The sequence below is a fragment of the Astatotilapia calliptera genome, chromosome 10 (assembly GCF_900246225.1).
Source record: "Astatotilapia calliptera chromosome 10, fAstCal1.2, whole genome shotgun sequence".
Lineage (NCBI taxonomy): Eukaryota > Metazoa > Chordata > Actinopteri > Cichliformes > Cichlidae > Astatotilapia > Astatotilapia calliptera.
The window spans coordinates 16,687,074-16,831,252 of record NC_039311.1 but is presented as its reverse complement, the minus strand read 5'-3'; the positions used below and the strand labels follow the sequence as shown (position 1 = coordinate 16,831,252).

Here is a 144,179-nt window from a genome sequence, read left to right as displayed (position 1 = left end):
CCTGACAAAGTGCTGACTCACGGGATATGTAACCGTTCCAGTGGGTGAGTAGATGTGGTCTGATGTGGTTTTACAGCACATGACCTCTTCACTGCCTGCAACCTACACTCTCTTTTATGTTGAAGCAGCTTCAGAACATGGGCGAACATGTTTCTTTTGCATATTGTTTTTGTTTTAAAATGTAGTACCATGTCATATGCTCTTCTAAAATTCTCACATTTTGCACAATTTTTTACATTTGATCTGTTGGCACTATTGCTTTTTTATTAGCAACTGATTTTAACCAGCAGCAAAGTGTTTCACATTTAACACAGGACAGGGTTACTGTCTTGCTCAAGGAAGAGTGCAACAGTACTGGTGATAGCCTTGGTATCAGGGTTACATTCACAGGAACCACAACACCCAGGCTTTCTCACCTTTGGATTAATGGTAATTAGATCATGCAATTGTTTTCAGTCGTGGTTGATTGCTATAGCTACTTTACTATGCTCTTCCCCCAAGCAAAGCTACAGTATACTGAAAAAATTTCTCTAGATTGAGGATCAAGTTTTATCTTTATCATTTTAAAAATGACTGTTAAAGTTTATGGCACAATACCTTCTATCCATCAATGAAGCAGTTTCACACAAAAAATCTCCAAAGTTTGCATCAGTGACCTGTCCATTTTATCAAGTGCTACTTAACTCTTTCACGCTGTTATACTATCACATAATATCATGTCCTCTTTTATCTAAAACATGTACACACAGCAGCCATGATGATTCAAATATATATTACTGAAAGTGAACATGGAATTTATTATAAACCTAGATGTCATAACCAACAGGGCACAGGACTCCAGAGATTCAGTTAGTGTATTTACAGTGCATGTGAAAAGGGTAACTATTTACAAAATCTTCAAGCAAGGATAATTTCACAGTCTTTATTTAGATAGTCCTTGGGAAGGTAAATCTGTTAGTGAATCCAGAGCTTCCAATCACACATGACCCAGGAACAGTATCTCTGTCACAAAAGGCCTGGCAGGGAAAAACACCAGAGCTTCTGCACAGAGGAGATGACAGGTTAGTAATCTTTGAGGAAACAACAGGAAAGCAGACTTACAGCTCTGCAATGATCTCAGTAATACAGTTATTTCAACATTCAGGCAAACACTGAACATTTAATCCCAGCATAAGTAGCAGCCGCCTGATCAGCAGATGACAAACAGGTGAGGTTGATTGCTCCAGGTGTGCCCAGGAGGAGGACGGAGATCTCGAAAGGACCCCGCCCCTGCAAGGTAAGGCGTGGTTCTCTCCAAAATGGAGAGAGAAAGAAAGAAAGGGAAGAGGCCTACAGGATGACTGGAGGACTATTACAGTTTATAACCATTAACAGCATTAAACACTGCGTTCACTGCTATATCATTAAAAAAAACTTCATAACTGCGCACTTGCAAATCAGTATGTCCATTCAAAGCTGTGTAGGGAACCTTGAGTGTTTGGGATCTGCTCTCATGTTTTCAACACTCACTGAAATGGCAGCTCAGGTGTCTTTATAATCCTATGACCACGCCCACATAATATCCTTTGATCTCTGTTATCAACTCAGTTAGTTCCATCTCAGTTAGCTTAGAAAAAATAACTTCTAATTTGTTCATTTTTAGATTATTTAGCTACATTGCAGGTGCAGATTTCATGATTCTCTCAAGGCTCTCTCTCACCTCTGCATGACCTCTGTGTCTTTCGTGCATCATATATGATCACTCTAATGGCCGCTTCACATAGAAACTGGGATGTGCTCCACTGACCGTTAGGTTGAGTGAATGGCCTGCAATTTCTGGACTCTGTGCTCTAACTGCACTTGTAATAGTTTGCACATACTCATGGTTTAATATATGGACTGTCATGTTTCTAATGGTTGTGAAAATTTACACCGTGCCATGGTTGCCACATGTGTGAAGGCTCCTCGTCTGGTGTTCCTGCACTTCAGCATATTTTGCTTGACATGGCAACAAACTATTCGTGCATGGCACAAGCCATGGGACATAATGGGTTTCAGAGTGCAGTGGTGCCATTGGTGTATTGAATGTGAAGGGCCCTTTCTGGTTTTCTTTCTTTACACTTTTAAAATCCCCCCAAGACCCTTCAAACACCAGCAGGTGTCTGTTTCTGCAGAAGCTTGGGCAAATGTGCTTGGAACAGAGACAGTTCCTGTCACAGTGTCAAGGCCTCCTTGAAATCTGTCATCACTGTCACATAAAAAATACACACAGACATGGCAAGTACAGTTTCACAGTATCCAAAAACATTTTTGACCCACATTGGTGGATCTAAAATGCATCTGAAAAGATATGACCCAGAACAGCCCGCAGAAAAATTTGTAGCACATGTAGTTCACCAAATTTCAGGCTAAAATAATTACATTTAGGGAATTGTTACTGCTGTTACTGAAATATCAAAAAATGTTAAATTTGACTCAAACAATATGTAAGGATTAATGAGACGTGCTCTGTGCACAGTATCCCATTCCATTTACAGAAGCTTCTATCTAAATCTCACAAACAAAAGAAGCAATTTGGCTTAAAATTATAATGTGTATGTGTTAGTCCCCATAGGGAAATAGTTCCTCTGCATTTAACCCATTCACCAAGTGAAGCAGTGGGCAGCCACCAATGCAGCGCCCGGGGAGCAGTGTGTAGGGACGGTACCTTGCTCAGGGCTACCTCACGGTAGCCGTTCAGTGGAGTTGAACCCCCGACCTTCCGATCATGGGGCCACCACTCTACCTACTGAGCTATCCCTGCCCCCTTTTTTTTTTTTTTTTGATGATTGATTTGCTTAATTAATTAAAAGACTTCAAAGAGTCCTGTAAAAACCTTTCTTTGTTGCATCTCTGTATAAACTATACGATATACTGTTCCCAGATTTGTGCTTTAACATGAAAAAATATCGAGGATGTACCTCTCTAATGGTGCCTGTCTTTTTTAAAAGCTTCTCCCGCCTGAGGTATTGTCATCAGTCTGCAAAACTATCTTTCAGTTTTCTCCATTTCCATTCTATTCTCCTTTATCTCCTGGGGTGGCCGCTGAACATAAGGAAACATTATTCATCCTCAGACAATGAGCCAAAACTTGTCTCCATGGTTACCAGGTGTGAAGCGGATAATGCCAAAAGCTGTCTTGTGCTTAATCTCTAAGATGTCTTAATTGTGTCATTTCTATCCCTCTGTCTATCTCTTCCTGCCTCCAACGACCTGAACAGGGTTCACGGCTGACACGGTCACAACGAAATCTGACCTCTCTATAACTGAAGCCGTATATACTGGCTGTATTGTGACCTGTTCAATGAGGTCCATTAAAAAGGGCCAAAAATAGTAAATGAGCTCTGTTCAAAACCTATACTGCCCCTTCCTTTTGTACTTTAACTAATAACTCATTAATCCTTACATATTGAACCTATTCCCTAAAATTACTAGACCTACCAGGATTACATCACATTGTGCAACTCTCATAGACAACATTTTTGCAAATGACATTGAAAATAAGACTGTAAGTGGACTCCTGATTAACGACATAAGTGACCATCTTCCAATTTTTACAATCTATGATAGGAATTACAAGATCAATAAAATGGACAGTAAAAAAGAGTACAGACGAGTAAGAACAGAAGAAAGAATGAATGCATTTAAAAAAGATTTATTGAAGGAAAACTGGGGTGAAGTATATCAGGAACAGGACGTTAATAGTGCTTATAATAAATTCCTTAGAATATTTACATTACTGTACAATACCAACTGTCCAATAAAGCAATATAGTAGGAAACAGAAATATATGGACTGTCCATGGATAACAAAAGGTCTGCAAAATGCATGTATAAAGAAAAATGCTCTATACAGAGAGTTCTTAAGAACGAGAACTAAAGATGCTGAAATCAGATACAAAAGATATAAAAATAGGTTAACTAATATACTTAGATTTAGTAAAAAGGAATACTATAAGAAGCAATTAGATATAAATAGAAATAATAATAAAAGATTATGGGAAATCCTGAACAGTGTTATATTTGTATTTTATCATTTACATCTGTATTTACATAAATACGTACACTATAGCTCTTAACTATTACAGCGTAATATTTTGCACGATATTATACATTTTTATACTTTTATATAGATATTTTTTTATTATAAGTTTAGTAAGATGCACAGTCGGGGGGGGGAGTACTTTTTAGCCGGAAAAAACATTTCACTGTGTGTTGTACTAGTTATAACTACATGTGACAAATAAATAAAGAATTGAGAATTGAATTGAAAATGTGGGACTGAACAAAAGAACTATCCCAAGTATTTCATTTGTAATGACCATGAAGAATACAATATGGATGTTGTGGCAAATAGTCTCAATGAATTCTTTGTAACTGCTGGACCAAATTTAGCAAGAACAATCACTCATCCTGGGAAAGCACAGGAAAAACCCGATACACTGATTGACAGAAATCCATATTCTATGTTTCTCACAGCCGTTGATGAAAATGAAGTTCTTGAAATTGTCAAAAAATGTAAAAATCACAAATCTTTGGATTGTAATGATATTGATATGATAGTGGTTAAAAGAGTCATTGAGGCTATTATAAAACCATTTACATACATCTGTAATTTATCATTTCAAACTGGTCGATTTCCAGACAGAATGAAAATAGCAAAAGTTATACCTCTATACAAATCTGGAAACAAACACCATTTCACAAACTACAGGCCTGTCTCTTTACTACCCCAATTCTCAAAAGTTCTTGAAAAACTGTTTAAAAACAGACTGGAAAAATTTATAGATAAACATAAACTACTCACTGAGAGTCAGTACGGATTCAGATCAAGCAGATCAACATCATCGGCACTATTAGATTCAATAGAATACATCACAAATTCCATAGACAAAAAGCAATATGTGGCTGGGTTATTCATAGACTTGACAAAGGCATTTGACACTATAGATCATGATATATTAATAAGAAAACTGGAACGTTATGGTGTCAGAGGGGTAGTTTTAGATTGGGTCCGGAGTTATTTAAGTGACAGAAAGCAGTTTGTGAAAATAAATGGTGGTTGCTCCTTATGTATGGACATTGCTTGTGGTGTACCCCAAGGGTCAGTTTTGGGTCCAAAATTCTTCAACTTGTACATTAACGACATCTGTAAAGTGTCCAAAGTATTAAAAATGGTTCTCTTTGCTGACGATACAAACATTTTTTGCTCTGGTGATGATCTGCAGAATTTATTGGAGGATATGACTAATGAAATAAGTAAAGTGAAGTTCTGGCTTGATAAAAACAAATTATCATTAAATTTGAATAAATCTAAACTTATGTTATTTGGAAATAGTAGTTTAAATACAAATGCAAAGATTCAAATAAATGGTGTTGATATTGAAAGAGTCAGTGAAAATAAATTTCTGGGGGTAATAATAGATGAAAAACTTAACTGGAGAGCTCACGTAAGATATATTCATTCCAAAGTATCACGAAGCATTGCAGTACTAAACAAGGCAAAACAGGTATTCGACAGAACATCACTTCATATTCTCTACTGTTCACTGGTTTCGCCATACTTAAGCTATTGTGCAGAGGTCTGGGGCAATAACTATAAAACCACATTACATTCACTTTTTACTCTTCAAAAGAAAGCAATTCGAATCATCCACAATGCAGGTTATAGGGAACATACAAACTCACTATTTTTGCAGTCTGAAATATTGAAAATTGACGATATAGTGAAATTCCAAACAGCACAAATTCTATTCAAAGCAAAAAATAAAGAACTGCCAGGTAATATTCAGAGTATGTTTTTTTTGAAAGAAGGAAGTTATAATTTAAGGGGTTTTTGTAACTTCAAAACAATGAAGGTACGTACTACAAGAAAAGGCTTTTGTGTTTCTGTTCATGGAGTGAAACTATGGAACAAACTGAATATGGAATTAAAGCAATGTCCAAACATAAAACTGTTCAAAAAGAGTTATAAAAATATGATCTTCTCGATCTATAAAGAAAAGGAAAATATTTAAATTAAGTGAATGTCTCTATTTAAAAACAAACAAACAAAAAATTCATGATGTGATATTATAGTATATAGTATATCAGAAATCTGTTCACTATTTTTATTACAAATTATATCAGTAAGGAAGCTGACTAAATATTCACTGATAATTTATGGGACAGGGGTGGGATTAAATAAGTGTATACTTCTTCCCACTCCCTTTCAACATGTAAATTAATCAGAATGTTTTTTTGTATGTAATTTGTATAGTATTTTTTTCTCTCTTATTTCTTTTCTAAATGTACTTGTATATTGTTCACATGTTGAAATAAATTACCAATCAATCAATCAATCAATCAATATTGTATACATTAATTGCAACTCCATTGTGCACACACAGAAAAGCCAATATACACATTCCCTGATCTCTGGTTTCTCTTAAGTAGTTATTAGTATTCCCAGATGCTAAATTACTTTATATTAGCGTTCATTATTTTTTATATATCAGAGCATTGCATGCATTGGAAAAGGCACAAACTCAGCCACCACTAATAAAGTTAAAAAAACAGGGCTGAAAAAAAGCATGTCAGACCTAGGGCATAGGGATTAAGCTGCTGTACGTTGTTGCAGAAATCTGGTTCTTCAAATCAGATTACATTTGGAAATGTATTGAGGCAGAAATGGTGGCGCTGCACAAACAAGCAGAGTGAAGAATTGAAGGAAGCTGTTGATAACCTTAACCCTTTCAGGCTCAAATTACGTTTTAGTTGCTAATGCACAACCATGTCCTGCAGTGGTACTTATGAGTAAAAAAAACCCATAAAATATATATGTGGGGTAATCAGGTTGTTAGTTTTTAACTGTTGCACATCGGCAACGCCTGCCTCGAGAGGGTTAAAACAGTTGAAAAACATTAAGATAACTGCATATTAACAAAGCAAAAGATGCAAGAAAACACAGTCTCAAATGTAAGGGTGGGCGTTACAGGCTCACCCATGCATTTCTCAGGACTGTGATACTAATAATAGTATCACAGTCCTGAGAAATGCATATCACCAACAAAAAAAGAATCTCCAAAAGACAGGAAAATATCATGAATCATTCAGACCTTTTTATTCACTTCATTGTGCTAATGTGTGTTTTCAACATTATTCAGTTTGAGTCATTTTTAGTATTAAATTGGACCTGTTGTGGGGATGCTATTCTCCTGTGATTTGTTGTTTTCCTGCACAGCTATGATGGGTTATTTCACTTTTAGGCAACTAATACCAGCTCTGGTTTCACCACAGCTACATGTAAATGGATCAGTAATAGAGCTGGCTGAGTTATTTTGTTGAATGTTTAAAACTGCTTTGCTGCTAATGGCTACTCTAATTTACTAAAAAATGAGAAAATCTACAGATAAATATGGTTCAACTCCATTACATTTTTAAAGCTTGAAATAATATGAATTCGATTTAATTATGTGATGCATTAACTGGAGATATTTGTTCCCATTCTATCGATAATATATATGAGAAAACATTGAGTATGACTATTTGTCCTGTTCCTACAGGACAATGATGACAAATTCATCATTAAGCAAATACACAGCCAAGCGCTTAAATACTAGCTTTTCACCCTAACAGTTGGAAACTTGTTAATAATGTCACATAACAAGCGTTACAGAATCACACAGAAGGCTCATTGTTCTAGACGTGACATATAAAATTAGATCATTATAACTCCCCATTAAGTATAAAAAAAAACCTTCTTGTCTTTAAAGAGCATTAAAGTTAATAACCTTATCAAAGTTTAACAGCAAAACACAAAAAAATGTGTCATCATTAAGTATGTATCATTGTTTTTATTCACCACAGCTTTCAGTAATTGCATTCAGCAAGCTTTTTGAACCAGTGGGCAAATGTTTAGAGGATTGTTATGAAGGTAGAAATATCTTTCTTTAACAGAATTAAACCATATGATGGCTAAAACGTGGTGGGTTTGAGAGAAATACATTTGAATGTGTCAGGATTGTGCATCGTGGCTATGTCATTGTACAGTTTCACTGTACTAGTGTGTATTTAAAGAGAAAAATCTTGAAACCAAACCCTGAATGAACAAAAGTACCCCAAACTAACATATGGCATCTAAAGTTAAATTACTCACAGGAGTTATGGCATTTACTTCCCTTGCTACACTTTCATAGGAGAACAATTGCTTAGGATGACAAATGGTCAATTTATATAACAGCAAAAACAGATGCAGTGGTTACACGCAGTGACAGTTTTGCTACAAGAATAACACCTCCACAGGCACTACAAGGTGCTGGCAACCTCCATTATTGACACTTTATGTAATAAGTGTATTATATACACACACAAGCTAAACATATATTCATAGACCTCCAAATAATTCAAATAAATATGATTTTTTTTTCCTTTAATGGAAATGTGTTGATTTCCAGAGAAACTGTCAGAAACAGGCACTGATAAGCTTTTGAACAGAAAGCCATGAAAATAGTCCCGACCTCCACCGCAGTTAGTGTCACAAGTCGTGATGAGCAGGTAGGCTCATCAAGCACAAATCATAGGCTGCTGGACTGTCCACACTGTGTGTGCTTCCAGCCAAATTGGAGACACACGTCAGTTGCTGTATAAAACCTACGGCTAATTGTCTCTGAAAGCGCACATTTTCATTTAAAAGTCATTTGAAATGCTGCTTTTTTTAGTGCGCATAAGTGTGTGTGTGTGTGTGTGTGTGTGTGTGTGTGTGTGTGTGTGTGTGTGTGTGTGTGTGTGTGTGTGTGTGTGTGTGCATGAGAGAACGAGAGAGAGTCTGGCATATCCTGAGTTAGTCCTTTACACTTCAGTATAGCGCCTGCAGTTTCTCAGGCCAGTCATCCATTAAGACTGTGATTGCCGAAGGAGGCCCAGGGTACACTCTGTACTGACACCCTGGTGCCAAAAACAGCAGGCTGATCTCCACCAGCTTCACAGCTTTTTTTTTTTTCGCTCGCACTATCTCTGTTTGTAAAAATGTTAAGTTTAAGAATAAATAGAGAATCTTTTTGTTCCCCTTTCATTAAACGGTGCCTTGGCATGCATTAATGCGAAACAAGGCCAAAGCATGAAAACTGATTTGTGTTAAAAGTGTTTCAGAAATTCAGGCTTTTCAGCAACTGCACAAGTGAGCTCTACAAGAAGTGTGACTCTTTAATTAAGAAGAAACCCTGTAGATCAGGCACATTGTTTTGCTGAACAAGTTACATTTGAGCTACTTTTATCCAGCATTTTTATGAATATCCTTCTTTCTTTCTTTTTAATAAATTAAATTGCAGTGGTTAGCTGCTATCCAAAAACAATCAGTTTAATAGTATTTAAAAAAAGAAAACTACATACATCAATTGACTTTCAGGTTACAATAATTCCTATTATACTGGGAATTATGCTGGAATAATAAAAGCATTGATCTAACTTCACTGGTTTACTTCCGCTCTTTTAGAGTACCACTATCAGGCTGACTATGTGACTGTACTCCAAAAAAAAGCCTATGTATATTAATCCTCTTATTCCCCAGCTCCCAAATAATTAGTCTGCACTCTAAAAATAAAGTCCTGATGTGAAGATATATATATATAGATACATAGAAATGAGTAAAAAGGTGGTCAGGCAACTTTTTAAAGCTCAGACTAGGTGTGGAACACTTTATAATTAGATGCACTTTATGTGTTTTGTGTAATTTTAGTAACACTTTGCACCACAGCGTTTGATGATGCTCAACCCTGCCTTTCATCTCTGTTTCATCCTCAGTATTAACTGGAGCAGAGCGGAAGCTGCTTTCATATGTTTCTAATTTTATCTTTTGAATTCAAATTCATTGTAGCAACACTCTGACTGTCATTCATAATGCTCACTTCACAATACAGCAAATAACCTGCTGGAAGACAAGACATAATGGCTAACATCACAGCCTCTGTGACAGGGCTTCAATTTAAGCCTTTTCTCAATTGAAAATCTGTAGTTGTGTCAGATGTTAAGCGCTGTCAAATATTACATTTGATGACAAGCTCTGATAATTCCTGTTCCCCCCTCTATCTGTGTGGCACAAAAAACATCTTATTGTAATTCAAATGCACTGAATGTACATCAAAGTGGCCCGCTTCTACTGGTTTTTATGAACATATTAGCGAGCAGCATGGCATCGCAGCACATATGGAAAGAGAAGGCGACAGGAAATACAGCAATAAAAATAAACAGCTACTAAACACTTGGCATATACATTTTTTTTAAAAAATTCAATATGGGTGCCTATTTCATCAGCATGGCCGTGTAAAAACGCTGTGGCAGTTTTACAGCCAAGTGCAACAGGCGGTCAGCTGAACAGGATGACATCCATGAAATTCATTACGAGCGTGACAGCACCATGAAAATAATTCCCCAAGCTAATGAGTGGTAGGGAAGCAAGTGTTTGAGCGATCTGGACTGTGAAACAGGACATGGGCCATCTGCAATGACTGACTGGTGTTTACATGGCAGGAGATGCAAAGACGTTAGTGCCAGACGGGTCCCAATCCAACATCACCAAACTGGACTGAGATCAGTCTGAGCGCATGGCTTCAACAGTGCAGGTTTGTATTGGTGAGGCATTAAATAATTTCAGACTTGTAGAAATTATTATAACATTACAATAAAATGTTCTTTTTAAATTATATTTTATACTTGAACTGTTCTTTTCCTATATTATTTTTCTTGGTGTTTTCTTGGTATCCTGATTTTAATCTATGTTTTTAAAAAGCTGTTGGAGTTTAATTATACAGTAAACATACAGAAGCTGCAAACGCATCAAAACTGTCTGTTCAAGGATGCTAATTAAATATATCGCAACACTGAAGCGATTAAGTGACTACATGGCGTGTAAATCTGACTCTGTTATTATCTGAGTATAATGATCCAAAACCGAATCTGAAAAACATTTCTCCCTTTTTTGGTGTTGAGTTTAGTAATGATCCATTCATTATATGTGTTACTGTTTGGATAACTAAAGTCTCCCAATAATTTTAGCACTTTAAAATTTAATAAGCTGCCAGCTCTTATAAAAATTATGTAAACTTGTCTTAGAAAAACTTAGAAAAACTAAGTACATTTCACTTAAGGTACCCAAGTTAGGGCAACTTGTTCATTATGAGGACACAACGTATTAAGAATAATTGCTTTTTATAAACTGCTGGCAACTTTTAGGTTTTACAGTGAACAAGCAAGAGAAAGGTCAGGCATAGTCTTACTCTTAAATGCCACCGACATCCTGCAGAGAAGATTGTCCCTTTCTTTTACTTCTAAAACATCTTGTGTGATTAAATGAATTAACTAAGCATATTTGATAGCTTAAGTTACATCCATTAGTGTCGCCAGACAGCCTTTTAGTTTCCAGTGATTAGAAGATGCTGTCCTGAGCTGAAAAAGCTCCCTGTAGCAAAACAAACGATATGCACTAAGTAGGTTAGTATTGATTTCACATGGGCTGTCCCCACATAGATAAATCTGGCCCATTGTAGAGGGAATGAGGGGGGAAGGAGAAAAAGTTCAAACTTTAGAACTACAATAAGTCTGTTTTCTGTGACTTAAACTAAAGTGAGGCTGTGTAGGCGGTTGAGATGCGGCACCCCCTGGGCTTCCAAAATGCAGTGTTGTCATGGTCCTGGGTCGTTGACCCAGCGTCTTGCGTTTTTTCTGATCTGTATTAGTTAGGGTTAACCTGAAGTTTGGTGTATTGTCAGCCCTACCTGTGTCTGTCCTTGGTGCTCTGTTCATGTCCCCGTGTTGTGTTGTACATCAGTCTGTTTCCTGTTTTATTTTGAAGGCTCGTGTTCTGGATTTCCTGTTCTGTTCTGAAGGTCTGTGTCTGTTGTTATTGTGTTCAGCTTGTCTCCTCCGGTCCCCAGGTGTATTAGGTTCAGCTGTTCTTCCCTCCTGTGTGTGATTACCTGATTACCTTGTGTGTGTATATTTAGTGGGTGTCGGTCTGTGTTCGTTGTCGGCTCGTCTGCGTTCATCCATGTATCACTGCGTTAATCTACATTCCTGTCTCTGCGTCTCTCTGCCCCGCACCCCTTTGTATGGTCCCAGGTTTGTCACTTAGTTTCTCCCAGTTTAGGTTTCCGTTTGTAATTACTCGTGCTTCATTGCCTGTTTTTGCCACTACCACCCTGTAAATAAAACGTCACTCGTATCATCAGTTTGCTGCATTTTGGGTCCTCCTTTTCCTCCACACCACACGGCTCCCTCCGCCAGCCGTGACAAGTGTACAGTACAGAAAATTTTATAGCCTGGTTTCAATATGCTTACAAACCTTTTTAGAGATGCCTTTCATGTACATCCCAGACAAATTATGTTATGTTGTTTTCTGGCAGAAACGACGATTTTCTTCTTATAAATATAGAGGCTTTGGCTATGTCTGGAAATATATGTTTGTGGTGACAGCAGAAGGGAAATGAGCTGTAATCATACTAATTAGAGCTTTAGGCCTCGTCCTCTGTAGGCAGCCACAGCTTATACATGCACACATGCAAACATAAATAAATAAATACACATTATTTATAGGAATTATGTACACTCACCAAATTCAACAAGATGTTAAAGACATTCCTCAGAGATTTTGGTCTTTACTGCTGCAGATTTGTCACATGTGCATCCATGACTACTACATCCCAAAGGGGCTCTACTGGTTTGAGATCTGGTGACTGTGGAGGGGATTTGAGTACAGAGAACTCATTGTCATGTTCGTGAAACCAGTTTGAGATGATTTCAACTTCGTGACATGGTGTTTCATCCTGTTGGAAGCAGCCATCAGATGATGGGTACGCAACACTGAGGTATCCTTTGTTTGTATTAAATGATGATGATTTGATACCAAGAGCCCAAAATGTCTGTAAAGAAAATATCCCCCGCACCAGTACATCACTACCATCAACCTGAACTGTTGGTACAAAGCAGGATCGATCCGTGCTTTCATGATGTTTATGCAAAATTCTGACCCTATATCCAAATGTCACAGCGAAATTGAGGCTTTCCAGACCGGATCAGATCTCCTGTTGCTGTACCTGCTTCAGCATTAGACACGCTTTGCATTCAGAGCATCGAGGTTCAGCATGCCTTGGTTGTGACTGGTGGTTATTTAAGTGAATTTTCTCCTCCTATTAGCTCAAAGCAGTCTGGCCATTCCTCTCTGACCTCCTGCATTAACAGGGCATTTTCACCCAGAGGACTGCTCACTTTTATTTGTGCTTTTCCTACAGATGATTGTGTGGGAAAATCCCAATAGATCCGCAGACCAGCTCATCCTGCACCAATAACCATGCCAAGTTCAAAGTCACTTAAATCGTCCTCATTTTGAAACTCGATTTGAACTTCAGCAAATCGAGTAGGTTGTCTTGATCATGTGCTTAATGCATTAGTTGCTGCAGCATGATTGGCTGATTAGATACTTGTGTTAATGAGCAGCTGAACAGTGGGGAATAACCAGCACTTATAAACTCAATGGATGTTTACTTTCGGAGAGCTTAAACGGATGGTAAAGGCAGTGATGAGCCCATTAGTTATTACCGTTTCTCAAACCTTCTGTGGTGTCTGCCAGAGTCATATAATGGTCTTATATGACCACAATTGTTTGTGCTTTCGATTTTAGGATGAGAGTGTGAGGAGGGCAAAGTCACCAATAAAACCACTTTACTGCCACTTCACTGTGACGAGAGGCTGCTTTAACTGTCCGCAGCTTCATTCAGTTACTACATTTGAGGAAGGACATGCGGGACAGAGAGACAGTAACAAAGAATTGAATCCAGAACTGTGAAGGTGAAAAGAGACAGAGGGGAAGAGAGGTGCTAAATCTGGACAGCAGGGATTCTTTTTTTAAATAAAAAAGATATATGACAAAAAAGAGAGAAAAAGAAAGGGGAAGGTAAAACAATACCAAACGATGGAAAAAATATTTAAAAATTATGAGAATATTTTTACTTTTAAACTGTTTAACTTTGTCTGCAAAAACACTCTATGTGAGTCACTTATGATTAAAGACATTACTGCACAATTTTCATATGACTATGAAGATTTGTCACATGGAAAGAATAATATATGCTACAGTACAGTATTAAATTATCATATTAGACAAATTGAAAAAACAATATAAAGCAAAAGCAAAGACTGTAGCAGCCTGAGAATAATTCATTTTCCCTTTGTTTGTGATTTAACATGCTTTTTTTTGCTAGTCAGCAAATGCAAATTTTTGTGCACCAGTTAAATAAATAAATCATACAACTAAAGAGAGAAGATATAAATAAAACCAATGTAAATGTTAAATGTGACACAAATTTAAACAGTAAGCAAAAATTAAATACAATGACCGTGCCATATACAATACATGCGTTTGGGAAATGCACTGAGTCCGTTTTTGGCAACAAATATCACAGTAGGTTCATGCTGGCATGCATGTTCTCTACATCTTGAGACTTTTCTTTTTCACAGATCAAATAACGGTCATTTCTTAATGACTTTTGCACATGCCGGATGCCCCCACATCTGCTGTTACTAAGTTTAAACTATGCAAAGCAACTGCAAAATAAATTGTATCTTTTTGAGTATGAAAACAAGTCAAATCTGTTCATATCACAGAGTCTATGTGGCGTACACATGCGTTGTGGAAACACATACTTCGATGAAGCAGAAATAGAGTGTGCTGCTAATTATCTCTGACGTGTCGGTTTGTTACAGGGATGTGTTGATTTGCCACAAGGACCAAACACCCACGTATCACACAACTTTCTTTCTTTTTTTTGGCCTTCTGTTTTTTCCTTCTCCAGTCCTGTAAAACTTGTCTTCAGTTTTAGCTATAAAGGCTTCAAACTGTACACCATCAATCAACACCTTATTTTTAAGTATTCACACATCCTTTCCACACTGGAGCGCAACATCTGATTCATTGTGAATGGAGCGTGTAATTAAAACGGAAGCTTGTCTGCTCCTGGCTGTCGCTCTTTGCTGCGCTCTCATCTCAACATCACTTTGACACGCATTTACTGGCCTGCTACCTTAACACCCATCTGTCAGTAGCGATGATATGCTGTTAACTGCATGCACTTTGCATGAGAAGTGGGGGTCATGCATAGAAGTTGGATTACATTTTTTTTTTTTAAAGATTGGACTGTCAACCAGTTAGGGGAATATATTACATCACTAATGTAAACTGATATTTTCAAACAAAATCTGAAAAACATAATTTTTTTTCTCCCATCAGCTGATTTCCACCGTCTAAATCCACAGCACATGCAGGCAACTAAATTATTCTGTTATGCATTATTAGGTTTTGGTAATTGTGTGCATATGTGTGTCTGTGTGAGAGAGAGAGAAAGAGGCAGAGAGTTATGTTTTGTGATATACATTTGGCCACTCACTTGCATCAGTAATTCATTTTGTTTGCACTCAGTGTACCACCAGGATAATGTCTTGTCTCCTAAAAAGGATCTGGGGAGTGCATTTACGACAGCAAGGTTAAATAGATCTATCAATAACATTAATAGTGGTTAGAGGCTGGGGCAGGGTGGCACATCAGTGTTCTGCACTCTATACAATCAGGTTGTCATGTATGTTACTGTACAGTGTTCTCTTGAGAAACATCCGAATATATATCAGGAAAGCAGCTTTGGTGCTTTGCTCTCTCCCATGTTAACACAGCACAGGCAAATTATTCCCCAGCTCAAATTTAATTACCACTCAGTATGCTGGGGATTATGCAAAGTAAGTAAACATTAAAAGAATGACATTGGGGCTGTCCCCTGAGGTATAGTCGCCGTAGCTGTCACATATAATTATTCATTATTGCTTTTCGCATGAGGGGCAATCTTATCGAACGTGTGTATCTGTATTCATTTCTTTGAATTTCCAATTCCAGTCGTGTAAATTGGTGGATGAGTGGTGTATATGATGTCATTCAGGAACCGAAACAAACAACTAATGTCTTTCGTAGAGCACTGGCTCACTGGGCTCAGGTGTTGCCAGTGTTGCCTTACAGGAAAAAAACCCACACCGCCTCTCCAGTGCCTGCAGAGAAGAACTGCCACACAGGCAGAATGAAAGAGAGGTGGGGTGAAGTGAATAATCTCAGAGTTCTTCATGTTTGAAGCTGGGGTATTTTGTGTTTATTTCAATAACCTAGAATGAGGTTTTTTTTGCCAAGACCCACTGAGCCTGTCAGTGATTAACAGGAAATGAGAATTGTATTACTTTTTTATCCTATTTGGACTGCCTTTGTTTTTTTTTTTCTATTAGTTTTAGATATTTGTGCAACGCAAATCTTAGCTGATGTGTTACCCTCCTGAACTGATGACCCTTTGTCATGCTCAGCCTAAGCTTTGTTCATTTAAAAAAAATTAATACAAAAAAACAGATAAAAGATAAGTCTCCAGTTTTTCTGTTAAAATCAACAGTGAGTGAGGTAAAAAGAATAATAAAATAAAGCATGAGCCTTTCTGATCAGATCAAAATATCTGATGTTTCGTGTTTAGCTTCTGCACTGGCATTGTGCAGCGAGTAGAAATACAACACAGAAAAGCATAACACTGCTGAAACAGGCATAGCACACAACAATCAAACACTTTGGAGCATTACTTGGTGGGTGTTGCAGAGTACTGTGCACAGCAGAATTTCCTATATATAAATAGATAGCTGTGTGAGCCAGAGTTCTTCAGCAGCAACTATAGACACTATTTCATTTACACGTTGCATTACCATTACTCATCTTGCTTTATTTCACCGTGATGTCTATGCCCTTTTCCTAGGGACGTCCAATTATGTCAATATTTCTGCCAATCCAATGAAAATTTATACAAACTGTTAAGCAGTGACCTTTTGGAACTAAACTAATATCTGCTGCATGCATACAGGAATGTGCATTAGGCACATACATTTGGGCATATGTCTACACGCATAAGGAGGAGTATAAATGTAGATAACTGTTATATTTCTGCTGGTAATGCTGGCATTTTCTCCCTCTGTCTATGAGGTTTGCCTTTTTTATGCTTTTTCAGTGGAAGCTACACAATGCACTGAATCCTATTGCTGGGTTATGCATTTTGAACACACCCTCAGACTTTCTGCAAGAAGAAGATGATGGGCAACTGTCATGTTCTTCAAAGCAATATTTCCTCTTTGCCACATTGACAGAGGCACTCCATGAAATGTGTCTTTCTGTATGGAACTCATTCATTATACATTTCTATTTATGATCAAAGAGAATGAGCTCAAGACAGGAACTTCAATGTGACTAGTTCATTAAAACTGCCCTGAATATGCTGAATTAAGTCTCTGTCTCTTTTTGGGGGGGCTGTCAATTACTGAAAACTGCATTCAGTGTATATTCATTATACGTCATCAGTACAAATGTCCTGCACAAAAGATTCTGCAAAAAAACTTGAACTTAAGTGACCAGTATGCTCTGAGTGCCATTTTGCTCTTATTGTATAATCATCTTTGGCCTCATTGAGGGAAGGTTCACTGCAAATCAATACAGAGTTGTTCTGAGTGTCCATTTCTATTCTATGATGACATACTTCAGTGCTGATAGTAGTGGTCTCTTCCACAATGACAATGCCACCATCACAAGAGATCACTGAAATTTTTGAAAAACACAGAATTATAGTCTGTGTTCTTCACAGTCACTGGATCTCAACCAATTTACAAGCCTATGGGAGATGGAAGATTAACATACTACCCATATGGAAAAGATATATATAAATCTTATAAAGTTTTTATCTGTCTTGTATGAAACTTGTATGAAAAGCATACAAGAGTGAAAACACATATAAGATCCCTTGAAAAATTATATAATGAAACTTGTATGTTTTGTATACTCTCTAAAAAAAATATATGAAAGTAATGAGAAAATGGCCACTTTCAAGAGTAAATCATGTAAGCCTTATATGATTTGATTTACTCATGAAAGTGGCCACTTTCATGAGTAAATCATATACAGTGGGGCAAAAAAGTATTTAGTCAGCCACCGATTGTGCAAGTTCCCCGACTTAAAATGATGACAGAGGTCAGTAATTTGCACCAGAGGTACACTTCAACTGTGAGAGACAGAATGTGAAAAAAAAAAAAAAAATCCATGAATCCACATGGTAGGATTTGTAAAGAATTTATTCGTAAATCAGGGTGGAAAATAAGTATTTGGTCAATAACAAAAATACAACTCAATACTTTGTAACATAACCTTTGTTGGCAATAACAGAGGTCAAACGTCTACTATAGGTCTTTACCAGGTTTGCACACACAGTAGCTGGTATTTTGGCCCATTCCTCCATGCAGATCTTCTCGAGAGCAGTGATGTTTTGCTATGGGGTTGAGGTCTGGAGACTGGCTAGGCCACTCCAGGACTTTCAAATGCTTCTTACGGAGCCACTCCTTTGTTGCCCGGGTGGTGTGTTTTGGATCATTGTCATGTTGGAAGACCCAGCCTCGTTTCATCTTCAAAGTTCTCACTGATGGAAGGAGGTTTTGGCTCAAAATCTCACGATACATGGCCCCATTCATTCTGTCCTTAACACGGATCAGTCGTCCTGTCCCCTTGGCAGAAAAACAGCCCCATAGCATGATGTTTCCACCCCCATGCTTCACAGTAGGTATGGTGTTCTTGGGATGCAACTCAGTATTCTGCTTCCTCCAAACACGACGAGTTGAGTTTATACCAAAAAGTTCTACTTTGGTTTCATCTGACCACATGACATTCTCCCAATCCTCTGCTGTATCATCCATGTGCTCTCTGGCAAACTTCAGACGGGCCTGGACATGCACTGGCTTCAGCAGCGGAACACGTCTGGCACTGCGGGATTTGATTCCCTGCCGTTGTAGTGTGTTACTGATGGTGACCTTTGTTACTTTGGTCCCAGCTCTCTGCAGGTCATTCACCAGGTCCCCCCGTGTGGTTCTGGGATCTTTGCTCACCATTCTCATGATCATTTTGACCCCACGGGATGAGATCTTGCGTGGAGCCCCAGCTCGAGGGAGATTATCAGTGGTCTTGTATGTCTTCCATTTTCTGATGATTGCTCCCACAGTTGATTTTTTCACACCAAGCTGCTTGCCTATTGTAGATTCACTCTTCCCAGTCTGGTGCAGGTCTACAATACTTTTCCTGGTGTCCTTCGAAAGCTCTTTGGTCTTGGCCATGGCGGAGTTTGGAGTCTGACTGTTTGAGGCTGTGGACAGGTGTCTTTTATACAGATGATGAGTTCAAACAGGTGCCATTCATACAGGTAACGAGTGGGGGACAGAAAAGCTTCTTACAGAAGACGTTACAGGTCTGTGAGAGCCAGAGATTTTCCTTGTTTGAGGTGACCAAATACTTATTTTCCACCCTGATTTACGAATAAATTCTTTACAAATCCTACCATGTGGATTCATGGATTTTTTTTTCACATTCTGTCTCTCACAGTTGAAGTGTACCTCTGGTGCAAATTACTGACCTCTGTCATCATTTTAAGTGGGGGAACTTGCACAATCGGTGGCTGACTAAATACTTTTTTGCCCCACTGTATGTTTTTACTATTTCTTTTCCATATGGGTAGGCACAGCTCTGCATTATTAAAACACCAAGTTAAGGAAGATCATTTGGAAGAATTGTGTTTTTCCCTCCAGCATAGACTTGTACAAATCAATGCCAAGGAGCTCTGAAGCTATTTTGGCAACTCGTGCTTTATGTGGGGTTTTCCTTTTCGGGTATCCTTGTGTCGTTTCTCATTTCCTCACATGCCACACTCCTCTATATTCCATGATACATTACTATGAAAGTTTTAATCCTTTGTGAGGTTTTTTCTTTTTAGTAAACTTCTTTTTTTCCCTACATTTTCCTGTGAAAATCTCGTCACTGAATCCCAGAGGTGTTTGCCTGAGTGTCTGCACTGGAACGCTGAGTCATTGAGTCTGTTACCATCTTTTTTGCTGGTTATCATTTCACTGCTTACAGTGTATCACCTACTTTTTCTTACTACTGTATCAGTAGTGCCAGGAAAGAGGCTAAGAAAAGAAAAGAAAAGGTTATTTACTGCTAACAACCACCTTTTGCTTTAACCACACTGAAGACACGTTAAGTCACTTCTACCTTTCTTTTAGCATATTTTGCATGTAAAATCAGCTGTAATTGTAGTCTTTGAATGTGGATTTATTTTGTTAGACTCATTAGGAACTTTACTAATTCAGAGCAACAGGTCGGAAAGTGACTTAAGACGAAAGCTGGTTTACATTAGTCCAAAAGTGCTATGTGCTACTATTTTATATTTGTATGTTATTTGACAATAGAAACTCTTATATTATTGGGAATAAAATTCAAAAGTATTATCGGGCTGTATTTTAATGTCACAAAAAGAAGTAGGAAATAAGGTGTAAGCCACATTTACCATACATTGTGTTAGTGGTTCTAACACAAAACATATGTTGAGATTTTGCCATTGTAGTGGGGACATTTTCATGAAAAATAAAAGCAATCCAGAGGTTCTGCTGGAATGCATGAAGATTCTTAGATTCACTCTTACAGCCAAACAGTTCCTGTGCTTTGCTCATAGCTTTTACACTTTAGAGACAGATTTAGTGAAAGCAGCTCTGGCTTTCTGGCAGCTGGCTGCATCGGGACATGAAGCCGTTTTCTTTGTTTGAGGCTCTGCCAAACCAACCACTAGGCGGGCATTATGACAGTGGTGCAGATAAGTAACAGAAGAAAGGGCAGGACTACATATGAAACAATTGAGCAACAGTGTTTTCTGTGGGAGACGGTCGTTCTAACTGGTACAGACTGTTCATAGTTTGGAAAGCTTTTTTCTAATCCACCAAAGCTATATATCAAATTGTTAAAATTAGGGGGAGAAAATCCCCAAAGCACAGTGGGAAGGTGTACAGAGTATGACAAACCTCAGATATCTGTAAATGTTAAATTATATACATGCAACAAACTAATTAAAATTAAAGGTCTATTGATTAACTCTCTATCTACTATATCTCCCCCTATCTATTTTCACAGAAAGAAGCACCACTGGCATGTTCCTGGTGGTTGGTGTCGATTTATCTGTGTCCAGGTTGGGCTTAGGCTGGTGTCTCATCATCCTGTCTTACAGTGACTGAAAATATACAACATACTGCAATATAGATACACAGCATCAGTCAGAACACTGAGCTACCTGTAGGTTCTACTGGCTGCCATTAAAACAAACGTGAAGGAAATCTGGATTTAATAATTTTCTTTTTAATTCTTAAATTCTTCCCAACAACATCATGTCAAGTAGAAAATTTCCAATCTGAATGAGGGTTATGTTTGTTTAACGTCAAGAACCTGGATTGAGTTGAACAACAGTGCTGAAAGATGTCAGTGCGCCTCACAGAAGTAACTGCGTCTTGTTTACAGCCTTTACGGTAAAGGTTAGCTATTTGCTATGAATGCCTGTCCGTTAATAGGACATAAAATGGATTATGTTTTAATAATAATACGCAATTTAACTGAAAAAATTTAGTCATTTATGAAAAAAAACTTACCTAACTATTAAACTTTAAAATAGGTACATTTACTTCTCAAACTTGGCACCAGATGGATGACGTGTACGTGAGGGTCCTTCTGACTTCCGGGTTTGTATAAACAGATATCAAGCGGAGTCGCCTCGCCCATAAAGATGTGAGTTTTTGGACTTTCGTGAAATTTTGACATGGACATATTTCACATGCATTCACGTGTATCCGTCTGTTAACAACAGTAATGGTGTGTTCTTCATTAGGTCTAAAGTAACGTTTAAAATCACCCTGACGTCGGACCCCCGGCTACCATACAAAGTGTGAGTACACTGACAACTCAGCAGTCACCGCTTTAATATGTCAGCCAGCTACATTTTCGACTTTATTTAACGTTTAGTTAACATTTCACGGCTACTGCAGATATTTTGTGTTTGTAGTTTTTTATTAAGCAACGTAACACGTGGGCAATGAGTGAACATCTGCTAGTGCCGATGCTGACACTGTAATCACAGTCGGCTTCCGTTTTCTGTAGTGTGGCTTCACAGCATTTTATGAGGTCTGTTATGAATTAACCTGACCATCTTTACGTCGTGATCAATGGAAATGGCACTCATTAAAGTAATTTGTATAATATATGTGAATCCTGACAAACAGCCAGAGTCATAAAAATATTATTAAATTGATTTTAAACTTTTAACTGTATTTCTATAAGTTTTACAGCGTTTCCTATTAATGACCGCCATTCGTACTACATCAAAGTAGTAAAGTAATAGATAAATGATTAAATGACAGAAAGGTTTCTGGTTTTCCAGTATTTACAATGAGTCTATAGTTTTAAAAATGATCTGAATGAATAAAGACTGAATAAAAGTTGGCTGTTTGGGGCCCCACATTTTAAAATGGCATTGATGTCCCTGCTATATGCAGGATAAAAAGACATCAGAACATGGACAGGACGAGCAGAAACAGGAATCATAGCAGCCAAGGGTAAATGTAAAGCAGACCTTTTAACATTAAGCCCTCAGACAGACTGTTATGGCTGTGGTGTTTGACTTTGCATTGCTTAAAGGCACAGTGTGCTTTTTATAATCCAAGTCTTTGTCATAGTCAAGCACAGGCATGTTTAAAAAAAATAGAATGCTAATTCAGAGTATGAGAAAGTCTTTTTTTAATCTAGAAAAAGTAAGTTTAGTGAATCTATTTTTTTATAGTATTATTAGTATAAGTTTCATAATTTGATGATATTGTTGAATATTCAATAGCTTTTGATACAGAGTTTAACATTTTAAGTGGTATTCTTGAACAAAGTATTCAAATCTAGGTTTTCAATATTTTTTTCTAATACTCTGGTTCTTCTGTTTGAGCAACACTTTGGCATATTAAACAGATCCATTTCCATTTCTGCTTGAACTTCAGGTTTCTGACAAATTACCTGAAATCCTTCATGGATTTTATGCAGAAATCATAGTTGAATCCATTTTTGCCATTTCTGCAGCTGATTTGTGTCATCTTTGTTTGTTTGGGTTTTTTTTTTAGTGCAATATAAAGTGGTAGAATGAACACTAAAAGACCAGAAAAAATCTTGTTCAGGTCTTATTTAAATAGATTATTAAATAGCTTATTATGAATGTATTCCCATGAATGAAACAAGGGAATAAAGTGGAGCTGAATAGCTTTGTAGCACCTTGATCTAATGAGTACTGGTAATTAGATTATTTTTAAATTAGAACATTTTATTTTTAAAGGTAAGCACCGCTTAACAGGGGAAATTTTATAGACTGGAAATTTAAATCTTACATGTAATTTATTTCTAATAATTTTTGAAATGAGATATTGAAGATATAAATAATGTTTTTCTGAATCAATGCTTTCATGAAATAGCTTGCAAAACTAAAAAAGTGTATTAAATTTATGTTATTCAAAGGTTGCATAAAATACCAGGCAGTTTAGTGCAGGGTAAACTGATTATTGTGCAATATTGAGATAGAATTTAGAATGATGCAATGTGTTGGGCTGGTTGCTTCCTGAGTACTGTTACTATGTTACATCAAGGGTAGCAAACATCAATTCATATTTAAGGGGATTCACTTGCTGGATTTTACCTATTACCTATTAGCTTTGTGTCTAGGAGTTAGCAATCAGCCATATAACTAGAGCAGAACATAGAGTAGCAGCACAGGTCATTTGATCAAAGTGTATACACAAAGAAAAATCTACTGGAGCTCACAAACAAATCATTATGTGACTTAATTCTAAGTCATTCTTATCCCCATGCTGCACTCCCCCTGTCGAATCTCACTTTAACCCCTAAATAAAACCATTTTTTTCTACATGAATAAAAAATTTTACATTTTCTTTATTTAACTAAAACTAAAAGTAACTAAAATGTAAGCCATGATTGGTCAACATGTAGTTAATTTAAGCAGTGTGTGCCACCTTACATAAATGATGTCTCACTGTTTTCTCCCTTTTAGATTAACAAAAAGTATAATGGCTTTGTCTTTTACATACTGGATTATGTCATCTGGTTTTGTGTGTATGGGCGTAACATTCCTGCTATCACATTGTCTCAAAGCACTTAAATTGTTGAGCTTTTGACCTTTTATGGACTAATTTGACGTTAGTAGCAAAACAATGTGTGCTAACTTCTTAAAAAACATATACAATCCAAACATCTTAAATCTTAAAATCATGTTCTATGACAATCATTTTTTAAGCAGCACCAAATGACATCCCTATATTTTAACTATATTATTACAAAGCAAAGTTTGAAAGCAAGATTAGAATTTATGTCAATTAAAGATTGTCCTTTCTGGTTGGAAACCCAGCTAAACCCTAGTATTAAGCTGCAAAAAGTTGATTAATATATAAGTTGAATTTTCTTTGATGGTCAATCTAGTGAAAAAATATACAAATAGTGAGGCTAAGAATAAAAAAAAATCCCAAATGTCTTATTTTAAGGTTTCACACAAGGTTTTCAAGAGATGTGCCCTTTGTAGAATTGAGGTGTAAACAAGATGCAGTTGCAGAGTGTTTTGTTTTCATGGTATTTTTGTCACATAATGCATGGTCATAATTTCCAACAAAGGTTCAAATGAGTAGGTTCAAATAATTAGATGTAAAATACTGGAGACTGTTGTTACTTTAACATGTTGACAGAGCGTCTTTTCTTTAATGAGGTCAGAGAAAACCTTGCTGGAGCTAATAATGTTATGGCTTGAGCAGAGGGATGGTGATGATAATGAGGTATCGCATTAGCCCTGTCAGACATTCAAAAAAGGTTACCACTGGCTCTCAGTTAACACAAGGTCATCTTTATAATCTCCCAGGTTTTCACTCTCACAAATAGGCTGAAGATTCAGCTTAAGCTTAGCTTCTTTCTCTTTTTACTGCAGTGCTGAGTACATCAATTGATTTTCACCCTCCTAGAGCTCATCTCCACTGCATCACCTTACTTGGCAATTGCATTTCTGGCCTTGATTTTTTTTTTTTTTAATATTTTTTATTTATTTAAAAAAAAACTCTCACATCTGTTTAAAGAGTCTGGTGGTTTTTGGGTTGCCCTTGGGAGATCTCTGGTCCCCACTGAGCACTGCTCTGCAGAATTCATTTGAGAAGCATCCATCTGACAGTGTTGTATGTGTAACTGTTTATGCACCCTTAAGGACCAGCCCTGGCCAGTATGTTGAGGTGTGAACTTTAACTGGGCCAGTGCAACTCGTGTATTCTTTTCTTTTTAGCCTTTGTGTTGTAGATTTGCTGCTGTTCTTGGGATCATTCTCCTGATGCATGACCCAAGTTGAGCCGAGCTTTAGATGTCAGACAATTGGCCTCACAATTGAGTCTAGAATATTTTTACAAACTAGTTTTACAAAATACGGTTGGTTCAATGACTGCAAGGTGTCCAGGTCCAGTGTCTGCAAACCACCTCTGTACTCAGTTGGTATGAGGTGTTTGTGCTGAAATGCTGTGTTTGGTTTTTGCCTAACGTGGTGCTGTGCATTATGGGCAACATCTCCACTTTGGTCTTAACTAAAGGACATTGTTCCAGAAGGTTTGTGGTATGTTCAGATACCGCTTTGCAAACCTTCGCTGCCATGCTCTTTCTAGAGAGAAGAGCCTCTGTCCTGGCAACCCAAGTCAGTTACTTTTTGTGTACTCGTTTTGTATTTTTTCCACCATATTGTCAGGAATGTTAACATTTAACATGTTAGTTTAGGCCTGTAGAGTCTTAGATGTTGCTCTTATATTTTTGGCAAGTTCTCTGAGCTTCGCATGGTCTGAGTTTGTGGGGATGTCCACTCCTGGGAAGATTGTGGTAGCACACACCTTGTGCTTTTATAGAGCTGCTCACATTTGATAAGTTTTGATTTGTAGCACTTGGTTGCTCTTTACCCTCTTAATTCCTATGCTAGCAGTAAGGATGTAGTTAGTTCTTCACAAGACTACATAGATCTTAGGGGTGGGGGAAAAAATCGATACTGTGTAGTATCATGATATTTTGTTTGCTAATAATGTATCGATACCCGGTTGTTCAGTGATGACGCGACGAATCCTACTTCCGGGTCTAAAGTAGTCTGCGTTTAATATGGCTTTTGTGTTGTTAACATGTTTAATGTTATGTATTTTCTTCTATTTGATCTCAAAAAGCTCCTAAAACAGTCAGTGATCACTGTTGACCTCCCTCTGCTTTTATTACCGCTAATCATTTATTTAAGCTCAGTTTTTAAAACCTTAGGATGTAACTACAGCCCAGCCCATGCAGCAGTATATGAATGACTAACCTCGTATTGTGGATGGATTATCTCAGTTGTTCTCCTGGCTGAAGTTTGGTCCTTTTACAGCATCCTGCCATGCGATTACATTTGTTCCTGACCACCGAGAACACTCACGCTAACTTTTATCGAGTGGAAAAACAGTTAGCTTGTTTATATTATGCTAACATAGCTGTGTCGCTAGCAGTCACGTAGCACATCATTATATACCAGCTAGCCCAACTTCAGTAACCCTACAAACGTCACTGCTGTTTAGTTTTCTGTCTTCATTTATGCTGGAAGTGATAACAGAGCTGTACGTTTGAATTTGTTTCCAAAACCCCGCAGTCAGGACATGCTATATTGTATTTAGATAGAAGCTAGCGAGCTAACTCCCTGCTAACTTCTAACTCCGTTAAATGTCATAAATTCCGTTTTCATGGATGCCTGGGTGTTAAACTCAATTGTTACACCTGGTAGAGCAGAACGCTGATCATTTTATTAAAGATGAAAGACTTTAGACAGTTTTTCAACTCTCAGTAATGCCATAGTGATCATTTGATATATGGACCTGCAACGGAGTTTAGACCCAGACACGGCTAGTGACGTCAGACTGAACAACCGGACAGGGACAGCAGAAATCGATATTTTGTTACAAAAAAGGTTTTTGTGCTCTGACTTCAGAGCATGTTGATCCTTTTTCTGAGCAAGAATCCTGACATTCCTTCACTGTCCAAATGTGTTTTAACTTTTTTTTTGGCAGCAATAAACATGACAGTTTACTTATTTTAATTTAAGACATGTTTTATTTTAATTAAGTTTAAAACTTTTTTATTTAATGTAAAATTATATTTTGTTTTAATTTAATTTCAAATTCTTCAGTTGCTGAAGGGCCTGCATAGTTTTCATAAATTGCTTAGTTCAGAATAGCTATAGTTGTACCAGATGGTTGCATTCAGTTAAGTTGGACTAGACTGTAATACAAACCGTTCAGTTTGTCACCAATATAACTGACTGAAATGAGAGAAAGACTGAGTGGGAGACTTTATCAATATTCATTTTATCTAATATCAAAGTTTACCTTTATGTACAGAATCTGAATATCGCAAAATATTTTTAAAAATTGCAATAATATTGTATCGTGCGTTAAGTATTGTGATAATATCGTATCGTGGGATGTATGGTGATTCCCACCTCTAATAGATCTGTGTAAACCTTCTTCACAAGACTGTAAAATAGTAGGCATTTTATAAAATAAAAATGTTATTTTAGAGCATTTTTAAAATCCCATTTAATATCTCTGTTGCAGACTAAGTGTCCCAGAGAGCACACCATTCACAGCGGTTTTGAAGTTTGCAGCTGAGGAGGTAAGCTGTTTCTCCTTGTTCTTTGTGCAAGACTACGGTGGAATAATTGCATTGCGCAGTAATGCTGTTCAGCTTAATACAGATCTATGGTACATGTGAAAATATATGTCAGCTAATTTAAAAACAGTTTTATATTTGATGGTTTTGACTGTGACATACCCTTGCAACATTTATTCAACATTTATCTATTTATAGTTACAAAATTCTAGTATAAACAATTGTACCTTTTAATAGACTAAAATGAAGTCTTGTTGCAGTAAGTGTTTCAGGCACTGGATGTGTTTTTCAGCCACGTTTTTCAGTCTGACACAACGGGTTCACTTATATTTTAATCAATAGAGCCGTCTGCTGTCACCGAAAGCCTCTCTTTAGCCTTTGAAGTGTATTTTCTTCCCTTTTCTGTGCATAAACACGCAGCAGTACTGCGGCTTAAATCATCCTAATGAATGAGTAAAGCTGCGGCTGCAGATGTGCTCCTTTTCAGTGTGTTGACAGGGTATTAATCTTATTCTGTTACAAACCAGGAAACTAATGAAACATAATTTTCACATTGTGATCCCCAAATTTGCATGCAATGAACATACGTGCTGCTAGAAGTTAATTGACTGTGAGGAGAATACAGTTATGGTTAAGTAGAACGACAAAGATTTCACCATTGATTTCCCACAAAAGTTAGCCTTTGAATTACTTAGCCATGGGAGTAGTTTCCTGGAGTGGCTTCATATTGCTGCCTTGTTCACTTACATTTATTTATTCATCAACACAGATTTTGCTTTTGTGTTAGTAGCTTTATATTTTACATTTTCTTTATTATGGTTCAACTGGCAGAATAAAATGATTTTATTTTCTTTCAGATATAATGTTAAATATTTTATCATAAACCAACCAACCAGGCGGGTGGTTCAAACTCATTTATATGCTATATTTAATCCTTTAGGAGTTTTTTTTTTTTCTTTCTGCCACAAAAACAAAGCTCATCACCTCCCATTTGTCTCTGATCAAACTGTTTCATGTGTGCTGCTTGTGCTACACAAGCCAGTAGTTTGGTGAGCAGCACTTTGCTAACCTTATCTCCCTGGAGACAGACTGCTTCCTCCACCCGTTTGCAGCAAATCCCCACCAGCCCACATCCTCTTCTGCCGAACACTGAAGTAGGACATGTATTGTAACCGTGCTGAGTGATTTTCATCCAGAAATTCAAGCGTGGCTATCTTTCCCACAGGCCCTCTCTAAAGTGTTTATTTGAATGTGTGCGTGTGCTCAGGTGCATTTTTGTGTGAAACCGCAAAACACTTGTGTGTCTGACAAGCGTGAAAGTTGGGAGACAAAGGACAAAAACAAAAGAGTTTTTCATTTTTGCTTGTTTTACTCACTATGGTAGTGAAGACATCGTGTAGTAGCTCTCGCTTCTATTTTGAAATTGTTACCCAATAAAGTCAGAGAACGGCAGCACGCTGACTCAGTAGATGAAGCTGTCTTTCATGGTAGTTTTAGTTTCACACTTTGTCTTCAGGCCAAGTGAAATATGGGAGCAACATGTCCCTGATTATTTAACTAGAATGGATTAGTGCTGCTGAAATGTCAAATGCTAACTTCTGTTGAGAAATTCACTTTTAATGTTAACATTGGTATCTGCTTCAATTTCTCTTCCAGTTTAAAGTGCCGTCAGCAACCAGTGCAATAATAACAAATGGTGAGTACACAGAATTTTATTTATTTATTTATTTATTTGATGTTCCAAGTGAACTCAAGTTATTAGGAACCATTTTATGGTTACAGAGAGTCTCGTGCTTTTACAAGCCAAGTGTTTTGACAGGCAGGTTTGAAGTCAACAAAAAGCTGGAAGGATGTGTGGAAGATGCATCCAAGTGAAGGCGTGCTTGCTGTGGTCTTTGAACTACACAGCGGGTCTGGAAATAAGCTGATGCTTGAAGTACTGTCAAGTCACATATAATGATATATTGATCACCAAAAGCAAGCAAACATAATGTAATGGGAATATCTCATCAAACATACATTTAGACATGTGGTCATGGTCAAGACTGGACCTGCTGAAGTTCAAAATAAGGATCAGAATTTGGGTGCGGGGTGTCTCTGGGTGAAAAAGATTTCTACTAGCTGATAGGAAACCAAAAGTAACTCAAATAATCTCTTGTTAGAACTAGAGATGGCACGATACCACTTTTTTATGTCCGATACCGATATCATAAATTTGGATATCTGCCGATACCGATATGAATCCGATATAGTGTTTTTTAATCAACAAAACTGTTTTTTAAATATCTTGCTGCATTTTGTATAAGTTCATACTCAAGTTTAAAACAACAACTACACTAAAGCTATTCTGTTATACCTGTATGCAAAAAAAAAAATTTCATAGTTCAGCAATACTGATCAATCTAATAAACTTAAACCTACACCATCCTCCCTATTCTGGTATTTTAAAGAGTACTTAGCATAAATATTAAGCAACCTAACTAATAGGGTTCCAACTCCCAGCAACAACAAAAATAAATAAATAAAAAATAGGGAACCACCCCTCACGCTCCACCTCATGATGCTTAATCGACGTAATCAACCTTAATTTGATGCAGTGTGAAAAAAAATGCACAGAAATCAATTATTTTTCAAGAAATATTAAATAGATTCAACATCTTTCTTCAACAAAATTGCAGACTGCACAGATGGTACCTTCCCAAAGGAAAAAGTACTATAGCTTACTAGGGTATATATTAGACTTAATAGTTACTATATACAGTAATTGACTTCTATTCATTTTACATCAAATTAAAACTTTGGGTGTCAGATAATTATTTATTAAAAGCTTGACATTTTAAATGAGAATAAGAAAGAAAAGTATGTCTTTGTGCCCCCTTTTCCCAGTTAATGCCCTATCGGCCCCCCTGGCTAAACTTTGCTAGATCCGCCCCTGCACAGTTACCAGCCGTCAGCTACGTAGAAAAAGATCCTCGAGTAGAAAGTAATATTAAATAAATTCTAACAACAGCTGATCAAGCTTAAACGTGCTTCTGTTGTTCAGCCGCTGGTTTCCTCTTTCTGGTGCAAAGTGGGCCAAAAGCAAACTAGAGACACGGACTCGCGACAGAAAAGCCGATCAGCTGATCGTTAAGCAGTTTCATGATTGAAGTAGGCAGTCGCTTGTTAAGCTTAACGCAGGAATGCTTTACAAACATTCAGAGATGGACTTACACACTTGCTTTACTTCTCTCGGGATAACTTTGTCGGAGATGAAATGCCGGGTTGCTAGCGAAGCTCCAAATGCTATCCAGACCACCGACAGGTCCCGCATGCCACAGCCGCTCTATCACGTGATGCATACTGCTCCGACGTGCTAACGTTCTGAGGTGAGTTACGGCGTTTTGCAAGTTTTGTGAGGTGCTTTCGTGATATTTAATGGATCGGATTACATTTTTTTATTTTTCTCCGATATCCGATCCAGTAATTTAGGTCAGTATCGGACCGATACCGATACGTAATATCGGATCGGTCCATCTCTAGTTAGAACCAAGATGTGCAGAAGAGCATCTCTGAAAGTGTGACAAGTTGATCCTTAAGAGGAGCAGAAGACAACACTGGGTGTTACTCCTACCAGCTGTGGAAAAAAAAAAAGCTGAGCAGTTCACACAAGCTCAACAAAATTGTACGGACGAATGACACCTGATCTTCCAATTTTGGATTTCTGCTGCAATGTTAAATTGATGCAGTCAGCAGTTGGTATAAACATTACTGATGCTTCCTGCCTCATATCAAAGGTTCAGGCTAGTGGTGGTGATGGTGTGGGGCATAATTTCTTGGCACGCTTTGGGCCCTTTAAATTGTTTAAATGCCACAGCTTACCAGAGTAATTGTTGCTGATCACACCCTCCCTTTTGTGACAGCAGTGTATAAATCTTCTTGCTTAAAACAGGAGAACACAGCAAATAAAACTGAACGTCAACCTGGTACCAGTAAGGAGTAACTAATAAAGTAGCTGAGTGTTTAAGTAAAAATAATTTGAGATATATTCAATAAATAAAAACAATGTTCTGTCAGTATTTTGACTATTTTTAAGCCAAGACAGATCCGTATAAAATATTTCCTAAACTTTGCATTGTTGTAATAGTTTTTCACCGACTGTATTTCTTATGACAGTAAATGGGAGGTGTCTGTAATTTCACGAGCACCTTATAAAAAAGGTTGAATTTAAGTCCACTTTCTGAGGTTTTCATTGCTAAATTAATCTTCGTTTTACTTGGTACTTTTAAAGCATATCAGTTTTAGGCCATCAGGACTCAGTAACACTGAATCCTGCATCCTCCACTAGCAGAAGTTTTGCATAGCTTCTCCCAGTTTGTGTTAAGACCCTTTGTGTGATCTGTATAAAGTAAATCAGTCTAAAGCTTCACCTTAGAGGGGATTCATCTAATTAGTGTGTGTATAAAACAGAAATAGAGTTCAAAGTTGTAAATTAGTGCAATTAAAATTTTTTATTTTTACTTCCATATTTAGGTGAAACGTGATTATTTTTTTTAGCACTTCAGTTTACCAAAATAGGCAAGCATTCAGTAGGTAAGTAAATATATAAATTATATTAAAACAAGAAGTCATTAGAAGTGAAATGAAAATCAGCCTTTTTTATTTAAACAATGATTTTATTTTTTGCACAATTATACACAGAGAAACTGTTCAATCAAATAAACCCCTGCACCAATAGAGAAAACACCCGCATTTTTATTTTATTTGAATATTAACATACTAGTAATTCAAGTAGTGATTACTGAAAACTATTTCTTAATTTATTCTTAGATCTTTTTTGAACGTTTAAACTTGTTTCAACCTTAAGAAACAACGTTTCATTTCATTTATTTCATTTATTTATTTATTTCACACTTTGTCAACAGTTTCCACAGTTAGTTCTTTCAAACAAACCAACTACACTTTCTGTCAGTAAAGCACTGCAACCACGTGTGAAGAATACGAAAGAAAAGAAAACGTTCAACTTTTTTTTTTTTGAAAACTAGGTCACATTAAAATCCAACATCAGTTCCTCGAATTCAGTGAAGTCATGCTACAAACATGGTTCTATAACTACAGGAAAAAAGTTTAAAATTACATACAAGTATGATTTCAAATTCAGAACCATTAGCCTGACTCCGGAAAACAGATTTGCTGGATGAACGAGAAAAGTACAACACTAAGCTATTTTTAATGTCTTTTCATGTTCAAGTATTCATGACAAACCAGTTGCACACGTTTCTGTGCCACTTACCTTTGTATTTATTTTGACAGTGAGCAGTTTGTCCACAGAGTGTGAGTAGGACAAGTAAAATGCATGCTTGGATAAATGTTTGTGCTGCTGTCATTTCAGCCAACTCTCAAAGACAAGAAAAGATATGAAAAGTATCAATAAAATACATTTTCTGGTAAAATATTGAACCTCTGCAAGTACTTTCTCGGGCATGCAATAAGTTGTTAGGTCAACAGATTCTTTTCTAAAAGGCAGAACACATACCGAACAGATGGATGTCTGAAATAATCTGAGCCTAAATTTTCAGCTGGATTCCTCCAGTTACACAACACGTTATTGATCTTATAGCCACACTCTTAGAAATTACCAGAGCAAATGACACTAAATTGCCTTGATGGGTGTTAGGAGAAAAATTGTTGGCTTTTTCATTGTACTCCAGCAATCGAAGAGCAGATTGCTGGCAACGTCGTTTTCTTCTGCTCTGTTCTGACAGGGTTAGACTAGTGAACTTAATTGTATTTTAAATCACAGGAAGATTACTTTCTTGGGGACATATTGTGTTGACAGATAACATAAAGATAAGGTTTGTGTTAAAATGACTGAAGTGATGATACGTTCAAAGATAAGTTTTAAATTTATCAAAAGAAAAATGGCTCGTCTGTCATTGTTCCAGATAGATCTCTTTGCTATCAGTTGTGCTGCTGAGTGAACTGTTATTACAAATGAAGCAGTTATTGAATACATTTTATTTCTTATTTCTTTGCTTGTCTTTTGGATAACAGTTTTTTTCTTGTATTTTCTGCATTTTGTGTTTACATTCTCATTTTAATGTTTGCTTTGCAGATGGAATAGGAATCAACCCGGCTCAGACTGCAGGTGAGTTCTTGTGTTCTTATGTATGTTTTTCTTTTTTCTTTTCTTTTTTTAAGTATTAGAAATACTTTGATCCTCAAGGTGATTTAAGGTCACATGTTCTCCATCTGTTGTATTAATATGCAAATGACCTCTGGGCTTTCTTTTAAGCTTGTTGACACTTGTCAGACTGCTTTTGTCAAATCATAAATAGCCTAAGCAATTAATACAGTTCTTGAACAAAGTATGAATCATTATGCTTTATATCTCGGACGTGTTCAAATCTCAGTGACATTGGCCTGAAGGTCAGCGGTCGTTTTCTGAAAACCTTGCAAATGCAATAACTTGAGAACAAGGCAAGATAGGATTTTGAAATTGAAACCATAGGTGCATCTACTGGGAGCCTGGGGGCTACCACTGGTCACCACCAGTATTTCTGCTAATACTCAATGGGATGTAACTGTGCATGGTTCCAGAAAGAGAGCAAGAATATACAGTAAGAATTACCTTGTATTTTCTTGCTCACTTTGTGATCAGTCATTTCTAATTAAATTTGGGTCATTTAAGTCTGTTTTTACATATTAATAAATAAAATTAACTGTTTTCTTGCCTTGTTCTCAAGTTATTGCAAACTATTATGCACCTGAATCTAACATGACAATGAGAGTCCCATCACAAATCTGCGCTACCTTAGAATATGAGTACAATAGTTGCATATAGAGCACATTAAGTGTTTAACTTTATTAGCTACAGCATCATCAAATATACATCCAACAGACACTTTGTTAGGTTTAACTGTTTATCTGTCCAATAATGCAAATCTCTGATCAACCAATTACATGGCAGCAGCTCAGTGCTTATAGGGATGTAGACATGATCAAGACAAACTGCTGAGCAAACATCAGGAACAGGAAAAGAAAAGTGATTTAGGTGACTTTGGGGCATGGTTGTTGGTCCCAGAAGGGGCTGATCTGAGTATTTCAGTAACTGCTGATTACTGAGATTTTCCTACACAGCCTAGGGATTACTGAGAATGGTCTGAAAGGGAGAAGAAATGCTTTGAGTATCACTTGATATTTCACGTGTGGGTGAAAATGCTTTGTTGATGCCGGAGGTCAGAGGAGAATGGCCAGACTGCTTTGAGCAGATAAGAAGTCGACAGTATCTCAAGTAAAGGTTTGTTACAACCAAGGTATGTAGAAAAGCATTGCCTGGTGTGAGTCTTGATTTCTGCTGCAGTATTCGGATGGCCGGGTAAGAATGTATCATAAATATGAAAGTATGGATCCACACTGCATATTTTCAGTGGTTCAAGCTGGTGTTGGTGGGGAGATATTTTCCTGGGACACTTTGGAGCTGTTAGTATCAACTGAGCATTGCTTATTGAGCATTGCTGATCTCTTTATGAGCACAGTGTATTGTTCTTCTGATGGCTGCTTCCAGCAGGAAGGGGGCAGGGATAGCTCAGTAGGTAGAGTGGTGGCCCCATGATCGGAAGGTCGGGGGTTCAACTCCACTGAACGGCTACCCTGAGGTACCCCTGACCAAGGTACCATCCCTACACACTGCTCTCCGGGCGCTGCACTGGTGGCTGCCCACTGCTTCACTGGGTGAATGGGTTAAATGCCGAGGAACTATTTCCCTATGGGGACTAACATGCACACTTTACAGGATAACACGTCATGTCAAAGCTCCAATCCTCTCAGCTGGTTTCTTGAACATTCGAATGAGTAGACTGTTCTTAAATGGCCTCATCAGTCACCAAATCTAAATCCAATAGAGTATATTTGGGATGTGATGGAATGGGAGAGTTATGAACCAACCAATCTGCAACAATTGTCTGATAGCATCATGTCAAGGTGGACCAAAATTTTCTAGGGAATGTTTTTTGCACCTTGTTAAATCTATGACTTGGAAGAATTAAGACAGCTCTGCAGGCAAAAGAGAGTGCAGCCTGATATTAATGTTCTCTGTCTAACTGATCTGAGTCTACTGCAGCCACCTGAACAATCTTCCATTTGTTTGGTAGCTGAAATTTGTTTTTAATGAGGTTGTCTTTGATTTACTTAAAAAAAAAAAATAGTGTTGATTGGTTTTGGCTCTTACAAGTTAGATGTGAATTTGGGAGGGCAGAGATGTCACAGTGCTACCTTGATAAGCAAGTATTGAAAATCTTACTAATCATTCAGCCAGTCTCTTTACAAAGAATTGCAGGACTTCATCACCACTGGTCATACTCGGAGATCTTGTCACATTTATATTATATGTTGAATGTGATCAGAACTGTAGAAGTTTGGCCTACTTCTCCTTATGCATTGGGTCTCTTCTGCTGAGGAAGGACATTGGTGGGCATTCAGCTTTTTATCTGAATTACACTCATGCGCTGTGCTGCCAAGAATAGCAGCAGTTCAGAAACCTCTGTCCGATTGGCTTTTTTTCACCCACTGCAGCCACTCCACCTCCTGTTTACAGGACTGAGATGGTGGAAATCAATCTGTCAAGTTCTTTTTTTTCCCGACATGCTTTCTAAGGTTAAAATCACACTTCTTTTGGAAAATGGCAAAGGTGCACATATGCCAATAAGAACTGCTTAAAATGCATGCTCTTGTTAACATCCATTTCTTTCTTTTTTTAATAATTGGTTTATGTAGGCTGACTGAAGAGCTGAAAATTAGGCACTAGGATTTTTTTCATCTGTCAGTTTAGTGATCGTTCCAGCTCGAAGCGTCTGTGTGAAGACTGAATCTGTGTGCAAGTTGTAATCGAATCCAAGACTTTGAGTCAGAGATTGCATGCTTTTTTGTCAAGTTTCTCTCCCAGCTGGTGAGTTGACATGTTGTTGGCAGCTTTGGTGACAATAAAACCCCTTATTAAAGCACACTGATTATGAACCATGATCTTTATATAGTGCTCTGCCTTGTGTTGCAGGGAATGTGTTTCTGAAGCACGGCTCAGAGCTTCGCCTCATTCCAAGAGACAGAGTGGGAGGACAAGGAGACTGATGCTGCTTTTCCTCGTCGACATCGGCATAATGACTCACGCGGCAGATTCATGTAACGCTCGAGACCCAGGAAACACCTCAGCGTGTGTCATTTTTATTTTCTGGCCCACCACTGACAGTGACTCACATGAGAGTATATTTAAACACATTGATGACGTGCGCATGTTCCCTGTGTTCAAAAGTTTGGAGTAACATCAGGAGAGAGTAAGAGAGTAATGAATTCACACAACACAGCATCTACATCCCAGGAAAGATCAGCAAACAACTGAGTCAGCTGACTTTTGTATCTTTGTAAATGACAATAAAGAATCCATATGACCAACAGCACATGCTCAGTGCAGCGTTACTTTTGTTCGTACTGGAATTGGTAATAATATCTACAAAGGATGCTGTTAAGTGCTTCATTAAGCGACTGGTGACTTTATCTGTGCTAATCAGGCACCTTGTGTCAGAGCAGTGTTCTTCAAACAGATGCTGCAGTTGTCCTGGGGACCAGATTTGTCTTTGAGTCGATCCAACACAGCTTCTGATTAAAGCATGAAACTGTTAAATCAATCTGTTCAAACATATGGCTCTTTGCTGCCCTCTCTCAGGTTACATTCGAGCATCAAATGCACTCATCCCCCCACTTGAAATCACACACTGCGCACCTACACACAATAAATATAGAAAATCTCCACTGAATAATGCTGCCTGATTATGAACTGATAAAGCAGGTGTTGATAAAACAAGCCAAGCGTCCAAAGAGCTTAGATTAAAATTGGCATCGAGATGTGTCTGAGTAGCTATCAATAAGATTCATCAGCCACTGGTAACACGGATTTTCATCTTGGAAATAAATGTCACGTGTTTGCAGTCGTTTGTCATGTGGCTTCTCTTTTTGACAGTGTCGCAGTTTGATAAACAAGTAAACAGAAATTGTGTCTTAATATCAAGCCTCCTTGATTATTTCCACCCAAAACAACATGACTAACAGACCAGTCCGTGTTTTTTTCCTTTATGAAATGTGCTTTATTAACTGATTAATGCAAAGAAGCAGCTGACTATCCTCTCCGCATTAATCATTTTCATTTGAGAAGGTCTGCATCATTTGTTTCTGAATTGGTTCAGTTTCTCAACCCCCCAAAAAGAAATACAATTCACACTTTGTAAAGAAAAATAGACTGGGGTGAATAATTGAGTGTGCATGGTGTAATACACAAGAGAAAGCTTACGGTTGTGTCTCACCATTTGTTAGGATGCAGGCTGGGATGGGGGGGAGGAGTATGAGGGCCATCGCAAATGGATTTGCTTTTCTGTTTTAATCAAAATCACTGCTGGGCACAGCAGAAATTTGCTTCTTAAATTGGAGTCGACCGCAGAGTGCCCTGAATGCAGCAGATGTTATCTCCCAGCGTTGCAATGTTGGTGGTTGAAAATTGCTTAATTGCTGCAGATATTTCTCATACATGTGTTCCTGAAGGGGTAAAAAAAAAAGTACATTTTTTTGTACTTTTTAAACGGGTGAATAGTCTTTAGGCCAAGATCAATACATGATCATTTTGCATGCTGACTAAACCGAATAAGATGAAACTTAAAGAAAAAAAGAAAAGAAAAAAGGTAAGAGATCAGCTCATTTCACACCTGAATTTGTGCTCTTTAAAGCATGAAATTAAAATTTCACAGTTAAACAGAATGGATGCTCTGGTTTAATATTTCTGAGAAGCAAAAAAAGTCTCGTAATCGCATTAATTGAGCTCCATGTCCCGAGTCAGCTGCAGGCTGAACTGTGCCCCAAAGTCAAACCTAACTTAAGAGGCACTGATGCACTGTGGGTATCGTACTTGGGCAAAAGAAGTCTATTACAAACTTGTTCTATAGGTTTTCTGGGTTATTTATCAAATGCGAGCAAGCAAACAATAGAACAAAAAAAAAATAGTTTGTCCTGTGGGTTCTATTACTCTGGAAAAAATAGGCCCCTCATGCATGCTGGTCCTTTAACAGGCTCTATGAAATATGAGAGCCTCCTGGTGTTTCTCTGCTCTTTTAAAATAATGCAGTTAGTAAAATAATCGAAACGAGGAGATAAACTAAATAACAGGGTTTGGATATTTTAAACTAAATTTAAAATATACAGCTCTCTGATGAGTTCTGCTTTTTAATCAACAAACTAAATAGCTCCTACCACCACTGTAGCTGGCTTCAGCAGGTCCATTGTAGAGACGAGACAATCAAAAGGCAGTTCATACAGTTCGGTCTGTTGCCTCTGCTGTGGAATATAAAGACTCAGGGGAGACACTTTAGTGGGTGTCAAATTGGGATGTCTTTAGCCAAACTCCTAGAAAACTCACTCTTTGAATTTTCCAAATTCATTTAGATTTCAAATCAAGACATTTTTTTTAAAAAAAGGGTGCAGGTACAGGATAACACATCAAATTTGATAAATGCTTTAAAAGCTGCAGAATTCTCCATTTAAGATTTTCTCTTTGCAATTTTAAAGCCATGGCTCTGTCTTAAATAGCCACTGGTTTAGCTCACTGTAAACAGTTAGGCCACTGAAATGATAACAGAGAATACTGAGTTTTTGATAACAGCATTTGTGGTGTACAGTTGTATTTAAAAGATGTGAGAGACTGTGATTGTTGATGTATGAGGAGGTAACAGTTCATTTGCAAACCACTGATATTAAGATTATTAACACTCACAAAGATTGGACATGTCCCAGTGATTGATTGATTTGTCTTGAACCGAGTTAGGAAACAGTTTGAGGTCTCCAGCTGTATTTTTAGTCTCTTGATATAAAGATGACAGACATAAAGAGACAAACGGGGAACCGGGAGCTGACACGGGCTGACAGCGTAGTGCTGACTGGTCTCAGCGGCTGTGCCTGATACTGTGTCTGTGTCTGCGTGATGGCGAAAAGCCCATTTGCTATGAAATGGGTTTTCCCCATGCACTGGTCTGCTGCCCTCTTTCCCCCAATCGTTTGCGCTCAACCTGCTTCATAAATGACATGTTGAGTGTGCAGCCACCGAGTAAAGGCGGCCAATCTAAAATGAGATCTGGTGATCTTTCAATTCTCCGTGCAGACAAGATCATCACTGTGGCCACAGGTCAGTGAGCCAGATAAAGAAATCAGGAGCCAGGGAATGGAAAGAGATTCTCTCCGTCATCCCGTCCAGCTAATTTTCACCCCCATTCCCACACATCAGTCTCTAAAACATGTGGATATACAGCTCAGTCTGCAAACCGTGTAGTTCTAGTTTAGTCCCAGCTGAACTAGAACCTCAATCACAAAGTCCACACCCCCTGGGAAAAGAGTGTCACACATTAGGAAACATGAGGAAAACCAGTTGAGGCATCACATCAAGATTATTTAATTATATGAATGACCTGATTCTGCCCCCTTCTGTCATAAATTTAGTATGGCAGCTGGTTGAAAGCCCTAATTTGCCAGGTTTAATCTTCCTCAGTTTCTTTTCTTTCTTTTCTTTCTTTTTAACAAAACGCTCGCTGTTTGTCGTGTCACGTCATGGTTTGGCAGTAATTATTTGTTTCTCTTCTCAAGTGTGAATAAATTCAAGGAATATATTCAAGTTATATTTTGAAAGTAAGCCCAAATAATTCTTTAAATATTAATTGTCCTGTCAGTGTATGTATGACATGTCATCTTAAAAATATATCCAAAAAGGATCCAAAGGAAACCTACTGTCAGAACCACAAGTCTGATGGGTTCAGTTGGCTTAACAACAATTCTCTTTGTCACCCCTGGTGTGTGTCTGATAGGTAGTTTCATCTATTATTACACAGGAGGTGAAGATGGTCCGATGACTACAGTATTGTCCTATTTTAACAAGTTTTTGCCGTGAAAGGAATGAACAGATTTCTTACCGCTGTCAGACTGCCTGCATTTAATACTCAGTGTGTTTGGTATTAAAAGTATCAACTTTTATGTCTTTTATGGCAACCACTACATGATGCAAACATACCAGGTCTACCATTTTACTTTTCATTCAACTGAAAAATGTATTAATCAGCAGTGACACACATCGTATGTTACGGTGTTATCAACCAATAACGTGATTCAACACAACAGCTAACTGAAATGAATGTCTTATCTGACTGGCTGTCCACTCTTGAACCTGCAAGGCAGTCCTAGAGTTAATTTTTTTATTTTCCCCAGTTTCTTTGCATCACTTCCATCTGTGCAACAACTTTCTGCAACTATGTGTGCAGAGGGGTTGTGTAGGTATTAATAAATTGCTTAGAGAGTGTATTTTAAGGGCACAACAGCCACGGGCAATGTGCACTCCATCAGCTTGGACAAAACAGAAAAAGCAGGCTCAGCCAGTGTAGTTTTCCAACAGCAGTTCATGTGCGCTCAGCGATAGTATGCTGTGAGAGTGTGCAGCCAGAGCAATTTAGAGCTCCACAAATACTCTGGAGTAGATTGGACACCCATGCTGCCTAGACAATGGATCCTCAGATCATCCCCCGACTTTATCTTTAGAACAGCCTTGGCTGATACTCAGGCTTTTAGTAAAATTGAATGGATTATCATGAAATTTGATGCTCATTTACTTTTCAGTAGAGTTTATCCTTTAATTTCCTGTGCCACCATCAGTTGAGATTTTTATTTATGACACAAAATCAACTAATGCCTTAATTCACTTTAGCACCGGGACACTTTTGTTGTATATTGCTAAAAAGCAAAGGACGACTGCCTAAAATAGGGGACGGAAATGTTACACTAAAAATTGTGATTTCATGTTTTCATTGAGCGTATTTATGCACAGTCAGGTTAGCGTTTAGCACAAAGCACTGCTGTTGCAAACCAGAAACTTACTGTGAGTGATTATTAGCTCTAGACAAAATTGAATACAGTGTACTGCTGCTGCTATTGCTAAATTCACAGGTTTGCACTTGGTTTGCACAGGGTTCAAATAGTGTTTCTGAGCTCATCTAATAATTACCACAACGTTTTGTCTTCTACAGCGTTGCCCCATGGTCTGAAACTAACACCTGTTTATTTGCATGTAGAGGTTTCTCTTCGTTCTCTGAATCTTTCAGTGATACATATCACAAGTTATTAAATCACTGAATTCTTTGTATTTTTAATGTAGAAAAACATGAAAATGCTGAAATATTTGCTTGTGCAGTGCAGTCTATCACACAGTTGTAAATCCCACCACATTTTTACTTTTGAGGCCAAACCTCTGTGCTTGTAATTCTTCTTGGCCAAATACGCAGGCTGCTGCCACATTCTGTATTTTTTGTTTCACCCCTTTGCAAAAGCTAAATAAAACTCACAAAGACAACTTGTTTTGGTGAAAATAAATTTATTTCAGATTTCTGGGAAGCTCTTTTTTCACTCATGCGACTAACTGCACTGACTGTTAGGTAGGAGTTTAATCAGGGGATTTTTGTTTTGAGCTTTTGACGCCTTTTACTGACCGAACGTTTTTGAAATGTGCCACAAGCATCAAATTGTGGCGATAGTGGCTCAAGAGTTGGCAGTTCGTCTTGTAATTGGAAGGTTGCCTGTACGAGCCCTGGCTCCTACAGTATCGGTCATTGTGTCCTTGGGCAAGACACTTCACCCGTTGCCTACTGGTGGTGGTCAGAGGGCCCGGTGGCACCAGTGTCCGGCAGCCTCGCCTCTGTCAGTGCGCCCCAGGGCAGCTGTGGCTACAATGTAGCTGCCATCACCAGTGTGTGAATGTGTGTGTGAATGAGTGGATGACTAAATGCGCTTTGGGGTCCTTAGGGACTAAGTAAAGAGCTATACAAATACAGGCCATTTACCAAATTCGAAATGATCATATTCATATTTTTTAAATCTAAATTTTAACATTGTATGTATCATGTTCTGTTCCCATGTATATTTAAGGCAACATTCAAACTTTTCTGGAAACAGGGTTGGACGTCTTCCCTGTGGGAAAGTCTACATGTTGTGCAGCATTGCCACAAACTAAAGGGACTGTTGACGCAATAAAAAGCATTAATGTCCCTGCAGTGAGCAGCCTTCCTTTAGTAACAGGGATCTCACAACTTAGACATTCACATTACTCACACTCTCATTACACATACATATAGGATCTTGGGGGTGGGCACGATACACGGAATCGTGTATCGTGCCAGCAGGAGGGACCATGCGCTTACCTGCTGCTCTCTGGCAGGTAGCTCCATGCCCTCCTGGGTTTTAAATGCACCTTAGAACACACATGCATCAACACTACAATGAGCGGGTGGAGGGAGGTTTGGAGTCTTCTCTCACCCCCATTCTCTGCGGCCTGCTGGAGCGGGGGGGCTAGGAGGAGGAGTTGGCCGTCCGACTGCGGTCTGGAGTGTGGGGCCTCCCTGCTGCTGCGGAGTCGGGGCGGTCTGCCTCCCCCCACCGCAGGGAAAAGGGTAACACCACCTGGGTCTGGGTGCAGTTCCCCCCCCCCCTCCAGGGGCAAGGGTACCTAGACCCGGGGCTTAGAGTACGCTTGGGGAGTGTGATCGTGTGTACAGCGTCTCTTTATGTCTGTCTCCACGTTGGTTGAGTGTGGAGTAAGTGCATATGAGAGCATGAGGGTGGGAATGGATGTTTGTATATGTGTGTGCCTGTATTTCTGTGTCTATATGTCAGGTTGGGTGTCAGGCGCCACCTCTCTGGGGACATCTCAGGCCCTCCAAGGTATGGAGGCCTATCTCCCCCTACCACCACTTCCCCTGCCAGTGGCAGACGCCCTCAGACATCGGTGCGTTGGTGGTTCTTTGTGTCCGGGGATGGGCGTCCAGGTACACACCGGCTCACTCCTTGGCGGCCGCTTATCGGGGCCTGGAGCCTGGGGCTTGCTCGGGCCACTTCGGAGGTGGGGTGCCCCCGGCCTCTCGGCCTGGGGCTCGGTCACTCAGGCACGGCTGGCTGCCGGCGGAGCTCACGGGCGCGTCACTGCAACTCCCCCTGGCTTCTGCTCTGCGGCTGCTGGGTGAGCCCTCATCTGGGACTCTCCTCAGCTCTTTCTGGGACAGTGGCGCGGCTGCCCCTCTGTTGGTCTTCCTTGGTCTCTTGTGTTCTGGGGGCCTCTGGATGTCTGGAGTTTTGATCTCCTCCATACCTGCTTCATGCCCTGGAGGACGGGGCTGTGGCCCCCCCACACCCTCTTGCAAATCATTACATGAAGGAACCTTTTAAAAAACAAAAAACAAGCGCGTCCATGCTCACAGGTGTACACACAGGTGATCACACCCACAAACTACACCCTTTTTGGCTCCTACCTCAAAGCACACTGTGTTCTGTTGATCTGATGTGCTGCACAATAATGTTTAATATTTAGTATTTACTGTCATATTCCCATATATCATTGTGATGCTGTTTATTCTATTACTCTTGTTCTCTTCTGCTTGTTTTCTTTTTTCTTTCTCAGCAGGTGACCCAGGTGATTGATATATGCATTTTTTTTTCTTTTTCTTTTTTTTCTCTGCCCGTTCTGTTGGTTTTTGTCTTTTGCCCTTCTCCCCCGTCCCTCTTCTCAGCTGTTTCTCTTTCCCTCTTTCTTTCTCCCCTTCTTTCCCCCAGTCAAGTCTGTCCCATGTTCAGTAAGTGAAAATAAAATAAACAATAAAAGGTGAATCAAATGGACCATTATGGCAAGGCTGGGATGGTCAATTTGGTAAAGTAAATCCGTTGGGCATCTTTCTTTGCCTTTAGACAACAATTCTGATGGCAAAAGAGCCAAACGGGACAGGCAAAAAAAAAAAAAAAAGAGCTATACAAATACAGGCCATTTACCAAATTCGAAATGATCATATTCATATTTTTTAAATCTAAATTTTAACATTGTATGTATCATGTTCTGTTCCCATGTATATTTAAGGCAACATTCAAACTTTTCTGGAAACAGGGTTGGACGTCTTCCCTGTGGGAAAGTCTACATGTTGTGCAGCATTTCCACAAACTAAAGGGACTGTTGACGCAATAAAAAGCATTAATGTCCCTGCAGTGAGCAGCCTTCCTTTAGTAACAGGGATCTCACCGTTGCACTGATGTTAAATGCCAGAAAGCATTTGCATAGTGTGTATTTCTGTCCACAGCGTGTGTTGGTGGACAGGGAAAAGCAGGAGGACTGTTAACCTTCAAACCCACTTCACCTCGTGTTCTGACTTTTAGTACACTTAGGAGGGTTCAAATCTTATAATTAGGCACTCAGACCATCTCTTTCTCTCTCTGTCTCTCTCATACATATGCCTGCACTTAACATAGTCCTTTCGCACAGTTCCCATAAAGCGTGGATCTCTTCACTGCAGGTTAAACACAGTGATTACATAGATGTCTGTATTGGTAAGTGCAGGTTTAAAAATCTGGCCTGACATTAACTTGCAAGTAGATGTTTTGTGTACGGTGTGTGGTCTAAGGTAGTTACCAACTGATTTTGTTTACCACTTTCAGGCAACAGTAATGCAAACGTCAGTCTAAATAGTTCTCTGTAACACAAGCTGCCATTATTAATAGGTAAAAACAATGAGCACAGAAAGGATTCAGTTTTGAATCGGAACCTGTCGGAGAATTATTTTGATTTTTCTGATTAATCTCTCAATCTGGTAACAGCACTTGACTTAGGAGCTGATTGCTGAACTGCCCTACCACGTTTTACCACTAGAGGGCAGTAGCCTATTAAAAAAGTATTTTCTTTGTCTTATTTAGATGAAAGTCATGACTGCATTTAAGCCGTTTACTGATTTAGAAGAATGTGTGTGCGTGTGTGTTGTTGTTGTTGTTTTTCTTCTTTTATCCTAGATAAACTTGCTTATACTATTAGGTGGCCAAAAAATATGCAAGATAGTGCTCGTGCAACACAGGAATATCTGGAATATAAACAACTTTAATTTGCTCTTCTCTGTGGGCCTTCTATTCTCATCTGTACTTTTGCTCCAAAAGGATTCTATTAAATAGAAAACAATTAAAGGGGAAGCGCTGAAAGCACGGTAAAAGGGATGAATCACTGCTCTTCTCTTGCAATAAAGTAATTCACCGGAGAAAAAAAAGAAAATGCTGCGGAAGTACTGTAACAAATGTTCACCTCCAACAGGCCACGAGAGCCGACAACAACCAGCAGAAATTGACACTGCCTGGAGGGCTCAGAGCTGAGTGCTTTGTCTGATGTGTGATGGAGTGTGGCAGGTTTGTCCCTTATTAGACTCATCACCTCTGTAAAATCACATGAAATAGAGAGAATGTGCTCTATAGAGGGCATGTCACAAAGCCAACCAACTGGAAGAAGTCTCACGTACAAGATGTAAACAAATCATTAGAGCCAGTTTTGTTTACTGTCTGTTCTGTATTTAAGATAAAAGTCTCAGCAGTAAATGTCAACCTGAGTGACAGATTTTCCTCTTTCTTCTCTTTTTTTCTTTTTGTTTGTAAGTACACTACCTAGAACTAAAACTAACAGAAACTAGTTTAATTATTTAATTTAAAGCCTTTATTTCTTACAATTTGCCTGGCAATCAATCTAGAATTCACAGAAACACAGATATTTACCCAATTCCCCTCTAATTTATAATGCTAACTGTTCCCCTAACTGAATGGCAAGAGCATTGTCATCTGTAATGGAAATGAGCGTGTGAGATGGAGGAACAAACCCGCGGTTTCCCGAGACAGCAAACTCGAACCAGAATGGCACTTTGTGTAAATGTAAACTCACACAGTCCTTGTGCTGATGATTACAGAGCAGCAGCGGAGCTAACGATTGTGTTTGGAGAAGAGTTCCTGGTGTGTCGTCTGAAAACCTACATTTTCTGACTGTAACATATGAACAAAGAAAGCCCAGATGTGATTATGTACGCAGTTGTGAGAATGCTTATGTGCAAATTGGAAGCAAGTGGGGGGTTCTATTACACATTCAGCTGACCCAGACAGAGAAGCTGTTTCATCTTCTGCAGTAACATATAACCAGTGATTTTGCACGTTGAGCTGTTGCTTTTATGCGTGTGCTTCCTCAAGAAGAAACATGTTCTCTGTGGTTATGGAGATAGTGGCGACAGAACAGAGAGTGATAAGAGGCCCGCTGCCTTTCGTAGATGCCGGGCGTTGAAAGCACAAACGTAACAGCTGTGTGATGGTGTTGCCAGGCGAGTGGAGACGCCATTAAACAATTTATGTACCACAAAAGTTTATGTTTAAATTACTGATATGAAAAAAGCTATTCAATGTGAAGTATAAGTATAAAGTGGCAAAGAATAACAAGACTGAATTTGTGCATTGATTATACATTAGTTTTCTTATGACTCGTTTATTTGATGCATTTGAATGCAAAAGCTTCAATTGCATTCAGGTTTATTTATACAGCACCATAACACTAAAACAATCTCCTCGTGGAGCTTTGTATTGTATGGTAAAGATCCTACCGTAATGGATGGAAATCTCTTAGTATGTGATAAACTTTAAAGAGTAAGAACGTGTGGGGGAACAGTGGGGAGGAAGAACAGCCCTTTAACACGAAATGACCACCAGCACAACCAGTCTAAAATTTGGAGCGACCATGTGTCTTGATGGTTATGCTCATTAGAGATGAGGAGCTAACAAGAAAAAAAAACAAGCAGGGTAGGGTAACTATGGAAGAGAGTAGATAAAAACTTAATGACATGCAGTGTATACAAAGTCAGTTCAGTTCAGTTTTATTTGTATAGATCACACAAACAGTTGCCTCAAGGTGCTTTATGCTATAACATAAAGACCGTGCAATAATACAGAGAAAACCCCAACAGTCAGACACCCCCTATGAGCAAGCTCTTGGTATTAGTGTGGAGAGAAAAATTCCTTTTTAAGAGAAAAAACCTTCGGCACAACCAGGTCCAGGGAGGTGCAGCCATCTACCTTAACCTGCTGGTCAACGATGAGAGGAAGACAGGACAAAAGACCCACTGTGGAAGAAAAGAAACAGTCAGTGCATCATGGAAAACCAGCAGCAACCAAGGCTTATTGCATATAAACACACGGGAAGTGAAAAAGGTGTAGGAGAACTCCTCAGTGGATCATGGAAAGTCACTCAGCTGTGTGAGCCTATAGCAGCATAACTAAGAGATGGTTCAGGGACTTACCCCGAGAGAAGGCTGATGGCAAAATGCCCCGCTCCCATAATATTTTTGAAAACTCTAGGAATCGCAATTATGACTGCACTCAGGGAGTGAAGTCTTCTAATAATATATGGTCTTTAGGTTACAAAGGGACTTCAGATTCAGATCAGTGCATGTTTCTCCCAAAGCAATCAGCCAGCATATTCTAAATAAGATGCAGAATCTGGAGCTCCTCCATAGACAGTGAGCCAGTGTTGTGATTTGCCTCAAACCCTAGTGAGCATCAGCAAATGCATATTGTGAAGTAAGAGATAAATGATGAGCGTAAAATATCTCCATTTTGTTCTTCTTAAAAAGCACTCTGTTTACTTTCACTGTCACATGCTTTGCCACAGCATCACAGATTAAAACTCCTACCTCTTGATTCTGCTGGGACGGTGGCATGTGGGTGGTGTGTGTTTGTAAACAAACAAAACTGTCTCTGTGCTGTGCAGTCAGAATTCAAGGACTCCACCTTGCAGTGAGAATTTATCATTTAGATGTTTCAGGAATTTTTTAATTTATATTGGTGCCTGGTAACCAGACAAAAAAACAACCTATGACCAAGTATTACAGACTCTAATTTCGATCCATTTTCATACTGACTGACACAAATATGTAGAACTGATTTAGATGAATGTACTTGGTGTGCTCCCGGCTCAGTGATTACACTGCAATGCTGAGCATTTCCCTTGCTTTCAGCCGCACTTGTACAGATAATTTTATGCAAATGTAAAAATCTGATGTATACCTAACACTCATACTGGCATACCCAATTACCTGAAAGTCCTGAATATAGGTACCAATTGAAAGAAGAAGAAAAAATCTCCACATGTGGCCTTATAATAGCAGAACGGCTGCTGTGCACAAGGAACCCCACAACCTGTACAGTGTGAAAATGTCATGAATATTAGCCTCAACTTTCCCCCAAAAATTCTGTTTTGCTTAGCAGGTGATAGAGATGGGCTGCAGGGATGAGTAGGACTCTCTGTATTAATTAGTCAGATGGGAACAGAATCATATATACAGGGAGTGCAGAATTATTAGGCAAATGAGTATTTTGTCCACATCATCCTCTTCATGCATGTTGTCTTACTCCAAGCTGTATAGGCTCGAAAGCCTACTACCAATTAAGCATATTAGGTGATGTGCATCTCTGTAATGAGAAGGGGTGTGGTCTAATGACATCAACACACTATATCAGGTGTGCATAATTATTAGGCAACGTCCTTTCCTTTGGCAAAATGGGTCAAAAGAAGGACTTGACAGGCTCAGAAAAGTCAAAAATAGTGAGATATCTTGCAGAGGGATGCAGCAGTCTCAAAATTGCAAAGCTTCTGAAGCGTGATCATCCAACAATCAAGCGTTTCATTCAAAATAGTCAACAGGGTCGCAAGAAGCGTGTGGAAAAACCAAGGCGCAAAATAACTGCCCATGAACTGAGAAAAGTCAAGCGTGCAGCTGCCAAGATGCCACTTGCCACCAGTTTGGCCATATTTCAGAGCTGCAACATCACTGGAGTGCCCAAAAGCACAAGGTGTGCAATACTCAGAGACATGGCCAAGGTAAGAAAGGCTGAAAGACGACCACCACTGAACAAGACACACAAGCTGAAACGTCAAGACTGGGCCAAGAAATATCTCAAGACTGATTTTTCTAAGGTTTTATGGACTGATGAAATGAGAGTGAGTCTTGATGTGCCAGATGGATGGGCCCGTGGCTGGATTGGTAAAGGGCAGAGAGCTCCAGTCCGACTCAGACGCCAGCAAGGTGGAGGTGGAGTACTGGTTTGGGCTGGTATCATCAAAGATGAGCTTGTGGGGCCTTTTCGGGTTGAGGATGGAGTCAAGCTCAACTCCCAGTCCTACTGCCAGTTTCTGGAAGACACCTTCTTCAAGCAGTGGTACAGGAAGAAGTCTGCATCCTTCAAGAAAAACATGATTTTCATGCAGGACAATGCTCCATCACACGCGTCCAAGTACTCCACAGCGTGGCTGGCAAGAAAGGGTATAAAAGAAGAAAAACTAATGACATGGCCACCTTGTTTACCTGATCTGAACCCCATTGAGAACCTGTGGTCCATCATCAAATGTGAGATTTACAAGGAGGGAAAACAGTACACCTCTCTGAACAGTGTCTGGGAGGCTGTGGTTGCTGCTGCACGCAATGTTGATGGTGAACAGATCAAAACACTGACAGAATCCATGGATGGCAGGCTTTTGAGTGTCCTTGCAAAGAAAGGTGGCTATATTGGTCGCTGATTTGTTTTTGTTTTGTTTTTGAATGTCAGAAACGTATATTTGTGAATGTGGAGATGTTATATTGGTTTCACTGGTAAAAATAAATAATTGAAATGGGTATATATTTGTTTTTTGTTAAGTTGCCTAATAATTATGCACAGTAATAGTCACCTGCACACACAGATATCCCCCTAAAATAGCTAAAACTAAAAACAAACTAAAAACTACTTCCAAAAACATTCAGCTTTGATATTAATGAGTTTTTTGGGTTCATTGAGAACATGGTTGTTGTTCAATAATAAAATTATTCCTCAAAAATACAACTTTCCTAATAATTCTGCACTCTCTGTAGATATAAACTCTGTCCCATCATTGTTGGACTTTTTCTTGTTGTTTTTCATTACCTTAAATTTCCAGGTGTATTTTTTTTTTCTATTGCTTATTATTTTGCCTCCCTAATTAAGATCTTTGCATTCACTTTAATCTTTGTCACAGTTTGTGTCTCGGAAGTATCGGGTTTTAATATTCAGTACAATTTCAGTTTCCATAGCGGTGAATCTAACATGCACGTGTGAAGTCACAAGATGAGTGTTTTTGAGCATGCAGCGAGTGTGACAGCTGGAAAAGCTGGAGGTGCCTTGTACTTTGAAAGAAACAAAGCAGAAGAAACCCTCTAATCACCTGGCATCTTCAACCTGGGTAGAGTCGAGAACAAAATGCAGTCACAAGCAGTTCTTCTACGGATCAGCTTTAGGTATAATGATTTTAACGACTCAAAGCTGTCAGATTTGCAAGTGTGGAACTTTTTAAATATTCATGTTCAAAACTTATAACCAGTATCAGAACAATCACAAAAACTTCAACTGGTTTACAGCAACTGTGAGATCTTGCCTCATAGTGACATTAGATAAATTATGAATCGGGCTGATGAAGATTGTCCCCTTGTTTGCTGACCTTGTTTTTCGTTAAGTGTACTCGTTCGTGCCAAAACAGAACTCCTGGCATGCTCATCTTTTATTAATGTCAAACATATTTTTTTTTCGTTGACCAGGACATTTGCCAGTGCGACGTCAAATATCGTTCCAAAAAAAGAAAATCAATAAAATAAATGCATAAATGTTAAAATCTTAGAAATCTGATCACATAAAAACAGTCTGCTAAGCAACTGGGGGAAGTGGGTGTATTCTCTCATGAATTAGCCTTGACAGATTTTCAAACAACCCCCCCTCACAGGTTCGCCAAGGTCTAGCACTAGATTCCCTCCAGTTCTAAGCAACAATTGCAATATTTCTTGCTCCATGCCACGGCAGCTGAATGCGTATTTCACGTCCCCGCGCTCCTGCTTATAGTTGGAATTTTGTTTATCGTATTACGGTCTATTCTGGACTGACAAGGACAGGGTCATTCGTTCTAATCAATGGGCAGTGGGTGGGGTTTTATTGTTGCTTTTTCTTGCTTAAGGGAAGGTCGTCATCTTTCTGAGGTCCACACTGAGCTGCGTATTCCCTTCAAAATATAAAGCTAAATAAATAAATGGATGAAGGCATACATGAATAAGAAATGGGCAAAAAAAATTCGTCCTCACCTTCTTCGTACTTTAACTTTTTTGCAGAAAGCGAGGAGTTACTGCAGAGCAAGTGAGGGGAAACACAACAGGGGATTAATACGCCCAGCTACCAAATGACTAATGGAGATATCCCATTAAGTAGGGGATACAGCTCAAATCTTAAAATGTATTATTAATATTGGGGGCAGATGGCATACAACAGTGATCAATGGAATTAAGGGGTTGTCTGTAATTTCTTATAAAAGAAAAATAGGTTGCCGTATAGGAACACATAAATTATCTGTAGCCTGCATATGTCCCAGCAAATGTTCACTTAGTAAGATAACTAGTTTAAGGACTATAATTTTACATGCTCGTATGATGCGTACTTTTACAGCTTTCTCAAGTTAAAAACCAGAAGAATGACAACGTTGGTGGAGTTGAAATGACCTTTTCTGGCACACCGTGGAAAATAAACAATTATAAACTTGCCGTTTCTCTTAATTTCATCAGTGTCTGCATGTCCAAAGATTACATGATAATATTATCTGTGTTAGGCAGAGTGCTTAAAAAGAGGATTTTATTTAAACTCGTCTTTCCATTATGATCGTTCGGGGGGAGTAGTTCTACCAAGAGGACACGCTTGGTAATTAAGCTATAATCAATCCGTCTACTTCAGTTTATCTTCCAGTCTCCACCTCTCCGTGACTGTCAGCCGTACTGCCCATTAGCGATAGGGCTGAGCTAACAAGCCTTCAAAATCCTCCAATATGTGCAGAGATGGGCGGTGGCGCTTTACGCTGGGCTCTCAAGCGGCTGAAGTTAAAACTCCTGAGCGCTATTCTCTCGGAGTATGTCGAGGGTCCGCACGGATAGATGTACGGGAGTCACTGCGTGGGCACCCCGCTGACTCCCTATTGTTTTGGGATTTTTTTATTTTGTTAAGTAAAACAGACATTTTGGAAAAACATTTTCTTTGTTACAGCAGCACCTTGGCAGAGCTCACATAACTGGTGAACATGTTGTCCTGTGGACTTCTCCTGTGTTTTTCCATAACAGGTATTGTCTTCGCGCAGTCCGACAGCTCTGGATTATTTTATGCACTGAGATCAGAACTGTCTGAGGACGCTATCTTGGTGGCCAACAACGGAATACGCGTGCCTTTCGGGAGGTCGGTTTTTATCGATCCAATCAATGATTTGGTCATTCAGACACAGCCCGGCGACCGGTGCAGCATCAACGTGCTCGATAATGATCCACTCTCGCAGAGACCGGGTCATCTGTCTCCCAAAAAGTTTCCCTGCGATTTTGGTCCAAATGATGTGACTTACTCCCACCACGGATCGAGAAGTCCGGCTAAAGACAGAGTGAGGATGCAGCTCAGGTATGACGCGCAAACCGAAACGGTCATTATTCCGTTTATGATGGAGGTTGAAGTAATGTTCACGCAGCTCGAGTTAATCACCAAAAACATGCCTCTGACTGTTGATAACCTCAAAGGGATCAGTAACCCTATTGATAAGAGGATTTTAGAGTTCACTTATGACAGAGAATCTCACAAATGCGAGGTGACATCCCAGTCCAGCAGCAGCGGCAGCAACTCGCTGCCTAGATACGGGAAACTCATCCATGGCGGTAAACTTTCTGCAATGATGGACTGTGATGAATTCACGCGAGCTGATATCCGCTATGAGCACACTTTTCAGCGCAAATCCCCCAACAGGGATTATGTCCCCATGGTTGTGGAGCTGCAGGATAAGGAAGGCAACCTAGTGAAACAGGAGTATTTTCATCTTATGATTCGCATCAAAGGGGGAGAGGAGAACACTCCCCCCAAACCCAGCTTTGTGTCCATGATGATGATGGAGGTCAGCCAGTTTGTCATGACCGCCCTCACCCCTGATATGCTTGCCGCTGAAGATGCCGAGTCAGACCCAGACAAGCTTATTTTCAATATTACTTCCCCCTTATCTTATGAGGAAGGCTATATAGTCAGCACTGATGACAGAAACCTCCCCATCACCTCCTTCTACCAGAGAGACTTGCGCGATCTTAAAATAGCTTATAAGCCCCCCTCCCTGGATTCAGACACTGAGAGGATTTTCCAGCTTGAATTTGAGGTGGTGGACACAGACGGGGCCATCTCGGACCCATTTGCTTTTATGATTGTTGTAAAGCCCATGAACACTCTGGCCCCTGTCGTGACACGCAACACAGGTCAGCTGCTGTATGAGGGGCAGTCTCGGCCTCTCTTCAGCGCTCACAACTTGGAGATCAGTGATGAGGACAACCTCGACTCTGTCAGAGTCACAGTGGTGGATGGGCTGCGCCACGGGGACCTCACAGTGCTGGGCTCTCACAGGAAATTCTTCACACCCGCAGACCTCGCAACAGGAGTTGTTGTGTACCAGCACGACGGGACTGACACATACAGCGACAACATTGTCTTCAAAATGACAGATGGGAAAAATGAAGTTGAATTTCTCTTTCCCATTACAATTGTTCCCACTGATGACGAGCCACCGATTATAAATGCCAACACCGGTTTGGTGCTGTTCAAAAATCAAATGATGCCCATATCTCCCCTCATGCTCAGCGCTGCTGATATTGATTCTGAGGACTCAACTATTAAATTCATCATTGTGCCTCCTTTTTCTTCTATTGGCACGCTGCTCCTAAGGCAGTCAGACGCCCCTGAGGACCCTTCCTCTTGGAAATTTAATGCTGAGGATGAAGTATATGAGAAAGAGGTGACAGAGTGGCTTCAGAAAGATATCACTGATGGGAGGTTGTTTTACAAGCACACAGGCCCTCACAACACAGATGCAATCACGGATCAGTTTGCATTCACAGTCCAGGATGACAACGACCCCCCTAATTTGTCAGAAGAGAGTGTGTTTATAATCCGAGTTTTACCTGTCGATGACGTACCCCCCGAGCTGGTCCCTGGCACCACCCTGCAAATGATTGTTCAGGAGTACAAACCTACTCACTTTAGCAAAGAAGTTCTGCACTATACTGATTTGGACTCTGAGGACCGTGACCTCAAGTATACAGTCATCCAGCCCCCCACAGATACAGATGAAAATAACCCTGTTGTGTTCGGTTCTTTGGTTCTGACAGACCACTCCGCCACTGAAGTAACAGAGTTCACACAAGCTCAAATTAACCACCATAAGGTCTCCTACGAGCCCCCAGATGTTGAGCTTGGAATCACAGCCCACGTTGTGCAGTTTCGTTATACTGTTGAAGACACAGCTGGAAACAGTGTAGAAGGGGCTTTCACCATCTATCTCCAGTCTGTTAACAACAAACCTCCTCAGATCACAAACACCGGCTTTACTGTGCTTGAACGGGGCATACATATCATCACAATCGCTGAACTAGATGCTACAGACCCCGACACTGAGAGTGAGCAAATAACCTTTACTCTGAGTCAGCCTCCTAAGCATGGTCAGATCCAGGTTGCATTCATTGACCTGGAAAAAAAGGGAGTTTTTAGACTTGAGGATATCTCAGAGGGAAAGTTATTGTATATTCAAAGTGGAGAAGAGACAGTAAACGATGAATTTCAGCTGGATGTCAGTGATGGAATTCATATTGTGACCGTGACGGTCAAAGTTAATGTAAAGCCTGTCGATGATGAATCTCCAACCATCAGCTTGCCTGCAGGAACAATCGGGTCTCATATGGAGGTGCTGGAAAATGGAGCCACAGAAATAACAACTAATGTGATTCAAGGTCGTGATGATGACACAGATGACCTTCGGCTGACTTTTATTGTGGAAGATCCTCCCCTTATGGGTGAAATATTAGTTAAAGGAGTCCCAACCACAAAGTTTACTCAGGCTGACATAATTAACGGTGCAGTTGTCTATGCACACACTGGTGGTGAGATAGGTCTCACCTCTCAACAGGATGGCTTCAATTTGACTCTTAGTGACATGTCTGATGATTGGGCAGTAGGTGGCAATAAGGTCACCGGAGTCCATGTTCAGGTCACCATCCTTCCTGTTGACAGTCAAGCCCCTGAGGTCAGAGTTGGTATTCAGTTCAGTGTCATTGAAGGAGAAAAATATGCCATTGGCCCTCAGCACTTGAACGCTGATGATAACGACACTCCAACTGATGATATCCTTTGCACTATCATTGTGCAGCCCACTGCCGGCTATGTGGAGAATATATCCCCCGTTCCAGGCTCAGAGAAGTCCAGGTCAGGAACAGCTATCAGTGCTTTTACCATCAGAGACATCAGGGAGGGAAATATCTACTACGTGCAGAGCATTCACAAGGGAGTCGAGCCAGTAGATGATAGATTCATATTTAGGTGCTCTGATGGTATAAATTTCTCAGAGAACCATTTCTTCCCAATTGTTATCATCCCAGCGAATGATGAAAAACCTGAGATTTACTTGAGAGAGATAGTTTTGATGGAGGGGATGAACATCGCCATCGACTCACAAATTCTGAATGGAGCTGATGCCGATATCCCATCTGAGGAGCTGGTGTTTATGATTTCCAAACCTCCCAAACATGGTGCAATTTTAAACCAGCTAGCCACAGGCCCCATTTTGGTGACTAATTTCACTTTAGAGCAGATTAGAGAGGCATCAAGTATTATTTATGAGCACGATGACTCAGAGACAATCGAGGACAGCTTTGATGTCATTCTGACTGATGGGAAGTACTTGGCTCAAAAAACAGCCATGGTTATGATCATCGCTGTTGATGATGAAACCCCCAGAATGCTCATTAATAATGGTCTAGAGGTGGAAATTGGGGAGACCAAAGAAATCAGCAACAAAGTGCTCAAAGCGACAGATTTAGATTCAGATGACAGTACACTTACATATATTATCCGGTTTGGGCCTGGTCAGGGTCTGCTGCAGAGAAAAACCCCATCGGGGTCTCTGGAAAACATCACGCTGGGCATGAATTTCACGCAAGTTGAAATTGATGCAGGGCTCGTAGTTTACACGCACAGTGGACAGGAGGGCGTTCGAGACATGGTCAAATTTGATGTCACTGACGGGTTAAACCCACTAATTGATCGTTATTTCTACATCACAGTGGACAGCATTGACATGGTCTTCCCTGATGTGGTCAGTAAAGGTGTTTCTCTGAGAGAAGGTGGCAGGGTGACTCTGACCACTGATCTCCTAAGTACCACTGACCTCAACAGTCCTGATGAGAACTTGGCTTTCACTGTCACAAGGGCCCCTGTTAGAGGCCACTTAGAGTGCACAGACACTCCTGGGATTCCCATTGTGTCTTTTACCCAGCTCCAACTGGCTGGCAGTAAGATTTACTACATTCATACCTCAGACGATGAGGTGAAAATGGACAGTTTTGAGTTTGAAGTCACTGATGGCTACAATCCCGTTTTCAGAACATTCAGAATCTCGATTGTGGACGTCGATAACAAAAAACCTGTTGTGACTGTAAATGATCTAGTTGTCACAGAAGGGCAGCATAAGCTGATAACACCTTTTGAGCTCACGGCTGAAGACCAGGATACAGCCGAGAAGCTGATCAAATTTACGATCATCCAGCTTCCTGTTCATGGCAAATTGCGCTACAACGAGTCCACACCTATCAGCAGCTTCACAAAACAAGACCTCAATGAAAACCTCATCAGCTACAAGCACGACGGAACTGAATCATCAGAGGACTCGCTCTCCTTTACTGTCACCGATGGCACACACACTGACTTTTATGTTTTCCCCGACACTGTTTTTGAGACTAGGCGCCCTCAAACTCTCAAGATTACTATCGTGGGAGTCGACAATGGCTTCCCCCAAATTGTTGTAAACAAAGGTGCGCCCACTTTGAAGATTTTGGCCACGGGTCACCTGGGGTTCCCCATCAGCTCCAAGGCGCTGAAGGCAGAGGACAGAGACAGCAGTCCGGCCTCGCTGCTGTTCCACATCACCACCCAGCCAAAACATGGTTACATCATTCATCTCGGGCACGGCAACAACTCCATCAACACCTTCAGTCAAGGTAAGCTTTGAACAAAACACCTACCAGCTCTATAATGTGTCAGCATGAATATTGAATGTGGAGGAAATAATCAAACAGCACTGATTTTGTTTAGTAATCAGTCAGATCTAATAACCAGAATGCTCATTCCACTCTATGAGAAAAGTCTATCAGTTATTATTTTTTGCAAGAAAAATTACCTCTGCATGCCTGTCCTTGAAAATGTAATCATATATGTTTAAATACAAGATCGTCCTGAGAAGCAAAGTGTTAGACATCAAAATTCCTTGCAAATGTGTAAGTTTTGATTAATTTTTCCAGCCCACCAAAGACTTTAATTTATGGAGTAATAATTATTCAAACGTGTGACAAGTACAGGCCTGGGAATTTCAATAGTTAATTTGTGCGCCTGATTTAGATGTGCCTTGCTCATCAAATCATAATTAGCAGAGCAAAGTTAGAGGCTGATGTTTCGCACAAATGTCTTGTAGACAGTTAGGGATGAATAATTTATTATTTCTGCATCTCTGGGGAAATGTTCACATCTGATGTTCTCTACAGTGGTCTGTTAAATGAAGCAGGACAGAAGTAGGGGGATCGTGTGAAAAGGTCAGCGCGGAGCTTCGAGTGACAGGATGGCATTTGAGTTGCAGCACATTCTGATAGTTTGACCAGGGTCAAGTCAATTTGAAAGAATTTGTTGAAACGCAGAGAGCTCTCACCAAAATGCATTTTTACACCAACACGCAGAGCACACTGTGCCGCTTTAAATGTTTGAACACATTTCTTTTGCATTTGTGCACATTCGGTGACTGATATTACAGGCGGGGATTCAAGACAACAATGCCGTTGATTGAGGTTCAAAGCGATGCAATCAATGCCGTATTTCATATCACGCTGAGGCAATTAGAGCAACAAGTAAGGAAATCCACCTGCTTATGACACAGCTTGGCTTAAGCTCATACGTGGTGTGAGAACACAGTGCCAAAAAAAAAAGCAGCACTTGAGCCTGCAGGAGATGGACACTTCTGACAACCACTGTGAGGATTGCAGTCGTTGGAAAAAAAATAAAGGGCATAGATGAGACAAGAGTGCAGTGGGGATGAGAAACAAAGGGCAGTAGAGGGGCAAGAGAGAGCAAGTAAAGTGGAGGAGAGTGCAAAAGAGGCAAGAGAAGAGGAGGGGTGGGGGATGTGTGGGTGACATGAGAGAAATAACGAATGAGGGAAGGGGTGTGAGAGATTGAGTGAGAGAGAGAGAGAGAGAGAGAGCAAACAGGCTCGTCAGAAGAATCAGTCAGGTGAAAGAGACAATCCCTCGCTCTTTATTTACTCATCCTATTTCCAGGGCACATCCCGTGAGGCTTTCTTTTTAAATATTTAATGAACAATGTGCCCCTAGTTCACAGTGTTGACTTTGTATTTGTAAGGCCCTCAGGTTCAAGTATGTGCCACAGAGAGGATCCTTCTCAGGCTGCACCTCCCGTTCGATTAGATTCGACACTCAATAATCTGAAAAACATGAGCAGCAATCTGGAAGCGAACAAAGTCTTTGCATCACATGAAAGGTATATTTTTTGTCACCTTTCATGTTCGGCACAAGAGAAGCAGACTTAAGCTTCGTCCCAGGCAGGAGTCGGGGGTTTATACTTTTATGAACCTCCTTCCTCTGACATCTATTATTAAAGGAGGTGGTTTGAAGGGGCAAAGCCCTTTCACAGTCTTGATGATTTTTCTGTACTGTAATGGGTGTTTGCAGAGACTGGTGGGAAAAAGAAATGTAGGCAGAGCCCTGTAATTCAGAAAAGTTGGAAAAACAGGTGTGTCTGTGTGCCTGCTGAAACTCCTGGTTTTAACATTCTTGCCTTGTCTGTCATTAAAAAAGATCCACTGTCACCTGGTTTTCAGCGCTGATGAAACACCGAGTTGGCCGTTTCTGGGTTTAAATGTATTCTGTTGCTTTAGCTTGAGCTCTTTTGGATTTGAGGTTGCGGCCTTATCGTCCTGGATTACGGATGCATGACTTTCAGAATGCTTTCTCTGGTGGAAAATTGTTCATGCTGAGTACTGATAAGGAACTGAATCAGTGTGATACTAGAGACCTGCTGTTACTGTAGCTGATATAGTACTGGAGCGGGACAGCTTCCATCTTTGAGCAATTATTTGACAGAGAGAGTGTTTGAACAAGCCATAATGCAACTTCAAAGTGTGTTTGAGGCTATTTCTGTAGTCAGCATGAAACACAACATGAAGGGCCTTTTTTTACACTCTTAAAATGCAAATTTTATTTACTAAATATGTATTTTAAAAAAAAATCTTGACAAGGACAGATCTCTGCACGATGAAATTAGTACTTTTGGCCATCACCTTGCTTTAAGTTGGAGCAAACTGATATTGTTTATCGTGCATCGTCTCACATTCACTTCACAGCGCAAGACATGACTTTAAAATGGAAAGCAGGCTACAGTGGCACTCATTTGCATTCTATAATTACTTATATTTTTTAAAAAAAATTCTGTTTGCTTATCATCTTGATTTTTGTTTTTTGCCCTTTGTTGGATTTCAGGTGACTGAGTTTTATTCTGTTTGCACAAACTTTCAGTTCACTGTGCTTTTATTTCCAGATCTAATTTTCACACCTGATTTGACACTTCAAAGTTTCACGAAAGAAAAATTCATAAAAAGAAAATATATATTTATTAAAAAACTAAAGTTACTTTTCTGTTGCAGCCGATATCGATGGCCTGAGCGTCTGCTATGTGTTGCGGAGTGGAGAAAACGCTACGTCTGATGTCTTCCATTTCTCTGTTGAGGATAATGGTAAGAGTTCACCTTCTTTTATATTTGCATTTATTTGTCTGTCAGTATTACTCCTCTTTGCTCTGAGTTTCTACAATAGCTGTCCGGCTAAAAAAAACAAACAAAAAAAAAACTACTTAACCATTCAGTATTTCAGAATTGAGATCTACAAGTCACCTGTCAAGCATTTTTATTCTAACCCAGACTGAGATCAGTTATATAATTTTGCAAATTGTTCCCTGCAGATTTTATAAACAGATCAGTGAAGTTTATTTTTGCTCTGATTGCATTTGATTCAGGATTTGCCCATAAAATAATCTGCCATTCAGAGCGGCCTCGTAGAATATCAATTCTGACAAATCTGCATAGGCCAGCAGAGGTGTTCAGCCTGTAACTGTGTACTGCTGCATTCTATTAACTTACCAGGGAACTGATTAGATGTCCAGGGTCACTGGAGATAGAAAACTCTTTGTGGTGTGAAGATCATTTTTACAGTTCATCGAGTTAATGAGACTGACTGTGTAATTTGTGTAATTTGTAAATATGACAGGATATGCCAAGCAGTATTAGTGCATATTTTATCTTGAATGCAAGAAAATTTCTCATGAGTTTTTTGACAGAACAGAAGATTAACAATGTGTATTTAAAATAAACACTGACATAAGGTGGTTTCATGCAGAGTACAGTACAATGTACAGTATGTACAGTTTTTATAAAGCGATGAACATTTTAGTTTGAAGAAATAACTGCTTGCTTTTATTTTACATGTGACGACATTGGCAAATATTACCTCCTTTCTATTTTGGTTCAAACCAACATTACATGCATAATAACTGCCAATTGGGGCCCAATTTGCACATGAAATTAACACGTACAATTCACCATATCTTATGCTATATGCATCTCTCCAATGTGCATTAATTTAGCATCCTTTTATGAAGGCAGCTGCTAATTAAGTAATCAGCAGATGCCAAAAATCTCAGTGAGGGAGGAAGAGCTTAAGATGCAGTTGAATTTATTTAAGACTAAATCTAAGAAGAAACCTCATAATACTGAGTATATATGCTCATTATTGAATAAAAATTTGCACAGGAAAAAATATTTGAAAATGTGCTCTGCATGAAAAAACTGCTGCAGAAACATACACGAGTAGAATCATTCCAAACAATCCCTCTAAGTGGGATATATTGAAAATACCAAAATTTATGCAAAAGATTTGCAGTCCCCGTCTTGTTTGAAGCATTTTCTTCTTCTTTTTTTATGTCTTCAAATACAATATACATGTGTGTGAATGAAAGAGAGTGAGGTTTAACAGCACAGCTGCAAGGAGTACAGGTAATGCATGTGGAAGAGTTTAAATATCTTGGGTCAGCCAGACAAAGCAACAGACAATGCACATGAGGGGTGAAGAAGAGAGTGCAGGAGGGGTGGAGTGAGTGGAAACGAGTGTCAGGGCTGATTTGTTACAGAAAGATAGCAGCAAGAGTGAAAGGGAAGGTTTACAAGATGGTAGCAAGACCTGCTATGATGTATGGTTTGGAAACGGTGGTGGTGACAAAAAGACAGGAGGCTCAGCTAGAGATGGGTGAGTTTAAGATGCTGAGGTTTTCATTGGGGGTGACCAGAATGGACAGGATCAGAAATGAGTGGATAGCTCAGGTTGGCTGCTTTGGAGACAAAGTTAGAGAGGTAAGGCTGGGATTGTTTGGACATATGGAAAGGAGGGATAGTGGGCTTACTGGACAAAGGATGCTAAAGATGGAGCTACCCGGCAGGAGGAAAAGAGAAAAATCACAGAGAAGGATGTAGAGAAGCAGGATATGCAGAAGGTTGTGTGTCAAAGGAGGATTCTTATGATAGGGTGAGATGGAGGCAGAGGAGCTGCTCTGGTGAGCCCTAAAGTTCAAAGTTACGTATCACTACAACCAAAATAAAGGGGTCTGTAAAGCAAAGCAGTATGTTAATAAATAAATAAGAACATGGGATGGTGGAGTCCTATCATAAAATATAATGCAAACTTTCTTCAGCAGCTGTCTTCACGATGTGATCATAGTGTGGTTTAAGCTGTTTTAAAACAGTCAGATAACTGGACTACAAGTTTAGTCATTGTTGGCTTTGTTTCTTTACATCTGTCTTCTTTAAATAATGCAATGCACTGATCACCTTGTCTTGTACCGAGACACATAATTGAGGTTAACGTACAGTATTACAAATACAGCACCAATTTTGTGTAAGTGATGTAGTTTCTGTTGCAGTGGCCATTTCATTTCATTTTATTACAAATCTACAGATTTTTTAAAACACTAGTTTTACGCTGAGCTTATAAAAAGTTAAAAAGTTTTCCTGGAGCAGAACTCATCCATCCAGAATAAATCAACACAACGCCCTGCTTTTAATGTACAGTACACACACACACACACACACACACACACACACACACACACACACACACACACACACACACACACACACAGGTGTATCTGTTTTATATTAACACATTTGAAACAAGGTGCAGCTGACACCACCGCTCAGTCCATCTGTTCATTTTCCTCCTCTATGATCAGGCACGACAATACAACACAATACATTAAAGACTACTCACTCATGTAGCGTCTTTAAAGATTACCAACACAGCTTCTCTGTGAATTACAAGATTATGTACAAGAGTATGTATCATTGAGGACTGAGTTAATACAGTACTGTGCAAAAATCTTAAACCTCCTTCATTTCTTCATATTTTACTAGAAAAATTGGAAACCAGGTGCAGCAATTTAAGCATGTGAAAACATGCCGTACATGAAAAAACAGTATATAATACAAAACTAGAGCACATCTCTAATGAACTTTAAAGTCAATATTTAATATGACAAGCTTTATTCTTCAGTACAGCCTGAACTCTCTTAGATCAGCTTTCTTTACTTTCTTTTAGTCTTCAGGAATAGCTCTGCAGGCTTCGTGAAGGACATTCAGAGCTCTTCTTTGGGTGGGCCAAGCTCTGAGGAGGCCATTACTTATAAACCCCAACACACTGCCAGAGCTTTTACTGCATTGACAGCATGTCTGGAAACATGTTGAAAAAATAGGCTGTTGCCAATCATATTTCAAATGGTTATCATAAATACAGTGGTGTGAAAAAGTGTTTGCCCCCTTCCTGATTTCCTATTTTTTGTGTGTTTGTGACACTTAAATGTTTCAGATCAAACAAATTTAAATATTAGACAGAGATTACACAAGTAAACACAAAATGCAGTTTCTAAATGAAGGTGTTTATTATCAAGGGGAAACAAATCCAAACCTACATGGCCCTGTGTGAATAAATACCCCCCCCCCCCCCCAAACCTAATAACAGGTAGGCCCATGTACCTGAAACATAAGAACATAAGAACTTAACTGAAATCAAGCGTTTGTGATCACTGGCAATGAGACTTTAAAGCCCTGTGGAGGAATTTTGACTCACTCATCTTTGCAGAATTGTTGTATTTCAGCCACACTGGAGCATTTTCGAGCCTGAACTGCCTTTTTAAAGTCCTGCCACAGCATCTCAATTGGATTCAGGTCAATCCTCCTGATTAGGCCACTCCAAAGTCTTCATCTTTCTTTGGCAATTCTTGCTGGTGTGTTTTGGATTATTGTCTTGATGCAGAATCCAAGTGCTCTTCACCTTGAGGTCACGCCTCAGTTTTGCTAGAAACTGAGGCGAGCCTTTATGTTCCTTTTGGTCACCATTGGAACTCTGCCATGCAGGCCGCTTTTGCCCACTCTTTTTCTTATGGTGGGGTCATGAACACTGACCTTAACTGAGGCAAGTGACCAAAGCGGATGGGTCTTTTGTGACCTCTTAGATGAGCCATCGCTGTGCTATAGAGTAATTTTGTTTTTCTTAGGACATTCAGAGGTGGATTTGTTTTGGATCATTGTCCTGCTGCAGAACCCAAGTCATGACCTCAACCTGAAGGTTGAGCTGACTCTCACTGTGGTTCGCTGGAGTCCCAAAGCTTTAGAAATGGTTTTATAGCCTTTTCCTTGGATCGCGGCATGATGTCTGGCTTTTGAGGGTCTTTCGGTCTTTTCCTCTCTGCCAGGCAGGTCCCATTTAAGGGATTTCTTGGTTAAGAACAGGTGTGGCAATAATCAGACATAGGTGTGTCTAGAGAAATTGATTTCAGCTTTTCCAAGATGTGATACACCACAGTTAATTGACGTTTTGTGTTTACTTGTGTTATCTTTTTCTAAATTTTAATTTTGTTTGATGATCCAAAACATTGAAGTGTGACAAACATGTATAAAAATGGGAAATCAGGAAGGGGGCAAACACTTTTTCACACTACATATCAATTTTGACTAAACACCCCTGGTTAAAATGCAACCCTCGATCATGACAGAGATTCCACTGTGTCGTATGCAGACACTCACTGCTGTACCTCTCTTCTGTCCTCTTCTAAACACACTGATGAACATTTAAGAATGACTTCTTGACAACCAACCTTTCACTAAGACCACAGATTTCTGAAGAGCCTTCACTGAACAGTAGACCAATCAATCAAAGGATCTGATGCATCTCTCAGATCCTGTTTTGTCACATTTTATTTCCTGTTAAGGACATGGCTTTCACATACTGTTCATCTGCAATAGATGATTTTATTTTTATTTTTGATCTGCCACTTCTTTTGTCCAGCTTTTAGTTTTCTCAATCTTTTATGGACAGACCCTACACCATGCTGAGATATGCCGTTTGCACCTAATGGCTCTTTGGGAATCACCTTGTTGGTGAAAAATACAATTTTATTCCTGTCAAATGGTGTTATCTTTGCAAGAAAAGGAAATGGGAACAAATTATGTGTTTTTGTGACAGGCTGCTAGTAACAAAGTGCTTAAAGACACATTTTCAAATTGTTTGTTTGCAAAGTTGTCTGTTATGTGTAGACACAACATTGGTTCAGCCCTTGTCTTATGTACCTTTTTTGTGATTGATTGATTCACAGATCAGTGTTAACAAAAAGAAAAACACTCCTGGAGTGGACTAAAAATGAAAGCAGCATATATCCAAAGAAAAACCTTCAGAAAGGAGACTAAAATTACAGGAAGCGCTGGAAGCAAAGTATAAAGAAATAAGGGATGGCTTAAGTCATTTGCACAGTACTATATAATGTCTTTTTTAAATATATCACATTTGGCCAAACATATATTCTTTGGTTGAATAAATTATAACAGTCCTGTTCATACAATCTGCAAAACAACTCAAGAACGAATTCCTGCATCGTACATTTTTGGACTAACTACATGAACTATTGGTTTTGGGAATTCCATTCAGGCCCCATTTTTCAGTCTTTTTCATACTCTGGTTCTAATGCACTTTAAAGAAAGTGCTAATGCGTAAAAGAGTAACAGTTCCTTTATGCACATAAAAGCAAAAACATTGACTAATTGATTGTCCATGCTCCTGTTCTTAGAGCTTTTTTTTTCTTTGCCTCTGCTCTCGACTACATTCTTGTTTAACTAAAAAGGCTTTAGGCTTTTAAAAGAAACACTACTTGAAGTACATGACTGCATATCATCATTGGTCCATAAGTTTGTGGAGCCACTTGGTCTTCCTTCCTCCCCTGGAGTGTTGGTGTTATTGCAAACTGATTCCAGATATAGAATTTAAGAAGTAAGGACAAATATATTTAAAAGCCTAAAGGTAACAAGTTTAAAATATTTTAGCATTACGTTCTTATTATGTAAATGCACGTGTAAGCAAATCTTTCCTTATGTTATAAAGGTATGTTAAGACACTCTTCCAGTCGTGTACTGGTACATGTACACGCTCATGCAGACAATGACGCAGAGCAGAGAACAGAGGGGTAGCCGTAGGCAAAGGGGCGTCCAGGCCTCCAGCACAAAGAGGTGTTTGATATTTAAGAGCTCAGGCAACATTGCGGGTAATGAGAGCCTTGGGCGTCTGAGCGGGGCAGAGCTCCAAGGCAAGCACTGGTAATTGTGTGGCCCCGTTACAGGCTCATCTAGAGGAGAAGAGTGGCAGGAAGAACCTTCTGTCACAGATTAAGACAAGCTAGGACAGCTGCACTTAACTGCAATGGGCTGGAACACAACTTGTTTCCCAGGCTTCTCTTTGCAGCAAGTTAATAATAGAGCAGCAGAAAACAACAGAGATTACTAGTCATGCAAATCTGAAATACAGTACAGAAGGTAACAATGGCTTCAATTATCAATTAAATAATTAATCATAGAGGTATAAAATATTATTTAAAAAACAAAGGCAGAAATACATATTACAGAAGCTAGAGATCAAACATTTAGGGGGACTTTGCTTAAAAAGATCCTGTGATGATCATAGCAGTTGTTGATGTGGATATTATTAGTTTCCTATTTTTTTTACTTTTAAAAGCTAACTGAAAGCACTACGTTTCTTAGATTTCACTCTAGTAGCATGCGTGATTAAAGATACGTCTGTAATATGTGGTCCCCTTGTAAGACACAATGTAGGTGAATAAAATTGAGTTTTGGGTGCACCAAAACAAACATACAAAATGAATATCAGCATGTAATATTATTTTTTCATGAGCAATAGTGCAGTTGATGGTTTTAATTAAAGGTATAACACTGAAACTGTGCTGGCATAGTTGTTATTTGAGGTCTTTGTGGTCTTCAGAGTATTCACAGTTGCTAAAACGTTGTACCTAAAAAGATGGTACTGTTAAATTTTTAAATCTCTTAACACTAGAACTAAAATTTGATTCAGCTGCAGCGGGTAGCAGCAGCACCAGTGGATGTCTCAAAATCTCAGGTTAAAAAACCTAAAAACAAAGGAAGAAAAACTGCCCGTGATCCTGGCTTTTCTCTACTTGTTTCTCCACCCTAATGTAAATGAGACTGAATGTTACGATAGGCCCCTTTCACCCCTCTACCCCCCACCTGCACATGAGGAGCTCAGACACACGGCTGCTTTATCTAAAGTATAAGTACAATATATCCACTTAAAGCGTTCCCTGCTGCTTTGATAGTCCTATTTTAGTCACATTTCACGGCGCACAGTCCGCATTAAATGTAGTTCTGAGTCCTCAAGCATTCGTCTTATTCATGGCAAAATACTTTGCGTGCAACTTTTCCTTTCCTAGCGTTAGAAGACTAATTATCACCATATATACTGCAAGGTCACATTTCTTTATCATCAGTTTTTGTTTGCGCGTGATGTATGATTAGTTGTGGCTCTGTGGGCCCACTTTGAGGTTTTTTTTCTAATCTCTTCAAAAGGCCTTTTTTCATAAAAGGAGTGCCAACTTTTAAGATGAAATGACCTCCTTGGTTTGTCCTCTTCGCTACTGAATGATAAGCATTGCAAATTATTTATGTACATACAGATTTTCTTTCCAATGGATGAAAGAAATTGTTATTGAAAAAGAACAGAGTCCATTTTTAAATAACATCTTTAATAACTTTTACCGGTGGAATAATGACTCATAATGGCTCAGAAATCTGTAGTCATCTATGAGCACAGGGAGCGTTTGCATTTGTTTGCATAATAAACTCATGTAGTATTCGTACTGTATTTTCCCGCTCTTCTGTGAGCTTTGAAAGTTCAGATTGACTTGAAGGCACCTGGAAAACAATTAGAGGGTTGAACCGGCTGTCACCATGGACACAAATGGACCAGCTTAATCCTTTGACCTTTTCTCTGTTGTTTGCCTTTTTTTCTGTTGTTGTTAAAGCAATGTGTACTGATCAGGGCAGAATGGCAAGGTGATATATCAGCACGCTCCACAGACATGCACACACTAGCACACACACTAAAGCATCCCCTGGCTTTAGTAGAGGATTCTCTTCATCTGTCTGCATTCAAGAATTTACTGTCACTCTTCTCCCAGGGCCCGGCTCTCCTATCTTTATCCTCTTCATCTCCTCTTCTCACACTGTCACTATTAGATCTGTGCTCAATGTGTTTCATTCATTTTCAATTCTTTTACACAGCTCGGCATCTGTGTTCATTATATATTTTGTTCTGTAGTGTTATTTTTGACTGTCTCCCCATCATTGTCCTTCTTTCCTCCCGAGGTACGAGCTTACCTCCCTGTCTCGTCGAGTGAAATTTTAAAAAGGTGTTGCGGTTTATTGTGATGAGCGTCGAGGCTGTCCTAGGCATCAGGATTCGGTTTTACTGTCTAACCCTCGCTGTTTTTTGCCGCCGTCTGTCCCCGCCTGCTGTGTGGATGTCAACGTGCTGATGGCTCTTTCTGTTATAGGATTACGGCACATTGCGCAGCGTCGCTTGTGATGATCTGCATCTCATTAGAACCTTGAAACGAGAGCATTCGATTTTGAGAGATGTGTAGGGGGTTTTCAGCATATTCATCATCTTTGATTCTGTGTTTGTCCATGCTGACAGCTGATGCTTGACATGTAATTCAAACACTGAAACGCGGCTAAACATCCTCGAATCTCTGGAGTAAACTTTTTTTTTTCTTGTCATGTAAACATTTCCATTTATATGAATACATTATTTTGCTTCCAGTTATCAGCACTGGATCTTATTCATTTTTAGTGACTTAGTTGCCTTTTTTAAACACATTTCACTCTTTTGTTTCTTCGCAGTTTCTCCAATTTTCACCCTGTCCTTCTTCTGTCATATAAGGGTGTGATTCACACTGTACAAAGTACAATTAGAAGAAAATTACCATTCCAGCTCACCAAACTGTTTTCTATCTTTTAATGCATCTTAATGAAGCTTTAATTTGTTGTTAAAATTAATAAGCGTCTCATCTTAATGTGAAAATGAGAGCTTTTCTGATCCCTTATTCATTATTTATTAAATCGCTCAGATTCAAAAAATTAAATAAATCCAGCTTTTTAATGTGAGGCATCTTGTGATGTTTATCTTGAAAGGTGCTATACAAATACAATTTTACTTCCTTACATCTAAAAGTAAACATTATTCATAATCATTGTATTGGCTGAAATACAAATGAGGATTTACTGACAGAATAAAATTTTGTTTGAAGGAGGCTGAGGAGATGATGGAAGGAAATGAGAGCAGAAGAAAAAAAAAAAAAGAAGAAACCAGAGCTTTCAGTAGCTAGTTTATCGTCTCTGCTGAGGCACAGTTTGCTCTCAGGAGTGCCAGTAACTGTCCTGCGATACATTAAACTCATCTTTCTGTTAAATATTACATTGGAGGAATGGGGAGATGTATGCTGAAGCTGGATTGATATGCATGCTAGAGTTCCTTTTTTGTGATGAGCACTAAAAGATCCTGCAGGAGAATGAATGCTTTTAAATGTCATCATTCATAAAAAAAAATAAAAATAAAAAATAAAAGCCCAGAATGTATACATACACTGCAGTCACTTACACATACAATCAAGTGAAAAAGAAGCTACACCATTTTTCAAATCTAAAGTTCTATGTATCAGGACAGAATGAAAAATCATTTGTTCCTTTCTAGGTTGTAAACACTACATAAAATATTATACAGTGTCATTATTTATTTAACAAAAAATAAGCCAAAAAGCAGAAGCAGTGTCTGGAAAAAGTAAATATAACCCACGATTCAAAAGCTTGAAAAACAAGAAGTGATGATTCGAGACTTTACCAGTGTCTCACATCATTGCAGAGTATAATTTTGACCCATTCTTCTTTACAGCATTGCTTCAGTTTGTTGAGGTTTGCAGGCATTTATGTATGCACGGCTCTCCTGCCACTGCATTTCGATCATGTTGAGGTCTGGACTTTGACTGGGTCACTGCAACATCTTTATCCTTTTCTTTTTCAGCCATTCTGTTGTCGAGTTGCTGCTGTGCTCGGGATCATTTTCCTGTGCCACGACACAGTCTTGTCAACCTTTAACTGTCAAACAGATGGTCTCACATTTGTCTCTAGAATACTTTGATATACAGGGGAGGTCATGGTCGACTCAATGATTGCAAACAAAACAGCCCAGCCCAGATTATCAGTCCTCTACGGCTGTGATGGACAGTGAGGATGAGATGTTTGTGTTCATATACTTTGTTTAGTTTTCACTGGACATTGCACTGGGCAGTATGGCCAGACATCTTTACACTAGCCTTATCTGTCCAAAGGACATTGTTCCAGAACTATTTTGGTTTGCTCTGATGCAACATTGCAAACCTAATCTGTGCTGCCTCGTTGTTTTTAGAGACCTGGCAAACCTTCAAAACTAGTCAAAACTCTTGTCTTTTTCTAATTGTACTCTTATGCTAACTGAAGCCTGTAGAGCAGGGGTGGGCAACTCCAGGCCTCGAGGGCCGGTGTCCCTGCAGGTTTTAGATGCCTCCTTGAACCAACACAGCTGATTTAAATGGCTAAATAGCTCCTAAACATGCCCTGAAGTTCTCCAGAGGCTTGGTAACAAACTAATCATGTGATTCAGGTGTGTTGACCCAAGGTGAGATCTAAAACCTGCAGGACTCGAGGCCTGGAATTGCCCACCCCTGCTGTAGAGTCTTAAATGTAACTCTTGGGTTTGTTTTGTTTTTTGCAGTTTCTCTCTCGTACAGTCTAACCTTGGGGTGAATGTGCTGGAACATTCACTAATGGGAAGGAACTGTCCTCAATGTTTGTGAATAATCTTATAACCTTTCCCAGATTAGATGGGCAGTAACAGTTGCTTCTCTAAGATCGTTGTGAATGTCTTTTCTCCTTGTCAGTTTGTTAACGCACTCCTGAACCAAACCTGAGAACTATGCTGTGATTAAAACCACCTGGCTGCTAATTATTCTTTTAATTTCTGTGGAAAGATTACGTGTGTGCTTTTTTCACCCATTTGGGCATTTTTATTTTCCCATAGCTTTTGTTAAATAAATAATATGATGTAATATGTTGTTATTCATCTGAGGTCGTATTTATTTAATTTATAGACCTGCTAAGGACTGAATGATTTGGTTTTATGCCCTCATACACAAATGAAAAGAGGGTCCACTTTATTTTTCACATGACTTTAAATACAGACAAATATAAACACACCTGAGAAACCTACTTCTGGTCCGGCCTCCTGTGCACAATACAAGATTTTTTGTCATAGTTATTGTTGTTGACAAACAGATGAATTTATCATTTGTTTTCTTAAAACAAATTATGCCACATATTTTTGACACTGCTCCCAAGTGGCAGTAGATAGCTCCAACATTTAAACAGAGGTCCTAAAATCTCATCTATGCACTGCCAGTAAAGCACCATGTCAAGATTATTAGCACTGATGGAGGAGGAAGAAATGCTAGCACCCGAAGCTGTAAAATGAGTAATTCTTGATTTCTGTAGTGACAGTCGTAAGCTATGCCAGTAGTAACTTAGAACATGTGCTGGTGAGACATTTTTATGTACACCACTTGATAAAAGACTTCTACATAGAACATTTCCTATCTGTATCCTCCTCCAGAAACTTTCTCTCTCCATTCTTGTTTGCTCAAAGTGTATGTAAGGGAAGAAACTCAGAATAGCTGAGAAGAAGTGACTTCTGGGAAGCCAGGAGAGAGAGAGAATGCAAGGAAGCTTAAGTTAACCTAATTAAATATTACACTCCACCTTGTCTTTGTCCCCAGGTCTTTACCCTTGAAGCTATGCCGCAGGTTGTATAAGGCTGTCTTTGTAGACATCAGTGAAAAACCTCACATTTATTAACTGTATTGCAAGAACTTCAAAGGTTTGAGTATTCTTTGCCCCAAATGTCAATTTCAAATGGTTTCATGTGCAAGGTCGCTTAAGGTGTTTCTGCGGTACTCTCATGCCTAATGGCTATTGAAGGTAGGCAGGAAACAATGCATTATTCTGTCACACTCAACTTTTATCTCTTACGAGTGGGTAGGTGGGAAGTAATGTATGTGCACTCATTTCCTTTGTAGCCCACAGGCACACACAGTGCTCTCTGATGCACAAACAGCAGCATAAGATTCAGCTTTACGTTTGGTTTAGTTTGAACTCCTGTGATCAAACACGATGACTAGGAGAATTAATTACCTACACACATACAAAGATTGTCAAAATGTACTTGATCCTTGCAAATTAACAACAAAAATACTTCACACATGTTGGCTTATATTTGCCTTTGAGTCGAGCAGCATTTTAAATGCTTGAAATTGCCCAGGGCTGTGAATTCCTGGTCAGATTACTGATAACTCCCTACACCTCTGGAGATATCCGCTATCATGCTGATTGCCTTGAGTGAAGTGTAAATGTAGCAGAATACACATGTACAGTTTATGCACAGACACACTGCATTATAGTGCTGCTAAAAGACTTGCAAAATAACTTGCTTTCTGTCTGCTATAAGCCTAGCCCCACACACACACATGCACACACACGCACACACTCTCACACACAGACACTACTCTTAGAAGAAAGGAACAGCTGAGTGCAAAACCCATCACAGTCTTTCTGATCCTCTTTGCCACTAGTTGCACGCATGCCAAGCCTCTCAGTAGAATGACTGCCACATATCTGTCAGGATAAACTAAAAGCTACTGAAACATCCTGGGGGGTGTGAGATATCTCTATTTTGTCAACCATCAAAATTTATGTAGTGTGGCACTCCTTTCAGGTGGATGATGCGTGGGCTTCTGTTACTACTGAAATGTTATTGGTAGTCTATTTTTGTCCCAGCACTTAAACATGCAATGTGGTTTGTAAAAGAGGAACATTATGGCAACTGAACGAATAGAATTTTAGATTTAGTTTTTCCTTCGTAGACCAATGTTTCTCAAAAGTTTTCCACGGTGAGAGATCATTCAGTTTGTTGGTTGCATATAGCTCTGTTTGCCAGTTGCAGAGGGAGTTGGGGGTTGAAATACAAAGGAGTACAGAAGGCAGATGGAGACATAACAGTGAGAGAAAGGCCACACCGCCAGCAGCAGAAGAGAAGTAGTGTGTCGCACAATCTTGCTGTGAAAAATTTCCTCTGATTTTGAGTGTGAAATCTCAAGCACACACACACACACATACACACACACACAAATATACACAACTGAAGGCAGCCCTGATTTTTAGGAAAGATGCTAAAAAACAAACTTTGGTGTTGAATTCTAAAAATAAAAAAACCCAAAACATAGACATTTATTTGGTGGTTGTTACAGTAGCCACTTTCATTAAAAGCACAAATAATCACACACATGCACACACACCCTAAACCATGTGACTGAACATGCATGATCTATACCGCTGTGTGTTGGGCGATCGTGGCTCAAAAAGTTGGCAGTTCGTCTTGTAACTGAAGGTTGCCGGTTCGAGCCCCGGCTAGGACAGTCTCAGTCGTTGTGTTCTTGGGCAAGACACTTCACCTACTGGTGATGGCCAGAGGTGCCGATGGCGCGATATGGCAGCCTTGCTTCTGTCAGTCTGCCCCAGGGCAGCTGTGGATACAACTGCAGCTCGCCTCCACCAGTGTGTGAATGTGAGAGTGAATGAATAGTGGCTTTGAGGGCCCCGAAAAGCGCTATATAAATGCAATCCATTATTATTGTTAAAGTGGTAGTAGTGTACTAGTGCATCTGCATTTTATACTTATTGTTTGTGACTTTAACCTGTTGGTAGTGGTTGCTAGGCAACATGGTGACATCATGATATATCATGCCTAGTTCAAGTTTTCTGCACTTAAATGAGTTGACTGAAATAAAATGATAATCTGCTTTTGATCATTTTAATATCATAAATGCTTCAAATGGGCAAATTGTTATAATATAATATAATGTAATAAATTATTATGTGGTTGCTAGGTAGATTAGAACCTGCAGTTGTAGCTGTGTGCAAATGTTGGTGGTTAAATTCCTGATCATGTAAGAAGAGTTTGCAGGCAAATAGTATTATAGTAAGACAATAAACCAGAGCTGTTTTAATTTTGCATATTTCTAACATATTGCCACAGCTTAGAAGCAACAGCCAATAATTACACAATTTAAATACATTTAAATATAAGTAAATCAGTATGTTGTATTTAAAAAATATTTAAAAAATTAATAACCCAAAATTAACCCTCATACTACTGACATTGAACATTGAATGGGGAATAATTTATTGCATAGACAAATAGCAATAATAATAATACTAGTAGCAATCTCAAAGCTTTGTCAGTTACACAATTAATTCCATCAAAAGAAACAAAAGTTACTGTTAATTTGCATATTTTGTAAAATGAAAATCTATAGTTTTATTGAATGCAACTTTGAGCTATTATTCCAAATGCAGTTCACAAAATTATTTTAGAGCTTTTTCAGCATCTTTAGATCTGTTATGACTTAGTTTTCATTCATTTCAAGTACACATCATTTGTGGTCACTTTAACCCCACTATAAAATTATACACACAACCAGCTGTCCAGAGATGTAATCTCTGCAGCATGTTCTGGGTCTTCCCCGGAGCCTCCATTACATGCCCAAAACACTTCACTAGGAGGTGCCCAGGAGGCATCCTGGCCAGATGCCCAAACTACCTCAGCTGGCTCGTTTTCATCTGGAGAAGTAGCAATTTTAGTCTGAACTCCTCCCAAATGACTGAGTTCCTTACTCGATCTCTAAGGCTGAGCACACTCTTCTGAGGAAACTTGTTTCTGGCACTTGCACCTGTGATCTTATTCTTACAGTCACTATAGATAGCTCCTGACCAAAGGCGAGGGTAGGAACGCAGTTCCGCCGGTAAATCAACAGATTTACCTTCATGCTCAGTGTTTTCTTCACTACAGCAGATCAGTACAGCTTCCACACCACTACCATGGCTCTGTCAATCTGATGCTGCCCTCTCCCTTCACTTTTGAACAAACACCCATATGCTTAAACTTCTCCACTCGGGGCAGCGACTCATTCTGAATCCAGTGTGTACACTCCACTCCTTTCCAGCTGAGAGCCATGGCCTCAAACTTGGAGGTGCTGATTCTCATCCCAGCCTCTTCACACTTGGCTGCAAATAGCCCCAGAACAAGCTGGAGATCATGGCTTGATGAAGCCAACAGAACCACATCATCTGTGAAAACCAGAGATGAGAACAGAATCGGTCAGAAGCAGCAGTCCTGGCGGAGACCCACACCCAGCAACCAGTCTGGCTCTTTACTGCCAGACTCTCACTACTGTTGTACAAACATTGGAAACTAAGGCTAAACACACACTAAAGGCAGTTATAGCATACAATTTGCCTAATGCTTTGCTAAGGCCATGATAACATCTTAGAGTAGGAACCAATAGTGCTACCTTCCTGCCTGCAAATCGCGAACAAAGGTACATTGGAGGATCATTGCTTCTCAAAATATGGCTTTAAGTGTAGCTAAGTGTTGCATGATCGGGACCTCTATCTCGCTCAGGTAGATCTGTGGATGTCTCCAATATTATGATAACCAGGTGATGAATGAAGTGATAGCATCTGAGTTTTTCTTCCTTAAATGAGTGTCAGAGTGTCCCTACTGCCCGGATATTGTGTGACACTTTAATTTAAGACTCACTGTAAGCACTAACTGAGCAAATCATTCCCTTTATTAAAACTTCATAGAACATTTGGATTTTTAAAAAGCACAAATCAAAGAAAAATAAAAAGGAATGATGTGGCATCGTTAGGAACAAAATGATTCACAAAGTCATACAAAAATGGAATGATAAAAAAATCTCTCGATATATTTATATATCTATGAGATATTACAAAAATATACTTCTGGGGTCTGCACGGACCCCAGTCAGTAGGATGATGCAGCAAATACCATGACTCACTTGAGATTTTAAAACAATTAATAATTTGTAACACTGATATTTGCTAAATTTACGCCTTTACACCATTGAATAACACATTGAGTGCCGCCAGCTAACAAGGTAGTCTGTTTATGTCTGTTTATAGCTGAAAGATGTTTCATTGCTGTAAAAAAAAAAAGATGGAGGGTTGCAAAAAGAAAACACAATAAACTGTAAAAATTCTAGAAAATTTAAAAATACTGTAAATGTGTTTTTCCATCATACCCAGCATAGCAACACACTGTGTAAAATAGGAGGAAGACTTTGAATATGTCAATAAAGTTGTTATAGTGGGGGTTAGTGACTATTATCAATATTAATAGTCATTTATTATCAATAAATTTAAAAAAGAAACCCTTTGCCTTAGCAGCATTTTCTAAAACCTAATCTACTTTTATTGCAGTATTGCTGATATATTCCTTTCGCTTAACTCTCACTTCAGATAGCTCACTAGCTGAATCTGAGAGCTTTGGCTCAGTCAGATTCAGGAGTTAATGAGATTCAGCTTTACAAAATCAAAAACTGCTTTAAACTCCACTTTGACTTTAACGCTAACATCTCTTGACTTTGCATAGCCTCAAGTTTTGTGACTTGAAAACCTCCCTAAGCCCAAAGTGTGAGAATTTAGGCTGGTCCCTGAAGTATATTCAAGAACAAAGCTGATACTCAGGCCTGTGTGAAGGTACAGTTGTTTTGATGCCTTAGCTTCAAATAGGGTTTCCTCTGGTGGTAAAGATCTAAATATCATTAAAAGGAGAACATTGAAGGGGAAAAACTGAGATTTTGGTTACTATGAGATTTATGCATGCTTTGAAAAGACTATTTTTTAAAAAGGCACTTTTACTGTTTTGACATGATATTACCTGCATTAGCCAAATGTATTCCAATATTTATTATTTCATTTCTCAACTCTGTCCAACAGCCAATTTATTTTTTATCTGTCTCCAGTCAGTACTGGGAATGTTAGTGTAGATTTGCTTTTCTGTTTAACAATTTATGTACCTAATTTATGTATTTATGCATTTTTTTCTTTGCAACTATAGCAGCTTACAGTTGCAATTACACAGTAATTTAATCAGGTTGCAATGTTATAACTCTGTAAGTTGTAACTCCTTGGCATTTTTCCTTTTTAGTGCTTTTCGAGTAGCATGCAGTGGGTATACTGGAGTTTGTTTTTTTGTGTTTCTTTTTCTAAAGAGGGCTGTTTGTTCCACCTGACAGTGGGGTTAATGAAAGCATTGAGACTGAACCAAACAGTTTTTTCAGGGCATAAAACCAAAACACTGAATAGCCCTTTTAAGACCCTGCAGAGGCAGAGTTGGCAGTAAGTTCCACAGCTCGACGCTTCAAACAACCCTTTCAGATTATGTGTAGTAACTTGATTCAGTAATAATATATAGAAGTATAGGTGGCGCTTTAATTATGCAACATTATCTAAGTTATCCAAGTTGAGTCAAGCTACAAGGACCCAAATGAGATACAGTAGTTCACATCATGTGTAGCAGTGTGCTGGTAAACTGGATAACAAATCTTAGAAAATAGAGTGGAAAGGAGGAAACACACAGCAGTAAGGCAGTCAGTGATTGTGCCATGAAATAGATCCTACATCACAATGCAGCATCAGAACTGTAAGTATCAAAGTTTTATCTTCAGATTTCTCAGAGCAACTTGATCCTCAAAATTTATTGCTCTGGAACTAGAAGCCCTAATTGGTGAAGAAAAAAAAGCTTCTGCTTAGTTTCTGTTTGGAAAGCCTTTGAAAGACGCTGCAAAGCGAATTTAGCTCTATTGAGGATGATTTCAAAGCTGCTTTTTTTTTGTACGGTCAGCATATGTGAGAGGTCTTTTATCCCTCCAAAAGGCTGGAGGAATGAGACAGTCTGAAGCCCACTGACTCAGATCGCTATTGTCTGTCCACAGATATTCTCCCAGTGTGAGAGGTCACACATGCACAAACATGCGCACACATACAGACATACACACACACACACACACACACACACACACACACACACACACACACACACACACACACACACACACACACACACACACACACAACTACGACTTCAGAAGGCTTATGCTGCATTTACTAACAGAGAGCTGGGATGAAAGTCAAGGTTGCAGGCTGCAGTGGAGTTAAAATCGAAGAGATGCGCATGTGTGCAATTTTGGATTTGCACCTGCTAAATGAAGCTTGAACTTGGCCTACAGGCTTTTTTGAGGATGCATGAACTCTGATTAGCTGTCTCCTCACCTCAGCATGTTGTGCGTATGTGTCTGTGCCATGCTGGAAAGCACTTAACTTTTCACCTCTGCTGATCATGAGCAGAACCTGAATTCACAGTAGAAGTACAAATTTTCGATATCTTTTCCAGTCTTGATTATACTCTTAAGTAAATATACTTTACAGTTTTAAAGAGTCAACTGACTTTTCTTTTTTTTCCCCCAGAGGCACTGGGATGCCTCTGTGATGATGGAGGTAAAATTGCTATGATTTGTGTGCTTTCAACAGCAATTCTGCTTCTGAATGTAAGCTGCATAAATGACTTGGAAGAACAAACAGCTGTGCAAATTGTCGTCAGAGGAGCTAAATGAGATTTCCTTTCTGACGGTCTACAAATAACGGTTCCATAAACAGTTCTTCACTTCTACATTATCTTCTACCACTATAACACCCACTCAGGCATAATTTCCAGGAATGGCATGCAGAGTTAGGTATTGTTCATTTCTACACAAAAGTAAAAAAAAGAAAATCGACCCTCCTCTACCTTTTCCAATCCACTTTTGCAAGCAGTAGATGGGCAAATCAGCTCCACAAAGCATCATCCTCCTGGCCTACTTGTTGAAGTGGCAGCTATTGAGTGCTCTATTAACCTAGCACTAATACATCCATTTGTTCAACAAACTTTTCTTTCATAACACTGGTTAGCTGGTGTGCTTGAATCATCAAGATGATAGAGAAGATAGAGAAAAAAGCAGTTCACCAAAGGAAAGCTGAAATATAATTATAGGGCACATTAAAAAAAAGAAGAAGATTGCCTGGTATAAAATTGTGCCGATTCTTTTTCATAAATCTGCAGCAGATGTGTTGTGAACATTTGGACTGTGCGTTGAAAAATAATTAAAACCCTTAGTCTTCGTTCAGTTTTACGGTAATTACCCCCACGGGTGGCAGAATTTCCAATCATAGTTTTCTAGTTTCTAGTTTTTGCAAAATGAAAATGAATGCAGCATGTAGTCTTTATGTCAGAGAAATAAACAGGTCCAGATCCACCTCAGCACATACACAATACCGTAATACTCCCATATTTAGAAAAACTGTACGAGTTGTTGAAGGGACAGAATTCAATCAATGGCTAAACTTCTAATAAGTGAGAAACTATTAATAAAATATTACAGTTTACAGTCAGGAGTGTTTTTATGTTTTTTGGGGTTTTTTCAGGTGGGAACAAGTTGAAAGGACAGCAGTTTCGTCTGGATTGGGCCTGGATTTCTTTGGAGAAAGAGTACTATGTGGTGGATGAGGAGGAGAAATTTCTGGACGTGGTGCTCAGACGAAGAGGATACCTGGGGGAGACGTCTTTCGTTGGTGAGTCTGTTTAGTCTCCCTTTCTGATCAGAGGACATATGTTCTATCGTCTAGCATTTTGTCTTCAAGGGATGGCATTGAACAATAATGTCCGGTGGATTGCTTCAATTTTTTATATTATATTCATAGCCAACTTATCAAAGTCCTTGATCTCTCGTCAAATGCAGAGGTTGAGACTTTAGCATGCAAGCAAATTCTAAACAACTGTTGAAAACCTTTCAGATCATCCCCCATAGAGATGATCTGTAATAATTTGGTGGTGCTCTGGCTTTGCATTCCACAGCACATGCTTGCATGCTGGCAACCATTTAGTAAAAGCAAAGAGTACAACTTTACAGTACTTCCAGCATGGCCTGTTAGTTTTGATGTCAAATTCATATTCTCTTACTGTCTTTTTTCCGTAGAATTCAATTAAAATTTCAGTGCTTTACAGTGTCTTTTGAAATGCCAGGCTTTTCATAGCTACACATTCCTGTTTCTGCAACAAAAATTTTTTTAACAAAAGCTCACACATTCACGCAAAATGAAAATGCTATTGAAGCTAAAAATCTATTGCAGAATTTCCTTTTAACGCACATTTTGACCAGATTTGTCCTCAAAGTCAGAGTAATATTTTCTGGCTTCAAGCCAATTTAGTTTGCAAAAAAAAAAGTTTTATTAGATTTAGGAAGCTGAGATGGTTGCAAGGTCGGTGCTTTGCTATGTACAGAGATGTAACTCTTTTCTTTTTTCTTTTTTTTTTGTCTTTAATGGCGCATACAGGAAACCGGTGTAATGCAACCCATAATTTTTCATTTGCTGTATTTGTCCCAGACGGTTAAGAAAGGACATGAAATAAATATTAAAACACGTGCATGTCAAAAGGCAATAAAAAATGCACTGACCAGATGGCTATGGCAACATTTGCAAAGAAAACACTGACAGTTTTAAGGCTTTTACTGAGGTTGTACATTAAGTTCCTGTTACATACTTAGGTCATTATCATTCATATCAAGAGAAATCTCACCCCATTATCACCTTGTCTCTAAGTAATACAAAGCTGTAGATGTGAATGAATATTTATATGTTTTTCTCTTCTGACTTTTGGACTTCACTCTGTCTGGCGACTATGGCCGACCGTCCCCTGCAGTTTTAATGCCACGGTCATTGTTAGCTATTTGACAAATGTCTGTTTGCTCGGCTTGTGGACTTCAGTCTTTTGAATGAGTTTATTATTTATTTTGTTAAGTCTTAATCACTTATCTAGCTAACTGAAGAAGCAAATTATTAATAACATTATATGTATACAATAAAAATAAACATGTTATTTTATTTATTCACATCAATAAACTGTCATTTTATTTTATCAGAATGTTGTTTTGAATAGACAGTGGTGCATTGGTTAGCAGTGCCTCATATAAACAGCTTTCTAATCAGCGGGGACCTTTCTGTGTGTAGTTTGCATGTCTCCCATTGCCTGAGCAAGTTTTCTGCCCTGCTAACCACAGCACCACTCTGACACTCTGCGCTCCAAATAAAGATGCATCTGCGTGCAGGTGGTTGCTCCCCATGCCCCTGATCCCCATCTCCCGCAATCATCCAAAAGCAGAGTTGGGTATCACTCATGGCATGCTAGTTGCACTCTATTATAGACCACTTGTGTTGTTTTCTTCTGGGGGGGTTTTTGTAGTGCATAGCGCAACTGAAAACAGTAGAGGAAGTGGAAAGCAGGCCTATATGCTTCAGTCGATCACTGTCAAGCTGCTGGCAGGTTTGATGAGTCAGCACTCTGAGCTGCAAAATAAAGGAAAGAGCAGGGAATTGATTAAGACGACATTAAGTCGATGCAAAAGAAAAATGATTTGGAATATTTATTGGAGTCAAAAACACTCAGTTATTTGAAAAAAGTGCATTTTTGCTTGTTGATGGTGCTCGGTTGCTACAGTGTAACGTCTGTGAAACTGAATCCTGTGTCCATGCAGGTGCCCGAATACCTGAATATAAAACAAAGCACTGTGACCTGGCTTATTGCTTTGTAAAATCCTGGTTTGAAGCCTTTATTCTTTATGGGACAGTAATTCACAAAATGATATTTTGACTTGAGTCAAGCAATTAAGACCATAAAGTCACTGGGAATATCTTTACTGAGGTCATAAATTAAGCAAGCCTTCCGGTCGATGCCGTTCCCTTTAGGGGTCGCCACAGCAGATCGTCTGCCTCCATCTCACCCTGTTCTGAGCATCCTCCTCTATAACACCAACCCTGTGCATATTCCCTTTCAATACATCCATAAATCGCCCCTGTGGTGTTTTGTCTTTGTTCCGCCCCCCTGGCAGCTCCATATTCGACATCCTTTGTCCAGTATATCCGCTATCCCTCCTCTGCACATGTCCAAATCATTTCAACCTTGCCTGTCCAACTTTGTCCCCAAACTGCTCACCTCAGTTGTTCTTCTGATGTGCTCATTTCTGATCTTTTCAATCTTGGTCGCTCCCAAGGAAAATCTTAACATCTCCAGCTCTGCCACCTGCTGTCTTATCATACATCATAGCAGGTCTCACTATCATCTTGTAAATTTTCCCTTTCACTCCTGCTGCAATCCATCTGTCACAAATCACCGCTGACACTCATCTCCACCCTCTCTGCACTCTCTTCTTCTCCTCTCTTGTCATTGCCCTTTGTTTTGTATGGATGATCCCAGGTATTTACACTCTGCTCCTTGCAGATTTACTGCTACACCTGTGTTCCTTTTCTTTTACTGTCATTCCTCTTTTCTCCAGTTCACATCTCCACCTCTCCAGGCTCTCCTCGACCTGCTCTCTACTCACGCTACAGATCATAGAAACATAGATGTTACAACTCTCACCATTCATCCAGACTGAGGACAAGTGATAGGAGTACACACAGATTTTTATACAATGTACTTCTTTTTCCAGCCAAAGTTACGCCCTACTTTCACAAAGAAAAGATCATGTGTAAGTCATTCCATTGGCATCAATTTTTTGACCCAGAGCCTACACCCTGTCTATATAATACATGATTTTAATTATTTGATTGCCAGCTTTATCAATGGGCTGTAAGAGAGAAATACTTTTGAAAAATCTATAAGGTAATATTTGCAAGCTTTGAGCTAAAGATACATTTTTTGAGAATTGCACAAATTTTTTTTTCTTTCATAATTTCTAATACAGATAAAATCCAATATGGAAAATGATGTCTTCTGATTCTGGTTTGAGCCATGAAATCCAACACTGACGTGAAAATTGTTCTCCTGGTTTACAATCTGTATTTATAAAGGTACCCCACTCATTGGTGGTGCTATGGTGTGTGTAGGCCACAGACACCAGAATTTTATTGTAATCCTCTTTTACCCGTGCTCTGACTTTCCCCCAACTTTCAGGAAAATCAGCTTGGTCGTATTTATGTAATCCTGCTAAGAGACAAACAAACAGGCGGAACTGAAAACAATGGCAGCAGTGACAAAGTCGCATTTTGTCCCCTCTTTTGAATGTTGACAATACTGTAAGTGAATCATCGGATTTGAAATAAAGGAGGCATCATGCTGCCTGTGACACTCATCCATGTACATAACACAGTGTGGGCGGAGAACATGCTGGTGTGTGTCAGTCAAATCTTAAATCCAGCCAGTCGCACAAACATCACTGCCTGAGTTCTTAATAAGCCTTATGACCAACAGACGGAGGTGATTTTGTGTTGGAAAGAACAGCCCAGCATGTTTTTGTGCTTATGTCTGACTGTTTGTGGAGGTTTAAAGTTTAAAAGGATGGTGATGATGTTGTCCCTGAACGGCCCTTTTAGTACTTTGTTATGCTTCAGCTCGTTTGCCCTGCGAGAAGTAGCAGCTGTAAGCAGCTTTTACTCTCTCACCTCTCATCATTATTCTGTTAATCGCGGGGTCAGGTGTTAGCATCACAGTGTAGCGGTTAATGTTAGCTTTAAGACTCATCTACCTGTGTGTGTGTGTGTGTGTGTGTGTGTGTGTGTGTGTGTGTGTGTGTGTGTGTGTGTGTGTGTGTGTGTGTGTGTGTGTTGTGTGCTGGTGTGTATATTTGATTCCTCTTGGGAAGGTTTTAAGTGTATCTCTTGGGCACACATGAAAGCTTGCGTTCAGACTCTCATCTCTTTGCACAGTTGGTGTGTGAGCACCTGGTTATCTCTGACCACACTCACATAGTACACACACACACACACACACACACACACACACACGCACACATCGACTTTCAAGCCAGCATTTTAAAAGGAATGTCTAACATGGCATGCTGACGTGCCGCTATGCATGAATGTGTTATTCATGTGCACTTACATGGTTAGTACATTTTAGAGGAAGGCAACATCAAGAAGAAAGAAATGTTTATTGTAGTCTTAAGAGCATCGGAGTTGTACCCCAGTGTAGTGGGTAACATGTTCACCTTATGTGTGAACATGTTAACCAATAGTGATTTGAGAGTGACATAAACCCTGCCTCTGGGGGCCATTAACAAGCAAATTTCAACTGCTGTTCCCAAGCCTGGATAAATGAGCATCTTGCATCAGAAAGGGCATCCTGTGTATAAAATCTGAGCCAAATCAGAAGATGCAGATCCATCTGCTCTAGTGATCCCTTGAGGAATAAGATGGCAGCTGAAAGTGCCGTTAGTCTTAAGAGAATAAGTGCACCGTTCCTCCACAGCACCAACCTAAATCACTCTAAGTGCAAATACACATGGAGTGTTCAAATTTCAGTCTATTTGTTTTAATGTGGCCTTTGTGGCACTGTTTAGGCACTAATAATAAAATATGGTGAAGTCTAGAGCAACAGTGATCAATGTAAAAAAAATAACCAACATGTTTTTCTTCATAGGTTTCTTCATTTTCCCCTTGTTATTGGTAACTGTCAACTAAGGGATGTTGCTTTGTTGTTGTTGCTATACACAGACATGTATTTATTTATAGTTATGTTTAGTATTTAAAACGAATTAATTTCTATTGCAAAAATGTAAAAACTGCAGTGAGATATATAAAACAGTCACAAGGGCCAGTGTCGTGCCTGCACATAACTGTCAACTTAGCAAGCAACCAATTCAAATTGTATCTTTCGGCACTTTCTTTACTAGCAGCCTGTTGGCAAAGCAAATCATTTGTTCCTGTCTTTAGGTTATTTATGAAAAATGCCAAAGATAACACAGTTTGGCAGGTAAAGAGCTATTAGCTGAGACCTTTTCATATTTCAAAATTGGAAGAAACCAAACAAATGGAGAACAAAGAAAAAGGGCAAGCCTAAAAAATATCTATAGCAGATCATCAGTATCTGAAAGTCATGTCCTTAAGACAGATGGAAAAAAAATCCAGCAAAACCCGACACAGTACATGTGAGATGTATCCTACCCTCGACGTGATCCAGGTGCTTTTTGCTGAAGTCTCAGCAGAAATGGTGGAAGAGTGGCTGTCAAGAAGCCATTCTTAAAGAATTAAAACAGATATTACACAAGAACTAGACTAAAAATCAGTGCTAACAGCTCTGATGGAGTGATGATCCCAAATTTAAAATTTCTGTTTCAAGTCTTTGTCAGTATGTACTGAGGAGGTCAGGAGAGAGACAACAATGATAGTCTGCAGCGTTCTGTAAAACACCATGGAGGCTCTGCCATGGTTTGCTGCATCCATTTCAGCCAGTGGTGTTGGGGTTCTTGTCTAAACGGATAGAATTATGAACAGAAAAGTAGCATCAGACTTCTGAAGGAAAGCATGTGATTGGCAGTGGCTTCAATTTTCAGCCTGACATTGATCCCAAACACACGGGGAGAGCAGTAAAAGCATACCTGGACCAAGAAGAAAACCACAATGAAACACTCATCAGTCATGGCCTGACCTCACCAACATTCAAAGAAGAACCTTGAATGTCCTTTAAGAAACCTGGAAAACTGTCCCTGAAGATTACTTAAAGAAATTACAACAAAGTTTGCCTAAGAGAGTGCAGGTGGCGTTGAAGAATAAAGGCGATCATAGCGAATATTGACTTTCAGGTTTGTTAGAATGGTACAAACTTATGAGCTTTTTCGCTTTTTATTTTCATTGCAAAATATTAACACATGAGTGTTGTTGCATTTGCAGTTATAAAAGAAATAAATGGACAGAATTCTGAGTGAAATTCAGGAGGGCTCGTTACGAGACCCGTTTTGATGGACAAAGCTCAGATCCAGCAGAAGAGGGAAACCTTGATGATGAAATGAAAGACACGTATGGCAGCTGGCATTAAAGTTTTGCTAGCTTTCAGTAGACTCGTAATAAGTGGCAGCCAGTGTCTAAAGTCTTTTACACAAATACAAGGAGAACAGCTATTTTTTCATTTCTTGCTTGTTCTGCGGTTTTGGTCCGGCCTTGGGAAACACGAGCTGGACTGAGGTGAGGTGCATGACTTTAATAGCTACTATAGTGTTATTATAAAACAGAAAGAAAATGCAGCAAAACATTTACATCTGAAAATAATATTTTTATTAATTCTACTGACAGACTCATGGATCCCATCATGAAACTGTTACAGCTCTAAAAAGAAATGTTAAAAGTAAATAACGTATGTGGAAATAGTTGGAAAAATTGCATTGGATTTGATGAGGATTGTGTCAAGGATTGAAAGGCAGAGAGAAAGCTGCCCGATGATGCTGCCAGAAGCTTGCTGCTGCTGTTGCAAGGGTTAGCTGATGAAAGCTGGTGTGGTGCCAGGCAACAGTGGAGGAGAGTTGTTACACATGGTCCATCACAACAGGATGTTCAGGTAGAGAGGATCAGTGAAGGAGGAACACAGAGATAAGATCAGGGTTCAAAGATGCTCCCGCAAAGCACAGCTCAGGCAGAACAGGGCTGGACAAGGCCATGCGGATTAGACCGAATTCTATCCTCATATCCTCTTCTTTTACTTTTTAAGCTTTCACCTTGCTTTCTCATTTCTTATGAAAACAATAAAATTCCACTCTCGACCAAACATATAAACGTGCAGCCTAAATCCCGCTAATTAAGTCCCGTCGCTGTTTTCCTTCTGCCAAAGCGTCCGTCCCAGTGACGTCGGGCCACTTAGCTCGTCTCACATTCTTTCCCTTTTATCCGTAATCTCTCCTCACCTCATTTTACGGTAGAGACGTCCTTTTGCTTCTAACCTCCTTTTACTCATCAAAGGCACCATCTCTCCTTTTCTTGCGCCGTTACTGACTAATAGTCTAGCCTTCGGTGTTTGACATCAACTGTTTCTTTTCTATAAGTTCCCTTATTTGTGTTATACCTACCTTTTTCCCCTTCAGTCTCACTCCAAATTTTGGACAGTATATTGGGTGGAAATATGAGTCGTATATCTGTCCAATGCTGTGCTCATTGGCTGCTTATTCCCACTCTGCCTTCCTCTTCTGTTGTATCCTTTGTTTGGTTGTTACACATTTCGGTGCATATGCTGGTTCAGCTCTGTTTCTCCACTTGCTTTTGCACCTTCTCGCACTTTCCCTCCACATAACCTTCCATTCTCAGATCCACATCTCCTGTACATCTTTCCTTCCCTTCCTTTCATTTCCTTTCTTTGCCTTCTCTTTTCCTCGACTTTTTCCATTTCCTTCTCGCTTCCTGTCTTCCTTGCTGTATGAGCAATATGAGGGACCCCATAGGGACACAAGATGGAATTGAATTCTCATTCTTCTTTTTTTTTACTTATTGCATAAGTCAAAGCTCATCCTTTGAAGACTTTTTTTTTTTTATTTCAGCACTGTCCTTCTCTGGTCTGTCCTTGCCCTGAGAGATGAATTGTTAACGAGGTGTACTTTTGCCAGGTTAAGATATATTATCTCCTGTGGGACATATTCCAACCTCATTTTTGTTGCCAAGCAGAAGGGATGAAGAGATAATTGCATTTCACCAGGAGAGAAAAGAATCTGTTGGACCCCTCCATCTTTTTTGCGCAAGTCTCCACCTTTGCTGCCTCAGTGTGAAATGAGTCTAGTATAATGAACATGCAATCATCATGCTTTTTTTTTTTTTTTTGAATTGTGCATGTTTCAATGAGCCATGCTGAGGTTACTCAGAAGCTAAAGAAACTACAACAGTGAATAAACACAAGGAAAGTTTGCAGCTAGAAAAAGAAGATGTGTTTGTGTTTGCAAGCAACTCTTTGGATCTGCGAGTCTGTACTTGTTGTGGAGACACAAACACAAGGCGCTCTGGCTCTAAGCAACAGTGCGATGGAGATCAAAAACACTCGAGAGGATATGTATCCTCCAGTGGAGAAGAAACCCCAGCGCAACCTCGGGAATTGTGTGCCTCTTCCCTCCAGGGAGTCCATCGAGGGTGGTGTAGTGAGACACCACCCTTTTAAGGACAGCCCTTCCTCTCTCCAGTAGGCACGCCATGGTGTACAGATGTTTTATGTGATGTGGATCCACAAATCATCAGAATAGGAAGATCAGATAGAAATACTCAGCTATGAGCAAACATACTTCCCTTCTTTAAAGTTCTAATCTTGTGTTTCTTGAAATGATGGCCATTCAGTGTGTTTGCATTGCGCGATAGTTTTCCTTGTTATTGATGAAGTTTGCTGTCTCGTTTAGGATTCTTTGCATACGTTCGTCTCAATGCAAATGACAACAAGTCCTGATACAGTATTTCCATATCAGACAACAGCACTGACTGTCATCTCCTCTTTATCAAAATGCACCATCATTTGTTCTGTGCTCGGAACAGATACATGTGTTGCATTCTTGACAGAGAAGCTGCCTAGAGCGAGGCTGCTGCTCTGAATCGTCTACAGACCTTTAAGAGTCTCGCAGATTTATTTTTAAATTTACAACGCGCATGAATCAATGCTGAAGCAACTTTTAAAAAATTCTTCATGTAGTCTGTATTGCTAACATGTTTCTTGGCCTCCAAATGAGATTTTTAGAATGTAACTCTAAAGAACTCGCATAAAGCATACATAATCATAACACACTGAAAATATCTATCTATCTATCTATCTATCTATCTATCTATCTATCTATCTATCTATCTATCTATCTATCTATCTATCTATCTATCTATCTATCTATCTATCTATCTATCTATCTATCTATCTATCTATCTCTATCTCTCTCTCTCTCTCTCTCTCTCTCTCTCTCTCTCTCTCTCTCTCTCTCTCTCTCTACATTTGCAACAACATTACAAAAACATGTCAACCCAGTGTATGGTCTAATCACTCACACTGCACAGGAGTGGGAGGGCTTGAAGGCTTTAGTTCTCCCTCAGCATTTGGTCACAAATTCCCATCAACACCTTTCCCACCTCACGTTTCTTTTCCCACCAACATGTCTTCCCTGATGTATGTTATTATTTTCTTTTCTCTTTTAATCATTACAAAGTGACCCCATTTCTTCTGACCAGTAATAACCCTTGTTTGGCTTTTAGCTGAAGTTTCTGGGAGCAATGGAAATTATTTTACTGTAAATAGACAGTAAAGACTGTCTGAATATTTCAGTAAGGTTAATGCAGACGGGTTCTTGTTTTTGAACTTGTTTGTAGCCATTTCAAACATTCAAAACAAAGTTTTTTGCATAATGAATATGGTAGAGCATAAATGAAAGATTTGTGAACGAGCTTTCTTGAAACTAATCCCCAGTTTGGTTGACATAATACTACTGCTGAGAGACATTGTCACCACAAAGTTAAGTCCCAAATTAGCTGATGGCTCACCTGATACTATTCTTTGCATTTAGTTTATACATTTGACACTCTGTCCATATTATTTAGGTTGTTTCAGCTGGTCTACTGCTGTTGCGTCCCCCAACAAGACACTTTACAACTCACCCTTTCTTTGTTTTTGTGCTGTTTCAGACCTCCCCTGATCTGCTTCAGGCTTTCCATGTCTGCACATGGAAAGATGAGAAAGTCCCAGAACAGAGCCATGCTCCCAAATACAAATACAACTCAACTACAAATGGAAAATGCACATTTCTTTTTACTTAAATAGTACTAATGGACAATAATTTTATACATTAGGGTCTAGTTCAATGTGTTGCTTCATCATTGCCCATTTCCTCTAAATTAATTGCCCTGTAATCCCATTCAAACGCAAGAAAGAAACTTATTCTTTTTACTTTAATGACTCTGCCCACTATTATTTTGATTTCACTTGACAGAACACCATTATCAACTTTCTATGCAGCAGAGACAGTCAAAGTGAGAAAATAATCACCCTGCTGCATAACACAAGACCCACAGACTCTGAACAACAACCTTATAAACATTAACTAGTGCTTGGGTAACTTCATTTTGAAAGCTTGATAGCTAATTAGCTGCTTGGTTGCAGAACATTAAACTGCACATAAAAGTACCTGCAAAACCGATTTCAGTCCTACTCTTGCTTTTAATAATGCAAAGACTGCCATCGCTGCATTCATTACCAACTGCAAGAGTATTGTTTTCACTTTGTGTTTCTGCGTGGGTGTGTAAGTCTGTGTTTCAGCATGTCAGATATGGTCTGACCCATAAGTTCTGCGTAATGATGAATAATAGTGACCATCTTGCAGTGGCAAAATACCAGGACGGACAGTCATTAGCATGTTGATGTTTCAGCCCTGCGAGTCTTCAGCGAGCGCTCAGATCACACTCATCTTCAGACTCGGCCTTGATTTTGATCCCAACTACTAGACACCTGCGGAGCTTCATGACTGAATTTTGAACGTTACATTTTGAGCCTGGTGTTTTCAGTAAAGCTGCTCACCATAGTGACAGTCAGACAAAAGCACTTGTCAAACTACTCAGACTGTCTTTGTAGTAGTTCACACTTCAGTTGATGTCTCCAGGACCACATTTTGCCGTGACGACACACACACAGATTGCTAGACAGAATCACGAGGTGGATCTATCGCCAGTGGTAATCACAAAATAATAGATTAATGACTACTAGCACTCATTATGGGAAAGGTCACCATGCTGACAGACGTCATGTCTTGTTTAAGATTGTAAAAGCTGATGGGATTTCCACTGTGCTTTAAGGAAATCAATCAACCGAGCATTTGTGCTTTATTTAACTTTAAACTCAAGTGAAGAAACTGGAACAGGACATTAAGCTTGATAGCAAATGAAACCAGCTTTGATAGTCTATCCAACAATGCCGTTATTTAGCAGTAGTTTTGTAACAATAATGATATTTGAATTCACATTTGGATTCCGGTTTGCACCAGCCAGCTCTCACTTAGACACACACCCAGCTTAAGATGATAGCACTGCAAGTAAGAAAAAGGGATCCAAGACTTCTCCTGGCAGCACTTCCGCTAGGCATGTCTTAGATTTTCCGGAAAGGCTTTCAACACCCCCAGAGAAATTGATTTTCTATGTTGCGATAGTTTAGCTGCACCGAGCAATAGAAGCATCTTTGGCTTTTCCTGTTGAGAAAAAAACAGAAAAAGAGAGAAAAAAAACAGGAAACGTAAAGGCCGAGTGATACTTGTGGGGCTGTTGACAAAAACGCAGCAACAGCAGATGTTACCCTAAATGCGTTGCCGGCTACAGTTCGGCAGGGTTTGACCGTGAGTGTGCTTCACTTGATTTTGTTATTGTTGAACATCATCTAAAGCACTTTGCCCAAAGAGAAGCATTTGGTGGACTGAGAAAAAAATCTAGAAGAAACTCCAAAATCATGTACAGCAATATTAGAGCTTTTGCAAATAATTATAATGTCTGAAGGTCCTCGCAGGCATGGTAAAGACTGTGACTGTGCAACTTTTCATTCCGGCATGCGTGTTTATTTTCAGCTCAGATTTTGCATACAATACTCGCCTCTCCGATCTCGTTGTGCGTATGATTGAATGGATTCAGGCCCATCTGCATACGTTTGTCTCTTTGTGTGTGTGTGTGTGTGTGTGTGTGTGTGTGTGTGTGTGTGTGTGGTGGGGAGGGGGGGGGGGGTATCTGAAAAAGAAAACAAATCCTTTTATGTACAAACACATGCATCAGCCTGGCTATGCACACCTTGTTCTCAGACTCCTTCCTCTATGAATATAGAGGAAGGAATCTGAGCAGCATATTTCCAAATGTAAGGCTTTATTTTATGGCCTGTGCCACCTGGATTCCTTTTTGTTTAATGTGTAACCCCATTGGTACCAGCAAGCTTTCCTCATTTTATGAAATGTATCAACAAGCATGAATGTCTGATGGATTGCTGCAAAGTGGATTCACATGAAAGACGTTCGATAGACGAAGTGAGCGGCATTTGAAGGGAAAGGGTCGTGACGCACACACACACATATACCCATTCATGTATGCGTACCTAACAACTATGGTAGCTAATCCATCTCAGTAAGCTAAAATATGCTTATTTAAATCCTTCAGTCACAAATTCATTTCACACATTGAGGCACTGTAGTGATCAGTGGAGGAAAAAAATAGAAGCAAAGCACTCTTTTTCTCACCTCTCTGAACAACATTAAAGGGTGTGAATATCTAATCTGTTTGTCATCTGTTTCTCTCTCCCGCCTGTCATCCTTTCATTGTCATTTTCTTTTGTCTCCGCTCCTTTGGTTTTTTTTTTAACTCATCTTTTTTGCTTTTCTTGTCTATTCCTTCTTTCATGCCCATCACCGCCTTCACCTCTCAGGGATTGGCACCCAGGACGGCAGCGCAAAGAAGGAGGAGGACTTCAAGGGCAGGTCCCAGCGGCAAATTCAGTTCAACCCGGGACAGACCAGAGCCACGTGGCGTGTTCGGATACTGAATGATGGGAAGTACGAGCAGGCAGAAACCTTTCAAATTTTATTATCGGAGCCGGTGATGGGAGTGATAGAGTTCCCCGTCATGGCAACAGTTGAGATCTTGGATCCCAGTGATGGTCAGTCCTTCCCATATGCACCTTTTACCCTGCCTTCAACACGCACACACAAACACACACACACACACACACACACACACACACACACACACACACACACACACACACACACACACACACACACACACACACACACACACACACACATGTTTTATGTGACAATTATCAGCGGTGATGAGTGGTAAAATACATTTACTTAAGTAAGTCAGTTATTGCTCTCATAACTCGATTTTTCTGAGCGCTTTAGTGACTTGATAATTTGCAGACACATTATAGAATCACCTACTGAATTATGATGTAATATTGCACATATATTATCCTTGCTCACACCGTTTCAAGATGTTACAACAAGGCCCCTTTAATGCTTCCAACCTTAAGGTAATTCCTATGAATTCTAATGAACTAATGTCCAGAGGAGGCCAAATATTAACTATTCACAAATGATGCAGGTGGAGGATTATCTCATAAGAAGAGCACATGGCCTCTAGTCTTCTAGAAAAAAAGAGAAAAGCGTGTTGGATGTGTGAGAAGTAGGCAGATGAACTTAGTGACATTACCAGGAAAAGCATGATAATGGCCAGAGTTACTTCAGGTAAGCTAGCTCCTGACTGTGAAATGGAAGAGAACAAATCATGAACAAATAACAGGATATGGTTTTACAAAGTAAATTGTTGCAGCTTTTATTAATGTTCTAAGAGCTGTAATTAAGGATATTGCCAAATTTGGCCAAAGCATTAAATGAGGGACTAATTAGAATCACATGTTGACTTTGCAAAACACATTTTTGACCAGAACTGAAAAATCTATACTTTAATCTAACAATACTAAGTGCTTAATATCCTAAAAGTCAAAGGCCTCCTTCACTACAGCATCATCATTTTTGCCATTTGTCACATTTGTGACAGTTCGTTACAACTGCTTGAGCACTGACTTAGTGACACTTTGGTGCCCACCTTTGAAATGTGTTGATTTGTGCTGCTGGTTTGAAAATGTATGTACATATTTACCTCCCTGCAGCCTGATCAGCAACTTTATGTTCTGTTTTATTGGTCAAACAATAATGCACATGATACCTTTCATTTAGTTAAGTCTTCCCTACATATACAGGCATGTGATAAATTATATTACTGTGCTAAACTATCTAGCCAGTAGTAGTAGCCCCTTGTGTCTTCATTTTTTCTTTCATTTTTTGGCTTCCAAAGAGCTCAGATTTTTACCTGACCATTTTCCCAGGTATGTTTTTATATTTGTTTGTTAAGCCACTTAACATGAACTTATGAATCATAAAAATGAACTCAACGCGTGGGATTAATCACTTTTATGTTTACACATGATATGCAATTAATTAAGAAACTATTTTAAATTATATCCTTAGGCACTTTACTGGCAAGCGGTCGTAAAACATAATTTGTTCCCATCTGCCAACAATAACAGAGCTTGACAGGCAGAAAATGTTTTCTCCTCAACAAGGTGATTCCCAAAGAACTATTAGCCCAAAACGTGAAATCTTGACATGTTGTACAGTGTGTCCTTCAAAAAATCAGAGTAAACTAGACATGTGGAAGACAAAACAACAAGTGGCAGGCCTAGTGCAGGTCTACAGTATCTGAAAGTCATCTTTTTAAGAAATAGGGAAAAAATATATTGCTGACTGAGCCTCATCAGAAATGGGCTCAGTGTGAGGGTGGTTGTCAAGACGGCACTCTTAATGAAAAGGGGTAGCGCAAGAATTTTGCACATTACTATAAAGGTTGAAACTACATGAAATGGCACCAAGGACGTCTGGCAAAATGGCTACAGCAGCATAGCCACCGGACACCCTTACTACAGATTACTGCAGTTTTTCCTTTAATCTGTTACCTGTATTTATTATATGTGTTTGGACAGAAAAGGAAGAGGGGCAGAGGCATGCATCTACAGTCATTTTATTTGTCAGGCTCAGGAGAGACTCGGAGGCAGACCGTCACTAAGGTTCACAATTGTATTTACACGTAGACACCAGGTGCGGGTATATACAAGTGAGGGGGCACAGGAAGAGGGTCTCCGGGGAACACAGGCACGGGAAGGGAACGGCTATATACACAATCTACTGAAGCTCAGGCAGCTCGGGCTCCGGTCTTAGGTCACCGAACGGCGGTCCTCAGGCTGGCGAGAAATCTGGCACAGAGAGGAAAAGCAGGTAAGTAGTGACACGACAGAAACTCGGAAAAGGGCTCAGATAGGTGATGACACTGACGAGTGTTACACAATAATCCAGCGAGGAAGCACTCTCAGCAGCCGCCTTAAGAAGTGAGTGAGAGGATTGTTTGCAGGTGTCCGAGCCAGGGGCTGGAGCCGTCATGACTCCGCCCCGGTAGAGCGCAGTGCGCGGAAGGGGAGAGAGGGAGATGCAGCACAACAAAAACACTTGTAGCCATACAGAGTCAGCCGAGAAGGCACAGGGTCATGACAGTATTTCATTCTAGATCCAATTTGCTCTTCCTGCTAATCTGATGTGTGTCCTTTGTTTTCTCAACAGACAACACAACATGAAAGCTGAAAATGATTTATTTACTTCTATACATTGAGCTGCAGTAGAAAGAACTGAGACAACATTGTTTGTCATTACTGGTTAACTAAAATGTTATTTTATTCAGAAGGATGTACCCAGCATTACAAATTAAAATCAATTAAAACCACTGTGCATAGTGGAAATAATTCTTTTGTTAACCCAGATCGAAGAATAAGGCTGAATATTCACTGAAGTTTCTGCAATGCATAAAGCATAGCACAAAAATTCTCCTCTGCCACTCAAGTATTTCTTTACAGAAGGCTGAAAAATACATATGCCTGACACGCAGAATCAAGAACTGTCAATATAAGTATTTTCTAATATAAGGCCTTGTCAGGTCTGCCCTGAGGAAAGGAGCAGAAATACATATTTGTCATGATAGCCAGTGAAAAATAACTATAAGGATAATACTCATCTCTTAATGGTAGTAGTGTTTTTCATACCCAGTGGAAATACTGAGCACAATCTGTGCTTCTTAAAATCCAATAAGGCATAAAAAAAGAAGAATAATCACACCCTGACACACTCACACACACATCTACGCACACACAATGTCTTTCGCTTTCTTTCTTAAATAGGTTATAATCTGCCATTTTCACTCTCATAGTTCTTTGTGTCTTTTCCTGCAAATTGAAATGTTAATGGAATATTGAGTGGTGCGACAAACTGACTCCTCTGCTCCATCCAGACGAGATTTACTCTTCTTCTGCTTTTACTTTCATTTTTTTGCATGCATTACCCCCCTCCTCAGTGCAACTTCCAAGTAATTACAGTTGAGCACCAAAGATGGAAACGCTGAAGCGTCCATTATAGTGACATACTGCAGTTGCTCTCACCCCTCTCTCATTTGTTTTCTTGTCCTTTGTTTCTCAGTATCACTCCCCATGCCACATTTTCCCTCCTCAATCTATCCTCCCCAGTGGGTTAATTACGAAGTGTGTGGAGGGCAGGGGCTGGTTTGTTTTCCGTCTTCTCGGGGGACTGTCTAATGTGGCAGAGATGTGCCACTCTGTACTCTAATGGGTTAGTGAAGCTTTGGCTATGCCTGTGGTGTTAGCTGTACTCCAGCTTCTTTCTCTAATGATGAAAACGGGCTTTGTCTAGTCGTCTGGTTATCCCAGAGAGTCACTCCCCGGAGAACATGTCAGCTTGGCTAATATCAGCTTTAGAGGAGGAGAGAGGATCGTTAAGTAAAAGTGCTCCAAAATTAAGGAGTGGAGTTTGCGAACAAACTGCACTTGTCTGTGTCGATGCTTGGAGTTTTTCTCTGGTGTTTTAAGCAAGAACACATACTTTATAGAGATGTGTGAGTGTGCTTCTACTTTTTACCTGCTGTCTGCCCATGTGATTGCTACGATTTTATTCTTTATATATGTAATGCATACGCAATGATGACTAAAGATGAAGGGAAACGCCTGTTGTTGGACTGCATACTCTAAGCAGCAGCCACATTGCTACAGGTGGTCGTGTAGTTCTTGTGTTCTCATTAAGAACACAATACATCAGGACAACTTTTACTGCGTTTGCACCAGTGTCATTCTGCTAAACAAACAAGAACGCACTTGTGTTTTTGTGTGTCATCATGGACACTTGTCTCTAGTCGTAAACACAGAGCTTTCAAGCAAGGAGCTACATCTTCTTATGCTGGATTGTGTTTTGCTTATATTGTGCTATTAACTGCAGGTTTTTAGGGGCTCATTTGTTATACATGTGCATCTCCATTTTGTCCATGACCAGCATTGCAAGGTGGTAATGAGTAAAGTGCACATTTATCACAACGCAGTCAAACAGCAGCAACAAGGAAAATATCCCAGCATCCACAGAATATTTATGAAATTATCAATAATGGAGAGGTTCAAGGCATAGGAAGAAAAGAAAAGCTGGAGTAAAAGAAAACAAAAGCAGTTTTTATTTTATTTGGTGAAACAATAGCAAAATCAGGTGCAAGTATTCGCTGTTTTAACACCCAGCATAAAAGCCTGTGTTTATGTTCCAATCCCCATGAATGATTTAAAAAAAGACTGTGGGTTTTCCTCCAGGAGGTGAACTTGACCCACTTGGCTGAAAATGTGCTTTTCCAAACCGTAGGTGGATTTAGAGGCAATAGAAGAGTGCGAGGAGGAGACTAAGTGTACAGTACGTGTGTGGAAAGAGGGAAGAAAATCAGGTTGTAACGTTACTCGTGTGTGTGGAATAGGTAAGCGGTGGACCTCAGTCTCCTTGTATGAGTCCCCGGGGAGTGACAGATTGTGGACAGGAACAGAATGAAAAAAAGTCGGAGAGGTGGAAGAAGACTGTGAGAACAATTTAGCGACTTATCGTAAGATAAAAGAAATGTTCGACCTCCTCCCCCCGCTGTGTGTAAGATTGTCTTATGTTGATGACTTCATCCCAAACAGCCAGCTCAGGTTGCTGATCTCTCTTTACGCCGGGCATTGAGTCAGATATAAATCTGTTTCACGCGCCAGTCCTCGCCTTTGTAATTGAAGTTTTCGTCAGTGTTTTTCACCTCCCATCATTCAGTCATCGATTCTTTCAGAGAGCGCACGAAACAAAGGCACGCGAAGAACTGGGACGAGCTGAAGCTTCGGCCACTCTGTTAGCATTTTTATTGGTCCCAGTGCGTCTGTGGAAAATAGCCTCCAAAATTTATTGTTTCTATAATGCCAGTAAGTTCTGTGCTTTGATAGATGATGCTTTCACTAGCTCAAAGTTTCTCCCTCAATCACAAACTCCAGTCAGAGACGGAGAGAAAGGCGGGGAAGAAAATATGAGAGAGATGATTGACCCCTCTGAGTATGGAGCTGTAGATGGGTGAAACTCCCAGCTGATTGACTCTGTGGTATAAATACAGATTCTTGCCTGTGTAATTGTCCGCGATACGTGAGACAAGAAGAAAAACTTCCAAAGCGGTCTCTTTGAAGAGCCCGTCTGGTTACACCAAACCAAAAGACCGATGGAGAGTTATTCTCGAATATGAATAAGCACACTGCAGGACCACCACTTCAATGGAATAAAAAAAAAAATGAAAGGAAAATGTCAGCTGCAGCTCGCTAATGCAGAACCAGAACAAAAGCCTGTATTAGTCCTTGATGGCCTAATGCACTGTGGATTTTTGCAGATTGTTATACATATCATTACCCTTTTCTTTTTTTCCCTGACTGTCTCGTTTTCTCTTTTCCCCTTCCAAACAGAGTCGACTGTATTTTTCCCTGAACAGATCCGCTCAGTAGAGGAAGATGTTGGAGAGCTTTTCATCCCAGTGCACCGCAGTGGAGACATCAGCGAGGAGCTCATGGTGGTCTGCTACACACAGCAGGGTACAGGCTGGCCTTTTTTCACCTCATCTAACCCATTTCCCCCCCTGTATACGTTGCAATCCTGCCATATTTGCAGACAGTGATCGCACCACTTGGTTAACGGTATAAAAAGCTGGGTCTGATTTACATTCGTTATATTCACCTGTATAATGAAGTCTCAGATGTCCTTACTTCAAATTACAAAACAAATAGATCATGTAATTGTTAAAACCTAAAAAGTGAGGCATGTTTCAGTCTTGTGATATATGCGTCTGGATGACAGGCGATGTCTTTGTTATATTGATGTGTAGGTGGAGTGTCGGGTGCAGCTTTTTTCCTCACCTATGCAGTTTGACAGTACCCGTTAAATCTGTTTAAAGTCAAGTCAGCTCTCTGGAAAAGAAGCTGTTTACACGCCATTTGCATTTTCACAAATCACATGTTAGCAGCCTAAGCACAGCAGGATCACACTTAGCTGTTAAGTTTTGCAAGAATTCTTGATTCCTTACATGCTCCACAACATCCGCTTCCCCTTTAATAATTCAGCCATACTATTTTTTTGCTTTCCACGGTTAATGAAAAATGAAAGATTTCTAACAAATTTGCCAGAACTTGATGGAAATTTACTTCTGTGCTCCTTGCCATACACCGACAGACCTAATGGACTTGCTGCAATTAAAAGTCAAAGTTTAGCTATGCTGAAAATCTGAATCTTATGAAATTCAAATACAGATTTGTAGCACTGAGATACACAACATATTCATATTTTCTTCATTTCATTATTTTCATATTTATTTTTATGCTCTTAATCCAAGTTCTTATACACACCTCAAAAAAATTAAAGGAACTATTTTTAATCAGAGAATATCATCTGGTCAGTTAAGTAGCACAGACAGTTGTTAATTAGTTTCAGCTACTTTGGTGTTAATGACATGAACAGTAGGTGCAGTGTCCAACTCATCCAGGGTGAGGGTTTATCAGAAGGTTTGCACAGGCTCAAGAGCATGGAGGAGATTACAGGAGACAAGCAGTTACTATAGGAGAGCTGGACACGGTTGTAGAAGGTCCTTAACCCATCAGCAGGACCAGTATCTGCTCCTCTGTACAAGGACAAACAGGAAGAGCACTGCCATCCTGTTCCCGTTAGGTCACACTAATGACCTCCAGCAGGCCACTGGTGTGAATGTCTCTCATCAGAAATAGACTTCATGAGGATGGCCTGAAGGCTCGACATCTTTTAGTGGGCCCTGTGCTCGCTGCCTGACACCTTGAAGGTGATTGGTATTTGCCAAAGAACCCCAAAATTGGTAGGACCACCACGGACATCCTGTGGTTTTCATGGATGAGGGCAGGTTCACCCTAAGCACATGTGACAGATGTGAAAGGCTCTGGAGAAGACGCAGAGAACATTATGCTGCTTGTAACATCGTTCACCAATGGAGAGACGAACAAACCGTGAAACCATTGTTAGACCCTACGCTGGTGCAGTGAGTGGCCCCCACCCTCAGCTGACATAAATCCAGTAAAACACCTCTAGGACATCATTTTAAGTCCTTGTGATGCTGTTATGTTGCACCTCAGACTGTCCAGGATGCCTTGGTCCAGATCTGGGATGAGACCCTCCAGGACACCTGGCGTCATCTAATTAGGAGCATTCACCGACATTGTCAGTCAAGAATACAAGAACGTGGGGGCCATACAAACTACGGAGTGTCTTAAGTTGCTGCAATGGAATTTCGGCAAAATGGAAAAGCCTGTTGCATCATTTTTTCACTTTGATTGAATCCTCTGTAGGTTAATACATTTCATTTCCGTTAGACAATCCATTCATTTCTTACACATTACCCAGTCCATATCCATATTATTATTTAGCATGATTTTTTCCCACAGAGATCTGTTGCGTTTTCAAACTGTTCCTTTAATTTTTTTTGTGAACACTGTATTAAAAGATTTGTATCAATAACACATCTTCTTTGTACAGAGGATACCATTTATGGTCTTTTCATTAGGTCTTTTCAATCATATTTTATTCTTTTTATGCTTTTGTGCATCGTACTCACCATTCTTGTTGCTGGTCTTTCTAAAGGTTCGGCCTCAGGAACCATTCCCACCACTGTCCTCTCTTACTCGGACTACATCTCCCGTCCTGAGGAACACAGCAGCCTCCTTCGCTTCAACAAAGGTGACAGGGAGAAGCTGTGCCGCGTGGTGATCATAGACGACTCCCTGTACGAGGGAGAGGAGAGCTTCAACGTTACTCTGTCACTGCCTGTGGGAGGACGTCTGGGAATGCACTACCCCACCACCAAAGTTAACATCTTGGAAGATACGGATGATGGTAATGCATTCTAATAATAGCTTTCTAACTTTATCTTTTTCAGGTGATCATTTCTAGAAGTTCTAAGAGCTTCATAGAGAAAACTTCAAAATCTATTTGTGGTCAAACCATTTTGCTGCCAGATGTGATGTACCGTAACCTGAATCACAGCGGCTGTGGCGAACTTTGCAAAAGGTTCTTGTCTCACTCCAGAGATTTAGAAGATTTGATTTATTTCAGCTTGGCTTTAATGTTAAAGCACACGTGCTTATATGCACTCTTTCAAACAAGTGCATGGATTTCTGTTGTTTTGAATTTTCTTCAGAGCCCTCATATCACAGAATTTCTCTTAATTATGCTTGTTTCACAGACTTAGCGGGTGTTAAGGCATGCAGGATTAGAGTGCTGAAATAGACCCTGCACTCACAGCAGACAGATGGAATCAAACTCCTGTCACGCTGCTATTCTGACAATTTTTAATTACAGTCGAGAAGCGAGCACAAGTCCGGTGGGACTGCATTATCACACGTGTCCCTTGTCTGCTTTCATCCAGTTACAGCATCGCATGGACCAAAGTAGATTAAATATTCCGAAAGCAAGAGAAATGTGTAGATGATTTATCTGGGGACTGGCATGCCTGCTGGGAAATACCTATTGCAATCTGTATGCATTCTCCACCATCTCACTATTCTGCATTGATTTACTTTAGAGACTTCACGGTGACAGAATGATGTCTGTGCTCTGGATTTTTTTGCTAAATGCCACCAAATCGATTAAAAAGTGAAAGTCGGTAAAAGTCACAATTTTTGTATCTCTTTTGGAGATAAGGCTGTAATGTCTATAATGAATTTGGGTCAAATACCAGTGATGTAACAAAGGCCATAAAGACAGTCTTCATTCCCTTTATGCACAACGTGGTTCTCAGCTTACATGCTTGTTGTTCAGACACCCATTTGTCATCTATCTGGACAAATACAGGCTGGCAGATTTAAAGCAGCAGAGTAAGAGCCAACGTTTTAGGACAAAGGAAAAAGTCAAATCAAAAAAATTGTAAGATATATAATCAAGCTGAGAACACATCCTTACTCATTTTCTGTAATTTGTGGCAAGGCTCTTTATTGGGTTTAAGATTAAAATGTAGAAAAATGAAGTCTTATTTTACAGACATTTTATAATCTTGCTTTCCTTTTAGTCTTTCATTTTGTCATGAACTGTTTGTATCACAGAGGCCTCATCATGCTACTGCCAAACAGCAGCCTGGGATAAATAAAACAATGACGACTTACAACTGAGAACTCATTTAGGGATACAAACAATTGTGCCAAATTGACTGACTGTGCATATGTGCAGGGAGGCATCTGGGGGCTAGTTAACAAGAAACATGACACATGGTCTGATTGGTAGTAAATTGTCAGAAGACTTCAGACTTGGTGCTGAGTTCAAAGGAATGGAAATGTGTTTGTAAGAGCCCAACTCCAGTGAGAGATTATGTGTCATTTTTAGCCTCCCAGAGGATAATACGCTGTCTGACAGTGTTCTAATACCTGCACCCAGGCAGTCAAACTGCAGCCTCATTTTCTTTAGTGCAACCTCCAATTGGCCAGGAAAATAGTGAAACAAGAGTTTGCAGCATGTGTTTACTTGTGTCACATGGTTCCTTGCATCTGCATGGATGTTTATGTGTGAAGGTAAGGTAAGGTAAATGGTGAGAAAAGCACTTAAAGAACACTTAAGTGTGACTGGTAGTCCTCTCTCTAGCCCCATTTTTCCTTCCCTCAGGTTAGAGTCAAGTTCACCTGGCTGCTCTCCTTCCATCTATTTATCCACTATACTTCTCTCTCTCTCTCTCTCACACACACACACACACACACACACACACACACACACACACACACACACACACACACACACACACACACACACACACACACACACACAGGGTTTTCTCACTTCATCTGAGAAAAAAAGTCCCAGAGATATCTGCTTGATTTAGTACTTTATCAGATTAAACTCTACAGTACCTGTCGCCCTGAGTGTTGCGCTCTGCATGGATGCACATTTTGACTCAAAGTGAGTGTTGTCATCTCCTTGTACCCTGCCAAGGAGAGACGAACGCGCAGACTTTTCGGATGGGTGCATATGGCCACAGCTGAGTTTGTAGAATTGTAGATTAGCTCTGAGTATCTCTTGGAAACCCAGGCCTTCATTTCAATATTAGGGCAGCCTGAGTGTTGGTCACACCAAAGCTGCAGAATACCTCTGGCTATTTTGTACGCCCTGACTGGGGTGAAACAGTCGGGTTACTTTGCATTTCAGAAGGTGAACTTAGAACAGAACTTAGAACTTAGAGAGTTTTTGTTTGTGCTGCTATCAGCAATACTATTTTTCTACAGTATAAGTCTTCAACTACCCATTATTTCTTAATTTTTTTTATATGAAATATGACCACTGAAATTCAGTTTGCATGTTTACTGAAATGTGCCAACATGCACAAAGGAGCAGATACTGGTCCTGCAGTTGGGCTAACAACCTTCTATTGGTCCGTCCAGCTATCCCACAATAACTGTTCATCCACTGGACTCTCCTCCATGGCCATCTGGCAACAGCACGTATTGATGTGCCATCCTGGATGAATTGGACTACCTGTGCAACCTCTGTAGGGTCCAGGTGTCATCTTATGCCAACAGAAGTGACCCAGCCAAATGCAAAACTAATGAAAAAAAAAAACATTCAAAATAGATGAGAAGGGGGAAAAAATATCAGTGACTTCCACCTGTAAAACCACTCCTGTTTTGGGGGTTGTCTCATTGTTGCCCCTCTAGTACAGCTGCTAAAGCTGATTAACCTCCTCTGCTGTTTAGCTTACAGCACTGTTTTAATCAATATCCCAAAAGTTTAATTGACTTGATGCTATATTCTGATTAATAAGTGTTCCTTTAATTTCTTCGAGCAGTCTGTGTGTGATGGGGTTTGGTCCAAGTTTTGATGGTCTAGGAGGAGAAAAAAGAACAAAAAAACCCAAAAACCAACAGATTTCACAGGTGCCACTGTAGAAAACCTGGAGGAGTAGGTGAAGGCTGCTGAAGGGGCATGGGTTCAAATGTGAGCCAGCCTGTTCCCTGTGTGTCACGATACCCTGTTTTAAGCCCTTTCCACTATTCTAGCTGATAAAAGCTAAATGCCAACAAAAAGACAAAGGTTTGTTTATTATAGTTAGATATGACCTACCTTCTTAATCATTCCACGATTCGATATGACGTTTATTACCTAAAAGCCTCCATACCAAGTGAAATACTGCATACAGACAGTTTGTATTAGCGAGCCTCCTGCAAAAAAGGGCCCATTCTTTACAGGACAGCTGAGAATGTACTATAAACTGCATTTAAAGGTGCAGTGACACACAAATGGCTACAGACACCCACACACTGGTAATTATCATAATTTGGCTTTACACCTTCCCCACACACTTCAGAGTGCTAAACCACAGGCGTTGTCCCAGAGGGGAGAGAGAATTCATTTCTCATTCATCAGTCATCACTCACCTCCCTCTTGTGGTGTCACGCAGAGGGGAGCGCAGTCAAGACATGTGTGAATACAGACATGTTTATTAGCATCTTAGCAGAAGTGTCCTCGCTGAGCACAGAAGGAACTGGAGCCAGATTGCTTGCATTTAGTGTTTAAAGATAAGCTACACGTCCACACTCTTACAAGCCCCTTGTTTATCAGTGTTTACGGTCAGACGTTTTTATCCATGTGTTTTTCCTACCTACGCAGTCTGTTACTTTGCTTTTACTCTGCCTTTGTGCAAATACACACATTCTGTTTGCAGTGATGCATCTGTTAGATAACAGTGAGTGTGTAGGAAGAAAAGGTAAATGAGAAAGACAGATGCATTGAGGAAAGAAGTCTTTGGATGGGGCGAGAGAGGGCACAGGCTGCACTTGATGTGCAATACTCGCTGGATGTTATTACCCTGAGCTGTCACTTGTTATGTGAAGCTGGCAGTCAACATGCAACTGCAGATTTTTTTTTTTCTCGGTCCCTTTGTTAAGTACTCCACTTAGCTTTTGTTATGTGGCCTAGTTAAAGTATATAAATAAAATATGAAAGTTCATATATCAGTAGAGTAATATTCAGAATAAAAAAAAAATCTCTGGCTTGTTAAGTATTTGATCGAGACACGAAAACACAATAACACACGTGCTATTTTTGGATTATATGCCGGAATATAAGAAACAGGCCAGTTTAAAATGGAGACAGAAGAACTTTTATTCTGTCACTTTTTATGACTCAACGCGGGTGCGAGGGAAAGGGGTGGGGGCGGTTTGTGAGAGATGAAACTGTCAAATACACACTGGACTGCCTCCACTTTGCTGCCTCAGGAAACAATCCTAGTTCAAACAAGCCTTTGAGCAGTCTGGGGGGCCGCATTCTCTTTGTCTCTCCATCTCACTACTTTACAGTCAGGGAAACAGACTCACACATACACACAGGCTTTGTTTCAGTGTTAACAGCATCCATATTTGTTAAAAGTACTTAATTACTCTGTCAGGAGAAACAATTAAAATAAAGAAATGTGTGGATTTAAGGCCGATAGATGTTGAAAGGTCACACTCCCCTGCAGTTTAGCTTCAGACTAATGGCCTGCCGCTTTTTGACCGTTCTGTCCAGCTACTGGCTATACAAATGAATCATGCCAGGCTGCAAGTGGCTGCTGGAGATCTATACAGATCTATAGATTAGTACCACTGCTGATTTAGCTCATATATGCTACGTCAGCTGTCAAGTTAAAGTATGAAGAAAAAATGTGTGCTGACCTTAAAAGTCCCCAAATACTGAATATCTCAGAGTGTTAATATTTAAAGAAAATAATGAGTCAACTAATACATTTAACCTCCTCAGATCCAAACTCTTCCACGGCATGCATTTTTAATTTCTCTTTGATACTTGGGCATATTGGGGCCAAATGAATGTAAAAACAAAGAATTACCAGATTTTTTCTTTACCTTATTTTTGTTTTTAAGAACAATAAGAGCCACATATGAGGATATTTGTTTAAAATTTTGATAGAACAGTAGCAGTATAATGTCCTCGTAAGTGGATATCAGGCCCATGTAGAGCAATTTTTTTTAAATAATTTATTTTAGTCTAAATAACCCAAAATGTGATATCCACATATGTGGACGCCAGGTCCTAGGAGGTTAAAGACAGAAATCATTGAAACTAAACGGATATTATGAAGCTGTAGTCTGGAATCAAGAACCATTAATTACAGCCATTTATTTATTTATTGTCTTTTCTCCCAAGTTCCTGTGTTTTACTTTGGGGAGGTAGAGTATCATGTGGATGAGAGCGATGGGTATGTGGAGATCAAAGTGTGGAGGACGGGAACGGATTTGTCCAAATCTGCAGCCGTTACTGTCAGCTCTCGCAAGGCAGAGCTCGTTTCTGCAGAAGGTGAGCTCCCATACAGTTAAAGTATTGCTTCTGACAGATAAGAATAATTGAATTGACCAATAGCATTATTTGTCATTTACCTGCATTCTGTTTGTCTGTATATTTTATTTACAGCCGGTATTGACTATGTGGGCATCAGTCACAACCTTGACTTTGCTCCAGGCGTCAGCACGCAGACGTTCAGGGTAATCATCCTGGATGACCTGGGACAGCCAGAGCTGGAGGGGATTGAGAGCTTTGAGCTGGTCTTACGCATGCCAGTGAATGGCATCCTGGGAGAACCTGGAAAGGCTACAGTCTTCATAAATGACTCAGTGTCTGACTGTGAGTCACTCTATATTGCTGAGAATTTTCATAAATACATTCATAAAGGCATCTTAACTTTATGTTTAATGTGATTAACTCACACGGTCAAAGTGTTGGAAATGCACTGGGAACACATTACTGTAGGAAAATGATATTAGCATTGAGCTAGAGCATCACTATCCAGCCTGTTTTTTCTGTTCTTTATATTACTGATAATAATATAATAAAAATAATGATATTTGTTAATATATGTGTATAGAAATATATAAATAAGCCTTAGAAAGTTTGTCAAACTTCTTCAGATTTTAATTTGGCTGCTTTAGTAAACGCAAAGTTATAATTAATTTGTCACTGTGTGTTCATAGTTCCACTGCAATCATTACCACTGTTAGCTTGATGTGACAGCTATGTTATTTGATTTGGTCTTTCATTTGCGGCTTATTCCAATTCCAGCAAGGGAGAAATTATCTCTGCGTTAATCTTATGAAATGACTGAACTATCCTGTTTGACTACAGTGCCAAAGGTCCAGTTTCGTGAGTCGGTGTACACTGGAGAGGAGAGCGACGGCCAGATCACAGCAACAGTGTACCGCAGTGGTGACATCAGACATAAATCTTCTGTCCGCTGTTACACCCGTCAGGCCTCTGCGCAGGTCGCCTCAGACTTTGATGAGCGGCCAAACACAGATGCCTCTGTCATCAGTTTCTTACCAGGTTCTTCAGTAACTGCACTGTTACATCATGCATGCTTTCCTTAAATTCTTTTGTTCCCTGCGTTCTGAAAGCTGACACCTTTTCAGGTGAATAAACAAGTTTCGCAGAAATGTAAAAAGAAAGAAATCCACATACTCCAATACTGCTTTAACGGTTCCCTTTTTTTCTTGTTTTTGTTCTCTTTAATTTTTTTTTTCAAACATACTCAGCATGCAAACAGCTTCCTTAAACCATTGAGGGACTGAATAAAGGGAAGAATAATAGTATAAATAAGATTTTATATCCTCTACAGATAAAAGAAGAGTAGAAGCCTTTTTTCTTCCATTTCAATTTCTTTGACATGTCACATCTTGTGACACGTTTTGCTGTACATTTTAGGCGAGGTGGAGAAGCCGTGTGTTCTGTCTCTGGTTGATGACACGCTGTATGAGGATGGAGAGGAGCTCCGGCTGGTTTTAGGAAACCCGAAGAGCAATTCACATTTTGGCGCATCAGTTGGAGCTCTAAACGAGACGCTTGTGAAAATCAAGGATACGGCAGACAGTAAGTGGAAGAAAGAAGGCAGAGGTTGAAAAAGGTCAGAAATTAACTGCTTTAAAAAATAGAAGCCGATGAAGAGCACTGGCTTTGAATATAACTCGCAGAGAAAATAAGTACACCAATACATCATCATTCTTGATGACCATGTAGTAATTACAATCAAATTTTTGTAGAATATTGTAGAATATATGTAAAAACACAACACAGTGATTTGCAAATCTCAAAACCCCTATTTTATTCACAACTGAGCATGGAAAGCATATCAAATGTTTAAACTTCTTTTAATAGACATCTAATAAACATCTGGGAACTGAGGAAACCGGCTGCTGGATTTTAAGGAGAGGAATGTTGTCCCATTCTTATCTGATATAGGCTTCTAGCTGATCAGCAGCTCTTCCTATTTTTAATTTCATGATACACCTAATGTTTTAGTTGGTGAAAGGTTGGCACTCCAGGCAGGTCAGGTCAACACCCATACTACTATAAATGCTGTTAGACAGTAATAGCTGCAGACATATGCAACGTATTCCCTGAAAAAGACATTGTCTAGATGGAAGCTTATGTTCCTCTAAGACTTATAAATAAATGTATATAACTTTCAGCACTGATGTCTTTCTAAATGTGCAAGCTGCCGGTGCAATAGATGCAGGATTTTGAATTGAGTGCTGACACAAGCTGGATGGTATTTCTCCTCTTCCAGAGGACGAGGTTTACCACTTTCAATGATTTACCACATTTTAAATACATTTTTTATTTAAAATCCATTTTGAACTGGTTAAATGTTCTTTAACCATCATTTGTGGACGGCACAATGAACTGTGTTTAAAGACGATGATTTCTGGAAGTGTTCCTGAGCCCATGCAGTGATTTGCATGATAGAATCGTGCCTGTGTTTAATGCCGTCCACTCGGAGGCCTGAAAACTACTTGCATCCAGATTCTCTGAATCTTTTGATGATATTATGCACTGTAGATGATGATATATATTTTACATCTACACAATTTTACGTTGATGAACAATATTCTGAAATTGTTCTACTATTATTTGGGGGGGGGGGATTGCACATTGAAGAACCTCTGCCCACCTGTTCTTTGGAGAAACTCTCGTATCGTGTTTCTGACCTGTTGCAAAATGTTCCTCCAGCTGTTTCTTTTTTAGCACTACTTACTTTTCCAGCCTTTTTTTTTTTACCACTGTCTCAACTTTTTGAAGACACGTTGCCATCAAATTCAAAATAAGCCAATATTTTTCATGTAATAGTAAAATATCTCAGTCGAAACATCTGATATGTTTTTTATGTTCTACTCTGAATAAAGCATGAATTACTGCAAATTATTGCATTCTGTATTTTATTCACATTTTACACAGTTTTCTGATCGACTTGGAACTGATGTTGTAAAAGTTGTTGCATACATTTCAATGAGTTTGCTTTACATTTTAATTCTGTCCACCTTAGAACCCATCATCCGTTTTCTGGACACCAGGTTCAGTGTTAATGAACCAAAGGAAGCCAGCGCTGTAGCCACTGTGAAGATCCCTGTGGTACGAGTGGGTGACACATCAAAAGTGTCGGTGGTTCGCGTTCACACTAAAGATGGGTCAGCTGTCTCAGGAGAAGACTATTATCCTGTATCTCAAGGTAAATCCCACATATATCCTCTTATGGTGTGATATGATTAAAAGCTCCAGATGCATAAAAGAGCTTCAATGCAGTGCACAGTTCTTTTTTTGAACTGCTATTAAAGACCAAAAGCTGTCTTCCTCTCCTCATTCCCTTTTCTCAGCACGTTAGTGGCGTTGAAACATGTGAAGCAGAACGTTCAGTAACTCACTAATAAATACAAACCTCTACAGCACCATTAGTAATCACGAGATACACCAAATTTGCACTTAATGACCTACACATATCCTCCTGATTGATTTCTATTATGCATTTGCAGCAGCCAGAGAGGTGAAACAAGGGTCCCTATAGGAATGTTAGATTAATGAAAGTGGGCATAGGGTTTTATTTGGGCAAGGGTCATTAATTTATAATTTTATCTCAAATGGAGAAAGGTGATTTCTGCTATAGTCCAGTGGGAGGTTATGTAATTTTTAATAAAATTTCAGCAGTCTTCATGTCAGCAGGATGAGGTCTTTTGTTCTATCTGTTCAGCTTTTAGCCCAAAGTGAACTTTTCTAAGCTTAATCAAGGCTTGAAATATTTATAGAATACATTCAGTCAATTCAAATTATACCTGCCTACCCACCGTTAAAATTTCCCCGCAGTTTTGAATCATACAGCCGTGAATTTCTCATATTGCACAATATTTTCTCGCCGCAGCACATTTCTAATGCAAAGCTCTATTACTTACCGTGCAAGGAGATGGACCACCTTTGGCACTATGCAAATAGAAACCTGCAATGCTTTTTAGCTAAGTGATATATTCTTCTGAAGCAATAAAATGTGCATTGGGCTAATCTGCGAGGCCTTTTTATTTCCTGTAAAAATGTAAATTTGGCAAAAAAGAGGTGGAAATCTGGCCTTGCAAGTCGATTACTTTTATCTCAGGAAAAGATATCGATCGGTGCAGTACACTTTCCCTAATAACGATCTATTTGTGCTATATCGTGTACATTTTAAACTGTTTCCCTGATGATTGTGTTCTTCTATATTTGTGTGTGCCCAGTCCTTGAGTTCAAGCAGGGGAATAAGCAAAATGTGGTGGAGGTGCAGGTGCTTTTTGACGGAGTCCGAGAAATGAGGGAAGCGTTTACGCTCCATCTGAAGCCTGATGAAAACATGGTGGCTGAAACTCAGGTCAGAAGTGTGCGCGTGCTTAACCGCCACAGAGCGATCACACAAAATCCAAACTGACGGCTCAGGAATTTAAAGCTTAATGAAAACGTAAAAGATTAAAAGCTTTTTTTTTTCTGATTTGACCCATATTTATCCAGGTCAGTCCCAGTGAGATCAGGGATCTTTTTTACAAGGGTGTCCTGGCCCAGACACCGGCAGCACTTTACTGTAGTTGCAACCAAGAGGGCAATGAAAACATTTTGCAATGAATAATAGATTATGTTAAAAAAAAAAAGACAGAAGAAGTGAGGAGAAGTAAGGAGTAGAAAGAGAAATAAAAGGGGAAACAAAGTCTGAAGAGAGAAATGTCCAAGAATTTAAACACATTCACTGATAACTCGTTACTCAGAAACACCTCTGTGTCAGTACTCCTTAAAGCTCTTTTTCTGAACCAGGTGACTAAAGTGATCGTTTACATCGAGGAGATCAACAGCATGGCTGATGTCACCTTTCCCTCCCTTCCTCATGTGGCGTCGTTGCTCCATTACGATGATGTCGCCAGGACACAAGACAGCCTCCACCCACCAGCCGGCTATCCACTCATCTGTGTCACAGTGAGTCACGCTTAAATGGTATTTAGGGACACAAGTGGCCCTGGAGGAATAGTCTTGCTCACTCTACGACAACATGCCTTCTAGAAACACCTGGGAGAGATCAGCTTAACAGAAAACAGTTACATTTATTACGTTTTCTCCAGTAACGAAAGTAGCATTTTTTTCCCTCAGGATCAAACTGTCCACCAGGAATCAGCTATTCTGTTCTTAAAATAAACATTACACAGCTTGGTAGGCCACAGTCGCCATGCTCTCATACACAGGAGAATCTCTGCCACTCTTGAAAACGTGTTCAGTGAGAAACTTAAATGGATTGTCGTGATGTGTTAAGTCATTTGCTCCTCAGGTGACTGCTGAATGTGGCTAGAACTGTGTATGTGTTTGCATGTGCGAGAGAGAGACAGAGAGAGTGCACGTGTGTGTTTATTTTCGTGCAGTGTGGTCAGCTGCGTAGGAGGTTCCCTGGAGAGGCAAAATGAAGAAGTCTTGTCGAAATTGAAGTGTCGAGTGCTGTGGCAGGAAGCTCAGTGTCAACAGGTTTACAAAGGAAATCTACAGAATCTATTTGAGGTTTAACCCTCGATCCAATATTTGTAGCTTTCTAAATATAAAAAAAATATTTCCAAGACCACAAATGTGAGAATATAAACCACTGAAACATCTGGATTTCCTTGGCAACCATCACTTACTCGTTTATATTATCTGTCTCCTTCTTTCCTCTGGCATGTACTGTATCTTTCTCCATCTCTCTGCTGTCCTTGCTTACCCACCCACTCCTGCTAAATTCCTTATCCATCCTCCAGGCTTGCAATACAAAATACTCAGATTATGACAGGACGGGCTCTATCTGTGTCAGCGAGCACATCAACAACACCTTGACCCGCTACCGCTGGCTCATCAGTGCCCCAGCTGGCCCTGATGGCGTCACCAGTCCCATGAGGGAGGTGGACTTTGACACATTCTTTACATCCTCCAAGATGATCACATTGGATTCAGTCTACTTCCAAGCAGGCTCCAGGGTCCAGTGTGCTGCTAGAGCTGTTAATTCGAACGGGGATGAGGGCTTAGAGCTCAGCAGCCCCGTTGTCACAATCAGCCGGGTGGAAGGTGAGGACTGAAAAATGAATTAAATCTTATCTGGGCCTGATGTTTCCAGGTGTTTTTTGGAGAATTATTCTACAAGAATCGCAAAAACAAACTACTATACATTACAGCTTTGTTCAGTCGGGGCAACGTTTGATAAAAAAGGATTGGTATTCAATACTTGGACAAGATGCTGAATCCCCAGTCATCCCCGCACTCGTACTCACACTCCAATTAATGCATCAGAGCAAATGTGAGTGCTATATTAAAACTCCTTTGCCTCATTGACCCACATAAATGTTTGAATGAGGCTTTTATTAACAAAACTCTTTGAGTACTCAACATGGGTAGAAAAACATGTTCTTTAACTACCATCATTGACAACACAGATGAAAATGATGAGCTGGAGACAAAGGTGGGTTGCAAAGCGGCTTGCATGCAAGTGGGAAGCAGCAACTGTACGCAGGCTGTGGCGGTCTAAATAGGGATCCCCATATAAGATTTGCAAGCTGGATCCACAGCTGAGCAATCCGCTGACTTGGGTCGGTACTGATATAAGGTGATTAAACTGCCTGAAGTTCAGTATTTTTATCTCTGAATTATGATTTAAATTATTTGACAAGTAGTCAGATCTGTAAGTAAAAATATTAATGCCAGCAAGGAAACTAAAAAAATAAAGGTTGTAATCACAATGGTACTTGATCAAATTAAGTAAGTCTTATTGCTGTACTTAATTATAAAACAAAAAGCGCCTAATTGAGAAAACGGTCCGTGTCCTCTACATATGTTGTAGTTTTAAAGAATAATTTATTGGGTAATTGATGTAGTGGAATTTTATTGTAGCTGGTAAGATCTGAACCAATTTTACACATTGTTTAATTTGCAACTTTGTCCTATTTTAAAAGATTAATCAAGTGGCATACAGACACACACACACACACACACACACACACACACACACACACACACACACACACACACACACACACCCACAGACCATTTTCATTGGTTACAATAGCCCTAATGAATCATAATCCAATGCAGCTACAAGCTATGTGCAATGAGAATGGGTCAGAGCTCTCACTCGTTTCTCAAATGGGAAAGAAAATAATAATAATTTTTGCTGTTGCTATGCTATCACTTATGCCGCACTCATTCCACCTACACATCCCAAATGGAACAAGTTCAGACTCACTCTCTCAGGGTGGTCACAGGGTATTCTTAGAAATATGGAAATCACTATATGACTCAGTAGTAGTTCGGGCAGGTTATGAACAGAAAGGGATTTAAGAGGATATTGCATTTGTAATGTGTAAAAAAAAAAAAAAGAATAACTACATAAGGATTTATCACATGTAATTAGCTGTAAGCCATTGCCAGTTACTATATCTTGCTTTCTCTAATGTTTTGTAACTGTCTTGTGTCTATTCCTGTGTTTAGAATATCTCTTCTCTGCTCTTCTGTCATTAAAAGGTATGTGTCAACCACGCAAGATGGGCACTGTTGGTGCCGAGCCTTTCTCTGCCAAGCTACGCTACACTGGAGCAGACGACCCAAAACACCCTAACCTCATCAAAGTGACTGTCACCATGCCTCACATAGATGGTATGTAGGAGCTGAAGGCATAGCTCGTACCACAGATGAAGTGAGGTGTAATGTAGTGTGTGTAATATTCACGTCTGGGGCTCCTCAGGAGCGTGACAGCCAGAATATAGATCTCGCCGGGTTGTACCGAACCTGTAGAAACCCTCCAGCACACCTGCTACTTAACAATCCTTTCTTGATTTTTAATCAGTTTCCTTCTGCTTCATCTTTTTACTTCTCCTTTTTTATGCCCACCCCTCACCCCCCATCAGTTTTAACTGTCTATATACTCTTTCTTTCCTCTGCATTACTTTTTTTTTTTCAATAATCGTTTCTCTCAGTTCAAATATCAAAGGTAGTTGGGCACGCTCAAAATCAAAAATGTCCTTGTCTGGCAGGAATGCTTCCAGTGATCTCAACTCGCCGCCTCACGAACTTTGAACTGACTCTCAGTCCCGATGGAACCCGGGTCGGAAACCACCGCTGCTCTAACTTGCTTGACTACACCGAGGTCACCACAGCTCACGGCTTCATCACTGCATCGACGGGCAGCCCTGAGAGCATGGGGGACCCTGCGCCATATCAGTTCAGCAGCTCTCTGCGGGGGAACAGCACACTGCGCTTCTACAGGAACCTCAACCTGGAAGCCTGTCTCTGGGAGTTCACCAGCTACTACCACATGTCTGAGCTGCTTACTGACTGTGGAGGCACCATAGGGACTGATGGACAGGTGAGTCTGTTTGCTTGTGTACCTTTCTCCACAATGCATAAATTCCAATCTGGGCTTTGCGTGTTCATCTGTTTGACTGTTCTCCTTTGTGAGTGTTTGTGCTCACCTGTATGCGTGCTTGCCTGTATGTTCAGTTTATTTGCAGCCTTGTGAATGAGGAGGACACCCAGACTCAATGGCACCAGAGCTGTTTGCCTGCATTTTATGTCTCATTTGCTGTTTGTGTGTGTGTGTGTTTGCCAGTTTTATACACAAGCATTTGATTGACAGCTTTTAGTGTGAAGGTAAACACACACACACACATAAAACACACACACTTATACAAAGAATTGCCAACCTGCCAGTCCGTCACTCATAAATACTCAATACTATTCTCAACACAGAGCACTAAAGCTTACATCCGCATGAAATCTCTGAGTCCTGGGCATCTACATCAATATCACCAATTCTTAGTTACCTGAAAGCTTTTCTAAAGCTTTTTTTGGTACTTTTACTGGCTTTCTGTTGGGCTCACTACCAAGTCAAGCACTGCATTCAATTTTGGCAATGTGGCAATCTGTCATTTATGTGCTAACAAGCTTCCAGTTGCAACATCATTGCAGCAGATGTTGCAAATGTTGTGATGTTATAAGGACTATCCTCTTGCTTCCTGTTATTGTGGAGACAGACCCTTGCTCCCTTGCTCATGTCCTGCTGTTCGTTAGTGTTCCACTGGCTTTTTATCTAGGAGCTTCTTGCTGTTGATCAGACTGCTAAGTGTGTGTGTGTGTGTGTGTGTGTGTGTGTGTGTGTGTGTGTGTGTGTGTGTGTGTGTGTGTGTGTGTGTGTGTGTGTGTGTGTGTGTGTGAAACAACGATGGAGAGGGAGAGAGAGAGATAGAGAGAGAGAGAAAGGGAATTATAGATGGAAACATGAATGTACTTGTCCCTAGTCATAGCATGCAGCAAACACCAATTAGCTGCACATGATGCAAGCCTTCCACTAGTGTCTAGTCCATGTCATTTGTAAGGTTCCTCAAGGACTGTGGAAAGACAAAAAGACAGGCGCTACCATGCAGCTGCTCATATCAAAGAGCACAGAAAAAAAATGTAATAACTCAGAAATCAAACTTTTGCCTGAGTTTTGGGTGAAAAAATCATGAGCTGTGATTTATTCTTGCTTTTTTTCAATAACAGCTTTGCTTTTCTGTGTAACTGCTAGGTTATTTTGTTCTTTGTGGAGTGCGTGTATTTGAAAAAGTGGAACTTTGAATGCCCAAGAAAAGTGCAAGAAAATGATTTTTCAAGAAAGTAAGGAAAGAATGGCTAATTTTAGGAAGCCGTTGTAGTGAAATTGTGGACAGAGCGAGTTTGTTTCTCAATCAGCCAGCTTTTGATTTCCTTTTTCAACACTGGTTCAGTGCTTTGCATGTAAATGCTGTTTTAGAAATACGACTGGATTTTAAATCATCTGTCCTCAACTGACAAGCAAAAGTTGATCAGAAAAAGAAAAGACAGAACAAAATTTTTTTGTTACGGAATCATTTTTTGCTTCTCGTAGTTTCTCGCATCGTTTAATCTCCCCTCTGAATCCACTTCTGTTATTGACTATGCAAATCGAGTAATTTTCCCTTCAAGCCAAACAATGATAATTGACTACAGTTTCAGCTTCTGTCAAACTGAACTATTTTGTGTTTTTTTAAGGAACATAAAATAGTTCAAAAGCTGTGAAGTCAGACAACATTGCTAAAACAAAATTGGTGAACAGAGACACCTAGTGGTGATTTTGTTTTGTTGTTACCAGGGAACACTGGACATTGCATGTATCTTGTAGCAGCAGAAAAAGCAAAATGTAATTAAATCACTTTTAAATACTTGGAAACATCCTTCACATCTTTATTTCATCAATGATCAACATGAATTATAAGTTTTGAAGTGTTTGGAAAACCTTTAAAAAACAATGCAATCCCACACCAATGCCCACTGTGGTTCTTGGTGTACAACACAGGAGTTTTCTGCATCTCTGTAGAAACACTGAGTGGGAGTGAAAGAGTTCAAACATTAAACACCTTGTGGAGGAGAACAGTGTGTTCATCTGTTACATCTTCTCTGCACTTATTATAGCTTACCGACCTACAATCGCCCTTTAATCTGAAAAGATTTTACCTCTTTTCATCAATGTTGAGGATTTCTGTAGTGTCTTTTCACCCTTCAATTCAATAAGCTTGTTTCATTTTAAAAAAATCAAATGACCAGTTCTTCATTGAAACATCTTTACAGGTGCTGAACCTGGTGCAGTCCTATGTGACCCTGCGTGTGCCTCTTTATGTATCGTATGTGTTCCACTCCCCTCTGGCTGCTGGTGGCTGGCAGCACTTTGATTTACAGTCCGAGCTGCGCCTCACCTTTGTGTATGACACGGCCATCCTCTGGAAGGATGGCATCGGCAGCCCCCCACAGGCAGAGCTACACGGTATGTCACCAAGACAGAAAGAATATTATAGCTTGTGTTTTTGTTCTTGCACAGGATACTCTCCACATCAACAAGACCAGCTCTTGCAAAATTCAGAATGTGTATATTATGTGTGTGTGTTTTTCAAGGTGCTTTGTATCCTATGAGCATGCGCATCAATGAGCAGGGACGTTTGGTGGTAAACTTCCATACCAAGGCTCACTTTAGGGGTCTGTTTGTGAGGTCTCATTCTTCTGGGAGAATAAAACGATCTGGTGAGACTGAAATGTTGTCATCGTATCAGAATTGTATTCTGGGACCATTATTTTAGTATAAAGTATAAAATTTGCTCTCAAAATTACCCTGCAGTCTCAATGTCATCCATGGTGATGAGTGTGGACCACACTGGCCTGACATTTAATCTGACCTTAGTGAGAAGTGAGCCCACCTACAACCAACCAGTCCAGCAGTGGACCTTCACCTCTGATTTTGCAGTAAGACTGCATGAAACGTTTAAATGCCACGATGTAATCTGAGACATGTAGTCTGTTTCAAAGCAGCTACAAGGGCAGATGCAGACTGATGTTTTTATATATCTCCCCGCTGCTGCATATAGGTGAGAGACTACTCTGGTACCTACACAGTGAAGCTGATTCCCTGTACAACATCCCAAAATATGGAATACACCGTTCCACCTGTATGCAGTCCCAGAGAACCCGTCACCTTTGATCTGGACATCAGATTCCAGCAAGTAAGTCAGCATCAGCTAAGATTAAGATTCAAGAGTGGCATGTTTCCTCGTTGTAGGAAGGATTTATTCATTTGTATTCATTTATTTATTCCATTCTCTGTCTCCAGCTGTAACTGGCAATCTGTCTTCTTTTATGATGCTATCACTTTCTAAATATGTGCATACATTTTTAGGTGAGTGATCCAGTTGCAGTAGAATTCAGTCTCAACACTCAGATGCTCTTGCTGTCCAAAAGAAGCCTATGGCTTTCTGATGGATCCATGGGTTTTGGACAGGAGAGTGATGTTGCCTTTTCTGAGGGTAAGGCCTATTAGGTCCCAAGATTTACAGAATTATACTAGTAGAACTATACTAGTCTAAAATATTTCACATTGCTTCTGTCAGTTTTGTAAAGGAAATGTTTACCTTACATGCAGACATAGGGTTGCTTCAAGTAAATGATTTGCTTTATATTATTAAAAGAAAATATCGTATGAGATTTTAATAAAAGCATTTAATTTAGAGTTTTGGTTTGGTTTGATTGAGAATAATTCTTAAAGCAGTGGCAGCAGATTATGCATCTATGGTTTCTTTTTTGGACAAAAATGACAATACAATTTTAAAAAAAGGTACGATTTAGATTTTACGTTTGTCTTTCCTCAGGTGATACAGTATACGGCCGTGTCATGGTGGACCCTGTGCAGAACCTGGGAAATTCTTTCTTCTGTAGCATCGAGAAGGTGTTCCTCTGCACAGGCGCCGATGGATATGTACCCAAATATAACCCGACCAAGTTTGAATTTGGATGCCTGGCAGACTCCCCTTCATTGCTGTATAGATTCAAGATTCTTGTGAGTATTCTTGTTTTCTAATGATAACATTTCATTATGCAAAATAACATTTAACAATCTTCCATCCCTTTTTGATTTTCAATCTAAAATACTCCACCAGGACAAGGCTCAGCCGGAGACTCGGGCACGGGCATTCGGCGATGTCAGTTTTAATGCTGTATTGGCAGCGGACGATCCATTGGCCATGTCACTCATCAGGCAACCAGGGTCTGATGGCTTCAGACTGGACTCTGCAGCCATGTTTCAGGTATCCTATATGTTAATGTTTCCTGAAGCCAACAGTTCATTTTTTGTATGAATCAAAAGCTACAGAAATAACCTGAATGACAAAGTTGTGAGGCCCTGCAACTTTGCAGGATATGAGGAGAATAACATAATCCTGATTATGCATTTGTGATACTTTTACTTGGAGGGATGTAAAAAATCTCAATCTTTAAGAAATTACTTAAATTAGGGCCAGTAGAAAACTGACTATAAATTGGCTATAGATACCAGATTTTCATTGCACTAGTTAAGTTTGAACAATTAAGGATTACAGTTTCTATTTTATTAGGTGTCTGGTTTTAGTCTTTGTGTCTTTTGCATCAAATTAAGGTGACTATAATTCTAAAAATATCCATCATTTTTACTGCTTCTTAGGTTGCTGCAGGTCGTGAATGGTACATTCACACCATCTACACAGTTCGCTCCAAGGAGAATGCTAACAGAGGGATTGGAAAACGCAGCTTAGAGTACCACTCTGTGACTTCCACAAGCAATGATGTGGCCTTGACCCCATCCAGTTCAAAAGGCCACCGCTGGAGGAGGTCAGCTGCCAATAAAGTTCCTGAAATCGCTGAAGATATTGGAGTGGATAAGAACCGTGGTACTAACATCATGCACATAGCTCTGGATCGCACCAAGCGTAGGCCAGTGGGGCCAAATGAACTCTTTGCTGATGGCCTGGAACCCAGGGAGCTGCATGCAGATGACGAAGAGGAGGGTCTGGTAACTGTGGTAGGGGCGCTGATCGGCCTCCTGCTAATTGTCCTCATTATTGTCTCCATCGTGCTGGTGCTCAGATCCAGACAGAAGGATGGGAAGGAAGGATGGAGGGAGGGCGTGCAGGAAGTGGTGAAAGGGTCTGTCAGTACAGAGCCCATGTTGGTGGTGAGGATGCAAGACTGCCGCAACAGCTCAGAGGTCTGAGCAATGAATGCACGGACAGACAGATGGACATGTAGGAAATATATGGGAGCTTTTATAAGTTTTTCTTTGGAATATCTTAAAAAATATATTTAAAAAATGGCATTAAATTGCTTTCATAACACCAAAACTCAAGAGTCATCACGTATGGTATTAAGTGTGCCTGTAAATGGGGGTGCACTCTACAGTACAGAATATATACTTATCACTGCAACAGCAAAACAACAACATTTTTAAAAAAAATTTATTTAATACTCAGACTTGTCCTGCAAGTAGCGTAATACTGCTGTGCTCGCTGAGTGGCTTTGTGGTGTTAAAGTGCCTGAAGCAAATACATCCCTTCAGGACAGTCCCAGTCACCCAGTGAACATTTACGATAAAGCGTCACACAGGACAAGTCGAGAGCTTTAGCGCCGCGGGTGTACCTCCGGGAAAGGAGGCTAGATATTAACGATATGTGCATCAGAGGAAAGAATATTTCATCTCACAAAGAACGCTCTGATGTTTCCTTAAAAAATATGAATGATAAACTATCCCATCATTTCTGCAGTATGCTGAGGATAAAATAGGTTAATGTACACATGCTGTGCAGCTGAGGTTGTTAGAAACTCCATCCACTGGTGGGAGATAATAGAAAACAAAAGGTAAATACTGGACTTCTGTGAACTAAGTGTTTGGCTGCAAAACTTTTGCTGTATGAGCACATTCATGTTAAATCTGGGGTGAACTGTGCCTTTAAGCCTACAGTTTAGTCTTAAGATATTTGTTGGGGCAGTCATAAAGACAAGATGGCACCACTTGTGTTTTATCTGTGAATTAAACCTTGCAAAACTCTTATTATCAAACTCCAGGAATTGAAAACAACTACTGATATAATTTAATGTTTAATCACCAGCTAAACTTTTTTTTTATTCCTCCACCATATCTACTGTTCCTCATCATGTTTACCATATACCGAAGAGTGTTTTCCTGCATGTATTTGGCATCTCTGTTGCTCCTTTTTATTTTAGTTTTTTAAATATTACTAGTACAGTTTTGACACTTTAGTTTTCAGCTCATCGCTGCGTCTGATAGCACAATGTTCACTGCTGTCACTGCTATCCTCACAGTGTTGTTGCTCTGTATTTTTCTAATACTTTCTGTCATTTTGAGGGTTTTTTGTTTGTTTGTTTCTTTATTTAACACTGATTGAGGTACATTTGTAACGAGACACTCATCTCAGGAGTTATTTCTTTTACAAAGAATGGACTGTGTGTTATAACACAATTTACTACTGCTGACTGGAGAGCTCTCAAGAGCCACTTTCAACGTGTGTGTTACACTGCTAATAAGTGTGGTGCTGTGAACATTCAAATACTGTATCCATATCCAATGACTTAATCCCCTGCTCTTCCCACATTATGTTCATATTACTTGTCACTAGTGTTGTGTGGGATTTCAGTGTTCTGACTCATTTTGTTTTTCCCAAACAAATGATGCAAAGAAAATAGCTGCTCACAGATCAGTATGTCACTATGGAAAATATCACATTTGAGACTTTTGATATAATCTCATAATTTTGTCGATGTCACTGGTGAAGGTTCTTGTTTATATGTATTGTTAAAACTATGTCTTACTCTGCTATGAATATACGACATGCTGATGTAAGTGTTCCTGAATATTTGTCTTCTTATGGTGTTGTTAGTCATCCTTGTATAATTATTTCTACTATTCATCAGGGTTAGTTGATGTGCTGGACATGAGCCGGAAAGCAGCTGAGGTGTGAATCCTCGAGGTATGTCAGGATTTATACATCTGATTGCCAGCTGCGTATGTGTTTGTATTTTTCTATTTTTCGTTTCCTTTTTTAATTCTACCCTGATGAACTTGGAAATAACACCATATTTGGTATCAAATGCACTTTTCTGCATCGCCTCCCTCACACGCCACTACTAGCTATGCAATGTAATGTATACCCCACAGCCAGTTATTCCCATAATATGACAAATTTAGCACAATCAGACTTGATATTTACTTTGTGTCTTTTTATGAATGGGTTTTTATGTATATGTATTTAAGAATAAATACTGTTTACCGGTGCCTTTTGTTATTTTCATTGATTTAATCAGTACATTTAGGTTTAGAGGTGGGGTGGATCATATGAACTTTAGCGGCTTTGATACTTGATTTGACTTCACTGCTTTGAGACTGAGAATGCTTTCCCCAAATTTGTCTCTGTCATGTTAAAATCATCTGTTTTACTGGTTTATGTTCATAGAAACAAAAACATATAGTGGAGGAAGTAATTATTTGATGCCCTGCTGAATTTGTAACTTTGCTTACTTATAAGGAAATGAACTCTCTCTCTCGTTTTTATAGTAGTTGATAGAATATCAATTAAAACTAAAAAAAAACACACATTACATATAAGTTGGTAATTTATTTGCATGTCTTTGAGCAAAAAAAGTATTTTATCTCCAAGCAAAACATGACTTAAAGCTTGGTGCAAAAACCATTGTTGGCAAGCACAGCAGTAAGATGTGTCTTGTAGTTGGTCATCAAGTTTGCACATATCTCAGGAGGGATTTTGGCTCACTCCTCTTTACTGATACTCCCTTAATCCTTCAGGTTTCTTGGCAGCCACTTGGCAACTTGAAGCTCCAGGTCTGGAGACCCTAATGCGCTTCTTCTTTAGGCCACTTCTTTGTTGCTGAAAAAAAACATCCATCACTAACCCATCTTCAGTGTTCCGGCTGAGAGTAGGAGGTTCTCGTCCAAGATTTTACACTACATTCCCCCGTCACTAGTCCCTCAATGCGGTCGACGTATAACTTGACCAGAAAATCAACCCCAAAGCATAATGATTCCACTTCTGTGGACTTGACTGAGGGGATGGTGTTCTTTGAGTCACACTCAGCAGTTCTCTTCCATCAAACATGATGTGTCAAGTTGATTGCAAGCTGATCGAGTAGAGCTCGATTTTGGTTTAATCTGACCATAGTACTTTCCCACAACAATTCTCTGAATCGTTTAGGTGTTCACTGACAAACTTGAGTTGGGCCTGTACATGCGCCTTCTTAAATGGGGGACCCTGCGGACGCTTCAACATTTCAATCCAGTTATTCATGTTATACAGGAAAACATGTTACCAGTGGTATTCTTGGTGGCTGTGGTCCCAACTGCCTTGAGATCATTAAGCTGCTCGCTTGTAGTTTGGGCTGATTCGTCACATTTCTCATAATCATCCTCACCCCATGAGGCAAGGGCTTGCATTGGATCGCCAGACTGAGGGCGGCTGATAGCCATTTTATACTTTTTTCATTTACAAAGAATCACACCAACAGTCACCATCTCACCAAGCTTCTTGATGATGGTCTTCTGGTCTATCCCAGTCTTTTGCTGCTCTACAGTCTGGTCCCGAAGTCCTTTGGTCTTACCCATGATGGGGGGAGAGGTTGGAAGATATTTATGCTGTGAATAGGGGTGATTTATACACATAATGAGTTGAGATCAGTACTATCTCTATTTAATTGACTGATTAATTGATTAACTGTAATCTATGTGCCACGTGGGCACACAACCAATTGGTGGGAGCCAGTATTCTGGCTGGGTTGTTGGGGATCAAATACTTATTTCACTCAGTGGCATGAAAATCAATTTTTATATAATGTGTTTTGGTTCTAGATTTCTAGTTGATATTCTGTCTCACCATTAAAGTGAAACTACCACAAAAATTAGGGACTATTTCCCCCACTGTACTAGTAATTTTCCATTTGCTATCACAGACTTAAGAGCTTATTTGGACTGGTGAGTAATAAGTTAAAGTAGCTCAGTTAGCAGCTGACCTGTAAGCACACACATTGTTAATTCACCTTCCTAGGCAAAGTAGGAACGATTAAGAAGGGAAAAAATGGCACAATTATGACTGTCAGTGAAATGAGTTAGGCTCCACAATGTCTGTAGGGGAAAATGTTTTAAATGCTCCTCTGGGAAGCAGTAAAATAAAAGTGCAATTTGTGATTTCTTAGATTGAAGACTATGGTTCATTTGACTGCTGTGCCAATAAAGGGTATATAATTGAAATACAATTGAATAGAGAGAGAGTGAAAACTGATTGGCTGAGAGCGAAAGCGACACTGCACAAATGTGCCCACTTCCCTCCCTCCATCCTCTTCCTTCACTTCCTGCAGTGGCAGTTCTCCGCTGCTGGTTGGTTTGTAAACATGGCGACTGCTGGTGCATCTGGAGATGACCTGAGGAAGGAACTGACATGTGCTATTTGTTTGGACTTCTTCAAGGACCCCGTTATTCTGAAATGCGGCCATAATTTCTGCCGCTTTTGCATCTGTATGCACTGGGATGAAAATGGCGGAGACTATGGGTATCAGTGTCCTCAGTGCCGAACGGTAAGTTAATACATTATATACGCCTTTTTGTTTTTCTTTTTTGAACCTCGTCTGAAGGTAAATACAATAACACGGCGGTGCCAGTGTTTCTTCCAATGTCTTTTTTTTTCTTTTATAAATATCTACGAGAAATAACACCGCGTGTTTGGCTACTGCTTTTAAAATAACGGATACCTACGCAGTGCATTTTGCAGTTGCTAGGATAGCTGGTTGTTGTTGTTGGGGTTTTTTTTTTTTCCTCCTTCCCTTAGCTAACGATAGTCAACCTGTCAACACATGAGCTGGCAGGTTAAAAGCTTAGCTCCAAAAATGATATGATGTACGCAACCTTGTGCTTGGTTAGTCGTCCTTAGCTTCTTTCTTTATTCCGTCAGGTGTTCAACAAGAGGACTTTCACTAAAAACTATCTGGTGCAGAACTTGGTGGCCAAACTGGACGATCTGGAGTGCCTGGGTGCTTGTCCTGCCCCCTCCAAGCCTGTGAAATTTGGTGAAAAGTGTGAGCATCATGGTGAAGAGCTGAAACTCTACTGCCAGACCGATAAGAGGCCTATCTGTGTTGTCTGCAGGGAATCTAGATCACACAGGTTGGGTTTTATGATTGACTTTACAAATATCACACCACAGCTCTGTGCCCTGAAAAGATTTTATTAATGACAGATATTAGTACACTGGACAGTATGAACCAGATTTTTAGGAATAATAAGGGGGCGATGTAAAAAGCACCATTTTCATCTTATGTTTTGTCTGCCATGCTTAATGGTATTACCTTAATATTAGCAGAATAATTTCACATTTTTACTTTTAGTTTGTGGCTTTGTGGGGTTTTTGTTTTGTTTTTTCAATCCTGTATTGCCTAAATAACTTTCAAGCATTTACTAATGTAACCAGTATCATTGGAAATTGGGACCCATAGCATGACTGGCAGCTGCTTATGACCCCACACCAAGCTTGGGAAGCACTGCAGTATATCTGCATTTCATAGTAAGATCCCAGGAGGGTTGTAGAATGAGGTTTTTGGCACTAATGTACCCAAGACTCATTTGGAATAGAATTCAACTTTATGGTCATTGCACACATCACAGGTACAAGGCAACGAAATTTGGAAGCATCATTGTGAATGCCTAGTGTACGAGTGTCCATCTGTGAATTAACTTTAGTTTGAGACCAGTATTGAGGAGGGGCAGCCACACAGTGTGCAATGACCTCAGCAAGACATTAAGCCAGCGGTCCCCAACCTTTTTTGTGCCACGGACCAGTTTATGCCCGACAATATTTTCATGGACTGGCCTTTAAGGTGTCGTGGATAAATACAACAAAATAAAACTAGTATCGGTACAGAAAAAGAGAATTTATTCATAAAACACGTGAAAAGACACAGGATAACAAAATAACGCTGAAAACAGATTAAAAACCCTGAAAACTATACATTTCACACCTGAGCCTCAACTCTCGCGGCCCGGTACCAAACGACTCACGGACCGGTACTGGTCCGAGGCCCGGGGGTTGGGGACCGCTGCATTAAGCGACTTATAGCAAGGGCAGACAAAGTGGGTGGGGCTCACACATAGATTATATAGAGGATGTACCTCTGAAAAGTGAAGCCAATGCAAAAGTGCTTTAAACATTTTATTTAAATATGCACTGGGGCATGTTGGTTATGGTTCTAAAAGACTTCCCATCTTTTAGAGCTCTATAGGGAAAACTTCCCTCTGCCACAACTGTTAATCATTTTCTCCTGCATTTCTGGGTTTGGTTGCTCAATTCAGGTCATACTGTAGGCGAAACAAATTTCTTTAACTACATTTAAGTAGAGGAAATGCTGATTATCCAAAATAAGCTAACTTGTCAATGAGCATGTGGTGGTACCTAGGCAACCAGAGCCTGGAAAGTCTACTAGTCAACTACAAAGTGTCTGCAAAAAAGCAACTTAAAAAGTATCTTTATCTTCAAATAACTGTTCAGAACTTTGTTTAAAAGAGTTTTATAAATAAAGTTATTATAAACAACTCGAGGATGAGTGCATTGGTGCTTATGTGGACACGCCTTTAGCTGACCAAATGCACATGATATGATCCACATGATAAGCTTTACAAATGTGTACTATGGTTTTTGTTTAAACTTCCACCTATAGATGATTCTCTCTCTCTGTGTGGGTGTGTGTGTGTGTGTGTGTGTGTGGGGGGGGGGGGGGGTGGAACTTCTACTAAAAGAATATAAAAGTATAACAGACAATTTGAATAACCTAATAATTCAAATAGCCTCGTCTAACCTGCTCCTCAAAATAACTTACTCTGCTTTCACTTCTGCAAACTCTCTACAACTTCCTGTCAACTCCTGCAACTTAGTCTTTCTGAAAGACACACACACTGTTTAAACCTCTGAATACAATATCAATGCTGTAAATTATATTATTAATGCAATAGTAATGATGATTATTTACCAATAGCAGTAAAATAATTTCCCTGCTCCACAAGATCCACAAATATAAGCTATGTTCAAATCCCAGTGTAAAACTGGGACATCTGGCCTTCCATTGCATGCATATGGGTTTTTTGTTTTGTTTTTTTTTCTAAATAAACAGAACAGCTGGTAATCCCTTTTACAAGAAAATACAGATTTACAATTACAGACCCTACAGAGTAGCCTGCCACATTCTGAAATGTTAAGGATAATTAATTACGCTAATATCAATGTTGGCCTGATTTCATTAGAGAATGCTCAGATTAACAAAGGATTTATTCCACTTTACCTCGACTATATCTGTATTCATAATATGGAGCATATACTTAATGCAGAGGATGGTCTCAAAATTGGAAGCAGTTTGTTCGCACTAAACAAAACAACTACCATCTTCATCTCATGCAGCCCTCCTGGCGCCAGCTGGATGCTCAAGGCAAAAGCTGAATAACAAAATTCTCCTTGGATAACAAGACTGACTCTCTCCCCCACCCCAAGGCCACCCGCATCGACTAAAGACTGTTGACTTTTGCCTAACTGGGTGAAGGGACACTCTCTCTCGGCTGAACACAAATATGCACTGACACAGACCTACACTCAATTACACCAGACCCTACACCAATTTCCCTCAATTTCCCTCAGGATGAATAATTTGTACACAGAAAATTTTACCTTTCGAAAACTTATTGGATTTGTGAGCTCAACTTGACTGTGTATAACTGATCAGTATTTATATTTTATTTATTGAAGCACATGCTCATGAGTCCATAAGTTACACACAACATTGCACACATTTGTAAAGCTTAGTTTATGCTTGTGGATCATATCATACACTTTTACAACCCTCTTGAGGCAAATTTGTCTCCATATTGATGTCATAGCCTTCACTTTTGTAATCTGTCGGAGACCTGATGTGACACGAATAATGTTCATTGATTAAAGTGAAAGATGACTGAAACCTAAAACTGATTGTGGCTAGTTCCTGTCTTAGGTATTTACGAGTCACTTTTTAAACATTATTCATATAACTAAAAAAGGACTCGCTGAAAACTTTCAACCATTCTAATTCACTATGAGAGGTTCTAAAACTGCTATTTTTCTGTCATAGCAGTTTCCCAGTTAATTCAAACAACAAGAAACTCTTTATAAACGACACACTGTGCAAAACAATCATATGATTTGTGTTTATTTGTTCCTTTTTTATCCTCAGATGAGGAATTGTGTAAAATAACATTTGCTCTGTTGGATAATTATATTGTGGAAAGTTAATCCATTGGGATTTGTAAGAAACACAATCTAAACATCTGTCTGAAAGGAAGTTCTAGATGACACAGTGAGTCCAATGTTTATTTATTTTTGATTAAAACAAATTGTTCTGTAACATGCTGAGTGTTTCGTTTCAGACACCATGATGTGGCACCAGTGCCAGAAGTTGTGACTGACATGAAGGTAGCAGTAGTGTTCTTATTATTATTATTATTATATTTTTTTTATTTTTAAGTAGTCTCCTATTATGTATTGGTAACCTAGACTCTTATTTACTGCATCTCTAATATTTGCACTGTTGCCCTGCTTTCCTGACTACATGTCTTCCTGTACATTTGTTACAGATGGAACTGAAACTGAGGCTAATGGAGCTCAACTGGCAGAAGTCTCAATGTGTAAAAGTTGTTACGGCTGATGAGCTCACTAAAAGTGAACTGAGGGTATGGAATGACCGTTCTTACTTGCTCTGTTTGTGAACTTGGTGTTCAAGTGGCCATTTTTTGCATATTGCATGCAAACATTCAGTTGTGCACGGTGAAATTTTAGTGGACTGCTGAACATGCATTTCTTGAGCATTCGTCTTGAAGTTATGTTAACATTATAGTTCTGGTCAGTCAATATTATTTTGGGTTTTTTTTGTTGGGGGGTAAGAGCCTTGTCAGGATGACTCTAGCAGATTCTCAGTTCTGTTTATAACGCTTTGCTCAGGCTGACGTGCTTGTTTGCACAAATGACTGCCATATTATTTGGAAATGCATGGTCACATTTAAAAGTTGACTTAAACCACAGATCGTGTGTCATTTATACTTTAAACCAACAGTGTCGTTGTTTGTGGTAGGCATCACTAGAACTGCAATGTGACCAGCATTGGGTATAATGCGTTACTGTAATTAAATTACTTTACCACTGAAAAAGTAGAGTAACTGATTACTGTTCATTTTTAGGTATTTTAATTAGTTACTTACAATGTACTTGCATTACATTGTAAAATTAAAACTCGCTGAATATCATTTAATTTCAATAATTTATCTTCTAAACGTAGAAGTAAACTCTGCCGCTTTAACATCGCTGTAGTCCAGGTGCACGTCATTTCGTGCCAGTTTGCTGCGTAGTCGTATTCTAAAGCGGAAGATGTCGGACTAGGCTGAAGCGAGTGGCTGTTTTATGAAATGGACATATTCCTGTCTCTTCACTCGTCTGAAACAAGCAGACAAGAACATTACAGTAAGGTGTAAGCTGTAAGCTATGTCCTGGGGGGGGGAAAAAAAAAAAAAAAAAATCAGCCGCTGTTAATACCAGGAGTGATCTACTGAAGCGCCTGACACGAGAGCAGAGACGAACACTTCTGACTGATCCTTGTTCATCATCCATGGATAACACTGCGGCAACTCCTGCTAAGCAGGCAAAATTAGATTTTACTTCAGCAGCACAGAAAGCATCTGAAGGTGAGCTTAAAAAATGATTGCAGGCTACATTGTGGAAGAGATGCTACCGCTGCGTACTGTAGTCTCAGTCTTTAAACTCTTTAAATAATAACTTTATTTTATTTATTTATTTATTTATTTATTTATTTTTTTAATTTCTATTGTTTGTCCACTCAAGGTTTATAGGGTTTTTAAGAAGTGTTGTAATCTCCCAGTTCTTTTAATCTTTGGGCTGAAGGAAGGACAATACTCGGTGTATAAATGCTCAATCAACAATCATTTATTTCCATACAATTCAACACACAGAGCATTAAGACGTCCGGACGGGAGAGATGCGGCCAGAGGGTTAGGCACATGTCTCTCAAAATGGTGGCGATTTTCACAGACTTTTATCGCTTCTGACAGCCCCACCTAGTCATAAAAGCTACATCTTCACATGTTTTTCTACTTCTTAGCGAGACTGGCTCCTGACCTTGCCTCCCTGTCTTCCTGCAAAGGTGGGGGTATAGAATGTGGTTTATCTCTTCTGCCCTAGACTCAGAGTCTCCTTTCTCTTCATGATTCAGCAATAAAACATGTCAAGAACACAGTGTGAGACATTCACAGCAGATCAAGGATACAGAGTGATGCAAATTTATCTAATAAACTAATATGTGAATATGTTCTGTTAACTCAAGAGTATAATGAGAACTAGACTACATACACAGCACACCATCTAAACTAAAGGATAATACATGTCCTACAACTGTTAACATAATTCAACTACATTGACTATGGTCATAAAATAACATGTTTTACTCATAATCTTCACAGAAGTATTTAGTTTAATTACTTATTGAGTAATTAAGTAACTTTCCCGACACAGTAATTAAGTATTTTAAATACTTTAAGTAATTACTTAATATTGTAACTTACCCAACACTGAATGCGACACATTTATCTTATACTTTTCTTTTTCTCTAGTTGAAAAAGCAGAGACTCAAGGAAAAGATTGAAGCAGACGTCGGTGCCTTGGTCCAGTTTTTGCTGGACGAGAGGGACTCGCTGCTTGAGAGCCTGGACGCTGAGGAAGTGGCCACCATGGCTGTTATAGATGATAACTTGAAGACTGTGGAAACGGAAGCAGCAGCTGTGGACAAAGCTATAGCAGCTATCCACAGCCAGATCAATGGAAAAACTAACTTTGAGGTCAGTTGACTTCAAAGTTTAACTTGTAAATTGTCAGACCATGGCTATGACATAAGAGTTGGATAACGTTATTGCTGAGTTCCCCATCCCAAACCCTTTTGCTTCAAAAAGGATAAAGCAGTATTCTTAAGAATGAGACTGTCTTAAATACAGCTTTGGCAGGCCTGTAACATTCCTTTTTATCAGGCTTCTTCTGTTAAAAGCTGCACTATTGCCTTTACCTTTTTGTGTTAATGCAATCATGCTGCCTATGACAAACACGTGCCCCCTTTTATTTTAATTTTTTTTAAACTGTACGCAAAAGTGAAAATGCTTGTTTATAACTGGGTGATAATCATACATTTTAAAGCTGAAATAAAAGCACAGCCATTGTCTTTAGGTTAACAATGCGATGGGAAAATTTGGTGCACAGAGTTGTAGTTATAAAATTAGACCTAGGAACACGCCCCTAGTCAACCAGAGTAGCCTTAAATACTGTTTACTGTAGATACTCAGGAGCCCAAATTGTTGTATTTAAATATCACATGGGAAGTCAAACGTGAAGTAAAACCCCACCAGCAAATAGCCGCCATCATCCAACATTCTTTATTTTGACAAGCTTCTCCAAATTACCATTAAAAGCAGAGTTGCTGTGGATGTGAGCATACTGCGTGGCCATTCATCATGCAAAGCCAAACGGTCATGAAACTGGTCTGATTTCATATTCTTATAAAAGGACTTTAAATATTAATTTGTGATAAACTGCAGACACCCTGATGACAGTTTACCACTGTGCACTAAGGATTAAGGATCAAAGCGTCCTTAAAATGGCATATGGGCACATGGGGCTGCTCAAAGCAACAGAAATGTTATGAAACTTGTTTGTTAGGGTTTGAATTATACATTAAACCACAAATTAAGTATATTCTTTCTTTTCTTCCCCCCCCCCCCCCCCCCTGCAACAGAGCCTTGCTGAGACATTTAATGAGTAAGTAGCTTTTTGTTCATTTATTACAAAAATGCTTTACAAAAACCCAGCATGTTAATTTCCATGTTTCTTCTGCAGAGTTGTACAGTGCAAGCCTTTCACCTCTTTGGAGCCGGTTAACTGTCCGACAGAATTTACAGACTTCTCAGGGCCCTTTCAGCTCATCATGTGGAAAAAGATGATGCACGTGCTGCACACCAGTAAGTTGAAGAATCATGTACTGTTAGTGCTTAAGAGATGCTATATTTGAACTGTAAGACAGATTTTTAGGCATGAGGTTGGGCATTTTCAGCCTAAAGCTTGCTGGATGGTGAATATATTAAAGTCTCTAAAGAAACTGCAGTAATGCAGGTTAACTTTTCTGCATGCTTTCTTTTTGAAACGGGTTACTGTCTAATAGGGCTGCAATTAATGATTCTTTTTGATAGTCAACTAATCTACCTTTTTTTTTCTGCACACAGACTTTTATCAGTCCTAATAAGGATATGATTTTTATCAGCATACAAATGATTATATTTCTAAGCACAAATGACAATATAAAAAAAATATCAATTTCAGCAGGCAGTTTGTCTACCAAGTCTGCTCTTTTAAAAATGTAGTATCAGGTCAGCTTAAGACTAATGTGATTTAATCTGTCATGGCGTCTCCATAGTGCCCCAGAACCTCACCTTGGACCCAGACACCGCTCACCCGAACCTGCTTATCTCGGACTTTGACACCAAAGTGGAGGAGGGCCGTGTCCGCAGCCAGGAGCCAGACCTGCCTGCCCGCTTCAATCGGTTCTGTGGCGTCCTCTCCACAGCCCAGTATGCTAGTGGCCAGCACTACTGGGAGGTGGATGTGAGGGACAAAGGTGTGTGGTACCTGGGAGTGACCACAGAGTGCAGCAACAGGAAGGGCTTTGTCAGCCTCACACCCTCCGCAGGATACTGGAGCCTGTGCCTGCAGGACCGGCTGTACGCCAATGGGGAGGACGGACGCATTCCAGTTGCCGACTACTGGAATTCTCCTCGCGTGGGTGTGTACCTGGACTATGACAACGGGCGTCTTAGCTTCTATGATGCTGTAACAATGAAGAGGCTGTACATGTTTGACACCTGCTTTGAGGAGCCTGTCTACCCTTTCTTCAGCCCAGGGAAAAATGACCCAGGCAGCAGACTGCAAATATGCCACTATTACTGAGAGTTTAAACAAGTTTAACGCCTGCGTGTTCATTTCTGCCTGTTGGCAAGGCTTTATCTCATAGATCAGGCTGGAGTGATAGGCTGATGTTGACCCTTGAAGTCATGTATGCTTTTGAGTTGTCTTACTGGTTTTTAGAAAGTACATTTTACATTGAATAAAAAGTACCAGGTGTACACAAATTTGGTAGTTTTCAACTTGGACACACACTGTAGGCTCATACCACCTCCTTTGGCTGGGGGTTTGGAGAAGTGCTTTGCTATTCATCACTGTGTCTGCTGGGTTGCAGATGCCTCGGATGCTCTTGTTGTTCCGAGCATATTCAGTGCTGTTATCCCGTTAGCAACAACTATGCCATACTTCTACTACTATAAAAGCTCACTCTTAGAAGGGTCAGTGGTGAAGCATTGTCTGGTATAGTTTGACTGTCTGTTGTTATCATGCTACATTCCCTCATCAATATGAGACTGAACACTCAATTTTGTCCATATTGTACTGATTTTACAATTAGACTTCCAGGAATGAATGGAAGTGGCAACATCCATCAGTACAAATCATTTTATCACAAACCTTTTAAACACTTAATTTTATATAAGATGATAAAAACTTAAAGTTGCACGCTTGGCATTTTTGGACTTTTCCCTCTGTATATTGCGGAGTTGCATCTTTCTTGCAGCTTATTTTTGAGGCTGCATTTTTTTCCTTCCCCCCCCCCCCCCCCCCCCCCCCCCCCCCCCCGCAGTGTTGAAAGCAAATCAGTTTCAGCCAGTGTTGGTATTGATCTGGATAGAAGGAAAAACTACCGCAGTATTCTAACTGCAGCTCAGCAAGCATTAGTTGTTGCACTTTTTTTTTTTTTTTTTTTTTTTCCCATAAACAGAATTTTTTTTTCAAATCATCACCATTGTATTTTAAGTCTTTTTGTCCCCATTTAACTTTTTTAAATGTGTTTTTTGGTAGTTTTTTTTTTTGTGTGTGGGGTGTGGGTTTTTTTTTTTTTTTTTTTTTTGGTAATCTTAAACGGCCTCATTTAAAACGGAGGTCTGCCATCACATGTTGGGACTGAAACTCTACTCTTTAACTTTGAGTATTTGCTGGTAAATGTTGTCTCAGATGGTGTATCTTATTCAATACATACTTTTTATTACTGAAATGTATTGTTGGATTTTTTATTTTTTCCCCTTGGGGGGGGTTCTATTAATGTGATTGGTGTTTCTCACATTAGGATTAAAAGATGCAAAGTGTATTTGACTTGTAAGTCTGTCATCCATTTAAAACACTTTGTATTTAGACAATGCAGTAAAATTAGAATAGTATTGCAACTTCTTCCACAATTTCCTTTAAACTGAACTTTATCTTTGCTATAAGGTTACTAAAGATCAAAAACACAAGTCTCTGCAATTTAGTATTTCCTGCTGCACTTGGGATCGTTGTCTTGTTACATGCCTCAGTTTTTGCCATGCTTTAGCTGTCAGACAGAGATGGCCTTACGTTGAACTCTAGAGTACTTTGGGATATTTGGGTTATATTTTAGTTCCAGGGCCCTATTTCAGGAGGCCAGTTTAGAAAACTCAGAGTGAAAAACGATACTCAGGGTTGAGTAACCCCGAACTGTCCAACTCGGAATATTCGGTTTCAGAAAGGCTGATAACAAGTAGTTCAATCAACGCGGAGTTGCTTAAACCCCAAGTGAAGCGCGCGGACGAGGATACATAAAGCCCTGATAAGCGGAGCACAGAGTAAGCGAGTCACCATGGAGACGGAGGGAAAGAAGGCGCGGTCAATGTATTTTACAGCGCTTGAGGCCGAAATTCTGATGGCAGCATATGCCGATAACATGCAAATTTTGCGGAAAAAAAGTAACAGCCTCAGCTGCAAAAGAAAGGGAGCATGCATGGCAAAACATAGCCGACAGCGTCAATGCGTGAGTGTTAATTTAAACATTGATCTAGGGATTTCCACCCGTTTAACACGTTATTTTATCATATGTTATTTTATTTGTTATTGTATACATTTTATGTTGTGATGTGATGTGAGCGCAGGTGCAACCCAACAGGCCCCAAACGTGCCTGGCAGCAAGTAAAAATGAAATATAAAAATATAGTCCAAACAGGTAAGGTGTAATTGTATTATGAGCCATAGTGCTTGGTCTGTTTGTCCGATGTAAATCAATTGCAGTTAGAGGCTACATTAATTTCCTTTCTGTGAGCACTTATTGAAATTATCTGAGCACATTACAAGTACATATTTGCTTACTCTGTATGCTCAAATGTGACCCCGTTATAGCCAACAGAAAAAAAGCGGAGGCCCAAAAAACAGGTGGGGGTCCTCCACCACCACTCACAGAGGCTGAGCAGTTGGCCCTCAGCCAAAACAGTGGGCGCCCTGTGGCCGAAGGCATCTCTGCGGGGACATCCTCTGAGTCAATAACCCCGCAAGACACAAGTGCCTACATAGGGGGTAAATTCAAAATAATACATGATGTGCATACATCCTTTCTTCACAGTCACCTTTGCAGTGCTACTCATTCATTTGATAAACTCTTTACCATAATGGATTATTTTGTAGTGAAGTTATTTTCCTACTGATTTTGCCTTGCCTCAGTCTTGGTTGTCTTTGAGAGCATAATGACAATGAAGTGTAAGCTGATTGGTATGTTTGTTAATTGCCATTTGGTCCCTTGTAAGTTATAAGTGACCTGTATAAACCTCATATTCTATCAGTTGATGGTGGTGGTGTACTGCATCTGGTGCAGCCTCCTGTTGAGCCAGACCAACATGCAGTTGTGAGTAATACTCCACAGATTATATGAGTTTACAGTAGAACAGCAATGTTGTTTATTTCTTTACTACAGGAAAATAATGGAGAAACATTGACAGCTGTTACAGAGGAGGAAGCAACAGAGACACTTTGAGGTTTACATCTTTTAATACTTTGTGTACAGGAAATACAGGCGACCAATAAAGCCAGTTGAACAAAAAATCTGTTTATTCCTCTTTCAACATGTTGAGGTGATGGGTCAAAAGAAATGATTGTGACATATGGTGTCTCTGACTGCGCTTCCATCTTGTATGTCCGTGGGAGGGTCAGGATGTTCATGGTTTGGATCACTGCTGTTTGGTTCAGAAGGACAGTGTTCTCCTCTAATTGTGGCAATGTTGTGAAGAATCACACATGCCACAATAATGTCACATGCCCTTTCTGGGGTGACCCTGAGTCTTTGCAGGCACTGGAACCGGGCCTTAAGCATTCCGATAGTCATTTCAATTCTGGCTCTTGTCCTGCAATTAGCCAGATTATATCGCTGCTGTGGGCCCGGGTCAGGGTAAGGGGTAAGCAAATAGGGTAAACATGGATACCCCCTATCACCAAGCAAGTAGCCAGTGAACTCTCCTAAGACAGAAGGATACACTTCAGTTCAAATGTCCCTGAAGCAATTGGTCTTTATATATTTTAAAGTATTCTCAACTCACCATGTCCAAATTTTGTGCTCAGTGTACATTCACGGAATATTTGTGAGTCATGGACAGAGCCTGGCCACTTGGCTTCCACATTTGTGATAATGTTGGCAGCATCACATATGATCTTCACAGTGCAGAGAACACAAATTAGCATCCATTACTATAATGAAATAATTTGTTAGTTTGAAATGCTACAGGGAACTATGTACCTGTACATTAATGCTGTGGAAAGACTTCCTGTTCACATAGTCTCCTTCATTTACTGAAGGAGCAATGATTGGAATGTGAGTGCCATCTATACAGCCAATCACGCCTGGGAACCCTGAAAATAAATGTAAAATTTAAGTAGTAGTTCAAGTATCACCACATCATGAATTAAGTTTTGGTCATCCTGCTACCTGCAATTTTGTGGCATCCCTCTTTGATAAATCTTGTGGGTCTATGACCGGGGAACACCACAAACGTGTACAGGAGACGTTTCAGTGCAACTGTAACATTCCTGACTGCCCGACAGACGGTAGCCTTGGAAACGTGCTCAGCGTCACCAATATTATGCAGAAAGCTCCCGTTTGCAAAAAACGAAGTGCAATACAAATAATATGTACAGAACTGAGAGAATGTCCGCGATGTGTCACATGCGTAATATATGGCCTGAGGATGTTATCCAAATAACTTATAGATTGTGCTGTGAAATGGTAACGTTCGCACAGAAAATCATCAGGAAATGATAAAATGTCCAAACGCGCTCTGATCACTCTCTCCCGGCGGAGAGCTCTGCGGAGAATTTGGGCTTCACGATCTACTGGCTCTTCAAGGACGGGGCACGCCATGTCTGACACTTCCTACTGTCAGGTTTCCGACAAAGGGGCGGAGACAGTCAGGGTTAGTTGTAGTAAACCTGCTAGGGGGCAGGTTAGCTTCACGGCGTGTGTCGTCATAGTGACTCACTGAGGCTTCATCTGAACTCGCTTTGTGAAACCGAAAACCCAGAGTTTTCGTTAACTCAGGGTATACTTACTCAGTTTTTCCACTAAACCGGCTTCCTGAAATAGGGCCCAGGTGTCCAAATGTGGTAGGCTTTGTTTTCTGAAAACTTGTCTTGAATGTTTTCCTGTTGCGTATCTTTCATTACAGAATGATACACACTTGAACTTGTTTGGAAATGAACCGCGGTAAAGTGAGCCGTCATTTGTGAGCCGCGGTCAAGCCAGCCGCCTCCTATCCGCCGCATAAATTTCCTTGCGCTTTTACACCAGTCTTTACGGTAGCGCCTTTTTCGCTTTATGTGCCGATTGAAAGACTATACCCGCGCGCGCACAAATTACAATGTAGCAGCCCGATACAGTCAATACAATTATGGAAATGTCAGAAATTCATTAAAAATCATCCTGAGTAGTTGAGGTCCAACTTTCAACACATCCCCCCTCTGGGACACCTACTGTACCTGTGTGCCAGGTTTCACCCAGATTTACTGTAGAATTCCTCAGAAATTAAAGGGTACTTGTATTCAATGCAATACAGCCAATGCACTACAATTGTGTCAATTTTCAAAAATTCATTAAAAATCATCCTGAGTAGTTGATGTCCAACTTTCAACACATCCCTCCTCTAGGACACCTACTGTACCTGTGTGCCAAGTTTCATCCAGATTTACTGTAGATTTCCTCAGAAATTAATGGAAACATTTATTCAATCTAATACAGCCAATACACTACAATTGTGTCAATTTTCAAAAATTCATGAAAAATCATCCTGAGTAGTTGATGTCCAACTTTCAACACATCCCTCCTCTAGGACACCTACTGTACCTGTGTGCCAAGTTTCATCCAGATTTACTGTAGATTTCCTCAGAAATTAATGGAAACATTTATTCAATCTAATACAGCCAATACACTACAATTGTGTCAATTTTCAAAAATTCATTAAAAATCATCCTGAGTAGTTGATGTCCAACTTTCAACAGATTCCTTCTCTGGGACACCTACTGTACCTGTGTGCCAGGTTTCAGCCAGATTTACTGTAGAATTCCTCAGAAATTAAAGGGTACTTGTATTCAATGCAATACAGCCAATATACTATAATTATGTCATTTTTCAAAAATTCATTAAAAATCATCCTGAGTAGTTGATGTCCAACTTTCAACACATCCCTCCTCTAGGACACCTACTGTACCTGTGTGCCAAGTTTCATCCAGATTTACTGTAGATTTCCTCAGAAATTAATGGAAACATTTATTCAATCTAATACAGCCAATACACTACAATTGTGTCAATTTTCAAAAATTCATGAAAAATCATCCTGAGTAGTTGATGTCCAACTTTCAACACATCCCTCCTCTAGGACACCTACTGTACCTGTGTGCCAAGTTTCATCCAGATTTACTGTAGAATTCCTCAGAAATTAATGGAGACATTTATTCAATCTAATACAGTCAGTACAATAGAATTATGTCATTTTTCAAAAATTCATTAAAAATCATCCTGAGTAGTTGATGTCCAACTTTCAACAGATTCCTTCTCTGGGACACCTACTGTACCTGTGTGCCAGGTTTCAGCCAGATTTACTGTAGAATTCCTCAGAAATTAAAGGGTACTTGTATTCAATCTAATACAGCCAATACACTATAATTATGTCAATTTTCAAAAATTCATTAAAAATCATCCTGAGTAGTTGATGTCCAACTTTCAACACATCCCTCCTCTGGGACACCTACTGTACCTGTGTGCCAAGTTTCAGCCAGATTCACTGTAAAATTACTCAGAAATTAATGGACATTTATATGCAATTCAATACAGCCAATACACTACAATTATGGAAATTTCAGAAATTCATTAAAAATCATCCTGAGTAGTTGAGGTCCAACTTTCAACACATCCCTCCTCCGGGAAACCTGCTGTACGTCTGGGCCAAGTTTCAGCCAGATTTACTGTAATATTCTTCAGAAATTGCAGGGAACTTATGTTCAGTGCAAGAAAGGCTGAAAGACGACCACCACTGAACAAGATACACAAGCTGAAACGTCAAGACTGGGCCAAGAAATATCTCAAGACTGGTTTTTCTAAGGTTTTATGGACTGATGAAATGAGAGTGAGTCTTGATGGGCCAGATGGATGGGCCCGTGGCTGGATTGGTAAAGGGCAGAGAGCTCCAGTCTGACTCAGACGCCAGCAAGGTGGAGGTGGAGTACTGGTTTGGGCTGGTATCATTAAAGATGAGCTTGTGGGGCCTTTTCGGGTTGAGGATGGAGTCAAGCTCAACTCCCAGTCCTACTGCCAGTTTCTCGAAGACACCTTCTTCAAGCAGTGGTACAGGAAGAAGTCTGCATCCTTCAAGAAAAACATGATTTTCATGCAGGACAATGCTCCATCACACGCGTCCAAGTACTCCACAGCGTGGCTGGCAAGAAAGGGTATAAAAGAAGAAAAACTAATGACATGGCCTCCTTGTTCACCTGATCTGAACCCCATTGAGAACCTGTGGTCCATCATCAAATGTGAGATTTACAAGGAGGGAAAACAGTACACCTCTCTGAACAGTGTCTGGGAGGCTGTGGTTGCTGCTGCACGCAATGTTGATGGTGAACAGATCAAAACACTGACAGAATCCATGGATGGCAGGCTTTTGAGTGTCCTTGCAAAGAAAGGTGGCTATATTGGTCGCTGATTTGTTGTTGTTTTTTTTTTGAATGTCGGCGAGGATTCCGCATGGCACTCCCCTCCATTCACCTCGCGAATCTCCGCTCTCTTCCAAACAAAGTCGACGAATTACTGCTCTTAAACCGGACTAACAAGGACTTTGCACGCTCTGCTGCCCTCTGCTTCACTGAAACCTGGCTCAGTGAGCGAGTCCCAGACGCTGTCTTAAATCTGCCGGGCTTCCAACTTCACCGGGCGGACCGCGAAACAGAGCTCTCAGGGAAAACAAAGGGTGGTGGAGTCTGCTTCTACATTAATGAAGGTTGGTGTACTGATGTCACAGTGTTACAGAAACACTGCAGCCCACACTTGGAAAGTTTTCTCATCAACTGTAAACCTTTTTATTCACCGCGGGAGTTTTCTTCCTTCATGCTGGTCGGAGTTTACATCCCTCCACAGGCCAACGCGAACAACGCACTGTGCGAGCTGGCTGACCAGATTACTACCCTGGAGAGGAAATTCCCGGATTCCTTTACAATTATTCTTGGGGATTTTAACAGAGCAAACCTAAACCACGAACTCCCTAAATACAGACAGCATATAGTCTGCCCCACCAGGGACAACATCATACTGGATCACTGCTACACCACTCTAAAAGATGCCTATCGCCCTGTGCCCCGGGCAGCTTTGGGACATTCTGATCACTGCATGGTCCATCTTATTCCAGTTTATAGGCAAAAACTCAAACGTGCCAAGCCTGTAGTCAAAACTGTGAAGAAGTGGACTAACACAGCAAAGCAGGAACTGCAGGACTGTTTCGACTGCACTGATTGGACTGTTTTTGAAGCTGCATCTGAGAACCTAGATGAGCTCACGGACACTGTGACATCATACATCAGTTTCTGTGAAGACGTGTGTGTGCCAACAAAGACCTTTTGCACATACAACAACAATAAACCATGGTTCACTCCTAAACTCCAACATCTTCGCAAGGCCAAGGAGGACGCCTACAGAAGTGGTGACAGGGTCCTGTACAAGCAAGCCAGGAACACACTGACCAAGGAGATCAAAGCAGCTAAAAGGATCTACTCCCAGAAGCTGGAAGAACGGCTCTCAGCCAACGACCCTGCATCAGTGTGGAGGGGCCTGCAGGAAATCACCAGCTACAGACGCCCCCCACCCACTATTGAAGCAAACAAAGACCTGGCCAACGAGTTAAACACTTTCTACTGCAGGTTTGAGACGGACAGACTCCCACGCCCCACCCTCCCCTTCCCAGGGACATTGCTTCAGACATTGACCCCCAACACACCTTCCACCTCTCCCCCCTTCACCCTGCCCCTCCCCAATCAAGACTCAACGACCACCCCCACCCTCCCCAATCCAGACTCAACGACCACCACCACCCTCTCCATCCCAGACTCAACGACCTCCACCACACCTCTCACCCCCCTTTCCTCCTCCCTGAAACTAAGAATACACACTCAGGATGTGAGCCGACTATTCCAGAAACAGAAGCCCAGGACAGCCCCCGGACCAGATGGCGTCTCACCCTCCTGCCTCAAAAGCTGTGCTGAACAGCTGGCTCCCATCTTTACTCGCATCTTCAACAGATCCCTGGAGCTGTGTGAAGTTCCCTCCTGCTTCAAACACTCCACCATCATCCCTGTTCCCAAGAAACCCACCATCACAGGACTGGATGACTACAGACCTGTCGCCTTGACGTCTGTGGTCATGAAATCCTTCGAACGACTGGTGTTAGCCCATCTGAAAGACATTACAGGCCACCAGCTGGACCCTCTGCAGTTTGCCTACCGGGCAAACAGGTCAGTGGATGATGCAGTGAACATGGGGCTGCATTACATCCTGCAACACCTTGACCGCCCGGGAACTTATGCCAGGGTCCTGTTTGTGGACTTTAGTTCGGCTTTTAACACCATTGTGCCTGAACTTCTTTCCTCCAAACTCTCCCAGCTCAGCGTGTCACCAGCTACCTGTCAGTGGATCACCAGCTTCCTGACAGACAGAAAGCAACAAGTGAGGCTGGGGGAGATCACCTCTGAAACCCGGTCCCTCAGTATTGGTGCCCCTCAAGGATGTGTCCTCTCACCACTACTGTTCTCCCTCTACACTAACGACTGCACCTCCAATAACTCTGCTGTCAAACTCCTAAAGTTTGCAGATGACACCACTGTCATTGGCCTCATTCAAGATGGTGATGAGTCTGCATACCGGCAGGAAGTTGAGCGGCTGGTACTCTGGTGCAGTCAGCACAATCTGGAGCTGAACACTCTTAAGACTGTAGAGATGACAGTGGACTTCAGGAGACATCCCTCAACTCTGCTCCCCCTCACCATATCAGACAGCCCTGTGTCGACTGTGAAGATCTTCAAGTTCCTGGGTACAACCATCTCCCAGGACCTGAAGTGGGAGACCAACATCAACTCCATCCTCAAAAAGACCCAGCAGAGGATGTACTTCCTGAGACAACTGGGGAAGTACAGTCTTCCACAGGAGCTGCTGATCCAGTTCTACACTGCGGTCATTGAGTCTGTCCTGTGCTCCTCCATCACAGTCTGGTATGGAGCAGCCACTAAACAGGACAGGAGCAGACTGCAGCGGACTGTACGGGCAGCAGAAAGGATCATCAGCGCCCCCCTGCCCTCCATCCAGGATCTGTACCTCTCAAGAACCAGGAAACGGGCAGGGAAAATCATCACAGACCCCTCACACCCTGCACACAGACTTTTTGATCTGCTGCCCTCTGGCAGACGGTACAGAAGCCTGCAGACCAGGACCACCCGACACAGGAACAGTTTCTTTCCCCTCGCCATCTCCCTTCTTAACAGTTGACCTGTCACACTGCTCCCACTGCCAGACTGCAACTGCACCTTATGTACATTTTGTAGTATTCATTCCACCTCATTCATTTCTGTATTTTATGTATATAAGTTTAGATTCGTTATTTATAGTTGGTTTACATAGCTTTGTGTATGTATGTGTAATGTGTATATATAGACACTTGTGTGTGTGTGTGTGTGTGTGTGTGTGTGTGTGTGTGTGTGTGTGTGTGTGTGTGTGTGATTTACATTGCTGTGCTTGAGAGCCACCATCTACCAGAACCAAATTCCCTGTATGTGTCTGCACATATACTTGGCCAATAAACACGATTCTGATTCTGATTCTGATTCTGAGATGTATATTTGTGAATGTGGATATGTTATATTGGTTTCACTGGTAAAAATAAATAATTGAAATGGGTATATATTTGTTTTTTGTTAAGTTGCCTAATAATTATGCACAGTAATAGTCACCTGCACACACAGATATCCCCCTAAAATAACTAAAACTAAAAACAAACTAAAAACTACTTCCAAAAACATTCAGCTTTGATATTAATGAGTTTTTTGGGTTCATTGAGAACATGGTTGTTGTTCAATAATAAAATTATTCCTCAAAAATACAACTTGCCTAATAATTCTGCACTCCCTGTAGGTCTGTTGACAGAGCTCTGTACAGGTCTGCTCGAGCTGACCTGAAAAGGGGTCCCACCTGTCCAGCAACAACACATGGCATGGAATAATAGACATCATAAACCACAGAGGCAGAACTGTGAAAACAGAAAACCTGAGTGTGCAGCTAGCAGAGGACATAAACAGCTTCTTTGCCCGCTTTGAAACACCACAACAGCAGCATTCATCTGCCTCAGCCCTGCTCCCATCCTCATCCTCACCTGGTTCCTGCACCGCTCCATTCACTGTAACGGAGCACGATGTCAGATGAGTGTTCCTAGCAGTGAACCCCAGGAAGGCGTCCAGACGGAATATGTGGTAAAGTACTAAGACCATGTGCCCACCAGCTCACCCTCATCTCCACCAGAATCTTCAACCTCTCACTGGATGAAGCAGCCATCCCATCCTGTCTAAAATCAGCCACAATCATCCCAGTACCAAAGAAGTCTCCCATCACCAGCCTGAACTATTATTGCCCTGTGGCCCTCACACCGGTAATCATGAAATGCTTTGAGAGACTAGTCCTTCAGCACACCAAGGATTACCTCCCCCCAGAATTCGACACCCACCAGTTTGCATACCGTGCAAACAGATTCACAGAAGATGCCATCACCCTCCACTCGGTGCTGAGTCACCTAGAACAGCGGCAGAGCTACGCCAGAATGCTCTTTGTGGACTACAGCTCACCCTTCCACCACTCGCCCATTGAGAGCCTACTAACTTACTGCATCACAGTATGGTACAGCAGCTGCACTAAGGCGGATAGAGCCACCCTCCCAGCATGTTTGCAATGAGTAGGAGATGCTCTGTATCTCACTGTACAACTGTATAGTGACAAAGGTATTGGGTTCTTTTCTAAAAATTGCTATAAACAGAGGAACCCAACCTGATGAAAAGTGGCGAATATTTTTTTTCAAATGACTATTTTTAGTGGATTTTTGATATAGAAGCAGAATGACAGAATGTTAAAAGAAGTTACTTTTAGTCATTCTAAGCTGGGCATTGCGTTCTCTG

The 144,179-nt window shown here is 40.0% G+C and overlaps 3 protein-coding genes across 3 annotated transcripts; all 3 read left to right on the top strand.

The window, feature by feature from the left end:
• The first annotated feature begins 21,604 nt into the window (after nucleotides 1-21,604).
• ufm1 (ubiquitin-fold modifier 1) lies at nucleotides 21,605-37,678 on the top strand. The gene is made up of 6 exons (XM_026182536.1): nucleotides 21,605-21,690; nucleotides 21,791-21,847; nucleotides 27,591-27,648; nucleotides 29,302-29,341; nucleotides 33,740-33,772; nucleotides 36,677-37,678. Coding segments are annotated over exons 1-6 (264 nt in total). The 5' UTR covers nucleotides 21,605-21,688; the 3' UTR covers nucleotides 36,751-37,678.
• A 14,747-nt stretch (nucleotides 37,679-52,425) lies between these two features.
• On the top strand, nucleotides 52,426-121,765 carry frem2a (FRAS1 related extracellular matrix 2a). Its single transcript, XM_026181444.1, has 24 exons — nucleotides 52,426-57,620; nucleotides 60,329-60,418; nucleotides 79,553-79,699; nucleotides 92,286-92,516; nucleotides 98,262-98,387; nucleotides 100,453-100,704; nucleotides 105,991-106,140; nucleotides 106,255-106,464; nucleotides 106,963-107,160; nucleotides 107,539-107,703; nucleotides 109,157-109,339; nucleotides 110,370-110,500; nucleotides 110,935-111,093; nucleotides 111,897-112,200; nucleotides 113,650-113,781; nucleotides 114,159-114,490; nucleotides 116,749-116,941; nucleotides 117,070-117,195; nucleotides 117,290-117,414; nucleotides 117,537-117,671; nucleotides 117,845-117,971; nucleotides 118,314-118,501; nucleotides 118,602-118,748; nucleotides 119,141-121,765. Exons 1-24 carry the CDS (start codon nucleotides 52,637-52,639, stop codon nucleotides 119,687-119,689), a joined length of 9,384 nt encoding a protein of 3,127 aa, XP_026037229.1. The 5' UTR covers nucleotides 52,426-52,636; the 3' UTR covers nucleotides 119,690-121,765.
• A 2,054-nt stretch (nucleotides 121,766-123,819) lies between these two features.
• Nucleotides 123,820-132,739, top strand: trim47 (tripartite motif containing 47). Its single transcript, XM_026181445.1, has 8 exons — nucleotides 123,820-124,071; nucleotides 124,446-124,657; nucleotides 127,934-127,979; nucleotides 128,141-128,236; nucleotides 130,184-130,408; nucleotides 131,353-131,375; nucleotides 131,454-131,575; nucleotides 132,028-132,739. Exons 1-8 carry the CDS (start codon nucleotides 123,889-123,891, stop codon nucleotides 132,555-132,557), a joined length of 1,437 nt encoding a protein of 478 aa, XP_026037230.1. The 5' UTR covers nucleotides 123,820-123,888; the 3' UTR covers nucleotides 132,558-132,739.
• The last annotated feature ends 11,440 nt before the right edge of the window (nucleotides 132,740-144,179 follow it).

What these genes read in the sequence shown, in the direction of transcription:
- ufm1 (XM_026182536.1), top strand. An exon ending in CCCCGGCTACCATACAAAGT is followed by an intron (nt 21,848 to 27,590) that starts GTGAGTACACTG and finishes TCTCTGTTGCAG; the next exon opens with ACTAAGTGTCCCAGAGAGCA. An exon ending in CAGTGCAATAATAACAAATG is followed by an intron (nt 29,342 to 33,739) that starts GTGAGTACACAG and finishes TTTGCTTTGCAG; the next exon opens with ATGGAATAGGAATCAACCCG.
- frem2a (XM_026181444.1), top strand. Translation starts at nt 52,637, where the DNA reads ATGTTGTCCTGTGGACTTCTCCTGTGTTTTTCCATAACAGGTATTGTC. An exon ending in AATCAAGGATACGGCAGACA is followed by an intron (nt 107,704 to 109,156) that starts GTAAGTGGAAGA and finishes TGTCCACCTTAG; the next exon opens with AACCCATCATCCGTTTTCTG. An exon ending in CACAATCAGCCGGGTGGAAG is followed by an intron (nt 112,201 to 113,649) that starts GTGAGGACTGAA and finishes TGTCATTAAAAG; the next exon opens with GTATGTGTCAACCACGCAAG.
- trim47 (XM_026181445.1), top strand. Translation starts at nt 123,889, where the DNA reads ATGGCGACTGCTGGTGCATCTGGAGATGACCTGAGGAAGGAACTGACA. An exon ending in AAGTTGTGACTGACATGAAG is followed by an intron (nt 127,980 to 128,140) that starts GTAGCAGTAGTG and finishes CATTTGTTACAG; the next exon opens with ATGGAACTGAAACTGAGGCT. An exon ending in CTTGCTGAGACATTTAATGA is followed by an intron (nt 131,376 to 131,453) that starts GTAAGTAGCTTT and finishes TTTCTTCTGCAG; the next exon opens with AGTTGTACAGTGCAAGCCTT.